The sequence below is a fragment of the Tachypleus tridentatus genome, chromosome 13 (assembly GCF_004210375.1).
Source record: "Tachypleus tridentatus isolate NWPU-2018 chromosome 13, ASM421037v1, whole genome shotgun sequence".
NCBI classification, from domain to species: Eukaryota; Metazoa; Arthropoda; class Merostomata; order Xiphosura; family Limulidae; genus Tachypleus; species Tachypleus tridentatus.
This window is the reverse complement of record NC_134837.1, coordinates 97,872,825-97,992,088: the sequence shown is the minus strand read 5'-3', so window position 1 is coordinate 97,992,088 and position 119,264 is coordinate 97,872,825. Positions and strand designations below refer to the sequence as shown.

General features: G+C 33.3%; 1 protein-coding gene and 15 non-coding genes across 18 annotated transcripts; 15 read left to right on the top strand and 1 right to left on the bottom strand.

Moving 5' to 3' along the window:
* Positions 1 to 4,608: 4,608 nt before the first annotated feature.
* LOC143237405 (ankyrin repeat and SOCS box protein 1-like) lies at positions 4,609 to 53,078 on the bottom strand. 3 transcript variants are annotated; one of them, XM_076476632.1, is made up of 5 exons: positions 52,833 to 53,078; positions 38,375 to 38,595; positions 17,049 to 17,397; positions 14,726 to 14,755; positions 4,609 to 5,523 (listed from the first exon to the last, which is right to left on the bottom strand). In XM_076476632.1, the coding sequence occupies exons 1-5, from the start codon at positions 52,921 to 52,923 to the stop codon at positions 5,336 to 5,338; spliced, it is 879 nt and encodes a 292-aa protein (XP_076332747.1). In that variant the 5' UTR covers positions 52,924 to 53,078; the 3' UTR covers positions 4,609 to 5,335. The 3 variants fall into 3 exon arrangements, with proteins under 3 accessions (XP_076332747.1, XP_076332745.1, XP_076332746.1); XM_076476630.1 differs by having other exon boundaries at positions 52,743 to 53,075; XM_076476631.1 differs by lacking the exon at positions 14,726 to 14,755 and having other exon boundaries at positions 52,743 to 53,074.
* A 17,729-nt stretch (positions 53,079 to 70,807) lies between these two features.
* TRNAP-AGG (transfer RNA proline (anticodon AGG)) lies at positions 70,808 to 70,879 on the top strand. Its single transcript has one exon. It is a non-coding gene; the product is annotated as a tRNA-Pro (tRNA).
* Positions 70,880 to 72,700: 1,821 nt separating this feature from the next.
* On the top strand, positions 72,701 to 72,772 carry TRNAP-AGG (transfer RNA proline (anticodon AGG)). The gene has a single exon. It is a non-coding gene; the product is annotated as a tRNA-Pro (tRNA).
* A 1,830-nt stretch (positions 72,773 to 74,602) lies between these two features.
* TRNAP-AGG (transfer RNA proline (anticodon AGG)) lies at positions 74,603 to 74,674 on the top strand. The gene has a single exon. It is a non-coding gene; the product is annotated as a tRNA-Pro (tRNA).
* A 1,830-nt stretch (positions 74,675 to 76,504) lies between these two features.
* On the top strand, positions 76,505 to 76,576 carry TRNAP-AGG (transfer RNA proline (anticodon AGG)). Its single transcript has one exon. It is a non-coding gene; the product is annotated as a tRNA-Pro (tRNA).
* A 3,732-nt stretch (positions 76,577 to 80,308) lies between these two features.
* Positions 80,309 to 80,380, top strand: TRNAP-AGG (transfer RNA proline (anticodon AGG)). The gene has a single exon. It is a non-coding gene; the product is annotated as a tRNA-Pro (tRNA).
* Positions 80,381 to 86,021: 5,641 nt separating this feature from the next.
* TRNAP-AGG (transfer RNA proline (anticodon AGG)) lies at positions 86,022 to 86,093 on the top strand. The gene has a single exon. It is a non-coding gene; the product is annotated as a tRNA-Pro (tRNA).
* A 1,827-nt stretch (positions 86,094 to 87,920) lies between these two features.
* Positions 87,921 to 87,992, top strand: TRNAP-AGG (transfer RNA proline (anticodon AGG)). The gene has a single exon. It is a non-coding gene; the product is annotated as a tRNA-Pro (tRNA).
* Positions 87,993 to 89,820: 1,828 nt separating this feature from the next.
* TRNAP-AGG (transfer RNA proline (anticodon AGG)) lies at positions 89,821 to 89,892 on the top strand. The gene has a single exon. It is a non-coding gene; the product is annotated as a tRNA-Pro (tRNA).
* Positions 89,893 to 91,721: 1,829 nt separating this feature from the next.
* TRNAP-AGG (transfer RNA proline (anticodon AGG)) lies at positions 91,722 to 91,793 on the top strand. Its single transcript has one exon. It is a non-coding gene; the product is annotated as a tRNA-Pro (tRNA).
* Positions 91,794 to 93,625: 1,832 nt separating this feature from the next.
* On the top strand, positions 93,626 to 93,697 carry TRNAP-AGG (transfer RNA proline (anticodon AGG)). The gene has a single exon. It is a non-coding gene; the product is annotated as a tRNA-Pro (tRNA).
* Positions 93,698 to 95,531: 1,834 nt separating this feature from the next.
* TRNAP-AGG (transfer RNA proline (anticodon AGG)) lies at positions 95,532 to 95,603 on the top strand. Its single transcript has one exon. It is a non-coding gene; the product is annotated as a tRNA-Pro (tRNA).
* Positions 95,604 to 97,441: 1,838 nt separating this feature from the next.
* TRNAP-AGG (transfer RNA proline (anticodon AGG)) lies at positions 97,442 to 97,513 on the top strand. The gene has a single exon. It is a non-coding gene; the product is annotated as a tRNA-Pro (tRNA).
* Positions 97,514 to 101,260: 3,747 nt separating this feature from the next.
* Positions 101,261 to 101,332, top strand: TRNAP-UGG (transfer RNA proline (anticodon UGG)). Its single transcript has one exon. It is a non-coding gene; the product is annotated as a tRNA-Pro (tRNA).
* Positions 101,333 to 103,163: 1,831 nt separating this feature from the next.
* Positions 103,164 to 103,235, top strand: TRNAP-AGG (transfer RNA proline (anticodon AGG)). The gene has a single exon. It is a non-coding gene; the product is annotated as a tRNA-Pro (tRNA).
* Positions 103,236 to 108,970: 5,735 nt separating this feature from the next.
* TRNAP-AGG (transfer RNA proline (anticodon AGG)) lies at positions 108,971 to 109,041 on the top strand. The gene has a single exon. It is a non-coding gene; the product is annotated as a tRNA-Pro (tRNA).
* The last annotated feature ends 10,223 nt before the right edge of the window (positions 109,042 to 119,264 follow it).

Here is a 119,264-nt window from a genome sequence, read left to right as displayed (position 1 = left end):
ATCGGTTGCACTCCCCCCCCCCAAACACACCTGCGTACGTACGTGATATATTGTTAACAGCAGAGATATCCAACTATTGAAATAATAAATTTTGATGCTTGTAAGCAGGAATGTAAGAAAACTGTAGTTAATTAGCCATACTGATTATAAGGGTAATTTTGGTTTTGTTCTAAGTCTATAGCTTGATTCACATTCGTTTGCATAAAATTCTTACAAAGCACTCGAGAAGCTATCTATACTAGAATGCCTTAATTTAGAAGTAACACATTGCAGAGAAGAAAGCTATCCAAAACAACACAAACCATCAACTTTTGGGATATTAGTTTAGCAACATTCTTGTAGGGTTAACTATTATATAATAGCGACCTCACAACCAAATGTTTTGGTTAGTTTTTAATATCACGTAAAGCTATTCGAGGGTTATGTGCGCTAACCGTACCTAATTTGACATAGGATAATAGAACAAACATTATAACATTTCCACAGCTAAAAGGGCGAGAACGTTTGGTGAAGGAAGTCGAATTTGCGACTCACAGGTTGCGTGTCTAGTACAATAACCACCAGACCAGCTTGTTCAGCTCAGTAGTTAATATATTATGTAACACATATTTAATTCACATTTCCAATCTCAATAATTCCGGTCATACTTAATAGTATGTATCGTAATGAAGGAAAATGGCGACCATAAAGATCGCCCACTTAAAATCATCTTTAAAATATCTGAATATTAACAATAACTATTTCACAGTATAGGCTAAGAGTAATTAAAATTTACTGCACTTATATAGCCACCGAAATCACAACATAAGTGTTTATGAAGTAAATCAAAATTTTACTATTTCAACGAATTTTCTACTAAGTAAGTAACTTTTTCAGACAAGTATACAGAAAAATTACGAACGTTATCATTCTATTGATAACTTTTTTTTAAGCTAATCTATAAACAAATTTGGAATTTGCAGATGATGGGCGTTTAGTAACAATGTAGCAACTAGTTTACCGTTTTTAAAAGTTTAAAAACAAGTCAGAAATGCGACCAAAGAAATCAATAAATAGGTGAATTTACTGAAAGAAACATGATTATCATTTGTAATGTACAAACCAGTTCTCACAAATTTTGTGAAAAACCTAAATTACCAATACATCCTTCCATATTGTACCCATTCTAATGACACAATGTTTTCTTATCATTTTGAGTTATTAATATAAGAAGTTTAAGAACGGTCTTCTCAAAGGGCTTACTATGTCGCAACATCAGATTTTTAGACGAGTCAGGGTGGTGGTGTAGAAACCTAAACGAGCTTAACTATTCATACTATTGATAAAGACTAGTCTCTTCAATTCAAACATTTTCTATTCGTGAAGACCACACCGCAGGAGTAGTCACTTGTAACTGTTATTATCGATAATGGAACTAAGAATATCAGCGCCTTTGACACCATTTTGAAAATTCCAAAATTAAGCTACTTTGGCCATAACCAAATTTTGTTGTTAACAAGGCCCTTAAAACTAAGAAAACGGAATATGTTTTTTATGCCTGTCGAAACATGGTCTTTTACATTCATTAGGAGTTTGAAGAAGAAGAGAGAACTTCTTAAGAAAGCACAAGGAGAGTAAGATTGCACAACATCAGTAAAGTGGAAATGTAACTCGCTGGAGCTCCAACTATTACCTGGTTTCACGCTTTAGAGACCAGTAGGAATCAATGTGTGCACTCTTGTCAATGGATCGTACATTATGTAAATTGATATCTAATATAGACACATTAAATATCTTGGAAGATCCTGTCAAGATTCTGGGGTCACTTCACAACTTTACAAATTCTCTGCCCGAAGAGTCTCGTATCACACTTTAAGCAATCAGACCATTCTAAAAATCCTTCAAAACATACCTTCTATTGCAGATCGACCTTTAATGTCACAAATAAAATTTCCATAAAAAAATCTACTTTCCCTCTACAGAAGTGCTAATGAACAGTTCAGCAGTGTCGTATCTTTCCTAGACCCCAGACTTACAAATAACTATTCTCAAGAGCGGCTACCATAGAGAACATAAAATAGTGAATGAAATGAATCTTATGAAAGACTTATGTTTAGATGTTGTTGATACAACTAATGAACAGACTCTTAAAGACAATATTACACACCCTCTCAAAGCCCAGTTTTCCACTAGAGGTTCTTTGGAGATCAAAGTACGATGAAAATGCCGATTAAGGTTAAAGATCTAATTCGAAGAAAGTAACCTCTTACATGTACATCTATCGTGCTAATAATATACTAAACTTTATACCTTTTAAATACTGGGATAATCAAAACAATGAACATATGTTTAGCATGAGTTTTTAATACTCATGTTGTGAGAATCTGCGAAGTGAATTCAGGATTTGAAAGGTTACAGCGAGGAATCTAAATAAAAACGAGACAAAACAACTGAAAGTACTTTGTACTCATCTTTAACCAAATGATCCCAACTGTTATACTATTATTTTGAAAATCTTATTTCAGAGGTAGATTCTCAGTTGTCCATCAAAGTTTACTCAACACAACTATTTTATATTATTGTCTCATTAAATCAACCAATTTTCAATAAAACAAGCACCCCCTTGAAATCTGAAGTCAAATTTCTTATTTGTTAAAGTATTTCAAACAATTTACGTTGTAACGTTTATTGTTTATGTTTAATTTTGTACAAAGTTACATGAGGACTATCTGCGCTAGTCGTCCCTAATTTAACAGTATCTCGTTAATGTAGTCTCCAAAAGTAAGTATTCTCTAGTCCTAAAGGTAAAAAAAGAGAGATTTTTAAAGGTGTTCAGTATAACCACATCGAGAAGAAAGGCATACATACGTGTGGCAAGCGTCGAATAATTTGATCTACAAACAATTACGGCCCCTTTCAAAGGATCTGGAGTTCAACAAATGGCATTACTGACTGATTTCTGAACTTCAGGTATTTATACTTTGCATTCTCAAATTATTTTACTATTAGTTAAATACTTTAGGACGCATTTTTGTAGGTTTGCCTGGAGTGTTATTCGATTTGAAATAGGCCAACTCTTGGAGACACTGGTAGTAAAGCAGCTTGGTAATTCAAGCCGTCAAAAAATTTGTTACAGTAGTTGGTTTATTTTAATGTAACATAACTTTTTCAAGCTGTTAGCTGCCTTCTCTCTGACGAACAGTGATTCTTTCCAATGTTAATAAGAACGAAGAAGTACACAGGAAAATAGAGGGTGATGAAATTAAAGTACTAGGGTCCAAGATATTTTAAAGAGGAAGAATTACAATAAGTATGTGTTTAGTTATGGGTAGTTGGAACTATAAAAGCAAAAACATAATAAGACAACGTACATGGGAACAAGGCACATCAATTCACCTAATGCAAGTCTTCTCCAAAACGATTAGCAAAAACCCCACTATCCGGGCAACGAGGAAAAAACTAGTAAATGACTGAAATATTAACTCCATAGGATGGCATGGGTGGAATCTTAAAGGAAAACAGGAAACAAGGGCAGAACACCTCAATAATCAAGTCTACAAAAAAGGAGACCTTGCCAAGATCCCCGAAACATATTTAAAATGGGGGGAAAGACTTCCCAAAGTCACGTCAAACCGTACAGGCACCCCTAGTCGCTGCTATGACAGGACACTAAGCTATTCAGAACACTGCCTGAAATTATACAATTCTCTACGAATCATTATTGTCATATTAGCGGCCGATAAGTGTAGTACCAATCATATAGACATGGTCGGTAAATTCACTGTAGGTGTAACAGAAGAACAAAAAAACTGAAAATAGAAAGTAAACAAAATGATAGAAAACGACAATAACTAAATAAAAAGAATAGACAAAAATAAAATCGCTTGGACACAATTAAATTGGGAGCGAAGGCAAAGATATCTACACACTAAGACTACCAATCGAGAAGTGATTACTAACTGCATGATTAGAGAAGGCGCTAGTTACGAGAGGTGTACTGTCATGCTCCTATTGGTTTTTGAGCCACACGACTCGTAAGATGAGGGTGGCGGGTTCGAATCCCCGTCACAACCAACATGCTTGCCCTTTCAGCCGTGGGGGTGTTATAATGTGACGATCAATTGCACTATCCGTGGGTAAAAGAGTAGCCCAAGAGTTGGCGGTGATGACTAGCTGCCTTCCCTCTAGTCTTACACTGCTAAATTAGGGACAGCTAGCGCAGATAACCCTCTACTTGCTTTGCGCACAATTCTAAAGAAACCAAACCTATTGGTGGAGGGTTGCTGTATGATTATTTATTGATATGCAAAAAGCAGTGGAGGTTGCAAGGACAAGAGCGAGCAAAAACTTTGCACCGATAGAGGGCATTACTAGTCCAGAAAGTTTTTTGTGAAATCAGGTAAGATATCATAACAGAAGAATCTTTCTCAAAACATTGTTAAAATATGAAACAAAACCATAATGGTAATATATTTAAAACCAAAATTAAATTTTAAATGTATCTGAATTTTGACCTATTTTTTGCATGTTTTTCACCTAATTACCTTAATGGTTCCTCTAATTTCTAGACAATTGGCAAAATAGTGTTACTTATAAAATTGGAAATAAATATACAATAACAAGTTCGTATAGATCAAATCTTTATTATAAACGCTTTTTATAGGAATAATACATTGTCTTTTTATATAGCATAATTTCTTTTCCTCTTGAAATATATGGGAAATGAATTATGACAACTTGCAAATATATATGACATTAAACAATATTCCTTTATAGCAGAATAATGTAATGAATACAAAATAATTTACACGTACATAAACGTGTAAATACATATTTAAACTAATGATTTTGAAGATTACGGAGTTAAGGGCTGAATTTGGTTTACTGCGACTGTAGGCTAGTACGAAACTAATAAAAGTTAAACATAAGTGTTTTAAATCATGTGATTTAATAATGTCAGTGAATAACACAAAATCAAATGCATACTAATCTTCTATTGTTATTGTTTTTTATGCATATTTCCGTATGTATACGTATACATACTTATATTTTTACATTACTACATAAATAAACACGTAAAAATGCAGACACACTTAAAGTGAATTTTCCAAATATCGTTTCAACATTTAAACACTTTACATTATAAAGCTGTCAATGCTCAATTCTCATTCTGAGTAAAGATATCAACTACCTAATTTTTCAGATGGCTTTTGAATACTGTAGTATTCAAAATGAACAAACATAATTTTACTTGTAAGATATTTAAAAGATTCACATATATGGATACAGATTGGTAATAATAAATAAGACGTATATGAATATATACATACATACATATGTGTAATGCATATCACAGTTATATTTCATTCCTGGTGGAGTCATATATTAATAAAGTATCAACTTCTGGTAGCAACTCTCTGAATTCCAAATAGTCTTTTAGCAATGATGGTAAAGGCAAGTCTCTTATGTTTTGAATTTGTTGCCTTCCTAAAATTCGTCTCACTGCCATTCGACACAATGACTTTAAAGATCTAGGCATTTGTGCTGGAAAAAAGAAAAATATTTTATAAGGAAGTTTTATTAATAAAAAGTTACTCAAAGAGCTTGAACTAGGATATATTCTGAAGATTTGACATAAATGAAATATTTAAAACTGTTTTAAAGGTATATTACTGTAGAAAACAAACAAGAAGCAAACCAATATATTTGCTTTCTTGATCTTTCTTTGAAATAACAGCTTTTTATTTTAATTTTTTTTTAGAAAAGTGTAACAAATGACCTTAAAACTGATATTTGTAGCATAATAGATACAATAATTTGTAAAGCATCTACCTTTTCAACAGTCTCTCATTTAAGTCCTACCCAAACTTCAATTTTAATTTTGGAAATTTTTTGTACACATCACTTAGATTATTAAATTATATATATACTGAGCAGATATAAATCACAGTTCAGTTATTTCTGTGCATTTAAATACATGTAATCATGACCTTAGTCTCTTTAGAGATACTTTGTCTTATTTTTTCCAAGTTTTTATCACATTCTGAAACATGTTTGAATTTTATTAATGTAGAATTATGAATTTTTAGCTTATAACACTATGTAACACAAATTTTGTTCCTGGATAGTGTGTGTTATTTCTTAATTGCTTATATTGTAAAAGTATAGAAAATGGCCATTATTCCCTTCAAACTTTGCTTTTGTGCCCTGGATAATGAAATTTAGAAATTAACCTATCTTCTATGTAAAAACGGGCAAAATTGTACATTTTAATTTACATAAGGTCTGACTGAAACAACATATGAATCAAGGTTTACATGTATTTGTACTAAAGTTATACAACAATGTTTAGAAGTGAGTAGTTTTTCGAGACTTGCAACTGTAGTGTAAATCACTTTCACGTATCAGCCCTCAAATATAGTCTCCCATTATGTTTTCATTATATGCTCCCAGGTTGCAAAAGCAAAGTTTGAAGACAAAAATTGGACTTTTCCATTTACTTTAGGCATAAGAAATTGGGAAATAACACTTTCTGCCCAGGAACAAGAAAAAGGAAAAATTTGGTTACATAGTGTAATAGGAGGAAAGTATGACTTAAAACAGGAATACACACTTATTGGAATGATTAATATGGCTACGAGACCTAATAAACCATTTTCATTGAGTTGTCAGGGCTGCAGTATTTCTTATTTAAATAGACAGGGCTAAATACAAACAGTCACATGAAAGATATTTCTTCTTTCAATAAATAAAAAATATTTCATACTTTCAAGTAAAGGAAAATTAAAACATGGGTTATTTTGTTTTTATTGTGTACCTAATAATAAACTCAGCATCTGAGAAATTTTATCTGCTGATGTGGTAATGGAAGAGTTAAATAAATGTGTTTGTTCGTTGTCAATCACATAGCTACAGAATGGGCTAGATACTGTGCCCATCTCAGGTACTGAAAACCAGTTTTAGTGTTACAGGCCTTCAGATTTGTGGGTGAGCTACTGAAGGGCATTAAACAAATGAAACTTGATTCAAATATCAGGACTAAGGTATTTTATTACTTAAGTGGATATAGGTTTATTCAAGATTTTAGGGTTAACAATTTTCTAACTTAAATAGATGTTAATTCAATGTTAGGACTAAAGTAATTTTTATATAAAAACAGTTAGGGCAAAGGCATTTATTATCTTCACCTTAAAGAATACATTATGTAAATAAATAACCCTTACCTACTTAGCAATACAGTGATATTTCAAGATATAAGTAAAGCACTTATAAAACACATAGAGAAAGCAAGCCTCCAAATGGTTACTTCCCTATCCAATTTAAATCCCATAACTAGCAGAATACAATAACTATGCAGTATTCTTAAACAATATAAAATAATATTGTTTAAGTCTGTGATTTAGTGACAGAAACTAACTTTACTTTGGTTGTACTTTAAAGCATTGGTTTTGAAGTATGAAAAATTGATGGCGAAAGAAGTTGGTGAATAAATTACTTGACAAAATATAATGTGAAAATACCATGGTGCAAGCTGTTTCACTGTGCTGAATGTATACAGAAAAGTTTACAAAAGTGAATAAATCAAAATGAATGTGTAATAGATGTTGTCCTGAAGAGAATCAGTAGTCAAAAATTAGTGACAGTGATATGGACTTAACTACAGCTATTTTAAGTTCATTAATATTACAGATAAATGAGATTGAAAATGATACTGCATTGATTCAACACTATCTGAAATTGTAATTTTTAATTCTGAGAAATAAGATGAATTGTTAAATTAAGTAAAAGTAGTTTTGAAAAAAATGAGTGATTTCAAAAAGAAAAGAAAGAAGTTGAAAAATTAATGAGTGAAAAGTTTTGTTAACAGTGGAGATTTTAAACATGGCATACAGGTTATATAAGGATAAACAATCAAAAACTAATAATGATGAGAGAACTTGAAATGATTAAATGAAACAGAGAGGTAATACTTGAGAAGGTAGCTACTGCCTTAGATACTGCAGTGGGACCTAATGACATAGAAACCTCACATAGAACAAGTATAAAAAGACATAACTAAGAAATTTCCATGATTTACAAGAGTAAGACTTAGCAGCAAAATTCTTTGTGAAAAATTGCTCCAAGGTATAAAAAATCAACAATGAAAGAAGCAAGTATTTTAATAAAGAACACAATATATATGTAAGTAAACAATTACTATAATTTTCCAAAGATTTATTTCATCAGATGAGAAATAGTAAAAGGGAAAAAAGTATACATTATTATGGATTAAGAACCATTAATTTTTGTACCATGGAACAGGAATCTAAGAATGTTTTACACATTAAAAATGAAAATGATCTTAAAATACTGTATTTATATTTTACTTTTGGTGATGATTAATAATTTAAGTAGTTATAACCATTTGAAGGTTGATAATATGGGTGATTAGACTGAAATTCATCAAAAATTGAAAATAATATCAGTGATTTTGCTGGCTCGTCAATATTTATGTAAATGCAAGAAGCATGAGAAAAAATATGGGTGAAATATTACACGAATTACAGTGTATAAAATTTTATTTTACTTGTTTGGTAATTGTATAAACTTAGCTTACAGATGGTGATTTAATGTTCAAGGTTATTCTATATATTTTTCACACAGAAAGATAGTAAGGATTTGCTCTAATAAATAAGCTATAGTGGAATTATTAAAATATCTAAATTCTCCTCTTTATGAATAGTTATTTTAAGTAGTTTATAGATTTTAAAAAATTCTGAAAACAATAATTTAAGTCTGACAAAAGATATTTGTTACTCCATATAATAAGCACCATTGTAACACCCAAGCTAAAACAAGCTATCAAACAGCCCTCACATCTTATCAAAATGAGTTAGAACCCATGAAAACCTTTGAAACAATAAATTAGTTCATTCTGCTTTAAATCCCGTCACTAGTACCAAGAACAAATATATGGTCAAGAGCAGGGTGGATGTTAAGCACTCACAGTTTATAAGGAGTGGCTTTTATTTGGGAACTCAACTGGCATGTACTTTTAATGAAGCTAGTAGTGAAGATGTAGAATTTGCCAATTGTACAGAATTTGGAGGTTATTGTAAAAAAAGCAGAAACAATAGATAAAGTAAGAAGTAAAACTGCTGGAAATGGCAGAAGGATTTCAAAGGGAAGTTTTTACATGCAAGGAATACAGCAGTCAATAATGACTTTGTGGAAGTTATACACAGGGTTACAAGCAGTGAATTGAACTGTAAATTACAGGTTTTATTAAGTAAAAAATTTCAGTCTTTACCTTGTACACAAAGCCATATTAGCCAAAAAGTATCAGGTCCTGATCTTGAGCATAATTAGAAAAAGGGTACCATTCAGTAAAAAGTATTAAAAACAGAAGTACTAGAAAGCTAACAAGAGAAGTATTGTTTCCAGTATTTATGTGAGTGAAATAGCCCTAAGAAATTGTTAAATGAAAATAGTTCTTTGAATGGAGCCAATAACCTCACTTTTTAAACCCAACCATATTTGTACTGCTGTGTAAGTGTGTATCATTGACTAGAATAGTTGTAATTGAACAAAAAAAGTCATAAAATGTTTAGTTTAAAAGCAAGCAAAATAAGTATGTTAGCAGCAAGATACTCTGCTTCAAAAAAATTTTAAAGTTGCATATTTTTTATACAGATAATAGTCTTAACAGTCCTATAAGTGATACAGATGTTTATATCTAATATAAACAGATACCTCTAATAAAATAAATAGAACAGTAACTTCATATAAACCTGAAGCAGACATGAAGATTACAAATGTAGAAAATTTTGAGGTATAGTGTGCCAGTAATTGAAGACACGTGAAAATGTGTCAGTGCACATCTCTCCAGCCAGTAAAGAAATAATGTAAGCAAAAGTCCAGTAAATAGAGCAATTATGAATTCACTACCGACTTTGTCTTTAATGATTGTATAGAGAATATAATGTAATTGTTCAGTCAGAAAAACAATGCATTTTCTTCATCACTGACTTTGTCTGATCTCTAATTCATTAGACATTTCTCAAATTAAGGGGGATTTATTTTATTTTTTTGCTGATCTTGTTCTTTGCTCAGCATGCTGGACATCTGTTCTAAACAGAATGGTGCAAGGTAAAGTAACATTTTAATTTAAAAAAAAAAAGACTGTGTGTGAAGATGAATTGAAGCTCTCTTTGTATGAACATGGAAACCAACACACATTTTGCACTAAGAAATGAAAGTGTGGCAAATAAAATATTTCATTACTTACCTCTAAAGCAGCCAACTATTTATTCTTTTTTTTATTTGCTCATAAACATTTGGTTTAGTCACATTTTGTTTTCACACCAGTATTGATTCATTTCTTTTGTAAGCTTGATCTGCATATAATAATTAGTCATCATAGTTTCTTACTAAATAGAGCAAGTTAACAGTCAAATAGCAAGATTAATTATCAGAAAATATGTATGTAATATCAAAAGTTCAAATTACATAGTTTCAGCAGAGATACAACAAAAATATATTTCATTATGTGATGCACTGAGGAGAAGTAAACTTTGACATTGGTACTCAAATAGTAATAATGTTAAATCAGAATGTTCAAACCATGTCCCCTTCATCTCAGTCTTAAGAATTATTAGCTATCATTTCATTCTTTGACATCCTGGTTGATTTCTCTTTTTTATTTCAAATGATAATCAATCTCCTTCTATTCTTGGCTTACCGACTGATGTGTTATTTCTCATATCTTACCGGCTCAAAAAGTAGATCCAGAACACTAAGTGAATTGACTTGAATAAGCAGTATGGCTTGTGTGAGGATAATTTTGAACCAGGGATGATTATGTGCTCCTCTGACAAGCATTTGAACAATAGGAGAAAGCATCTTATGTCAAACACCATAACCCCCCTGTTTAAAGTACTAAATCGTCCACCAAGTGTTGACAATAGAAGATAAGTCATAGAGTGAGAAGAGCTTTTCTCTAAAAAATAGAAAAGTGAGCATCCTATCACTCAAAGATTTTCCAAAATTTTTCACTCATTGTATTTCACTAAGGTGCATTGTACTCTTGATCATTAACTTTTGATACACTAAAACTGATATTCATTTTCAAATGGTTGTTACATAATCAGTACATATATTTCTATTGGTAGAGCCAACTTCATACACTACACTTTGACAGAGTATTATAAAATTTTTTCATCAGCTCTGTTAATAGCATAGTCTCCACACATGCTTCCCTTGACAACAATAATTCTTTGAAACTAACAAGCCTGGTGGAATCATCAAGAAGACAGCAAAAAACAACTAAATACTCTCAAAGTGAAGAACCTGTGGATGAAGAAAGAACTACATAAATGCCTAGCAGCCATGATGAATCATAGACTTGACTGAATGATCAATGGGGTGTCTGGCTTGCTTGATTGACCTACAGACTTTCTGTAGTGTTCTTAGGAACTCTGAGAAAATCTGTAAAGATAAATCTCAGATAAGATGGAATAAAGTCAAGAAACACCAGCTGACTACGTCAGGAGTAACAAGAAAAGTGCCGTTCTCGAGTCTTCTCAAAGAGTGTCTGTCTCGCCTCCAAGATATGAGATTGTACGTAAAAACAATCATTATTGGTATGTGCACCACTAATGAGAGTTTAACAGATTAGGTGTCAGTAATGAGAAACAATTCTTTTGGTGCAAGGATATATAACCAGCACTTTGTCATATTTGATTCACCATGTTTACTAAGTGGCAATGTTATTTTTTAGAAGTATACAGGAAAAGTATTTGACATTGATTCTCATAAGGGTTTCAAAAACACTGATTTACATGTTGCTCCCAAAGTGATTGCAAAAAATGTAACACTTCCCACCTTCTTAAAGATGAAGACAAGGACAGCTGCTCAAGTTTTTAATGGCACAGTGTCATTGGCAATTGTGAGTTATATCTGTATGAGACATTTGCCCCAGGGGATTTTTTCACCCTGCCAGTTTTATAAGTAGAATTCATGAACATTCTGACTAATTCAAAAGTTCAGCACCTTGAAATGCTAATCATTTCAAGAGTGGAATTAAGGGTATATCTTTTAACTTGACTTTTCTAAGAGATGTGCAATGCATCTCTATGAATGACTGTAATTGATGCATCCACTACAGGATGGTAGATTTCAATCAACTAGTTATTAAAACTATGGAATGAGTTCAGCACAATCAGGGGTAGACATTTTCCTTATGTGCAGACTACAGCAAGAGTATCTTGAAAAGCTTTTCCAAACAATTTGCACAAAGGGACAATTTTCAGACTATCCAAATTCAAATCTTTACACCATAAGTTGAAATCCATGTTACCACCAGTCCTGAATGCAAATTGTCAGCCAAACAGTTATTCTCTTATTGCCCTTTTCTAAGACAGGTTTCTGTTCCTGTGAGTGAAGGTAGAAATACATTTGTAAATCAATTAAAGTCTGATTGACACTACCTTTGAGTCTCTCAAAATAGAACACTTTCTATTATGTTGCAGGTTATGTTCTGATGAATTGAGAAGGATATAAGTCATTTTCCAGCAGTTTACTACTTAAACAAAGTAGCATATTGAATCAGAAATCAAGTGCTTCTTACTGATAATTTGTTCACTTGGTTCAAAAGTTCATCATCACATTTGAATTAACTATGAGGTAATCGAACAGAATATCAGAATGAGGGTGTTATTTGAAATGAAAATTTTCAATAAATACTGTGTGAGAAAAAGCTGATGAGTAAAAAGGGAAAACAAAACAAGAACTTCATAAAACTTTCTTACAAGTGATTTTCAGGTTGTGCTTGTAAAATTAAATTGCATTCAATGGAAATTACCTCAATACTATTTCCCCTATGATATTAATTTTATAGTCATTAGAAATATTAGATAGATTAGAAATGTACAATATTCAAAGAATATCAGCCATTTCCAATAATTTTTTCATACATATTCTTGTTACCAAGATAAGTGAGAGTGGGTGCATAAGGTGACTGGGCTTCAGTAAATGTTTTCCACACACATATGTCAACAAAGCATTCCTTTCAGTAATAAAAATAAAATGTATCAAAGTTGATAAATGCACAAAAGAAAAGAAATTAGATAGAAATTTGAATTGTATGTATTCTAGAGATGTCACTGTTAGGTATCATACTCTACATGTTGCATTTATTTTATGGGGGGGATGATAAAAGTTCACTTAATCAGTTACTTAGTAGACCTTGAGCAACTAAACAGGAAATGCCACATTGAGATAAAAATAAAAATAAGTTTCTTTTTACTCTACTTTTCAAATCTAGGTTATCAGTAATAATCAAAGAGCATAACTGTCAAGTCAATATAATATTTTTGATAACATTATTCAATTAACAATATAGCAATAGATCACTTATATTGTTTTTGTTATCTATTACATATGTTTTAAATTCCTTTTAAAGTTAATCATTTTTTAATATTTCTGTCACAAATCAATTGCACAGAAAAGTTAAAAGGCAAGAGAAGACTTGAAGTCAAAGTGTACAAGACTATTGTTTTTAGTTAACACAAAAATATCACAAAAAATGTCAGTGAATATATAAATTAAAGTCTATCATTTACATCTTGTGTTTTGGATATCAAGGATGAAACAAAAGTGAAAGAGACATTATTAGTTGTAGAACTTAATTTTGTGGTATTGGTTTGCTTATAAAAATTTAATTCAACAGATTGAGGATTATGTTAGAATTGGCTCTCAATCACCCAATCAAATTCCTTCAGCTTTTAGAGTTCAATTCTTTTTATTTTCAGTTTCCCAAGCAAGAAAGACCAAACAGTGAGGTTAAGAAATGGGATTGGCTGGTTTTTAGCTCTTATAAGTATGTGTGCTGTTTTGGTTGCCTTACAGATGTTTTTTTTGTTAAAGTTACTCACACACTCCAAAACTTCTTTCTTAGCAACTTGTACGTTTGGTAAGGAGTCTATAGGAAAAAACAACAAAAGAACACATCTTCTACAGCATGAAAACAGTGCCAATCATAAGAAGTGTTATATTGAATGGCATCAGTTGGAAGCAGGTTGGTAAAAAAATCTGATATTAATGATCAAGTTAATGCATAACATTCAGTCAGAAACAGATAAGTGAAGAATACTCCTCAAGAAAATCCTCAATATCATTATTACCTGGAGACAAAGGGGTCTCTTCTTGTCAGAGTAAGTCAAATAAAATAGATGATGGTAATTGTTTTGGGCTAACTTAACTTTTGTCTGCAGTATCCACACACTATCTTCATAACCACAGTTATTATGACTATTATCATCACAATGTAATTTATTCTAACTGCATCATAATTATATTATCACATTACTGCATATGTACATCATAAATAATTGTCAAAATTTCACCAACTAGTTTTCTATTTGTGTCACACTCTAAAGCATGTATAAGTAGCTCTTGCAAGTAGTGAGTGAATGATTATAATGACATCACTAATGGGTCAATGTGCATGCCCAGCTGGTGTGCACTGTCCCTCTAGTTGTGTTTTACTCTATGAAGACTTGTTAAAAGACCTCTAAGTATGTGGAATAAATGGACTCACTGAAGAAAGAGTAGCTGGATGGAAGAGGAGAGTTGCTATAAATGGAGTTCATTTAAATTTAATGTTACAGGTGGGATACCTTAGGTTTGAGTGTTAGAATCTTTGGTCATTTTAAATTTACATTAACAACATAGATGAAGGAATAATCAATAAACTACTAAAACTTACTAATGATATTCAGGCTTTGGGTGTTGCTGGCTGTAAGAAAAATGTTTTACAAAACTATATGAATTACTTGGTAAATTGGGTAATTAAAATAAATGCAAAACAATGCATGTGAGCTACCATAATCTGAATTGTAAGTACAATTTTGATGAGAATAACCTAAATGGTGTTAAGGAAGAAAAGGATCTTGGTGTTCTGGTTGATCAGTCTCTTAAGTCATACAAGTAGTGTACTGTTAATAGTTGCAGGGCAAGTAATATTTCAGATTATATCTACAAAATATTAACAATAAGTCTGAGAAGATTATAATTTAATTTTATAAGCCATTGGTTAGAGGACATTTAGAGTACTGTGTTCATTTTGGGGTTCCTTACTCCCAGGATGGATAGAGGTTTGGAGGAGAGCTACTAGGATGATACCTGGTATAGAAGAGTAGCCTCATGAAGAAAATTTAAAATATCTGAAACTGTTATTTTGATATAAAATATCTGATTGAGGTATTTAAAATTGTTAAGGTAGTTGACAGCATTGATGAATAATTATTTTTTGTACTTAGTGGTGAGAATGATAGAATTTTGAGAAAATTTCCATGTTGTCCAAAGGACAATCTGACCTGTATCAGAGGTTGTCTAGAGAAAAAAGATCTTCTAAAAATATCCAATTATTATGATATTGATGTAAAAAACCCTAAAAAACAAGGAAAAAGACTCAATTCCGAGAATTTTGATATTTTTATATATTATTTATTTCCAAAAAGATCAGTTAATGTTTAGTTTGTAATTTAACATCTTTATTCAACTAAATTTTTATGCCTTACTTCCTGGGAAATTTTACTACATTGTAAAAAGTAAGCCTAAACCATGGTACCTTAAGGAAACAAGCAATCAATGATCTAGAAAACTTTTAAACAGAACAGCATATTTAACCAATGATGTTCAATGTCTTTATTCTAACCAGCTTGGCCTGCCTGTCAGGTAGGGTAGAGTATAGTTTGCTATAATACTAGACTTGCATCTGAACTCTCACACATATTACTATACTGTAATAAACACACAATTTCTGGGCATTGCACACACACTGATAGTTTGTACTGAACTAATATGAGGCAAAGCTAGCCTTATTTAATTTATTGTCATTCTGTTTTGTAGTGATCAAAACTTTCATAAAATTTTGTTAGCAGTTATCATTATAAGCTAGGTCTTCCATATTTCCTAGACTTGATTGGTTGTGTCTACCTAACATTAGCCTTAGTCCTATATGAGTGAATTTGAAAGGAGAAAGAGGTCAGTGTTTCAACTGTGATGATTAATGAGGAAAATTCTAAGTTTGATTTTGTAAATTTGACTGTATTTGTAAGAAGCTGAGAGAGCCATTTTAGTTTTATTGTTGTAAGAATGTATACTAGAAATTAATCTCACTAAATATTTGTGTTATCAATGTTAGTTTTCATTGTAAATTTCTGCACACCCTCCCTATACATACAAACAATGTGCAATACATGTGTTAGTAGTTGTGTTTTGACTTCACTTACTGATTAGGTATATTTATATGTGTATATTTCTTTTTTACAATTTTTTTTTAAAATGGGTGAATGTTGATTTAAATACAAAACGTTTTTACAATTAAAACTTGTGTGCTTGAGAATGATCACACCAGTGACTGAAAAGTCATGCCTGTTTTAAAAATAAATCTTGCACATGATAAAAACTAACTTGAAAAGTACAGTAATGTAACTAACTGAACTATATGAACTGTACTGTGTTATCATACAGTCATTCACACTCATTTGAACTGCACACAAAATGTACATGCAATTGCACCACAACAGAAAGTCCAGTTACCAAAAAAACATTATTAGACTATCATGAAACTGAATTTTTACAAAGTTTTCATCCCCTTTTAGTAGTTTTGTACCCACATTTCTCTCCTACAAAGTAGCCTTTTTTTATACAAGAAAAATGGACAAACTGATATTTTTGTAGATTTTACAAATATGATGTAACTGAACAACTTATAAACTCCTCCCCTTCCTCTAGGCTTCTGACACAGCATGAAATTCCATGAGAACATTTTGTGAAATTTTTCATAGTAACTCAAATGAATAATACTTGCCTTAGCCTTGTGGCTGTCCTTTTATACAGTTATAGGATTTATGTATAAGAAAAACATCCTTGTTAGATTTTATGTGAAGATTAAACATTATGAAATTATTAAAATAGTATGATGGGTGCAGGTTGAGCAATAAAGTTTATCACAACACTAAAAAATAAAAAAAATTACTATGAAAATCTATATTTCATTATTTCAAGTAGAAATTATATTTTACCAAGCTGTTTTTCCAAGTACAATCTAGCTCCTTCATTTTGATTTAGTTCTGTGGCAAGATATCCTCTACTGTCTCGTTGCCAAATGTTGCCTCCACATTCAATCAACACATGAGCAAAAGGTTCAGGACAATGGTGGCGGACTATTGCATGACTTAAAGATAACTGTGCAATGACTGATACAGGCAGTTTTGGTTTAATTTTTTGCAAATCAGGTTCTGCTCCAGCTAACAAAAGAGCAGCAAAGCAGGCAAAATGATGATAAACAGCAGCAGTGTGTAGAGGTAAACCTGGTATATACCCCAAAAGCCGATCTTCCAGCTCTGTGTCAGCACCATATCTCAGAAGAAGCTGAAATAAACCACACAAAAAAAGTGCCTTTAAAGAAGTCAAAGTAAAATAAACACAAAAATTTCAAACTACTATTTCACATAAAATTGATTAACGACACTTGGAAATTTTAAGTTGTAATATTACTAAAACTGAATAAACTCTCAAACCACCGACTACAATGGGTATTCATAGTTAAAGAGTATTCAACCAATGTTTCTTGCATTTGCTTGATGTTTTTGTGACATAATTTTAAAATGTTGTTTTATTCAAGGGATAAAAGATAAACTATGGAAGCTCAAATGGTAATCTGTTCTTCTACAAGTTATTATTTATTTTTTTTTTACAATCAGAGAAATAAGTAAATTTTGGAATGGTTTACCTAATAATGTGGTGTACGTAGTTAGTCTTAGTTATTGTAAATTTTTACTAGAAAATTACATGGGTGGGAGAGGCTACATCTAGTTTGAATTTTGGAGGAAAAGTAAATGTGATGAAAAGAGTGGTCTTTTTCAAGTTGTTTCATGAAATACACAAAAAATATATTTTAATGAAATAGTAAATTCCAGTCACGTGAATTGACAGATTCAACAAACGAGTCACATCCAGGGATAGATTGGGCTGGTGAATCTGTTGGATGCAGTGCTGCCTTGGCTGGTACTATGGTAGGCTGATATATCTTGATAATATAATTGGTCTGTCTAATTCCAATGCTAGTCTGCACTATTTATCAACCTATTGCAGTCTACATAAGTTGTAAGTGAGAGCCAATGTAAGTTCCAGAGAATACACCTGAAATTTCATGTTCTATACTGTACTTGTACACCCAGTTTTCACCTCTAGGGCTTGAATCTAAGCCTTAATCTTTTTATTTTGTGTTGTTGTAAAGAACCTTTGTCAAAGGTTTAGGCACAATGATTAGTAATTACCAATTTATATATAATGTACATTATGCTCAACAAAATATTAATAGTATTTTAATACTTAAGAGTTTAAACAAAATAAAAAGCAGATATTTGTTTGACACTTTGAAAATTGTAGAGAAAATGCAAGCAAGATTCTTTTCAATTAACCATAATTATTATACAGCTGATTATTCCTTATCATTAAGACAATAAAATCAGCAAATAATGACTTTTCATTGAAATTAGATAAAGAAAAGTTGGTTTTTAGTTCTTGTAGTGCTATCTGTTATCTAAATTGTGACTGCTGCTTGTTCATTAAAAAACATAAATGTTTTGAATTACATTGTTACTCAGTAGTATATCAAAATTCCATTGATGGTTTTATCTTGTTTTGCTATTTAAAGTTATTAGTTCCCCCGTGGTCTTTCTTCTGGCTTTGGTTTTGTTAGTAGGTGGCCACCCTGCCATTGCTCTAATATATGTTTTAAAATTTAGTTTTATAATGTGAAAAATGTGTTTAACATTTTTATTATTTATTAACTGAAAGTGTGGGGCATCACCAAACCCTACAATATCTCATATTTTCTTTAATAAATCATACTTTTCTGTCTGTTTCATAGGTGGTTCATATTTTTGTGTTACCATACTAATGTGGACTAAAGATTTTTGGAGTTTACTTCAAGCTTTATACAAAGAGAGAGCTGGAAAATTTTAATCTGTCTCACAAAGTCAAGAGATTTCATAAAAACTTCAAAAACATATGAAAATTAATTATATATGTATATATTTAATGTGTCTTTGCATCTTCACAGCTTTTTATTTAAAATTTAAATAACTGATCAATAAGATCTTCAAGATATATTTAAGCAAAATTTTTGCTTGATTAATTTTGTATACCAACCATTTATAAAACTTTTAATATAATTAAAATTAGTTAAATATTCACCCTTTATAGATGGAGATGAAATGCAAAGAAGGGGAAGAAAAAATTATATTTTATGTTATTTTCAATAACAAATCTCTGTGTGAGTTCAGATGACTTGACTGATCTCATAATCATCATATAAAATTGGGAAATCAAGTTAGATTATGCTTTTTTGGTTCTAGAATGACAACAGATTATAAAATGAAAATATAAATGTTTAAAAAACAGCTTACACCTCATAACATTATATATTTATATAGAATTATTATTTTTATTACACTGACTTTTCAGCTGTGCTTGGCTAACAATACAGAAGTTACAATGATGCAACTTATGTTACCATATTCAATAATATAAAACTGACTTTTAATTTTCATAAAGTGACCTGTCTTGGCTGTGGTTTAGTGGACTAGTATTGATAAAATACAGTCACATTTTGGTTATTATAAACTGTGTATGTATAAAGATGATTACTATTTACAAACAAGTTCTTATACTTATATTTCTTAAAATATAGAACAGTAAATAAGGAAATAAAGCACAATTATTTTTAGTTACAACCTTCGTACTTGTTGATGCTTGTATTAGCTTGCTAATCCTCAAGAAATTTTTCACATGGAGGGTGTGAAATGAAAATGTTTTTATGTTTAAAATATACATATAAATATATGAATAACCAAAAAAACAATCATAAATTACTTCATTGATACTACAGAATTCCATTATAATTTATAAAGTAATAACTAAACTGTACTTGAATCATAAAAAAATATATCACAAACAGACTAAAGGTTCAATTTACTAGCTCAAAGATTTGTGTCAAAAGAAAACAGAATGCCTTTACATTTGAAAATGGCTGAAAAAAAAATCACTAAGGGGACATTCTGAGCTTGTAATTGGTTATTCACATGTCATATATAGTGCATTATAGGAACCATTTTCAAAAATGGAAAAAGGTGAGCATGAGGGGGGAGCAACAGTGTCCGATTCATTAAATATAGTGATAGCTTAGAAAACAGAGAAGATTAATTTAAAAAAGGTTTTTATTTCATTTTCTAGTTTGTCATATTGGTAATTTGAGTTCCTAATCATACAAAACTATATATTTTGTATTTTGACAACACAAACATCTAATTTGACCCAGTACTGCATTCCACGTACCACATAACACAAAAATTGATGTTTAGGTGTGTTTGTTTAATATTTACTTTCAAATTAAGAAATTAAATAATGCATAATATGAACCTTTGAATTACAATCTACAGTTTGATAAATACTTAAGGAGATAAATTGATAAAATAGTAGTTCAATAAAATTTTGAATGCTCATCCACAAATATGATGACATGGGATTTGACCTCCTGTGACCTATCTTGAACCAGTTAATATCCCATTTGGATAATGAAAGAAGCTATTTGGGATGAAAGTCTCTCTCTACATGAATTGAGAAGCCTAGATCAACAAAACTTGTTGATGAAACCCCCCATCAATTTTCACATTGAAGGTTAGTTGAAATGCAATTATTTTGATTAAACTAACATATTTCATTGTTTTTTTCTACATGAATTGAGAAGGACAGATGGTATTGGGAGTTAAAATATTTTCTGATAGTTAAAATGTCAAAAAGGAGTCTATAAATCTGCCTTATATAAAGTGGCAGTAGAGATAGCTAGGGCCTTTGTCAAAAAACAAGATATGGTGGTTATGCTTGGGTGAAGTGGGTTAAATGATCTGATCAGAAATCATTGGAAAAAGGTGTGCAATTTCTGTTGATAAATGATTGTTGTGGGTGTACATGCAAATTGAGACAAATACAAGACAAATTAAGAAGCTAAGCCCTAATGCTGTGCAAATTACTGCATAACTTCCATACGTGAAATTTGAGCTTGTGAATATCTTTACCCTGGGTGTAAAATGTTAGATTTTACATCAACATAGATGGCCAAAGAGAAAGTGGCATAAGTGAACACTCTTGAGAATACTATAAAAGAGGAAACCATAGTTAGGCTGGCAAGCTCAGGCAACCAACATTAGTGAACAAGTAGTGGATTGAATCATAGCCAGAACTCTGGATAACAGTTTAATTGGGGGAAAGGCACAGAGATGTAATCCTGTCAAATCTTGACAAAATGCATCTATCACCAAAGGCTGAGGATGAGATACCGAGAGCCAAAACACCTGTAGTTGAGAGATTCAATGTGTGGTGAATGTGTCAGTCACTGGAGTCTCAAACTGGGAGCAAATCCACAAGAAAACCTTGTGATAGAATGTGCATTTGGTTGAGAGAATTCAGTTGGGCTGAGACAGATACAAATTACCTGCTATTAAGTTCATTATCCCTGGAAGATGTTAAGCCAAGAGACTAATATGATAAGAGTGAGTCTAGTAGAGAATACCCAAAGTTTGGAAACAAAGGTCCTGAGAATGTGTGTCACCTGGACAGGAAAATGTAAAGGGACCATTCAATTGTTGGAATAAATCATGACAATTTTCCCTTTCAATATATCATGACCATGCACCATTGCTCATTTCACAGCAAGGAGTTCTGACATACTAATGTTAAAGGAAGATTCAAGTTCCATCCATAGACCCTGGAATTCCTGACTGTCAATATACACACCCAGTCCTTGATGCGAGGCATCTATGAAGAGATGAATTTTGCAATGAGGGAATGATATAAAAAAAAATGATGGTAGTGTTGGTCTGATCCAATCATCACTCAAGATCTAAAATATTGCTCTTGATGATCCAGTAGATTGCAGTTCATGATCCATTGGTCACATTGAAACCACTGAAAGGACCACATGTATGCTCACCCCAAAGGAATCATAGATTCAAGGGAGGTTCACATCTCCAAAAGAGAAAGAACCATCTGTGCAGTAGAGGAAGGAATGTAAGTAAAAGCCAGACTACCCTTTCTGTAGCCTGGAGCCAGATGGGAGTCAGCCTGATAATGTTTTGAAAAAGAATCCAGATGGACAATATACTGAGTCAGCAAGAAAATGGATTTCTTGGCTATGATAAGAAAGTTAGTTTTGGTGGCTTCTGAAAGAAAGTTCTGGGTGTTTTGCACTTCTAACTAATGAGATGGTACCAGAAGTAACCAGTTGCTCATATAAGGGTATGTGCACAGGCCCAAAGCATCAAGGTGATGAGAAAATTTGTATGACTCTGAAGAATACATATGGTGCAGATGCTAGGCCAAGAGATACTGCCCTGAACTGTAGAACCTGACCCTTGTGCATGAAATGTAGATAGTAGTGGGATGACTTCATTATGGGAATGTGGAGATATGCATCAGAAACATCAAAGTTGGTCATCCTGGGAGGATCTAAGAATTGGCTGAAACAAAAAAGATCAATGATTGGCTGCTGATATTCCTATTTCTTAGGCACAACAAATTAATGGGAATAAAATCTTGAAAGAACAGAATAGGCTCTCTCTACCAACCCCTTGATAAAATGCTCTCTGATAGCCTTGGAACAAAGTTCCATACTCTGAAAAAAATCTGTTAGGGGTTGGAAGACCAGTGATTGGGAGGATAATAGAGATGGAGAAATGAAATGATGACCCATGACCTGAAGTACCCATGGATTTGGGGTGAAGTAATTCCAGGTGTTCAGAAAATGTCGTTATCTTTTTCCCACAGATCCCACCCACAGTGTAGTTACAGATGCTACTGGCAATGGTTTGCCCAAGAGGAGAAGCTCCAAAGATAAGGATAGAATCTATTCTTAGAACCAACAGTTCAAGGACCAGAAGCTAGGGGTCAGGACACATGATGAGCCATCATATCATGACTTCCAGCAGGAGACAAAGAAAGTCTAGAGCAGGGGTGAGCAACATGTGGCCAGTAGATAGTACAATTGTTTAGGAATCAACTTTTTCTGTAATATTATTTTTTATCACAAATTTGGTAATCAGCACTTGCACTGCTTTATGACATCGCTAATGTCACACGCTTCATCACTGCCACAGACTCTGTCCATTTTGTAATATCAGTCTGGTTTAGATGTTTGTTATAGAATGTGCATTGTTTTGTATGTGCTTGCAAACATATCTTAATTGTGCAACTTTTAAGTATCTAAATATATTTTGTTTTTAATCCCATAATGTGAATAAGTGGATAATTCGAAAACGAAAGAATGTAGATGATGGTGAAAAGTCAGAAAATAAAAACAATTTAATTGATTCTGGCATTACTGTTGAAAAGAGAATGGCACATGACTGGAAAAATGTGAAACGAGAATTTAATGAAATTTGAAATTTGCAGTTATTGAAGCAAATAATAAGCCAGTGTGTCTTTTGTGTAACAAAGTTTTAAGATTAATAAAGTATACAACCTTAAGCAACACTAACTATTTTCATAACGAATTTGATGTAAAATTTCCAGTTGATAGCAAAAGTCAAATGAATGGAATTAGCTCTCTGAAAGCACAACTTCATGAAAAAAAAGAAAGCCCAAAAAGATTTTTATCATTGATAGAATGAGTTACATCACCTAGCTATAATGTAGCTTGGATTCTAGCTTAAAAAAAGGAATCATTTTCTGATGCTGAAATAGTAAAAGAAATATTGATTGTGGTCATTGAAACTCTGTTGGAAAATTATGATTCAAAAATAAAAGATGATATTCTTCAAAAGGTAAATAATTTGCAATTAAGTTGAAGAACAATTGTCTGCAGAATGCTAGAGTTAGCAAAGGACATGGAAAATCAGTTGCTTGAACAAATAAAAGATTGTTTGTATTTTTCTTTAGCACTAGATGAGTCAACTGATGTTAGTAATACCACACAGTTGATATTCTGGGTTTGATATGTAACATCAGATCTTCAATTGAAAGAAGAAATGCTTGGCCTTTGTGTATTATAAGATTGAACATGTGAAAAAAACATCTTTGAAAAATTTCTTGAAATGTCAAAAAAATTCAATCTGGATTGTAAAAAACTGGTTTCCGTCACAACCGACGGTGCTCCCACCATGATTGGGATTTGTTTTCCTTTTGAAGCAGCATTTAATTGAAAATAATGTGAAGTCCAAGCTGCCATTTTCCATTGCATTTTGCATCTGGAAAATTTATGTGCTCAGATGACTAAAAGTGGTTAACTGAAAAATTTGATGGACATTGTTATAAAAATTGTGAATTATATTAGAAGTGAAAGCTCTCTCATCCACTGACAGTTTATGGAATTTTTGAAGAAAAGCAGTGACTTGTCATTGCAGTGATTTGTTCCAGTAGAGAACAAAGTGAGTCAGTATAAATAGTGCAGTTGGAGAACTGCTTAGTTTCAATATGATCCATGGTAAGAGAAATGGCGTACAGTTCAGCAGTGTACACAGAAGCTGTATAGGGGACTCTGTGTGCAACCACCGAACCACAAGAAACCATGGCAGAGACAAGTCCACAGAGTCACCTGATTTGGAACCATCCATATAAATTGGAATGGAAAGATTGTTCAAAAGATGTTCAGTGAATAAAAGACAGTAGTTCCAATCAGAAGTATCTGCTCTTCTCAGATGAATTAAAGAAAGATCACATTTGGGGACTGTAATAAGCCATGGTGGGATGGGTTGACCAGTGGATACTGCAATTTTATCCAAGGACAGACCCAATTCATCCAACTGCACCTGGATACAAAGCCCAAAAAGAGCAATGGCAGATCGTCTGTTCTGAAAAAGTATGGCCCACCAAGGAAGGAAAACACAACCCTAGGTGGGATGCTTTGGTAAGGAACAAAGTTTTGAAGCATATAGTAAAAACAGTTGCAAACGGCAGAAGTGCAAAAAGGTTTCATGAGACTCTACATATAAGCTTTGAATTGGGGAAGTGCAGAAAGCCCCATTGCAGAGCTGAAGTCCTTGATGATGAATGGGGTCCTGTATCTTTAAGGCCGAGGGTCTGTCAGAGCCATAGACCAGTGATCCATAGTGGAGCTTCGATCGAATAAGAGCATGATATATCTTTAACATAGAACATCGATCCACTCCCCAACGGGTGGTAGAGAAAACACGGAGGATGTTCAGTGCTCTTGTACATGTGACCTATAGCTACTTAATGTGTAGTACAAAGGTCAGCGCTTATGGTCAAAGATAAGCCCCAAGAACTTGGTCTCAGGGACCACAGGCAACAAAACTTCACCAATACAGAGTTCAGGATCAGGGTAAATACCCTGTTGGTGGCAAAAGTGCATACAAACAGTTTTATAGAGAGAGAAGTTAAAACCATTTGCCATGGTCCATTTCAGTACATGATTGAGGGCAGTTTGTAGTTGCTACTCAATATATCTCATGTTTGAAGACTAACATGAGATGTGAAAGTCATCGACATAGAGCCCGTTTGCAACAGTGAGAGGGAGTTGTTTGGTGATGGCATTAATCTTTACACTGAAAAGTGTGACACTCAAAACAACCCTGAGGGACTCCAAGTTCCTGCAGAAAAGAACGGGAAAGTGTCGAACACACACGAACTTGGAATCTCCTGTCCATAAAAATTTTTTAATAAAATTATGTAAATGGCCACGTAACCCCTATATATGGAGGTCTTGCAAAATGCCATACCTCCATGTTGTGTCATAAGCCTTCTCAATGTCAAAGAATATTGATACAAGATGATGTTTCAAGTCCAATTAGGTGGTCCATGGTGGAATGCTGTCGTCGAAACCCACACTGTGTGGGCGAGAGGAGGTTGTTTGATTCGAGGAACCAAACAAGATGAGCATTAACTATCCTCTCTAAGGTCTTACAGAGACAGCTCGTCAAAGCAATTGGACAGAAGTTTGAAGGAATCTTGAGATCTTTCCCAGGCTTAGAGCAAGGTAAGATAATTACCTGGTGCTAGGCATTAGGAAAAACATTCTCCTGCCAGATCTGGTTAAAAACAATTAGAAGAATATCAAGAGAAGCAGGAGATAGATGGTGCAGCATGTCATAGTGTACATTATCTGGTCCAACAGATGTACTGCCAGACCGATGAAAGGCCAGTTTCAGTTCCACCAGTATAAAGGGAAGATTATAGTTATAGAGACAATCAGTTCAAAAGGAAAGAGGTGATCGATCGGCCCTGAGTTTTCATGGCCAAGAAGGTGGAGGAACAAGCAGAAATTCTACATACCCAGCAAAAGCTTTAACCTAGAGTATTGGCGATGCTCCTGATGTCAGCTACTTCTTGGCCATCAGAGAGTAAGATCAAGAAGGGGACAGAAGTGTAGTGCCCACTGACCTTTCGAACCCTGTCCCATATGACTTTGGAACTGGTGGTAGAAGATATTCCAGTTATGAACTTAATACAAGATACCTTCTGGCTTTGACATCCTATCCACCTAGCATGTGCATAGGTCTGCTGGAAAGCGATGCGGTTTGAAAGTGTGGGATATCTACGGAAAGCATCCCTGGCCTGTTTTTGAGCCTTCAGTGCCATGTGGCAGGCAGGATTCCACCACGAATGAGGATATAGTGGAAAATGTGTTGAGGTTTTAAGAATACATTGAGCAGCTGCTTGTATAACACAGTCAGGTACTGCTACCACACAGTCATCTATTGATGGCTAACAGATGAAGGCAGGATCAAGTTCCTCGAGAGCAGTGAAAGAGGGACAGTCTGCCTGATCCAGCTTCCACCTGGGCATGCGGGTTGGGTGGCATCGACCACGGCCAGCTTCTCTCAAAAGTATAGGAAAATGATCACTGCTTCATGGATTGTTGTCAACCCTTCATGAAAAATGGGATAATAATGAAGGGGAGCAAATGGAGAGATCAATAACAGTAAAAGACTAACTAGGTGCATGAAAATAAGTGAAAGAACCAGTATTAAAAAAAGAAAGGTTGTGATCAGAGCAACCCCTCCTATCAATAACAGCACTTCTACAGAGGGAATGATGTCCATTAAAGTCTCCCAGGATTAGAAAGGGAGATGGCAACTGTTCAATGAGAGCATCAAGGTCTGATTGATCAAATGTCTCTCCAGGCAACAGGTAGAGAGAACAAACAGTGATGGCATGACACAAGGAAACATGGATGGCTATGGCCTCCGAGGGTGTGTTGAGTGACAAAGACAGGGTGGGCACATGCTGATCAACTAACAGTGCCACCATTCCATTTACTCATCCATCACACAGCCTGCCATTTTTTTACAGAAAAAACTGCCAAAAAATGACTGTATCGATAGGTTACAGAAATGTTTCCTGTAAGGAATGACATACAGAATGGTAGGAAACAATCAGTGTTTTGATGTCATCCAGATTAGATTGTAAACCTCGACAATTCCATTGTATCAAGGTGGCCATTTTTATTTATGTGTCCGCAAATTGGCTGGAGAACCCTTCTGTTTACAACCACGTCCTTTTTTCTTGCTGTTCTTATTTGGGGGAGGTCTACCAATCTTATTGGATCCTGCCCTGGGTCGATTGGGTAGGTCTTTGTTGTTGGAAGGGGGATTCCAGTGACTAAGTATGTGAATGAATGACCGTTTTGCATCTTGGGGTGAGAGAAAAAGATGTATCCGAAGAAATGCCTGTACCTGGAAACAAAGGATGTGAATCTTAGGGTTTGTTGGAATGTATGGGAGGAACAGAGATGGGTGTAGAAGTTAATTCATCAACTTTTTTAACCATGGAGATCAAAAGGCTTTTCATTTGTTTTGAGAACAATTCTCTTGGAGGCACAGAGAAATCTGTCTGCACTCCCACTCTACTTGTGGAATGAAGTGCAGCAGCATATGTCCGAGATGAAGTGGTGGACAGCAATTTTAGAGCCTCAGGATAAGTAATGTTATGAGTCGTTTTCAAATGCTGCACCTCTTTTATCTCCAACCATTTAGGGCAAGAACAAAAGTAGGAAGGGTGAAAACCATTGCAATTGACACAATGTGGGTCTGTTTCACACTAATAGGATTCATGGTCCTTGCCACCACAATGAGCACATGTCAGGGAACCACGACGTGACATCTTTGAGTGACCGAACCTCTGACACTGGAAACATCAGAGAGGGTTTGGTATGTATGGCCGAACCCTGCAAATGAGATAACCTGCCTTGATGGTGGCAGGTGCACGTGGTGAAGTAAATGTTAAAACGAGGGTATTTGTTGGCAGTGTAACACCATCTTTGCAAGTGGAGATGTGCTTCACTGCAGAAACTACTTGAGTGGAGAAACCAGCAAGAATCTCTGACTTGGGGATGTTCTTCAAATCCCTCTCAACAGTAACTCCTCATGATGAATTCAAAGTAGCATGAGGTATAACCTCAATAGGTATATCCTCAATTACTTTTGACTGCAAGAGGAGTTCACTGTGTTGAAATGTGGATGTTTCCACCAACATGTCACCAAAGTGAAGCTTCTTTACTGACTTTGGAGAGCCAGCAAGTCCATCCAGTCCCTTCTGAATAAAAGGGGACATTTGTCCTAAAGGTTTTTTTGAAAGAGAATGTAGGATGAGAAAATAAGGTACTACTGATGGTACATATGTTGAAGATTGCTGGTCAGAGTCTTCAAGATGTGGTCGTTTACCTATGGACTGTTTTTTCACTATTTTATTTAAATGTTTACAAGGAGGATCCATAGAAAAAAAGAAAATTTTGGTGCCCACTGACCCCACCCACCATGAAGCCCTATGAAGGGATGCACTATAATGTCAAGCAAGGACACTGCAGCAATGCCAGGGTTTCATGAGCACTATACCCAAACATCAGTGTCAGACACAATGTCCACAACACTTGATGAGAACTTCTGACACTGGTACTTGGTTGACTCTAGCCCAAGTGGACCAGCCAACTGACCCAAGGGGGCCACCCAAAGGCCATCTGTCTACAGGAATTCAAGTCCAAAGTGGTGTGTTAGCATTGGAGCCCTTAACCATCAGAATCCTCTCCTCCCCTTCACGGGTCTCCACGCACGGCAAACACGTGGATGAATGTTTAGATCCCAGAGGAGGTAACCTGAAAGAACAGAGCCTTCCCTGGGAGGTCCCCTCACCACATACAGAAATTCACACCGAGGGGCAGATTTTAGGAAATAAGCATATTTTAAAATGCAACACCAGCCATATGGTGGAATCTTAAAAAATAAAAAGGTTGGATTGATTAAAGAATCATAACTGGTCGAATTTGAAATCCAGCAGGAGACAAAACAGGCAGATAGTGCAGATAAGGAAAGATAAACATGTGAGGTTTGCCACATTACAACCCAGAGGATCTTGCCAAAAGCCTGGGTAGGTAAGAAGCAGGAGAATGAGTCAGGTGATAAATCAACTGTGAAAGAACCTGTGCATATCCATATACAGAGTTGAATATACCAAATGGAAGAGTCAATAAACCCATTTAGTAAGGGTAGAAGCATAGAGATTCCAAGAAGAAGAGGGATCCCAGGGTAAGGACATACTATGGTGGGAATCTTTAAGTGATATGTCTGTGATAAACAACAATGAACAGTCAGAACAAGACACTGAGAAGAAGCTAGGACTGAACAAACATACAGGTGAGAGACAAAAGGAAAGAAGATAGAAATACAGTTACTTTTTTCAGTGGAATAAATCTTACAAATGAAATATCAATCTGGGATAGGAGTCATATGTGCAATGAAAGAGGGTCATTCAAATGACAGTGATTGCAGGAGGAGCAAAAGAAAAAACTAGAGATAAAGATGCTGCAAAGAGCAAGAACCAGTGCTGTAGAAAGAGCACAAATGTGAGCTTGTAAAACCACAGTAAGATGCCAGTTAGGCATGAGAGTCAGGTAAGGGGGTTGGAAAAAATAAAGGAGCAGAACAGGGGAAGAAACACACAATAATATTGAAGAAGGGAATACATGAAAAACAGAGTAACCTAGTAACCGGCAATTACAGAGACCAAAAAACCATAGACTAACATCTAGTTACAATGGCAGAAAAATAGTTCCCAGGAAGATAGCCAGGAAGAAAGAGTGGCAAACAGACCAATGATAAGATATGTCACTGATGCTGATAGACAAATATAGTGGAATGGCAACAAGAGTGTGACAAAAGGAATGCCAAACAACTGGAGAGTATAGCTTAATGAATATAACAGACTGAAAAATAACTACCTGTAAAGATGGAGAGATGATTTTATCAATGAAGTAGGGATATGTAAGGTTGAAGTAATATAGGGGACATATATTGGGGTCTGGATGCTAAGAGAAGTAGAAGGGGAAACCAAGGTTGAGCTGGTCAAACAGGTGTCAACAACAGGACCACACAAGGAATGTTGCACATCATGTTGAAAACTTGATGAAGGAAAAACAGGGGGATAGGCATGTGTAAAAATGTGAGACCAGGCTTGGCTAAGAGTATCAGAAGTCAAAACAAAAGAATAAAGAAGACTAGAATTGAGAAGGGGCACAAAAACAGCTATGAAAGGTGAACACAACTAAGAACAAACCCAATGAAATACATGGGCTGCAGAAAACATTACCATTTTGTAGAATGCAAACTGGCCAAGAAAGACTGTCTTCCACGAAGTACTTAGCTCTGGGCAATTAATAAGCAACAAAACAAACCCAATGTGACTGAGCTCAAATGAGTATGTTAAATGTTCAGAAGCAACCAGTCTTGGAATGAGTGCCTCTTGGATGGTTGCTGCAAGAAACAACTTTGGAACTGTTTAGAGTGAAGCATGACTAAGTGATCCAACCGGAGAAAAAGATATGAGAACATGCCTAACAAATAATGGGAAGTTTGAGCAGGTTTATGTGGAATAAACATTTGCCCTGCATCCAAATACCAGAGGTTATGTCCTCATTCAGAGATCCAGGGAAGCATCAGTGAAGAGACAGATCATGTTTGGAAGTTAGTAAGGGAAAGTCAGAAGTAGTATAAGAACAGTCTAGTCACAATGGTAACAAGAGAACCTGAGAAAGAATTCCTTGGATCTGCAAAGTCCACCAAAATAGATGCAATTTTGGGTTCTAGAAAAGCTAGAGATTCCAAAGGTAAAAAAAAAATATTTCACACAGGATGAGAATGATAAGCACAAATCCTGGCAACCGGATATTCCATACCTTGTTGATGAAGAAGAGAAGACTGAATGTGGCTGAGAAAAAAAAAGAGTCATCTGAAGTTAGCCTTTCCAGTCCTGATTTTGAGTTATTTGACATTTTGACTGTTTTCAGAAAGTAAAGTAATACAAGTTTAAAAGACTGTAGCAAGATTTTAACTACTATAACTCACCAGGATGACTAATGGGAAGTTAAACAGCAGCATTAGTCACCTGAAGTTGGCCTTTCCAAATCTGGTTTCGAGTTATTTGACATTGCAGCCACTTTCTAATTTCAAATCGAACTAGATGTACTTTGATTCTTAAAAGGGAATCACATTAAAAAACTTAAATAGCATTAAAAGATTAATGGCCTTTAGAAACTAAAAACATTTCTAAGGTGGACAGTGTCATCATAACCAATAACACTGTCTAATGTTATGGATAAATCTTGGGACAAAATATGGTTAAAATGGGGCCACTGTTGAGAGTTGTAACAATGACAAAACAGTAAAATGTGGCTTATTGTGACCTGAGTGTTACACAGAAAACATGCTGGTGCATCAGTCCCAGATAAAAGAAAATGATGAGTTAAAAAACTTTGACCAATGAGTAGTTTAGTTAAAACAAGTTTCTCTTTCTGATCCTTAGGAAAACAAGATGGAGAAAGTCCAATAGAGAGTTTTATTTAGAAAAGCTTGTTTTCATGTTGCTCACTCCAAGTCGACTGCCAAATGGCATGGAGCTGAACCTTGAATATAGAACCATAGTCCATGTATGGAACAGGCACAGTGGTGATAATGCCAGAGCAGACAGATTTAGCTGCAGTGTTGGTGAGCTCATTCTCTCAAATACCAATGGGGGCTGGTATCCAGAAAAACTGAATAGAAGTAGATGTTAAAGAGAAATGGGCCAGTCAATTTTGAATGTCGGTGAAAACAGGGTGAGAACTAATGTGAAGAAATTCCAGGGCCAGTAGAGAACTAAGCAAATCAGTATAAATAGTGCAATTTGAGTACTGCTTACCTACTATGTGATCCAGGGCAAGCGAAATGGCATACAGCTAAGTAGTGAAAACAGAAGCTGTAGAGGGGAATCTGTGCACAACCACCGAACCATAACAAACCATGGCAAAGCCCACACAGTCACCTGATTTCACACCATCTGTAAAAATAGGAATGGAAGGATGGTTCATATGATGTTCAGCAAGTAACAGACAGCATTTCCAATCAGGAGTGTCTGCTTTTCTCAGATGACTTAAAGATAGGTCACATTTGGGGGCTGTAATAATCCATGGTGGGATGGGCTGATTATTGGATACAACAATGTTATTCAAGAAGAGACCCAATTCATCCAACTGCACCTGGATACAAAATGTGCAATGGTAGATCGTCTGTTCTGAAAAAGCATGGCCCACCAAGGAAGGAAAACACAATCCCAAGTGGGATGCTTTGGTAAGAAATGAAGTTTCGAAGCATATAGTAAAGACAGATGCAAACGGCGGAAGTGCAAAAAAGTTTCATGAGACTCTACATATAAGCTTTGAATTGGGGAAGTGCAGAAAGCCCCATTGCAGAGCTGAAGTTCTTGATGATAAATGGGGTCTAGCATCTTTAAGGCTGAGGTTCTTACAGAGTCATAGACCAGTGATCCATAGTCGAGTTTCGATCAAATAAAAGCACAATATATCTTACACATAGAACATCGATCCACTCCTCAGGTGGTGGAAGAGAAGATTGGGAGGATGCTCAGTGCTCTTGTACATTTTACCTGTAGCTGCTTGATGGGTGGTATAAAGGTCAGCTTACAGTCAAAGATAAGCCCCAAGAACTTTGTCTCAGGGACCACAGGTAGCACAACTTCATTGATATAGAGTTCAGGATCAGAGTGAATACCTCATTGGAGAGAAAAGTGCATGCAAACGGGTTTAGAGAGAGAGAAGTTGAAGCCGTTTGCTGTGGTTCACTTCAGTAAACAATTGAGGACAGTCTGAAGCTGCTGCTCAATATACCTCATATTCAACGACTGACATGAGATGTGAAAGTCGTTGACATACAGCCCATTTGCAACAGTGAGGAGGAGTTGTTCAGTGATGGCATTAAGCTTTACATTGAAAAGAGTGACACTCAAAACACAGCCCTGAGGGACTCCAAGTTCCTGTAGAAAAGTATGGGAAAGCTTCAAACCTACCCGAATTGGAATCGCCTGTCCATTAAAAAAAAATTTTAATAAAAATGGGCAAAAGGCCACATAACCCATATATATATGGAGGTCTCACAAAATGCCATACCTCCATGTTGTATCATATGCCTTCTTAATGTCAAAGAATATTGATACAAGATGTCATTTGAGAAAGGATTCTCTGATTGACGTTCCAAGTCAAACCAGGTGGTCCATGATGGAGTGCTGTTGTTGGAACCCGCAAGAGGAGGTTGTTTGATTAAAGGAACCAAACAATATGAGCATTAACCATCCTCTTTAAGGTCTTACAGAGACAGTTTGCCAAAGTAATTGGATGGTAGTTTGAAGGACTCTTGGGATCCTTCCTAGACTTAGAGAAATGTAGGACAATAGACTGGCACCAGGCATCAGGAAAAACATTCTCCTGCCACATCTGGTTAAAAACAATCAGAAGAATAGCAAGAGAAGCAGGACATAGATGGCACAGCATGTCACAGTGTACATCAACATGTCCGAACGCTGTACTGCCAGATCAATGAAGGGCCAGTTTGAGTTCCAGCAGTGTAAAGAGATGATTATAGTCATAAAAACATTCAGCTTGAAAGGAAAGAGGTGCTCTGTCGAAGTCTTGATGGCTAAGAAAGCGGAGGAAGAAGAAGAAGAAGTGCTACATACCTGGCAAAAGCTTTCACCTAGAGTATCGGTGATGCTTCGGGTATCAGCTACTTCTTGGCCATTAGAGAGCAAGATTGAGAGAGCGACAGAATTATACTGCCCACTGATCTTTTGATCTTGTCCCACATAACTTTGGAACTGGTGGTAGAACATATGCTAATTGTGAACTTAATTCAAAAGTCCTTCTGGCTTTGATGTCTTACCCACCGAGCATGTGCACAGGCTTGCTGGAAAGTGATGCAGTGCAAGAGTATGGGATACCTAAAAAAAGTATCCCAAGCCCACTTTTGAGCTTTCTGTGCCATGTGGCTGGCAGGATTCCACTACGGACAAGTATATCGTGGAAACCGTGTTGAGGGTTTAGGAATACATTAAGCAGCTGCCTGTATAATACAGTCAGTTACTGCAGCCACACAGTTGTCTATTTATGGCTTAGAGACAATGGCAGGATCACATTCTGTGAAAGCAGTGAAAGAGGGCCAGTTTGCTTCATCCAGCTTCCACCAGGGCATGCAGGTCGGGTGGAATTGACCACGGTCAGTATCACTCAAAATTATAGGAAAATGATCACTGCCTCTTGGGTTATTGTCAACCCTCCCTGAAAAATGGGAAAATAGTGAAGGAAAGCAAATTGGGAGATCAATAACAGTAAAGGACTGACTAGGAGCATAAAAATAAGTATAAGAACCACTACTGAAAAGAGAAAGGTTGTGATCAGAAAGCATACGCTCTACAGAGCGACCCCCTCCTATCAATATCAGCACTTCCCCAGAGAAAATGATGTCCATTAAAGTCCCCCAGGATTAAAAAGGCAAAGAGCAACTGTTCAATGATGTTCAATGAGAGCAAATGATTGATCATATGTCTCTCCAGGCGATAAGTAGAGACAACAAACAGTGACGATATGACCCAAGGAAACACAAATGGCTAAGACCTCCAAGGGTGTGTCGAGTGGCAAAGAGAGGGTGGGCACATGCTGATCAAGCAACAGTGCTACCCCTCCATGCACTTGTCTATCATACAGCCTGTCCTTTCTGTACAAAGAAAACTGCCGAAAGGCTACTGTGTAGGCAGGTTTCAAAAATGTTTTCTGTAAGGAAAGACATACAGGATGGTATGGAGGAATCAGTGCTTTGATGTCATCCAGGTTAGAACATAATCCTCGACAGTTCCATTGTATCAAGGTGGCCATTTTTATTTATGTGTAGTTGAATTGGGTGGGGAGCCCTTCTGTTTATAACCGTGTCTTTTTTCTTTTCTTTATTCAAGGGAGGTCTGTCAATTTACATGGATCCTGCCCTCGGTTGATTGGGCAGGTCTTTGTTGTCAGAAGAGGATTCCAGCAACTGAAAATATGAACAAATGATCATTTTGCATCTTTGAGTGGAAAAAGAAGATGTACCCAAGGAAATACCCATATCCAGAACCAAAGGAACTGGATCTTGGGGTTTGCCAGAATGTATGTTAGAGACAGAAATGGGTGTTAAACATGATTTATCAACTTTTTTAGCCATGGAAGTCAAAAGACAAAGAGAGATCCATCTGCACTCCTACTGTAGTAGCAGAATGAAATGCAGCAGCATACATCCAAAATGAAGTGGTGGACAGCAACTTTTGAGGCTAAGAGTAAGTAATGTTTTAAATCGTTTTCCAACACTGCACCTTTTTTTATTACAACCATTTAGGGCAAGAACGAAAGTAGGACGGGTGACAGCCATTGCAACTGATGCAATGAGGGTCTGTTTCATACTCATAAACATCGTGGTCCTTGGCACCGCAATGAGCACACATCAAAGAACCATAACATTATGTCTTTGAGTGACTGAACCACTGACACTGGAAAATCTGAAAGGGTTTGGAATGTATGGGCATACTTTGCAATTAAGATAACCTGCCTTGGTGGTAGCAGGTAGACATGGTGATGTAAATGTCAGAATGAGGAAATTGGTCGGCATTATAATTCCATCTTTACGAATGGAGATTTGCCTCACTGCAGAAACTCCTTGGTTGGAGAAATCAGCAAGAATCTCTGACTCCAGGATGTTCTTCAAATTCCTCTTAACAAGAATTCCTCATGACAAATTCAAAGTAGCATGAGGCATAACCTCAACAGGTATATCCTCAATTACTTTTGACTGCAAGAGGAGTTCACTGTGTTGAAATGTGGATGTTTCCACCAACATGTCACCAAAGTGAAGCTTCTTTACTGACTTTGGAGAGCCAGCAAGTCCCTCTAGTCCCTTCTGAATGAAAAAGGGAGACATCTGCCCAAAAGGTTTGTCTGAAAGAAAATGTAGTATACGAAAATGAGGAACAAGTGTTGAAGATTACTGCTCAGAATCTTCAAGACATGGTCATTTACCTATGAACTGTTTTTTCACTATATTATTTAAGTTTTTATTTGGATGATCCATAATAGAAAAACAATATTTCAATGCCCATTGAATCCACCCAGCATGGAGCCCTATGAGGGGACATATTACAATGCCAAACAAGGACATTGCAGTAATGCCAGGGTTTTATGAGTTCTATACCCAAACACCAGTAGCAGATACAATGTCCACAACATCTGTTAAGAACATCCAACACTGGTACTTGGTTGACCCTAGTTCAAGTGGACCAGCTGATTGACCCTAGGGGGCCACCCCAAGGCTTCCTGTCTACAGAAATTAGATCCAAGAGGAGGTGAACTGAAAGAACAGAACCTTCCCTGGGATGTCCCCTCACCATGTACAGGATTCCACACCAAAGGGTCCACAAAAAAAAAAAAAAGGCAGTCCTTAGCTATAAATATGGTGAGAAAAGACTTTCACAATGAATTTTTTGATAATAAATGGCCAACACTGTGTGGAAGAAAAGAGTAATAAAACATATGAAGGATGAGTAAAAAGGGAGGTGTTAAACACATGAAATAGACCATAGGTGAGATCAGAAGAAGGAGAAAAGGAAATGAGAAGTGAGGAGAGAAATAGTGGTGGAGAATTGAAACCTGACTGTTCAACAGCAGGAGAAGAGGAAGAGATGAGTACCCATAGAATTGGATGTGACATGGTAGCTACAGATAAGAGATAGGACTAGAAAAAGAAGGTGGCTTTGAACCTCGAATAGGGAGGTTAGTTGCAGACTGATCTAGACAAGGAACAGGAGTGTAAAAAGGTTAAGAAAGAAGAAAAAACATGGGAAAATAATATGGACTAAAGCAATACTATGTCAGTTCAGGTAACCAGTGAGAAATTAGCACCACTGAAAATATCCAGGCAAAGAAATGGAACCAGAAGAAGACCATGTATGAAAGGAGGAGGAAGGTGTACAGTGAAAAGCATCCTAACTATTATGATTTTAACAGGTTAAAAAAAGAATTATACAAGTTAGGACAAAAAAAAAACACAATTGTGATAGAAAGAGGTATTAGAGTGTGAAAAAGGAACTATTGATGATAGAAGACAATATAAACCTGAAAAACAAGCAAGGAGGAAAGAGAAGATAAACCCCATGAACTGAGATGGTGTAATACAAAAAAAAGGAAAGAAACAGTTAAGGATGCAGGTGAAAAATAAGTAAAGACATATGTGGTTACCAAAGTGGTAAGGCACAACCAAAAGCAAATAAAGTTTAAATTTACAGTTCAATATACTGTTTCCAACTGAGAGGAAAGAATTTTAGTTGATGGAATGGAATGGAGTGGAAGAGCCAGCAAACAAGTGGAAATACACAACACACTGAATAACAGCTGCATCATCTCTGACAGTGAACAAGCCTTTAGAAGCCACAGTAAAAGTAAGGTAAGTGTGAATGTGTGTGTGTAACGATCTCACACAGGAATAAGTATAAGTTACTTTAAGTTGAGAACTCAAGATAGAAAAACAGTTTTAAAACAAAGGCCAAAGAAAATAAAAAGCAATGTTTTGTTAAGTGCAAGTATCAACAAATTGAACTCAGGTGAGAAATACTGAATATGTCTGTTCAATGCAATGCAGAGGAATAGGTCATGGAGGTTATGTTGTTCTCCTGCTATTGGAGAGTTTTTGTTGCTTGAAGACATCACCATGCACAAGAAAGCACAATTCACATAAAACACACAAATTTAGGTGAGAGTTACCTCAAGACTAATGGCATGCAAATTTCCTATGTATACACACAAGGATGACAGCATTTCAGTTATCATCTAGAAATTTTCTTTTCTGTTCATTCTTAATGAGAATATATATGTTATTTTTGAAAACATGTAACATAAACTCAAAGAAAATAAATTAAACAAAAGTGAAAACATAAAGGAAGGGGGAAGAGAAACTGTACCAACATATTTTGTTACTGACTAGATATTTTCACAAACCTTAACACCATCAAGAAATCCATCTTGTGCAGCAATGTACAATGGAGTACATCTATTTCCAGCATCACCATTGGGATCTGCTCCAGCTTCTAAGAGAACTTGAGCACACTTCAGATGTTTTCTTTTAATAGCAACAAAAAGTGGTGTTTGAGCTTTAATATCAGCTAGGTCTACATTAGAACCATGTTGTAGAAGATATTGAAGGCAAACAAGATGACCACCTAAATAAATATAACAATTCACAATAAAATATTTTGTACTGCGTAACATTAATACAATTAAGTATTACTCTAAGGGGATAAAAATCATATAAAACAGCAGCTAAATCAAAGTCAGATATTAAAAACAAAAACCTGTGTTTCCAATAAACTACATGGCAACAAATGTAGGTAGGTTAGTCTTTGAGTTTTACACTAGCACTTACTAGCAAAGAGTAATTCACGGCATCTCATAATTACAGGATAGGTGATCAAATACATCATTTTTTAAAAATAATTTGGCTAATTTGATCTTGAAGACCAAAAAAAAACACACACATTATAAAAGAACTGTTAGTGATATAAGGTTTAATATCATATTAAATATTTCAAGGTGAGGAGATTAAATGAACACTTGTTTGAATAATTATTCTAGCCTGGGCTTGCTTAAATGGTAAACTGTTGATAATTTCTATATATATAAATGTGTGCATGTGTAAATATGTACTTAATGAATAAAATTATATTGCCATCAATATTAAATGCAAAAATGTTTGAATGTTAATATAATATATTGATATGTATTTTGTCTGTTTGGCCAGAAAACAGGGTACATAAATAGAAGGAAGCAAACAAAACAACATCAAAGATTTTCAAGCTGTTAACATCTTGTGCTGGATCTATTAAAAAAAAAGAATTGAAGTTGACCACTAGAAATACTATGATTTTAGTATACAATTACATTTGATATAAACTGGGAAAAAATCAAACATTTATTTAGATTACTGAATTTTATATATACATAAAAGGTCTCATCTTAATTACACTTGCTTTTTACAAACACCAGTTGCATAATACAATAAATTTCATTACTTGCCTATAAAGAACAAATCTGATATACAAGTGATAAACATAATCTAATAGTCATCAAATTTATAAAAGCCTAACTAAACCACCATAAACTTTATACACAAATTTGAAGATTGCAGCTTGATGTAAAAAGATGATTATGGAATGTTTGCATACAATTTTGTAGTTGTAAGTAATGAATTTCATAAATTGTTATTTTTAATAAAAATTTTCAAAATGAAACACCTGGTGCATTTTTGTGTAATATAATCAATAACAATTCCAATATACTAATTAGTAAAAATTTGATATTTTCATACAACAGAAAATTAAAAGAAGTTAATTTATATCTTTTGATGTGTATAACAAATTTACTATTATATATTTATTTTTATATATGTGCTAGTTTCAATTTAATATATATATTTGGAAATACATGTAATTTATACTGCTGAATGTGTATTGCAAAATTCCTACCTATTCCCTTAATTTGTAGATTATTGAATGTAAGAATCAACAATGTACTGTGTGTATGAAGTACTAGTGATTGCCAGAACTGTTGCCAATTGAAATTTCTAAAAACTCTCCTCTTAAGCTTACAAAAGGTAACCAATGTAATGTGTAGAGACAATTTTATATTATTGGTTTGCTACAGTTAGTATACCTTAGAAGCTATAACTGCAATTAATACTTATCAATCCAGAAACTAAAGATATTTGACCAGGAATGTTTATAGATTTTGAGCATTATAAAACTTTTAACTTCAGATGTTAATATTTCTACAACATTAGATATTATCGCTGGTGAAACACTTGTGTGTGTTCAGTGAAACAGCTACCTACCTAGTCACTAAGTGAAATATACCAATATCAATTTGAAATTAATTTGCTTATTGAGAACTATTAATAAGTTGTTCAGTTCTAGTCCAGATAGAAAACTCAGTACTGTTTGTAAAACTTATATAAATAATTATTTGTAATAACCATTATTAGAAGTTGTATTGTTGTTTGTACAGGGTGTTCGGAAAGTCACTGTGCAGTTTTGCAATCATATACAAGTGCACAGTGACTTTCTGAACACCCTGTATATTAAAATATATTTGTATTAAGAAAGAAAACTATGTGTACCAATCTTGTTGGTAAATAACATAAAATGTGATGTACACTGACATTCAATTAACTTCTAAATTCAAATTTCAGGCTATCTGAAATAGTAAAACATAACATAATAAATTAGAAACTTGTTCAAGATAAATTATAATATATAACACGTGTAATATTTTTATATAATTTTGAGAGTACCTGAATGAAGAGAAATCTGAAATCTTCAGCCATTTAATAAAATTCAGGTTAGCAATGTTAACATTCTTTTGTGTCAAAAATATATTTCTGACAGGTTCTTACCTCTTGTCACATAAAAGGCTATTTTGATCACTGACTTTCTTTTAAGTATTACTAAAAGAATTTTAGTAATTAGTGCACCAGTCTTTAGATCTCATCAGTTTTGTAGTATTTCTGAACACATACATATCATGTGACTACTCTCCACCAATACTAATGTGCCACCTGTAAAGGCACAACTAGCCCTCTTTACTATTCTGACTCAATCCTCACTTTCAAGAATTAGCAGATACTAGAAAAAACAACAACAAAAAACACCAACTGTAGTGGAGAGGAAGGGTGGAAAGTGTTACAGGAAGTATCTATTAAAAATAGATTTTCAGTTTAAGAAAATGTTAACTTATCAAACAGACTTACCTATCTCACACATATGGATAGAATCTCACACAGTAATGATGGAAGGCTGGTGTATGCACACAAAGAACAAAACAAATGGAAAGCAACTGCCCAGAATGAATGAGTGTGCTCAGACATGAAAATGAAGCACACCTGCAAAGTACTGCAATACTTCTGGAACAGGTATGCTCTTCATCCAGGAATTATGAAAGTAACATAAAATGAGGTGAAAAGGTAATGCTTGCACAACTGTAAGAGAATTACAAAGATGCAAGCTGTATTAACATGTAATGAGAGAAAAAAACAGTAATAACAACAGGCAGCTAGGGCATGTGGATTATGTTACCAAAATTCAACAACTCCAACTATAAGTAAACAAAGTGTCATACATCAAGCAACTGGAATTACAAAAAAGGAAGTAAGCAAACAGTCATAACCAGACAAACTCCCCAAACCACAGTGAAAGAAAGTACAACAAACCAAACCTGGCATTACGGGATCTTGGCATTACCTTGACTCCACTGTAAGAAAAGAGAAAGCTGTAACCAGTATTACAGACAAAATCCCAACTCACTCCTTTGTAATGCAGGGTACAGATATCCTTTATCCATAATTAGAAGAATGACAAGCAGTATTTGTTCAACCATAAGATCAGAGTGAGAATGTTTTGTTGCTGGTATTACAAGACAAACAGAGTCTCTGAAATCCGACAACAGAATGAGGAAAGAATCTTCTGCAACTGGAATTAACAAGAGAGACATCTACTGCAAACAACCAAAGAAACAAGGAATTGTCATCCTGAACCTGGAATTACAAGGAGAATCACATGTAGTCTGGTTCCAAATAATATTCGGTCATTGGTTTAACTGAGTGTGGTCAACCCAGGCAGAAAATATTTGGGGTAAGTGCCAGTAGGGAACCAGTTTCACCCTATTATCCTGATTCGATAAATGAGCATAAATATAGTAGCACTCAGGAGAAAGTCTTCATGATCCACCACCCCAGAGAGTGTGAATAGTGACTGGTAAGTACACCCTTGCCCTACATGAAGAAAAATGGAAGTTAAAAAATAATGAGGAGTCCAGGGGAATGTCACACAGAAGATAGTGTAGGTGTCTGCATTTCTCTATTCTGAAAAGCAAAATGAACCTCATTAAGGAATAAAAGAGCACTAAAGATATAATTATAATGCATAGGTACACAGATACACCATTAAAAAAACATTACGTGGTCTTACAGAAACAACTTATCTCAAAGCACATCTAACCAGACAACACCCATCACTAGCTGGAATCCATAAAGAAGCTTGGGGAAGCTGGAAAGAAAACATAAAAGAAAGCAAATGAACAGATTTACTCCACCTAAATATCAATGGATGTGTGCAGAATTGTCAACAGAGGAAAGTGACATTCACTAGAGGAAGATACAGTCAAACTGTGCAGATAAGGAGCGATGAAGGTATTGGGAATTGTACACATACCAGCCTGGACAATTTATTCCATGGGGAGGCAAAGGCCAGGAGCTAAAACACATAGTATAATGATGAATTTGATGTGAAGAGACACTATGGAGATGGTAATATTCCAGGGACAAGTCCAAATATGTCATCCTTACAAGTTGATAAACCCAAACAGTGAGATTTACTCGAGACAGACTACTGAAAACATAATGGTTTCAAGAAGCGAATAGTAAGAAACATGAATCCCCAAAACAGACAGTACAAGCCACATAACATCTCAAGAATTAAACCAGACAAAGATACCTATCCAGACTTGAAGAAAGGATAACATGGAGAATTCTAACTGAAGTGAATGCACAAAAGATTAGTCCATAAGAATGAGATCTTCCAAGGAAGCCCACATCCCCAAAAGTGACAGAATCTCTCAACTCATGAGATAAGCAGTGATAATGGCCTTTGTGACTTCCCATTTCATATTCCTTAGACAAAAAGATGGCTGAGCCCAACTGAGGTGAGAGTTGAATAAAAACTCCAAATGAGCCAAGTATTCAGTGGGAATAAGAATAGATTTCTCCAACTTGATCAGAAAACTCATCCATGTTGCTTCCTGTAGAAGCAAATGTGTGTGATTCACTGATTACAAATGGTAATGGTGAGCAGGAGCCAGTCGTGTATATAATAATGAATGTGAAGGCCCAGTAAGTAAAGATCATGAGAAAAGGAGTGAAATACTTGACAAAATACAGAAGAAGCTAAAGCAGAATCAAACAGCAATGTCCTGAACTAAAACATTGGCCCTAGTGGATGAACCAAATAAAATAATTTGACTCTTGAGAAGTGGAAATGTGTCGCATGTGGTAGTTTCCTTAATTCCTAACCATTCTCTGTCACACCCTTCTGATAGTTCCATGTTGGCTGGCTCAATCATGGTTTACTCATTTGCACCAACTCCAATAATTCCTTCTTTTACACTTTCCCTTATTCCCCACTCAATGTTATCAAACCCTGTCACCAGATCTACATCCATCAGTTCATGCTCCTCATCTTCATGCTTAGCTTTTGTCCAATTCTTGGCAAGGAGACAGAGTTTTTCCCATGAAAGTGCATTGGTCTCATAATCTTTTCTAAACCTCTTTCCTTTAAACTCCTTCAATACTGTAATTTCCAGCACACTTAAGAGCAAGCTCAGTATATCCATCAACCTTTAAAAAGCAGTCTTAGATGGTTTCAAAAGCTAGTTGACCTGAAGAAAGAGGCCATTAGTCAGTCTGATTAGCTTTAAAACATTTGTGAATAGCAACTATTTACGGAAAGTGTATATCAAGTCAGTATTAATTTCAAGAAAAATATTTAAAGCCCTTAAATTCCAATATTACTGGAATTATTGTTCCAGTAGGAACAAAGTCCAGAATGAAAACCATAAAATTAAAAGGACATACATATGTGAATAAACTTTAAATATTAAATTTTGGAGGTTCTAAAGCTAATGCAAATTAAACATAACATTGAATGAAAAGAAACATTTTTATTCTTAGTATGAAAATCACCTTTCACTCAGAATGACTCAGTAAAAGCTTTTGTAATTCACTGAAAAACCTGTAGTAAAAACATTTTATCAGATAATTTGATATTTTGTGTACAACAGACTTATAATGTTCACTAAAATCTTGGCAACTTGTGTGTGGATTTATCACTTCAAAACTCTTAACAATATTAGAAATTAAATGTTTCCCTCAAGCCCTTCTCTCCAGAATGCACCTCAAGAAATTTCACCCTATTTCCATACCTCCTTCAAACCTGGAATAACCTTAATAGCTCTTCTGTGAACCCTCTCCAACAATTTGTCATACTTTCTTAAATAAGGTGATCAGTGTAAACAACATTTCAAATGATATTTATGCCAGCAACTAATAAAACTTCCTTTCACTTACACTTGATATATGTATTTTTGAGTATCCAACCTCAAACACTGTAAAGTAACACACAATTTATTTTTAATTAAATACTTCTCAGGCATTCAACTATGATTTTTTTTATTATAACTCACATTTAGTACTAACTCACCTTTGAGTCAGAGCACACTAAATTTTAGCATGGTTTTATTATGAAACTAACACAATCTTCTCCTTGCAGTCATGCATACATTAATTTTGTGAAACATTAATGTAAATTATTAGTCAAATGACAAGCAATCTCATGGTCTAACCACTAAACAAAACCTCTTTATAATCTTACACACCCTTCACTCTTCCTAGAAACATAAGAAAAGTGAAGGACACAAGGTAAACAGTGATATGTATAGAGACAATTACATCTTTTGACTTGTAAGCAGTAAGCTTGTACATACATTCTAAGGTTCTATTAGTTTTACTACTTGCAATACAACACTGTTGCAATGGATAGCCTGAAGTTATAACTTTTCTATACTGAAAATGTATTTCTAATAGGTACTTCCTTCCTCTCACAAGATTAGCTATTCTAGTTCATTGCTGCTCCCTATATATATGAACTTTTTTCTTTATGCAAGCCATAAGTCTTCTGCTCTCCCCTACTGCAATCAAGCAATTTTAATGTTTTCTCATGTAAATAGTTATGCATGACCTCTCCACCAATAGGAGGATAGTATATTTACCTTATACATGTGAATCCCTCTATGCACCTCCACTGAACTATCACTTCAAAGTTTGGCAGAAGATGGAAGCACCAGAAGAGTGCAGAGAGGAAGAGTAAGAAGTGTGAGCATAGGGAAATATCTATCTAAAATACATTTTCAGTGTAACAAAATTATAACTTCTGATACAGTATTTCCTTGCTCTTACAAGATTAGGTAGAAAACCCACATTGAAAAGGAAGAGATGTGAGAAAAGAACAAATATAATTGCCCTGAAAGAGTCTGAAAGATACCTCTTTAGATAAAAGAGTCAGATTGGAACTGCACCACTTCTGACCAGGTGTATTCTTTGTCCATCTGTAAAGAGTGGAGACAAGAGGTTAAAAAAAACAGAAGTACATCTAAGTGGGAGAGAAATGAGGAAGGATAAGTATATGAGCTCTTAAATATATATATGCAAGTCAACCCTATGAAGTAGAAAAGTGGGTAAACAAAGAATGAGTCCCACAGTGTAAATGGCTCAAGCACACCAGACCATATTCAGTGAGTCAACTACATCCAAAACCCATGCCCCTGGAAACTAATATTCACACGGAAATAGAATGAGGATAATACCATCTTCACCTCAAGTCCCAGAGACCAAAGGGTATCTAGAACACCTCCAACCCCAGTGCATGACAAGTTATTTGAGGAATATCTCAATATGATAACCTAAGATCTTGTATTGAAAAGATGTCTATCTACTCCCCCATGAGCTAAACTGACCAGAAACACCTGATAAGCAATAACACCCTAGACAAAGGTACCTGAGAGATAGCAAAAAGATAGAACCAGAACAATGTCCCTTACCCCTGCTGTTACCCACAACACTGAGGAAGCACAATAAAGCAAGGAAGATAGACAACCTTGAGCATGTGTGAGGACTCGTGTTAAATGATTCATTTTAAATCCAAAACCCAGTTCTGGAGTACCAACGTCTGTGTGAGGGTAGGAAGAGGGTTCCAACCAAAGAGAAGAATGACAATTTGACATCTCATTCCGTAGCAACTATATGATGTATATTGAAGGATTGCACATCTGCACCAGCAGAACACAGTATTTTGTACTGAATGGTATTTTCTTTTTGAGTGGAATACATTTAGCAGGATGTCTCCACAGTTAACCATTCCAGCAGCTTAGAAGTGGTAAGTGGTAAGGGCTCCCATAACCCACTTGACTAAAGACAGCGAAAATGCACAGAAAAGTAATCCAGAGGAACATCACCATCTGAGACAGTGCAATGGGTGATCAAGATACCCTGTTTTAAAAAGCAGACAATCCTGATTTATTCAATCAAGATATGGCAAAAATGGACAACTATCCCCTTCTGCTCCATAGATGGTATAGTCCTAAACATGCAACTTTACATAGTAAACACTGTGAGAAATCCAGAATAGCAATATAATGTCAATAATGGGAGATGGATGTGTTAGGTGTGGTCCACATGCTCAACTGCAGGATTTCTTCCAATGGCTGATGAAGAAAAAAAGAGAGAGAAAATAGTGAGGTGTTAGATTTGATGAAAAGTTATGCTGGACAAATTCTTGTTGGAAGGGGACAATGATGAACAAGCCAACTAGACTAATGAGAAGCCCAACTAGTGAGGGTAAACGGGGATAGATCTCCAGATGAAAAAGATTCCATGGGATAAAGAGTGAGAAATAGCAATCATGCTGTGTGGGCAATACAGCAATGAAGGGCATACACAAGACATAGAAGTCTATCTGGACTGGGAAGGTAGAGATGAGAAATTGAGTGAAAAGAAATTGGGAAAAGGAAGGAGCCACAAAGATTTTCAGAAGAAAGCAACAATCTGGATAAAGAAAAAGATAGGTATGGTGGTAAAGTGTGCATGTAACATAGAAGAAGATCAAGTTAGACCATCGATGACAACAAACCAAAAGGAGAAGGAAATACACTTTAAGAAAAAGTGAAACGTAAAACAAGTAAGAGGTTCAAATGGAGGACCACATTACCATTCCAGTCCAGAAGAGTTTCTTACTGGGGGAATGACAACTTCAGAAGGAACAAATTAATATGGTTAGGACAGATGAAGTACAGACAGTATGATAGCAGTAAAGACAAATGTTATGTGACAAAACTGCCCAATAAACTGAAATCAAGAAGACTGAAGACCCCCAGTCAAAAAGCCATGCAGAAGCTCAGAAACATCACCCACAGTAAGTTAAGGAGCTAAAAAATCTCTGAACATGGTACCACATGTGACAGACTTTCTACTTCCTTTGATATATTTCCATGGAAGAAGAATGTATGGACTGAGTCAAATGGGAAGTTACATGGCAGGAGAAACCCAGTCTCATCACCAAGAACTGAGCAAAAGCCAAAAGAAGGGATCCAATGCATGAAAATGGAAGAGTCTTGACAAGGTGACACTTTTGTGATTGATGTATGTTACCACCATCGAATTGTCAGAATGAACTGTCACCAGACAGTGTCTGGTTAGAGGTAGGAAGTGATCCAAAACATGAGGGATGACTAAAAGTTTGAGAATGTTGATCTGTAGGGACTGCCTGTCAACAGAACAATTACTCAAAGCTTTTTAGTGATTGACCCATGCACTCCAGCTCTGAAGGTATGTATTCATAAATAAACTGGAACATCTGTTTGATGTACAAGTCTTGTCCAACTGCCAAAGCAGATACTCCACTGAGGAAGAGGAAATGTAATATGTGCAGGCAAGGGATCTCAAACAAAGTTCCATTGATCATGCAGAGGACTCCATTGTAGGGAACGCATATTGCATGACCTAAATGGACTAGTGGTGTCATGAAAGACCACACCTCCAAAAGTGGTAGAATTTAGAACAGAGGAAGTGAGGGAGAAGACAGGTGGCAAACTCACAATTTTATGGAACAAAGTCAGAGAGAAGATTGATCACAACTGAAGTGAATGTTGAAAAAGATATGTAAATGAACAAACTGAGTGGGACTTCTCCAGCACATCCAAGCAGCCACTTTAAGGAGCTGACAACTATGACTGACTTACTCCACTTCAAAATGGGCCAGAAGAAGCTATTCATAATACATAGAAATTCAACCTTAGGGCATGAAAATGAAGAGCAAAAGTCTTGACCACATGACAGAAAACATAAGATAGGGCATAACACCGATATATCACCCCATAATGGATGAACTGACTGAGACTGTGCTGAGACAGAAATATGCAAGTAAACACTAGCAACATCCATCTTAGTTACCATAAACCTGGAGCAAATGCCTTTTAAAAAAAGAGGTAGAATTCCATGCTGAAATGGGAAAAGGTGAATGAAGCAACTTAGGTGGGTCAAGTTGATGACAGAACTACAATCCCTATTTTTCTTGAGAACAAGGAATAGTTAGAAGGAAAAACCTTTTGAATGGTGAGGAAGAGGTTTGATAGCCTATTAAATGAGGAGGTCTTGAGCTATCTCTGTCACATGCTGACAAACAATAGGATCTTGAGGTGAAGGAAAGGAAATGGATACAAAAGATGAGAGAGGTGTGGCAAGAATTGGTATCTCGAATCCTTCCAATAAAGCTTGAAGAACTCAAATATCATTGATGAAAGACCACCACTGATGGAGAAGATATGCTACAAGTAGAGCTGCTACTGGACTAGAGCTTATTATGTAGTCACCAATACAAGTCACCTTGATGTGAGTCATCAAGGAAAATTTACAAGAAAGGGGAACAGGTAGGGATTGGGAAGGATAGGAAACCATAATGGATGCCATACTTTGCACCAACCAAGACAAGTAAGCTACCAAATGTGAAAAGATAATGTGTTGGACCATTGCCACCCAGAATTCAAAAGATTTTGTGATCATATCAGAGACATAATGCTGTAAAAATAGCGACATGTATAAATCCCAGAGATAAAGTGTAGGTGTACGGGTCCTCAATAACACAGCATCCTGTTTCAGCATGTCTCAACAATAGAGAAGCTGTGTATGTAAAGCTAGAACCAAATGTGACAAACAAGCTAACATGGAGGTAAAGGATTACTCAGAAAACCCTGCAGGATGTTCGTGAAAAGCCTCAGATAGGACATGAATAATGGAAAAATAATGCAAAAGAGTTGTGAAAGTAAAAAGATATAGGTGGGAAAATTGGGCTTTGGTTAAATTGACAGAAGATTCAGGGTTCAGTCAACAAACTGATAAAGCAGAACCAAACAGTTGCCTGTCGAGATAAGAACAAGCTGCAAAATGATAAATGAGGGCAGACTGATCTGGAGCTCATGGTGAACAATGCATGCTAACACCATCATTTAACTGAAAGATGAATTGTTCAGCATGGAAATAAATATCAGGATAAAGGAAGGGGGAAACCATATACAGTTGGGAAGAATGTTAATGTAGTAAGCAAAGATGTGGGTTATAAGAAATAGGGGTAAGGGATAGAACTTAACATAGCTGGGAAATATGAGAAGTACCATATGGGAAGTGACTTATCCATCACCATGCCAGTAACCTTTTTTTTCAAGTCATTCTAACATTTGTTAGTAAACATGAGATTTAACTTAAATTACCTCAGACCTACTAAGATAAAATCTTTTACACCACTGACTACAGATGAGAATGTTATAAAGTGTCCTAGAACCCGTGAAGCTAACAGGCCAAATAGTGAGTCATTCTGGATAGTATTTGTTTGCATGTAATTTTTCTTTTTTTTTTCAATATTATTTATGCATCACTATGGCAACAAAAGGTTGTGTAAATGACCCAAAGATATCCTGTTATATTTGTGGTAAATTCGTTGTTAAGAAGGAAAGATAAAAATTACAGAATTCATAAAAAAAAGCAAGTTATGTACATTTTGGAAAAAAACTTGGGGACCAAGACAAATCCTGGACTTCTCACAAAGTTTGTACTGTTTGTGTCATAGAGTTGAAACAATGGACTAAAGGCAAGAAAAAGTTTTTGCTTTATGGAATTCCAGTGATTTGGTGTGAGCCTAAAAACCACAGAGATGAGTGTTATTTTTTCTCACGAAACATGCAAGACTACAACACTCAAAATAAAAAAAAAGAAATTTCTTATCTGAACTTTCAATCTGCTATAAGACTTATTGCTAATATACCTGATGATGAAAGAGACTTTTGATACAGTTTCATCCTATTCTGGACTTGATGTCAAAAGAAATGATGATTGGGATTGTTTACAACCTGAAATGTCTGGTGAACCACAACTTTTCATACAAGGTGAACGTAATGATGTGGTGAGACATTTGCACCTTCCAAAGGATTTTTCAGAGATTTTGAGTCAAGACTTTGGGTTAAGACTTTATTTGCTCAAGGAACATGATTCATACTTTTCACAAGAAGATTCACTGGTTATTGCAACAATATTGGTGTATTAATACCAAAGATTGGAGCTGCAGTCTATGAACCTAGTGAGTGGCAATTGTTCATTCATTCCTCAAAATGAAACCTAAGAGGTGTTATCATTCATAATGGTAACACATATGAACCTGTTCCTATAGCTCATTCAGCTCACTCAGAGTAAACATGAAAAATCTCAAACTTCTTAATAAGGCCAAATACAAAGAACATGGCTGGCTACTTTGTGGAGACTTAAGTCCTTTGTATGTTGTTAGGTCAACAATTTGGTTATATATAGTTTTCATGTTTTCATCAGCACTAGATAAAGAAGCAATGGCCACACAGTCAACATGATAGAAATGAAAATCATTGAACATGAAAGTTTGTTTGACACAAAGAAAGTCCTATTATCTCCACTTTACATAAAAGAAACAGTTTGTAAAGGCTTCAGACAAAGATAGCAACTGTTTCAAGTACCTATGTGGGCAATTCCCAACTCTTTGAGGAGCAAAACTTAAAGAAGGATTTTGTTGGGCCTCAGATTAGGAAATTAACTTTAGATGAACAACTCAAAAAGACAATTAGGAAAGAAAAATAAAAATGGAATGTCTTTAAAGATGTTATAATATAGTTTTAGGAAACAACAAAGCCCTAAATTACAAAAATATTCTCAGTAACGTGCTCAATAAATTCAAAGAGTTGGGTTGTAATATGAGCTTGAAAGTTCATTTCTTACACTCACATACTGACTACTTCCCTGAAAATATTGGTACTGTTAACAAAGAACAAAGGGAAAGGTTTCATTAAGACATCAGGGAAAGGAAGAAAAGGTATCATGGAAGGTGGAACATCAGTGATGGCTGATAACTCCTTGTCACTGAAATGAAATGTTCCAGATACAACATATAAAAGAAAGACAATAACACCCAGTTTTGAGACTAAAGACATAGATTTCACAAGAAAACATCAGAATGGATTAGGATGCATATTCATTTGGCATCAATATTCTTCCCTTTTCTTCAGTTTGTTTTTAAAATTTAGCCACCATAATAATAACAAATGTTCACTGTCACAAACAAAATAATAATTTGATTGAAGAAAGTGTTTCTTCTTCCTTATTTATAAAAGTCTGTACTTAATGCACTGGCCATCCCTAATTTAGCAGTGTATGATGAAATGGAAGGCAGCAAGTCATCTTCATCCACTTCCAACTCTTAGGCTACTCTTTTATCAACAAATAGTGGGATTGACCATAATTTTAAAATTCACTCATGGTTGAAAAGGCAAGCATGCTTGGTGGGACAGGGATTTCAATTTTTGACCCTCAGTTTAAGAGTCAAGCACCCTAACTATCTGAATTTGCCAAATCCGACTGTGAGATTAATTACATTAATAAACTTCACTAATTACCAATTATTACTTATGAAAGTCATTTATATGAATAAAAAAAATATGAAAATTTATGTTACGTTTTTGATTAAGTTTTAAAGGAATAAAATTAAGAGTATATGAATAAGCTGATAGAAAATAATTTAGACAACTGAAGTCACCTTTAAATTATAGCAAAATAAGATGTGTTGTAATCTCTTAAGTACATGCCATATGTATTTAATTTATCTAACTTAAATACGTTATATATATATTCAAGGAAATAGTAACCATTTTTAATATTCAGAACAAATGAATGATGTAATGTATCAAAAACAAAACTATACTGTAAATTTATAACTCACATTATTAAGTAAAAAATGTTAGCTATAGAACAAGAAAGTACTGATTCTAAAGTTTCAAAGTTTTAATAGTATTTGCATTTGTATTGCCAACCTTTTCATTCCACCATTCAAACAAACAACTCTAAAATTCTAACAGCAGTGGGATAAAATGGTTAGGAATAGTAACACTATTTAGTCTTGTACAGCAAAATCAAGTCAGTCCAGAGCAGAATCGTTTGACGAAAACAAAAAGTAACTTATAGTATGTTTCACTGAGGTCAGTTCAATACGCACAAAAACGTTAACTTTAGGTCTAAGTCAAGAAGTTCAGCTGACACTTTCTCGTCTGCCGCTTTTCTCATTACGACATAAATTTCATATTAAATTACTTAAATTCATAACATCACTGTTTCATATTGATATATATTATTATCCTAGCTTACTCGTGGATGAAAGCCTTAAAGGAGTTGCTCCATATGGTCTCACTCGTCTATTTATTTCACAAACAAGTGTATTATCTTCCAAGTACTCACGCAAATGTTCTACATCACCGCGAAAAGCAGCACGATGAAGTCTCGTATCCCCATCTTCAGGATCAACTGTAAATTCTGTAAGGTCAGACATTGCTATGTTCTTTGGTTATATTTAAAATCTTCAAGAAAAATATCTGTCACATTTTCTCAAATTCATTACTTGTATTTTCTAACCAAAACTAATGTACAACTCCAACATCCATCTAGCCCAGAATAAAGAGCTTTACGCCCTCTAGTTTTGACAAAAGTACAAAGAATTCTTTATAAGTCAGCTGTACAGACCAATTGTAAAGTCGTATTGCTAATTCTGATAACAGATGAGCTCTTTCTCCTCTTCAAATATAATGGCCTGGCATGGCCTAACGCGTAAGGCGTGCGACACGTAATCCGAGGGTCGCAGGTTCGCGCCCGCATCGCGCCAAACATGCTCTCCCTCCCAGCCGTGGGGGTGTATAATGTTACGGTCAATCCCACTATTCGTTGGTAAAAGAGTAGCCCACGAGTTGGCGGTGGGTGGTGATGACTAGTTGCCTTCCCTCTAGTCTATGCTCACTGCTAAATTAGGGACGGCTAGCACAGATAGCCCTCGAGTAGCTTTGTGCGAAATTCCAAAACAAACAAACAAAGCTTCGCATAAACTTAACTATTTTATGTATTTCTTCAACATATGATATGTATTTTTCAAAGTTCTCTGCGCATTTGTTTGTCTTCTTTAGAACTTAACAATAGGTATTTGTTCTATAAACAATTTTGCAAATTGTAAATCAGTTGCTTAAAAAAGTTAGTAAAATGCAAGGTTGGTAAAACTTACTAATACTACGATTATCATTGAGTTTTTTTGCATGTTTTTTAAATATAGTTTGAAGCTACATGCTATTATAAATCGGCTGTAGTGTCATGAGTAGACAGTACATGATAATTCAAGAAAGTATGTAGTTTATAAAAATAAAATTTGCAGTTTCGTTATTTAATGTCTATTTGTAGTCACAATCTTAGAAAGGGTATAGGAGGATTAATGCGCATTTAAGATCAACGATTGTTCAATACATTCATTGATCTAAGAGATGATAACTTTGTGTAACTACTTTCGCTTTATTTTACAAAAAATACCAAATAAATTAATAAAGTTGCGTATTTGAATATGAACTTTTTTAACGAAAGTGAACTTTATAATCTCTGATCTTAAATATTTGAAATAAGAGGTTGGCTGGAATAAAAATATTAGAAATCTGAGTATTAGTGATAAATATTGTATCACTTTCTGGTCTATTTTTATGTAAGGCACGAAAACAGATTTCATAACTGAAGTACAACTTTCAGTTGTACATTAGCCTACCACATTAATTCATAAATAAGTAGAAATATTCCTTTGATGACAACAGACTCTTAATTAAAAGTGTTGCTGATATTAAACCACAAACTGGTGGTTCTATTAATGAATTGAAAGCTGTGGGAGTTTTCTGAAATCCACCCTTTCCCGAAATGTTCCTCAATGAGACGGTGTTGCTTGGCTGCTTTATGTGCTCAAATAGTGCATCTTACTATTTTCAGGACTTCAGTTAGGCCATTATTGTTTTCCGAAAGATTCCTATAAATCTAGCAGCCCAGATTTGTGCCTTAACTCACCCTAATAAGCATAAAAATCAGAAAAGCATGAGATTTAGTAATAAATATAGAATGACAGGAAAATATTGAGTATGTACATTATACATTTGTTGTTAAAATGAAGGTGTTATTTATCTATACACCTGCAGAAGTGTTGCAGTTCTGTATTGCATGTCAAAGAATCTCAATACTGGGGCAAAAATGGACAGAGGTTTGTTTTAGCAATATTGAACTTCTCTAACCTAATTTTTACACGAATAATGTTTTTTGCACTTAGTGGCTTTTAAATGCTTGAAGTTAACATTATTCCAAGCTCTTTTCCAAGCAGCTCCGAGGTTATTGTTTTGTACTAATGTAGATGAGGTAGGGTAAAAGGCCTCATAGGTACGATACAGCAGGTATAGAGTGATGACATGCTATAATACATTCTTCTTTACTTTCATTGAGCATTTATTAGTGATAATTAATATAGATTTTTGCTGTTGGTACTGAAGTCAGCTTCATCCACACCAGGATAAAAAAGACCAGCATTCTATTTAATTATTTCTTTCAAATACTGAGCAATTTAGTTCAATAAAATAATAATAATTAATATACGGTATTTATAGAAGTAAATAATATCGTGTTAAATAATCGTTGCCAAATTCTGATTTGCTTTCACTTTAAATACAAAAATTATCGAAGAATTACACATTATCAGTCTAATCCATTTCACACAAAGCAATTTACTTATATCAATAGTGTCTCAGTAATTACTATATCTATTGAATCATTGTAGTCTGCTTGGAAAGCCCTGATATTACACGAAAGTTCTCGTCTGCACTGGTTGTAACAAGTACAGTGTGGTTAACATATTGTCATGTACTCCTCTCTACTGTAACTCAAAAGGTTTTACTAATACAATATTGGTTTCTGTAAGGGAAGGCTTAATAGCTTTGTCAGTTCATCTATGAGGACAATTTTTTTTAAGTTAAACTGAGACTTAAGAGAGTCAGAAACTCTCATTCTTTGTTGGAAGATTTAACTAGTTTTGAAATACTTGCTACGAAATCATGGTATGTATGATGTGAAATACGAACTAGGGTAGTCTGAAACCACGATAGCTTATAAGAAACAGGTCAAGATGGCTATTAGGTATATCTATTCTCTTCAGGTTAAATGTATCTAGACCGCTTTCCACTGGGAGGTTTACAATTTTGGTTTTTTAAAGCTCTGTCTTTCATATTCAAATGAACGTTCACACTTTTTTGTTAATTTGTGCTGTGTGTTTAAGTTAGGGACGGTTTTTTGAAGTCTACATCTGTAAATGGATAATTTGTTAAGCATCTGGACCGCTCATTTGTGTTTCGGCGGATAATTTTCAAATATACTATTGACAGATTCTCCATAGAACTTAGTGTGTTCATATAAAGCGGGTTAGGCCTGGTATTGCCAGGAGGTCAGGGCGCTGATCTCGTAATCTGAGAGTCGCAGGTTTGAATAATCCTTTACACCAAACATACAAGTCCTTTCAGCCGTGAGGGCTTTATAATATGACGATCAACCCCATTATTCTTTAGTAAAAGAGTAGCCCTAGAGTTAGTGGTAAGTGGTGATGTCTAGTTGCCCTCTCTCTAGTCTTACACTACTAAATTAGGGAGCTAGCGCAAAACAAACAAATAAAGTCTGTTTTGCCAAACCTAAGAAAACAGGTTGTGTTTATAAATAATTTAACAATGAAACAAATATATTACCATATTCGTCGATTAGATTGCTACATCAACAACAAATTGTTTGAATTTAATTTACACTAAAATAATGAAAATAAAATTGATTAAATGAAATCCCAGAGCCACAGAAATTCTTGAATAAATCCAATGTTACACACTTCTATTTTACTTTTGTATTCTTCGTGTTTGAAGCCAAGTGATATTTATAACATAAAACATTAAAGCGCTCTCCGAGAATGAATTGGTCGTGGTCTAAGGTTATTGTGTCGGACCATGAACCCGAGGATCCCACTGAAACAAAATAACGCCTTGCACTTCGAGGCGCCCGGCATGGCCAAGCGTGTTAAAGCGTGCGACTCATAATCTGAGGGTCGCGGGTTCGTATCCCCGTCGCGCCAAACTAGCTCGCCCTCCCAGCCGTGGGGGCGTTATAATGTGACGGTCAATCCCACTATTCGTTGGTAAAAGAGTAGGCCAAGAGTTGGCGGTGGGTGGTGAAGACTAGTTGTCTTCCTTCTAGTCTTACACTGCTAAATTAGGGACGGCTAGCACAGATAACCCTCGAGTAGCTTTGTGCGAAATTCCAAAACAAACAGAAACAAAACAAGCACTTCGAGGCAGTAACCGTGTTGTATGAGTGACGGTCAAATTCCACTATATGATTCGTTTATTCTAAAAGTTGTTTGTGGATGCTGTCGACTAACTAGCTGCCTTCCCCATAATTTATTAATTAAAAATTAGGAAGTGTTAGCGTAGATATCTTTGTACAGTTTTATTCTAATTAATTGTTCGGAATTAGGCACAAAGCACACAGAAATTTATTTGTGCTCTGTTTATCACAGGTATCGAAACCCGGTTTCTAGCTGTGTGAGTCTGTAGGTTTACCACCGTACCAATGGGGAACGTTTAGTTGTAATATCGGACTGAAACAAACAATGAAAGCTGGTACTCACCAGAAGTTTTAAAAAGTTATCTTAAACATGAAGTTTTCTCTAAATATCCTATTTCTTTTCTTCATTTTCTGTTTACGTAAACTGAAAAAAAAGTCTTTTCTGCATAGTATGCACTACAAGAGTTTTATATGCAAATGTTCTTAGTGACAAAACCCGTACTTGATTTATTTAGGAAATTTAGCAAACTCGAGAAAAGTTTCTGACTCTTAAGAACAATAAAGACGCCATATTTCTCTCTAGCATTAAAAATATTTACTTTACTCACTCGGAGAAACGTAACATAAATTAACATAATTGAGCTTGCGATGTATTTGTCAAAACTTTGATCTCGGAAATTACCGCACCGATTATCACCAATCAGAACAAGATAGAATTTTATAACTAGGCAGCACTTTTCTAGCTGGGCAATAAATTAAACAATTGAAATTTCCACAAAAATTATATATTTAAGATTTAACCAATAAAATAACATAGAAGGAGTAAGTTTCAAATATAAAACAGTCAGAAAACAAACTTAACGGAAAAGTAAGACAGTTTCATTGATAACTGCACCTACAAGGGAATACTCCAATAAAATCTGCAGTATGACGTAATGTTATGATAATAGTTCTTTTTTAAACTATATTTTTAATAAAACCCTCTTCCCCACGAATAGTGAACATTACTGAATGTCATTGCTGTAGAAATATCAGGCAATTCCAGAAATGGCCACGGGCCGAATAGCCTTTTGCAGGAATTACCTGTTATACATGCCCTGAGAGCGTTTATTTCTGCTAGTTGTATTAATGATACCACGGTTCTATTTTCTTCCATATACTCACAATGGATTTTGTATTCGCTATGATATGCATTTCTAAAAGTCCTGAGTTGACTGCTTGGGACATTATGCGCTCGCATATTCTTCATCATGAAGTAAACCAAGTAGATATAAAATGTATTATTGTTCACATAAGAAAAAAAATCTTGAAGCAGTATTGGCCATTTTGTGTTTGTGTGTCTCGTGATAACTGACGAAATGCAGAACCGATTGTCTCTGAACTTGGAATGTTTGTTTGTTTGTTTGAATTTAGCGCTAGCCGTCCCTAATTTAGCAGTGTAAGAGTAAAGGGAAGGCAACTAGTCATCACCAACCACCGCCAACTCTTGGGCTACTCTTTTACCAACAAACAATGGGATTGACCGTCACTTTATAACACCCCCACGGTTGAAGGGACCAGCATTTTTGGTGTGACGAGGATTCGAACCTGCGACCCTCGGTTTACGAGATGAGTGCCATAACAACCTGGCCATGCCGGGCCAACTGGAATGTATCCTTATTGTTTCATATAGAGAGAGACATTGGGGGCCTATATTCAGATCTATCACTTCTACGGCAACCGAAGGTTTGTATGTTTTCCTAGTAACACAAAATTTGAATTCGATTTTGTTAGGTCATATAAGTTACCTTACATATAATAATATCAACAATAACAATATAACAATATAATTTTTTTTTCTGAATTGTCCAAAAAATAAGGTGAAAATATGAAAAGAGCACTGTATTTTCAAAACATGGAATTAAAATACATTAAATAATCGTCACCAATTACTTAGCATTATAGTATGATAAAGAAGAAGTTAAGAAACACAAGCATGTACAGAAAGTGACGTTGAATATATAGTGAAAAAATCCTATTATTTGATAGCTGTTACACGTTTTAAAGAAAAAAAGCGGTTCACGTGTGGTAATAAAAAATAACCACACATATATTTTTGTCATTAACCTAAACTCTCGATTTCTAAATATGAACAGCTTAATGTAAAGAGGGGAAATATAATTTATTGGTATGATACAACTTGAAACCAAAGTCTGTGTGTTCACTGTTTATGTCAAAAGTGTGATTAAATAATCTATAACAAGGTTTTATGTACTTTAGTATTTAAGAATTAAACGTAAGGATATTAATATGACTAATGTAAAAATTGATTAGCAATGTCGTTACTTTGTAGAAGAAGTTAAAATTTTATCTTATTATGGTTAACTGACCAATACAAGAGCTTGACAATAACTTCAGTTTCCTTTAGAGGCAAATAAAACTTTTCTTTCGTCACTGTGGTTAAGCAGGCTAATATATAAAACGATTAGTAATTTAGAAACAAATAAATGTGCTTCTATTCTACTTTTTCAAGTTAACTTATCCATTTACTTTTTTCAGTGAAAATTTTGGCAGAGGATACATAATGGTTTGAGAAGTTAATGGATTGCATCTCAACGTTGAATGAAGAAGACCCATCTATATAGAAGCGGCACATTTTCATTTTCAAAATTTTTAGCTGCGGTATAACGGCTCATGAAATGGCTCTGAGTTTCAGCCGCAGCTGAGTAGTTTTTCGATCGTCTCTGATTTTTTTCTTCGGGTACAAACCTTCCACTCATAGTTCCTCCATCCCTTGAGCGACTTGAGAAGTAATTACAGTTTTAGACTCAGGAGGTAAAACTTTTCGATTGATGTATTTGACCACGATATAGGTTTTATAGACTAAGTTATTCTAATTCTGCTTAATCAACTTAAGGCAGTAGTTCCCAACCAGGGGTGCTCGCACCCCTTGGGGGTACGAGATAGCGTTCCAGGGGTTGCGAGATAACATTTGTTTTGGCCACCTTCACCTTTGTTCTTAAATAAATAATTACTGTGAGGGGTGCGAGAACATATTAAATTTTTTAAGGGGTGCAGAGCATAAAAAAGGTTGGGAACCACTGGCTTAAGGGAAGGCAGGTTGAGATCCTGATCAGTAATAAAATCGGATATACGCACGCCCCACGTTTGATATTGCTGGCGTACAAAAATATACATATTAAAAAGGAAACAAAGGTCTCGTAAATATAATTTGCTTTTATCCTGCCTGAAAGAATTTCAAGTGCCGCAGTTATTGTGGATTTCCTCTTGCTTTTACAGTCATTAACGTTTGCTGAAGATAGACCTGAATAGTAAGTCTATTACGTTTTAGCAGCAACATTAAACATTAATATATCATGCAAAAATCATTTAGGCTTAATTGTTAGAATTAATATCATTAAAAAAGAAGAAAAATAGCTTGATTTTTATTAAATTAGATTTAAGTTTCATTTAAAATCGCTCGCAAGTGGCACAGCGGTATGTCTGTGGACTTACAATGCTAGAAACTGAATTTTGATACCCGTGATGGGTAGAGCATATATAGCCCATTGTGTTGATTTGTGCTTATCGTCAAACCAAATAGAACATTTGGAAACCTCAATATCCAACAAACATTGCAACTGAACAAAGTAACATATACAAAAAAACAAAATGTAAGGAGAACATAGTGATTTTTTACTGGGAAAAAAACCCCGATAAAACAGGAAAAATATTCAGCAGTAATCTATAAAAAGTATTTAGATAAACACTGCTAACTATAAACAATTTTTTTTAATTTATTGGGCAGAGTACTGATAGCGCATTGTGTAGATTTGTTCTTAATAGGAAACAATGAATCAATCCGCATGACATACGGATAACATTGCAGTTTAATAATTGATTTAAAGTTTGGTAAGCTCAAGAGATGTCTTTAACAAACTGCAGGCCCGGCATGGTCAAGCGTATTAAGGCGTGCGACTCGTAATCTGAGGGTCGCGGGTTCACATCCCCGTCGAGCCAAACATGCTCACCCACCCAGCCGTGGGGGCGTTATAATGTGACGGTCAATCCCACTATTCGTTGGTAAAAGAGTAGCCCAAGAGTTGGCGGTGGGTGGTGATGACTAGTTGTCTTCCCTCTAGTCTTACACTGCTAAATTAGGGACGGCTAGCGCAGATAGCCCTCGAGTAGCTTTGTGCGAAATTCAAATAACAAACAAACAAACAAACTGTATTTAATTAATCACTGGTTCTTTAACCCCCATATGCTATTCGAAATACAGTTTTGTTTATTTCATAAATATTTTACAATTGTACTATTAAAATATGTTTATTAGTGTTCAGTACTTCAGAAGAAAGTTACATTTACACGACTGTCATGATTGTTTATTGTTATTTTAAGCAAAAAAGTTAAACAATGGCCTATTTCTGTTCTGACCACCCCTGGAATAAAAAAAAATCGGATTCTAGTGTTGTACTTCCATAGACATATCGCTGCGCCACTATGGGTTAACTGTTATATAAAGGAACTTGTGCAACATAAATGTTTCTTTTTCTAAACAAGCTCCTTCATGTACCCCTCACTCCTTGTATCAGTACCAGTTGAAAATTACTTTGGATGTTAGACATAACAATTCTCATTCAGGCCATGAGAGAGACCAACATGGTCTTGTCGACATCCCCTGAGAAGTGACACAGTGTGATCGCAGTCTACTTCTCACCTGTTGGTAATACCAGTAGAATGTTATCGAAACAACTGACTGTAAGTTGGCAGTACGGCTTAAATGAACTTCACAGATACTAAACACATCAAATTTAACTGTTGGAGTTGACTACAATGGCGAAACTAGAACTTTACTATAATGCAAATTGCAAGGTTAAGTGTCCTTTATGTGAGGTGATTCTATTGTCTACAGATTAACTAACAGTTGTGCAAGAGGTTAAAATAGAAGAGTAAAGATGACATTCGGCTCTTTTCGGGGAAATAAATTAACTTCAAACTAGGTTTTATTTTGAATCATAATTTTAATTTCGTACTTCAATAAATTCAATTTGTATTTCTTGAATAAAATTAATAAGATGAAATTAATTCTTTTTGATCAATGACCGCTTTCAAAAGTCTTTTTTGTGTAAAACTACCAATTTTAAATGTTCTTAGTTGAAAACTCTAGAAAATACTTTGAAACTGTGAAACTTACTTTTACCTAAAGCTAATTAACTATTTCTTGAAAAATATCTTGGAAATACTTTGGAATATTATTTTAGATATGCAGTACAATGCCTTAAAATGTTCAATTTTTCATTGACCATTTTGCTTGTCTTCTTTCTTGAAACCTTTTAAATTTTATAGCAGATATGTCATGTTTTCACTTATTTATTAACTTTTTAAACACATGGTGTATAGAATTAAATTAGAGTCGTTGAAATGTCAAATTAATTGCCAAATTATATATTAATTTAATCGTTTCACGTTTCATTTCAGAGTAGTTATATACACTTTCTTGTTCATATGTAGTAAATTTAGTGTTCACCTTAAACTTGTCTCTCAACATCTTCACCACGTCTAAGTTGTCATTAGTCCATGTTTGTTTGAGTCTTTTCAAATGAAGGTGTAGGTTTTTTCTGATCGCGATATTTAATGAAAACGACATCATATTTTAGAAAAGCACAAACAGTAGAACGGGGAATATCATTACAAACGTACTAGAGTATCAATGTAAGAAAATAATGTTTTATTCTTCAATATTTTAAATTTCCGTGAAGTGTTTTTGATGGTGATGTTGTTCTTAAAGACACTTTAACATAGGACCACACAATTGTCTCATGAGAGAGGTGAGAAATGAAACGTTTAATCAAAATATTCACCTATAATTATCTGATAAAAACATATTGACCTCTTATCGTATTTTTCTATACTCTTAAGTTATTTGAATCTCTCTTGTAATATTGGGTTGAGGAATAATTCGTGAGCGTTTTTTCAAGTTAAAAAAATATATTCATAAATGAAACGCTTTCGCAAAATATTTCATGTCATTTGGTAGATAATTTTTTGCTCTAATAGATGGTGTGTTTGATTTTCATATGTCTTTAATTTTTGCTTTCATTTTCAGCTCATTAATGGAATGTCAAGTGGACAAAATCGAGCATTTTCGACACCATCTGCTTTTCGCATTTAATTTCTTGCAATTTCGTTTAAAACAATGCATACTATATACCTAGGTATTACATGAAATAAAGTATCGCAATAAATGTTTTGGGTGTAATGTGTTCATTCATTGAAGTATTGTATAGTCTTGCATGTAATGCTTGAATGAAATTATTTAAAAACGCTCACGAATTATTCCTCAACCTAATATATAATACTATGGCCTTGACATGCGGTTAGCTATTTTGTGAGAACAATCGACTCCAAGAATCAGAGTTTGCGACATTACTTTCGACTTGCGCCCAGCTAGTAACACAAAGACAAACACTAGTTATTTGATTAAATGAGTATTTACCGGAAATCCTGTGTAAAATCACAGTAAAATACTAACGATAACTCACAGAAAGCAACACTGAGTAACGTTTTCCCGAATTATCAGTGCCTTTTCATCTTGCGTTTTACAACAAGTTGTGCAAATATTCGCTTTAAAGGGAATATTGGTTGAATATATCTTTTGCTACTAGTTTCTAGAATTTTTTCTAAAGTTTATTGTTTCATTTCCTATTATTTTATTTACGTTTAAATATGTTTACTGTCAAATATAGCAAGTTACTTTTCCTGAGGCATTGCGTGGAAAAGTCACAACTAATTTAAACATTCTAAACCATTAATGGCAGAAAATTACACTAAAGGTAAGTGAGAGTGTTGATTTACAAAAAAAAAAACAACAAAAAAAAACACTTTCCTACAAATATCTTGCAAAAATATAGAGTATTAGTTGATAAAAACATATTGACATCTTATCACCTTTTCCTATTCTCATTATAGATAAAGTAAATTATTTTCGATCAATGACCACATTTATATGTGATTTTTACTGAAATCTACCAGTTTCACGTATTCGTAATTAATAACTCGAGAAGAATACATTGAAACTGTATAATTTATCTTTACCTTAATCTTATTTATTATCCCTTTTGAATTTTTTTTTAAAAATACCTCTGAATATTATTTTAGAAAACGTACATTTTTATTTCCTTCCTTATATATCTGCGTTCTACAAACGTTTAAAATTTCAAGTAAATTTATCTTGTTTGATTAATTTATTTATTGTAATTCTTGTCGTAAATACAATAAAATGATAATAACTATTAAACAAATATCGAAAAGGTGGTCATTGAAATATGAAAGTAATTACGTTTTAATCTTATCGTTTGCACGTTTTTCTTGAGAGAAATGTATATACACTATTTTGTTCATCTCTAACGAGCCTCCCGCTAGTATAGCGGTATGTCTCCGGATTTACAACGCTAAACTCAGGGGTTCGATTCCCCTCGGTGGGCTGAGCAGATAGTCCGATGTGGCTTTGCTCTAAGAAAAACAAACACACTCATCTCTAACGAATTTTGAGTTATCCTTAAACCCGTATCATTAGGCAAATTCTGTTTCACTCTTTTGAAGTGAGGAAGAAGGTTTTTAAAATGATAGTTCAAAAATCAACGTCATGTTTTTCAATAACCGAATAGAATTATGAGAAGATCAACACAAACTTCTTTCTGTGACAAACTGAGAACGAGGTGTTTAATTATACGAGAATTTAAATTTCTGTTATGTGTGTTTTGTTCGTTCATGAGCCTCGCATGGACAACGCGTAAGGCGTGCGACTGGTAATTCGCGGGTTCGCGCCCGCGTCGCGCTAAACACGCTCGCCCTCCCAGACGTGGGAGCGTATCATGTGACGGTCAATCCCACTATTCGTTGGTAAAAGAGTAGCCCAAGAGTTGGCGGTGGGTGGTGATGACTAGCTGCCTTCCCTCTAGTCTTACACTGCTAAATTAGGGACGGCTAGCACAGATAGCCCTCGAGTAGCTTTGTGCAAAATTTAAAAACAAACAAACTTTAATGGTCAGTTGTGTAGCCTTTCAGGTGAATTACTTGGCGCAATCTCTCCTCATAGCCCTCCATGATCGTTTGACAGTACTCGACTGGTATTTTCTTCCATTCTTCTTTACAGAAGGCCTCCAACTCTTGCAAGTTTTTCGGATAACGCTGATGAACTCTGGTCTTCAACTCATGCCAAAGGTTTTTAATTGGGTTGAGATCGGGTGACTGGGATGGCCACTCCAAAACGCTTATATGGTTCCTCTGCATACAGGATCTCATATATTTCGATGTGTGTTAAGGGTCATTGTCGTGCTGGAAGATCCAACGACACCCAAGCCGTAGTTTCCGAGCATTATTCTTGATATAAGTACCTAATATATCAACGTATTCTTCTTTTTTCATGATTCCGTTGACGCGGTGAAGGCTGCCTACACCAGAAGAGCTGAAGGAACTCCATAGCATGATCGAGCCACCTCCGTGTATAACTGTAGGGACGGGGTTCTTTGGAAGATTTAGTTCCCCCTTCTTACGGAAAATATAGCGAACATCATTGTGGCCGAAAAGCTCGATTTTAGTCTCGTCTAACCAAGGAATACTCTTCCAATAGGTAAAGAGTTAATCTACATGCTTTCTTGCACACCTCAATCGTGCTTTTAAATAAACAGGCTATAAATATGGAGTTCTACGAGGACGGCATGCTTTGAACCCAGAAGAGCGTAACATGTTCGTAACTGTAGAAATGCTTACTTCAACCCCAGTTTCTCTTACCAGTTTCTGTATGTCATTACGTGTTAAACGAGAGTTCCTTCTAACTTCTTTGAGAACCTTCCTCTTGGTTCTCTCTGGAATTTTGGTGGAGTGTCCGGAACGAGGGAGGTTAACAGTTGATCCTGTAAGCTTAAACATGGCAATTATCCTTTGGTCAGTAGATTTCGGGACATTAAGTTGTGTAGCAATACCGGAGAGAGGCACACGAGACTTGTATTTTACAATAATTCGGTTTTTTAAATCATTGGACAGTTGTTTCCTGTTCGCCATGATGATCAAGCAGATAATAACGAAGACGACGCTAAATTACCGAAATACATTTTTTGCTGGCTAAATTCCAACAATTATGAACCCAGTGTCTAGTTTTGGAATGGTATAATGTAGTTTATTTGCCAAACTAAACAAAATTTTTACGGGAATATCAGTTTTTTTCACACGTTCTGAACTGTACGAACACTTCATGTTCCTCCTATTTTTGGTTATTTGTTTATAAACAGTTTATAGTTTATTCGTCGTTTAATTTACATAAACATTTTTGTAGATGTGTGTTTTTATAATATCTTATACTTCTATTAGCCTACTAGTGATACTTTTTAAGTTATGAGCAAAATACCACTCGGGACGCAGGGGTACGAACACTTTCTGTCGTAACTGTAGATGCCTTGAATAATTATTTTAATAAACAGGAAATAATGAAGTATAAGAAAATGTGGGTATGAAGCAATGATGTTTTAGAACAATAACAGCTTCAAGAACATACTAAGAAAGCTGTCGCCGTTGATTAAATAATATCTAGTTGATGAAGAACTGGTATTATCAAGAGGAGTTATTTAAAACAGAGATTCAGAGAAAGCCGCTGAAAAACATCCGCTATTTGTTTAAATTGGAACATGTAGATACTGTCAACGTTAAAAGGGATTATTCAAGCTGTGAAGCAAAGATAATAAATTGTCCATTGTATATTTGAGTTGAAGTGAATTGACACTATCGAGTTTAAAAGGGGTTAAGCAAACTTAGACGTTGAAACCAAGAAGAACCTGAATGGTGGATCAATACTACAGTATGGTTTATTGTTTCCAAAAGGATGTTTAACTAACAAGCTTAAAAGTTCGTAAATAGGAGGGAAATGCGTCAGTATGAGCTATTGGTAACTAAAGAGCTTTAGAAATCATAAACAGGAATTCATCTGACACCATGACACTATGATTATGCCACCAATATCACCCCTCAGCTAGTATAAAAGATCCTAGAACAAATGCCCAAATGTTCAAAATCTAGCAAGCAATCTTACATGATCGAGATCATCATCTGGAAGGCTCACATCTCATATCTCATCTTCGTCAGAAGAAGAAGGGAGAGAAGTTAAGAAGGAATCGAGGAACAAGTATAGAAGATGTCTCTTGCTGTTAGTGAAAGCCAGGCAATTTCACGCCCAAGCTCTTTGTAAGTAATTTTAATTCCATTCTTTCTTAGACATCAGTCGTCATGTTAATAGAGTTAAAATGATTGTCTATGATAAACAAGAATAAAATATATATATATGTAAATATTAAGTGTTTCACGACTTATATAAAAATTGGTATTGAAAGTCCTGGTCTAAAGTCTCTTCACTTTATTTTAACTATAAACCCTCGAATTAGTGCCTGCGTGCTCCATTCGCCCACTGCATCCCCACTTCAAATAAACATTTCATGCAACAGTAGGTAGTTTGTTTGTTTGTTTTGGAATTTCGTGCAAAGCTACACAAGGGCTATCTGGGCTAGCCGTCCTTAATTTAGCAGTGTAAGACTAGAGGGAAGGCAGTTAGTCATCCTCACCCACTGCTAACTCTTGGGCTACTCTTTTACCAACGAATAATGGAATTGATCGCCCATTATAACCCCCACGGCTAAAAGAGCAAGCATGTTTGGTGCGACGGGGATTTGAACCCGCAACCCTCAGATTACGAGTCGAACGCTTTAACCTACCTGGCCATGCCGGGCCACAGTAGATAGTATTATCCGAAACTCAAATGGCTAAGCCTAACAACCCTTCGGCCTACCTGCAAGCCAGCCTTTGACTACGTTACGCAAATATTCGATTTAAATAAAATTTCGGTTGAATATATCTTTTGCTATTAGTTTCTAGAAAGTTTTCTAAGCTGCATTGTTTTGTTTTCTATCATTTTAATTACATTTAAATATTTTATTAATTTAATGTCGAACAAAGCAAGTTACTTTTCCTGAGGCATCACGTGGAAGTCACAACTATTTTAAACATTCTTAACTATTAGTAGCAGAACAACAATTTTAAACGATTCAAAGGGTGTATGTATGTATTACTTTTGTAAGAATTTACGTGGAGAACGCTATATTAAAAATAAAGAATTAGATAATTATTTATTATTTCAGTGGTTGTCTTTCTTCATAGATATCTTTAATCGACAAAGGAAATGTATATATTAATTTATCTACAATTTAATCCTTTTCCCTAAGAACGTATAAAAGTACCATTAAAGTTGTATCTAAGCAGTGGCGGCGCCAGGATATTTTCGTTGGAGGGGGGACTAAGGGGGGCTGAGGTAAACTGTGGAGGGGCTTCCCAAAATGCCATCAATATGAAGTATAGATGGTAAATTATAATAATATAAATACCAAGGTACATTTCAAAAAGGTGTGCTATTTTGAACTGCGTTTTAATTGCAGTTTTCATTGGAAACTCATTCTCTGATTAATAATTCATTATTACAAATTACAAATAATCCGTTTATAAAAATATGCGTACATGTAAAAAAGAGGAAGCTCACCTAAATTCCACCCAAGGTAATACATAATAATAATGAAAATCAAGATTACTTAGATTGAACATTTAATATACCATTAAGAGTAAAGCTACAAATCAAAAGAAATATAACATAAAGACATAGTTTGCATAGCAGAAACGAATTATCCCATGAGGAAAAGTAAGGTCACTATCAGGCTAACTATCTTTCATCATGTTGTGTTTATAGTTAATATTACTTCAAAACAATGCGTCTGTTCTGGTGATTGGCAGCAAATTTTTAATGGCTGATACACAACGCAAAATGATCTCACAGAGGACACAACACTGGCTAAATGCTTCATAGGTTTGACCTATACAGAATACACTTATACATGCATGCTATATTTTACTTTTCAATAAAAGATAAATAAAATTAATGGTTAAATACCTGTGAAACCTTTGGTTTATGAAGTAAAATCCCTGATGATCCGTTGTAACTTGAAATCAACGTGGTTGTCTAATCTTCGTCAAAGCTCAAGATAGAATGGTATTACACAGGGAAGCGGCAATACAGCGCATGAGTTTCAGTGCATTCAGTACGTTGTTATGGGATGCATAATACATACTTCCGTCTAAATGAAGAATGTATGTCTCTAAATGAGACAGATCTATGTCTCATTGATGTTAATTGTTAAGCAACAACGACGATTGTGTTTTCCATATTTTATGAATATATGTAGGTAACAATATTGGGGGGCTGAGGGGGGCTTGGTTCATTTGGGGGGGCTCAAGCAACCCCAAGCCTTTCCCCCCCTGGCGCCGCAACTGTATCTAAGTCGAAAGTCATGTAATTGAATTGACCAGTCCCTAAAACCATAAACATTTGTGAAATGAATCGATGTTTGTATATCATGCTTTCTCTGCAGTAGTCTTTTACGTCATTACAAGAAAACACTGTAAAATTGATATAATAATAATTTGGGTACAATGATATAATTCGACGTGGAAGAACGAAACATATTGAAAATGATAGACCACCATCTGATTTTATATAACAATACAATTTGAATATAGGAAGAACAATATCAATCATCGAATAATGCACCATATCTAAAACCATTTTTCACGGCTCGTTGGTCTAAGGATATGATTCTCGCTTCGGGTGCGAGAGGTCGCGGGTTTAAATCCCGGACGAGATTCTATATAACATAACGTCTTTACAAGAAATGGCAATCAGAAGAAAACCTACAACTTTTATTCGAAACACTCAAACAAACAACGACTAAGGATAGCTTACACGTGTTAGAGATATTAAGATACAGGTTGAATGTGAACTCTAAATTTATTACAGATGAACAAGATAGTGCATATAACTTATCTTAAATGAAACGTGAATCTATAAAATTAATATATAATACAGTACTTACTTTGACATTTCAACGACTGCCTATTCATTGTGAGTACAACGTGATCAAAAAGTTAACAAACAAAGGAAAACATGACATAGTTCCTATGAAATTGAGACGTCTGAAGACAGCTGACGTGGTAAACAGTAAATGAAAATTTGTTCTTTTTGAGTCATTCTTATCCATTCCTAATATAATATTCCAAGGTATTTTCGAGATATTTTACAAGGAATAATTAAATACCTTTAGCTAAAAGTAAGTTATACATTTTGAAAGTATTTTTTCGAGTTCCTAACTTAGAATATGTAAAATTGGTAGTTTTTAAAGAGAAACGACTTTTGAAAGCGGTCATTGATCGAAAATAAATTGCTTCTTCTAGTATGGTAGTAGTAAAAGTCGATGAAATATCAATATCTCTTTACCAAATAATAATTGATATTTTTGCAATATATTAGTAGCAGAATGAAATGTTTTGAAATAAAACAGTCACATATTTTAGGGAAGTGTTCTGATACCAATCGTAAAAAAAATTATATTAATTTTGAATTTTCCACGCCATAAGTTATTAAAAGAAACATGATTTATTCGACATTAACTTTAGAAAATATTTCCACGATATAAAAATAATAAGAGTGAACAAACCTAAACAGCTTAGAGATAGTTTTAGAATATAACAACCAAATATATACTGAAGCTATATTTTATTTAATGCTAAAACTTGAACAACTTGTTGCAAAAATGTTTGAGAATAAGTTTCTAATAATATAAGAAACCGTTATTCGGTGCTGTTTTGTAGAAGTTGTTATGGGTCTCTTTGTGATTCCGACATTGAATATTTATTGAAGAAGTACAACTCATTGACAATTCCGTATATGCATCAACATTTGTGAAGTAAATCGATGTTTTTTTATCATACTTTTTCTGCATTAGTCTTTTACGTCATTACGTGAGAACTCTGTAAAATTGATATAATAATAATTTGAGTACAAAGATTTAATTAGACGTGGAAGGAAGAAACTTATTGGAAATGATTGTCCACCATCTGATTTTATATGACAATACAATTTGAATTTCGGAAGAAAAATATCAGTCATAGAATAATTTACCCTATCTTTAAACACTTGTCACGGCTCGTTGGTCTAGGGGTATGATTCTCGCTTAGGGTGCGAGAGGTCCCGGGTTCAAATCCCGGACGAGCCCATTTGAATTTTAAATTGTCTTCCTCGGTATTAGTGACTTGCGTACTCTCAGAGAAGAGACACGAGGCTTGCTTTGAGACACTTGTATTGACTCTTGCAACTTTATGTTTGGGAAAGTATGGTCAGGAAAATTTATGTTATATATTCCTGGTTTTATAAAGGTGGTAGTGAATGAACTGTTTCCAAATTTAATTAATTTCTATTCTACGACATCACGGAGGCTTTCTGAGCAGAAACGAAAGGTTCAAAAGATTCATGACACAATTTCTATCAAGAACGGTACATTTAGTAATGGTATGATGGAGTAAAGAGGAACTGTATTTATTTAAACGAGTTCGTTTGTTCTAGAGTTTTTCATATAGAAATAAATTAGTGTGGAAAAATATAAATTCGGTCAAATATTTCATTTCACATCTTTCTCAAAAATGAATTTGTGCCACTAGGTTAAATTATTACTCAGATTAAAATCGACATTAAAAAAACTTCAGGGGTATATATATTCTCGAAAATTTAAACATCTTTTTGTCATTTTCACCCCGTAAAATGTTTGTACTGTTTTACCCGTTCTACTGTTTGAGCTTCTCTATAACATATCGTCATTACAAGAAATGGCAATCAGAAGAAAACCTACAACTTTTATTCGAAACACTCAAACAAACAACGACTAAGGATAGCTTACACGTGTTAGAGATATTAAGATACAAATTGAATGTGAACTCTAAATTTACTGCCTCTTCATTGTAAGTTTCAACGTGATCAAAAAAAAAGTTAACAAACAAATGCAAACATGACATAGTTCCTATGAAATTGAGACGTCTGAAGACAGCTGACGTGGTAAACAGTAAATGAAAATTTGTTCTTTTGAGTCATTCTTATCCATTCCTAATATAATATTCCAAGGTATTTTCGAGATATTTTACAAGGAATAATTAAATACCTTTAGGTAAAAGTAAGTTATACATTTTGAAAGTATTTTTTCGAGTTCCTAACTACGAATATGTAAAATTGGTAGTTTTTAAAGAGAAACGACTTTTGAAAGCGGTCATTGATCGAAAATAAATTGCTTCTTCTAGTATGGTAGTAGTAAAAGTCGATGAAATATCAATATCTCTTTACCAAATAATAATTGATATTTTTGCAATATATTAGTAGCAGAATGAAATGTTTTGAAATAAAACAGTCACATATTTTAGGGAAGTGTTCTGATACCAATCGTAAAAAAAATTATATTAATTTTGAATTTTCCACGCCATAAGTTATTAAAAGAAACATGATTTATTCGACATTAACTTTAGAAAATATTTCCACGATATAAAAATAATAAGAGTGAACAAACCTAAACAGCTTAGAGATAGTTTTAGAATATAACAACCAAATATATACTGAAGCTATATTTTATTTAATGCTAAAACTTGAACAACTTGTTGCAAAAATGTTTGAGAATAAGTTTCTAATAATATAAGAAACCGTTATTCGGTGCTGTTTTGTAGAAGTTGTTATGGGTCTCTTTGTGATTCCGACATTGAATATTTATTGAAGAAGTAGAACTCATTGACAATTCCGTACATGCATCAACATTTGTGAAGTAAATCGATGTTTTCTTATCATAATTTTTCTGCATTAGTCTTTTACGTCATTACGTAAGAACTCTGTAAAATTGATATAATAATAATTTGAGTACAATGATTTAATTAGACGAGGAAGGACGAAACTTATTGGAAATGATAGTCCACCATCTGATTTTATATGACAATACAATTTGAATTTCGGAAGAAAAATATCAGTCATAGAATAATTTACCCTATCTTTAAACACTTGTCACGGCTCGTTGGTCTAGGGGTATGATTCTCGCTTAGGGTGCGAGAGGTCCCGGGTTCAAATCCCGGACGAGCCCATTTGAATTTTAAATTGTCTTTCTCGGTATTAGTGACTTGCGTACTCTCAGAGAAGAGACACGAGGCTTGCTTTGAGACACTTGTATTGACTCTTGCAACTTTATGTTTGGGAAAGTATGGTGAGGAAAATTTATGTTGTATATTCCTGGTTTTATAAAGGTGGGAGTGAATGAACTGTTTCCAAATTTAATTAATTTCTATTCTACGACATCACGGAGGCTTTCTGAGCAGAAACGAAAGGTTCAAAAGATTCATGACACAATTTCTATCAAGAACGGTACATTTAGTAATGGTATGATGGAGTAAAGAGGAACTGTATTTATTTAAACGAGTTCGTTTGTTCTAGAGTTTTTCATATAGAAATAAATTAGTGTGGAAAAATATAAATTCAAGTATACATTTCGGTCAAATATTTCATTTCACATCTTTCTCAAAAATGAATTTGTGCCACTAGGTTAAATTATTACTCAGATTAAAATCGACATTAAAAAAACTTCAGGGGTATATATATTCTCGAAAATTTAAACATCTTTTTGTCATTTTCACCCCGTAAAATGTTTGTACTGTTTTACCCGTTCTACTGTTTGAGCTTCTCTATAACATATCGTCATTACAAGAAATGGCAATCAGAAGAAAACCTACAACTTTTATTCGAAACACTCAAACAAACAACGACTAAGGATAGCTTACACGTGTTAGAGATATTAAGATACAAATTGAATGTGAACTCTAAATTTACTGCCTCTTCATTGTAAGTACAACGTGATCAAAAAGTTAACAAACAAATGCAAACATGACATAGTTCCTATGAAATTGAGACGTCTGAAGACAGCTGACGTGGTAAACAGTAAATGAAAATTTGTTCTTTTTGAGTCATTCTTATCCATTCCTAATATAATATTCCAAGGTATTTTCGAGATATTTTACAAGGAATAATTAAATACCTTTAGGTAAAAGTAAGTTATACATTTTGAAAGTATTTTTTCGAGTTCCTAACTACGAATATGTAAAATTGGTAGTTTTTAAAGAGAAACGACTTTTGAAAGCGGTCATTGATCGAAAATAAATTGCTTCTTCTAGTATGGTAGTAGTAAAAGTCGATGAAATATCAATATCTCTTTACCAAATAATAATTGATATTTTTGCAATATATTAGTAGCAGAATGAAATGTTTTGAAATAAAACAGTCACATATTTTAGGGAAGTGTTCTGATACCAATCGTAAAAAAAATTATATTAATTTTGAATTTTCCACGCCATAAGTTATTAAAAGAAACATGATTTATTCGACATTAACTTTAGAAAATATTTCCACGATATAAAAATAATAAGAGTGAACAAACCTAAACAGCTTAGAGATAGTTTTAGAATATAACAACCAAATATATACTGAAGCTATATTTTATTTAATGCTAAAATTTGAACAACTTGTTGCAAAAATGTTTGAGAATAAGTTTCTAATATTATAAGAAACCGTTATTCGGTGCTGTTTTGTAGAAGTTGTTATGGGTCTCTTTGTGATTCCGACATTGAATATTTATTGAAGAAGTAGAACTCATTGACAATTCCGTACATGCATCAACATTTGTGAAGTAAATCGATGTTTTCTTATCATAATTTTTCTGCATTAGTCTTTTACGTCATTACGTAAGAACTCTGTAAAATTGATATAATAATAATTTGAGTACAATGATTTAATTAGACGAGGAAGGACGAAACTTATTGGAAATGATAGTCCACCATCTGATTTTATATGACAATACAATTTGAATTTCGGAAGAACAATATCAGTCATAGAATAATTTACCCTATCTTTAAACACTTGTCACGGCTCGTTGGTCTAGGGGTATGATTCTCGCTTAGGGTGCGAGAGGTCCCGGGTTGAAATCCCGGACGAGCCCATTTGAATTTTAAATTGTCTTTCTCGGTATTAGTGACTTGCGTACTCTCAGAGAAGAGACACGAGGCTTGCTTTGAGACACTTGTATTGACTCTTGCAACTTTATGTTTGGGAAAGTATGGTCAGGAAAATTTATGTTGTATATTCCTGGTTTTATAAAGGTGGGAGTGAATGAACTGTTTCCAAATTTAATTAATTTCTATTCTACGACATCACGGAGGCTTTCTGAGCAGAAACGAAAGGTTCAAAAGATTCATGACACAATTTCTGTCAAGAACGGTACATTTAGTAATGGTATGATGGAGTGGAGAGGTACTGTATTTCTTTAAACGAGTTCGTTTGTTCTAGAGTTTTTCATATAGAAATAAATTAGTGTGGAAAAATATAAATTCAAGTATACATTTCGGTCAAATATTTCATTTCACATCTTTCTCAAAAATGAATTTGTGCCACTAGGTTAAATTATTACTCAGATTAAAATCGACATTAAAAAAACTTCAGGGGTATATATATTCTCGAAAATTTAAACATCTTTTTGTCATTTTCACCCCGTAAAATGTTTGTACTGTTTTACCCGTTCTACTGTTTGAGCTTCTCTATAACATATCGTCATTACAAGAAATGGCAATCAGAAGAAAACCTACAACTTTTATTCGAAACACTCAAACAAACAACGACTAAGGATAGCTTACACGTGTTAGAGATATTAAGATACAAATTGAATGTGAACTCTAAATTTACTGCCTCTTCATTGTAAGTACAACGTGATCAAAAAGTTAACAAACAAATGCAAACATGACATAGTTCCTATGAAATTGAGACGTCTGAAGACAGCTGACGTGGTAAACAGTAAATGAAAATTTGTTCTTTTTGAGTCATTCTTATCCATTCCTAATATAATATTCCAAGGTATTTTCGAGATATTTTACAAGGAATAATTAAATACCTTTAGGTAAAAGTAAGTTATACATTTTGAAAGTATTTTTTCGAGTTCCTAACTACGAATATGTAAAATTGGTAGTTTTTAAAGAGAAACGACTTTTGAAAGCGGTCATTGATCGAAAATAAATTGCTTCTTCTAGTATGGTAGTAGTAAAAGTCGATGAAATATCAATATCTCTTTACCAAATAATAATTGATATTTTTGCAATATATTAGTAGCAGAATGAAATGTTTTGAAATAAAACAGTCACATATTTTAGGGAAGTGTTCTGATACCAATCGTAAAAAAAATTATATTAATTTTGAATTTTCCACGCCATAAGTTATTAAAAGAAACATGATTTATTCGACATTAACTTTAGAAAATATTTCCACGATATAAAAATAATAAGAGTGAACAAACCTAAACAGCTTAGAGATAGTTTTAGAATATAACAACCAAATATATACTGAAGCTATATTTTATTTAATGCTAAAATTTGAACAACTTGTTGCAAAAATGTTTGAGAATAAGTTTCTAATATTATAAGAAACCGTTATTCGGTGCTGTTTTGTAGAAGTTGTTATGGGTCTCTTTGTGATTCCGACATTGAATATTTATTGAAGAAGTAGAACTCATTGACAATTCCGTACATGCATCAACATTTGTGAAGTAAATCGATGTTTTCTTATCATAATTTTTCTGCATTAGTCTTTTACGTCATTACGTAAGAACTCTGTAAAATTGATATAATAATAATTTGAGTACAATGATTTAATTAGACGAGGAAGGACGAAACTTATTGGAAATGATAGTCCACCATCTGATTTTATATGACAATACAATTTGAATTTCGGAAGAACAATATCAGTCATAGAATAATTTACCCTATCTTTAAACACTTGTCACGGCTCGTTGGTCTAGGGGTATGATTCTCGCTTAGGGTGCGAGAGGTCCCGGGTTGAAATCCCGGACGAGCCCATTTGAATTTTAAATTGTCTTTCTCGGTATTAGTGACTTGCGTACTCTCAGAGAAGAGACACGAGGCTTGCTTTGAGACACTTGTATTGACTCTTGCAACTTTATGTTTGGGAAAGTATGGTGAGGAAAATTTATGTTGTATATTCCTGGTTTTATAAAGGTGGGAGTGAATGAACTGTTTCCAAATTTAATTAATTTCTATTCTACGACATCACGGAGGCTTTCTGAGCAGAAACGAAAGGTTCAAAAGATTCATGACACAATTTCTGTCAAGAACGGTACATTTAGTAATGGTATGATGGAGTGGAGATGTACTGTATTTCTTTAAACGAGTTCGTTTGTTCTAGAGTTTTTCATATAGAAATAAATTAGTGTGGAAAAATATAAATTCAAGTATACATTTCGGTCAAATATTTCATTTCACATCTTTCTCAAAAATGAATTTGTGCCACTAGGTTAAATTATTACTCAGATTAAAATCGACATTAAAAAAACTTCAGGGGTATATATATTCTCGAAAATTTAAACATCTTTTTGTCATTTTCACCCCGTAAAATGTTTGTACTGTTTTACCCGTTCTACTGTTTGAGCTTCTCTATAACATATCGTCATTACAAGAAATGGCAATCAGAAGAAAACCTACAACTTTTATTCGAAACACTCAAACAAACAACGACTAAGGATAGCTTACACGTGTTAGAGATATTAAGATACAAATTGAATGTGAACTCTAAATTTACTGCCTCTTCATTGTAAGTACAACGTGATCAAAAAGTTAACAAACAAATGCAAACATGACATAGTTCCTATGAAATTGAGACGTCTGAAGACAGCTGACGTGGTAAACAGTAAATGAAAATTTGTTCTTTTTGAGTCATTCTTATCCATTCCTAATATAATATTCCAAGGTATTTTCGAGATATTTTACAAGGAATAATTAAATACCTTTAGGTAAAAGTAAGTTATACATTTTGAAAGTATTTTTTCGAGTTCCTAACTACGAATATGTAAAATTGGTAGTTTTTAAAGAGAAACGACTTTTGAAAGCGGTCATTGATCGAAAATAAATTGCTTCTTCTAGTATGGTAGTAGTAAAAGTCGATGAAATATCAATATCTCTTTACCAAATAATAATTGATATTTTTGCAATATATTAGTAGCAGAATGAAATGTTTTGAAATAAAACAGTCACATATTTTAGGGAAGTGTTCTGATACCAATCGTAAAAAAAAATTATATTAATTTTGAATTTTCCACGCCATAAGTTATTAAAAGAAACATGATTTATTCGACATTAACTTTAGAAAATATTTCCACGATATAAAAATAATAAGAGTGAACAAACCTAAACAGCTTAGAGATAGTTTTAGAATATAACAACCAAATATATACTGAAGCTATATTTTATTTAATGCTAAAATTTGAACAACTTGTTGCAAAAATGTTTGAGAATAAGTTTCTAATATTATAAGAAACCGTTATTCGGTGCTGTTTTGTAGAAGTTGTTATGGGTCTCTTTGTGATTCCGACATTGAATATTTATTGAAGAAGTACAACTCATTGACAATTCCGTATATGCATCAACATTTGTGAAGTAAATCGATGTTTTCTTATCATAATTTTTCTGCATTAGTCTTTTACGTCATTACGTAAGAACTCTGTAAAATTGATATAATAATAATTTGAGTACAATGATTTAATTAGACGTGGAAGGACGAAACTTATTGGAAATGATAGTCCACCATCTGATTTTATATGACAATACAATTTGAATTTCGGAAGAACAATATCAGTCATAGAATAATTTACCCTATCTTTAAACACTTGTCACGGCTCGTTGGTCTAGGGGTATGATTCTCGCTTAGGGTGCGAGAGGTCCCTGGTTGAAATCCCGGACGAGCCCATTTGAATTTTAAATTGTCTTTCTCGGTATTAGTGACTTGCGTACTCTCAGAGAAGAGACACGAGGCTTGCTTTGAGACACTTGTATTGACTCTTGCAACTTTATGTTTGGGAAAGTATGGTGAGGAAAATTTATGTTGTATATTCCTGGTTTTATAAAGGTGGGAGTGAATGAACTGTTTCCAAATTTAATTAATTTCTATTCTACGACATCACGGAGGCTTTCTGAGCAGAAACGAAAGGTTCAAAAGATTCATGACACAATTTCTGTCAAGAACGGTACATTTAGTAATGGTATGATGGAGTAAAGAGGAACTGTATTTCTTTAAACGAGTTCGTTTGTTCTAGAGTTTTTCATATAGAAATAAATTAGTGTGGAAAAATATAAATTCAAGTATACATTTCGGTCAAATATTTCATTTCACATCTTTCTCAAAAATGAATTTGTGCCACTAGGTTAAATTATTACTCAGATTAAAATCGACATTAAAAAAACTTCAGGGGTATATATATTCTCGAAAATTTAAACATCTTTTTGTCATTTTCACCCCGTAAAATGTTTGTACTGTTTTACCCGTTCTACTGTTTGAGCTTCTCTATAACATATCGTCATTACAAGAAATGGCAATCAGAAGAAAACCTACAACTTTTATTCGAAACACTCAAACAAACAACGACTAAGGATAGCTTACACGTGTTAGAGATATTAAGATACAAATTGAATGTGAACTCTAAATTTACTGCCTCTTCATTGTAAGTACAACGTGATCAAAAAGTTAACAAACAAATGCAAACATGACATAGTTCCTATGAAATTGAGACGTCTGAAGACAGCTGACGTGGTAAACAGTAAATGAAAATTTGTTCTTTTGAGTCATTCTTATCCATTCCTAATATAATATTCCAAGGTATTTTCGAGATATTTTACAAGGAATAATTAAATACCTTTAGGTAAAAGTAAGTTATACATTTTGAAAGTATTTTTTCGAGTTCCTAACTACGAATATGTAAAATTGGTAGTTTTTAAAGAGAAACGACTTTTGAAAGCGGTCATTGATCGAAAATAAATTGCTTCTTCTAGTATGGTAGTAGTAAAAGTCGATGAAATATCAATATCTCTTTACCAAATAATAATTGATATTTTTGCAATATATTAGTAGCAGAATGAAATGTTTTGAAATAAAACAGTCACATATTTTAGGGAAGTGTTCTGATACCAATCGTAAAAAAAATTATATTAATTTTGAATTTTCCACGCCATAAGTTATTAAAAGAAACATGATTTATTCGACATTAACTTTAGAAAATATTTCCACGATATAAAAATAATAAGAGTGAACAAACCTAAACAGCTTAGAGATAGTTTTAGAATATAACAACCAAATATATACTGAAGCTATATTTTATTTAATGCTAAAATTTGAACAACTTGTTGCAAAAATGTTTGAGAATAAGTTTCTAATATTATAAGAAACCGTTATTCGGTGCTGTTTTGTAGAAGTTGTTATGGGTCTCTTTGTGATTCCGACATTGAATATTTATTGAAGAAGTACAACTCATTGACAATTCCGTATATGCATCAACATTTGTGAAGTAAATCGATGTTTTCTTATCATAATTTTTCTGCATTAGTCTTTTACGTCATTACGTAAGAACTCTGTAAAATTGATATAATAATAATTTGAGTACAATGATTTAATTAGACGTGGAAGGACGAAACTTATTGGAAATGATAGTCCACCATCTGATTTTATATGACAATACAATTTGAATTTCGGAAGAACAATATCAGTCATAGAATAATTTACCCTATCTTTAAACACTTGTCACGGCTCGTTGGTCTAGGGGTATGATTCTCGCTTAGGGTGCGAGAGGTCCCGGGTTGAAATCCCGGACGAGCCCATTTGAATTTTAAATTGTCTTTCTCGGTATTAGTGACTTGCGTACTCTCAGAGAAGAGACACGAGGCTTGCTTTGAGACACTTGTATTGACTCTTGCAACTTTATGTTTGGGAAAGTATGGTGAGGAAAATTTATGTTGTATATTCCTGGTTTTATAAAGGTGGGAGTGAATGAACTGTTTCCAAATTTAATTAATTTCTATTCTACGACATCACGGAGGCTTTCTGAGCAGAAACGAAAGGTTCAAAAGATTCATGACACAATTTCTGTCAAGAACGGTACATTTAGTAATGGTATGATGGAGTGGAGAGGTACTGTATTTCTTTAAACGAGTGCGTTTGTTCTAGAGTTTTTCATATAGAAATAAATTAGTGTGGAAAAATATAAATTCAAGTATACATTTCGGTCAAATATTTCATTTCACATCTTTCTCAAAAATGAATTTGTGCCACTAGGTTAAATTATTACTCAGATTAAAATCGACATTAAAAAAACTTCAGGGGTATATATATTCTCGAAAATTTAAACATCTTTTTGTCATTTTCACCCCGTAAAATGTTTGTACTGTTTTACCCGTTCTACTGTTTGAGCTTCTCTATAACATATCGTCATTACAAGAAATGGCAATCAGAAGAAAACCTACAACTTTTATTCGAAACACTCAAACAAACAACGACTAAGGATAGCTTACACGTGTTAGAGATATTAAGATACAGGTTGAATGTGAACTCTAAATTTACTGCCTCTTCATTGTAAGTACAACGTGATCAAAAAGTTAACAAACAAATGCAAACATGACATAGTTCCTATGAAATTGAGACGTCTGAAGACAGCTGACGTGGTAAACAGTAAATGAAAATTTGTTCTTTTGAGTCATTCTTATCCATTCCTAATATAATATTCCAAGGTATTTTCGAGATATTTTACAAGGAATAATTAAATACCTTTAGGTAAAAGTAAGTTATACATTTTGAAAGTATTTTTTCGAGTTCCTAACTACGAATATGTAAAATTGGTAGTTTTTAAAGAGAAACGACTTTTGAAAGCGGTCATTGATCGAAAATAAATTGCTTCTTCTAGTATGGTAGTAGTAAAAGTCGATGAAATATCAATATCTCTTTACCAAATAATAATTGATATTTTTGCAATATATTAGTAGCAGAATGAAATGTTTTGAAATAAAACAGTCACATATTTTAGGGAAGTGTTCTGATACTAATCGTAAAAAAAATTATATTAATTTTGAATTTTCCACGCCATAAGTTATTAAAAGAAACATGATTTATTCGACATTAACTTTAGAAAATATTTCCACGATATAAAAATAATAAGAGTGAACAAACCTAAACAGCTTAGAGATAGTTTTAGAATATAACAACCAAATATATACTGAAGCTATATTTTATTTAATGCTAAAATTTGAACAACTTGTTGCAAAAATGTTTGAGAATAAGTTTCTAATATTATAAGAAACCGTTATTCGGTGCTGTTTTGTAGAAGTTGTTATGGGTCTCTTTGTGATTCCGACATTGAATATTTATTGAAGAAGTACAACTCATTGACAATTCCGTATATGCATCAACATTTGTGAAGTAAATCGATGTTTTCTTATCATAATTTTTCTGCATTAGTCTTTTACGTCATTACGTAAGAACTCTGTAAAATTGATATAATAATAATTTGAGTACAATGATTTAATTAGACGTGGAAGGACGAAACTTATTGGAAATGATAGTCCACCATCTGATTTTATATGACAATACAATTTGAATTTCGGAAGAACAATATCAGTCATAGAATAATTTACCCTATCTTTAAACACTTGTCACGGCTCGTTGGTCTAGGGGTATGATTCTCGCTTAGGGTGCGAGAGGTCCCGGTTGAAATCCCGGACGAGCCCATTTGAATTTTAAATTGTCTTTCTCGGTATTAGTGACTTGCGTACTCTCAGAGAAGAGACACGAGGCTTGCTTTGAGACACTTGTATTGACTCTTGCAACTTTATGTTTGGGAAAGTATGGTGAGGAAAATTTATGTTGTATATTCCTGGTTTTATAAAGGTGGGAGTGAATGAACTGTTTCCAAATTTAATTAATTTCTATTCTACGACATCACGGAGGCTTTCTGAGCAGAAACGAAAGGTTCAAAAGATTCATGACACAATTTCTGTCAAGAACGGTACATTTAGTAATGGTATGATGGAGTGGAGATGTACTGTATTTCTTTAAACGAGTTCGTTTGTTCTAGAGTTTTTCATATAGAAATAAATTAGTGTGGAAAAATATAAATTCAAGTATACATTTCGGTCAAATATTTCATTTCACATCTTTCTCAAAATGAATTTGTGCCACTAGGTTAAATTATTACTCAGATTAAAATCGACATTAAAAAAACTTCAGGGGTATATATATTCTCGAAAATTTAAACATCTTTTTGTCATTTTCACCCCGTAAAATGTTTGTACTGTTTTACCCGTTCTACTGTTTGAGCTTCTCTATAACATATCGTCATTACAAGAAATGGCAATCAGAAGAAAACCTACAACTTTTATTCGAAACACTCAAACAAACAACGACTAAGGATAGCTTACACGTGTTAGAGATATTAAGATACAGATGAACAAGATTGAATGTGAACTCTAAATTTACTGCCTCTTCATTGTAAGTACAACGTGATCAAAAAGTTAACAAACAAATGCAAACATGACATAGTTCCTATGAAATTGAGACGTCTGAAGACAGCTGACGTGGTAAACAGTAAATGAAAATTTGTTCTTTTGAGTCATTCTTATCCATTCCTAATATAATATTCCAAGGTATTTTCGAGATATTTTACAAGGAATAATTAAATACCTTTAGGTAAAAGTAAGTTATACATTTTGAAAGTATTTTTTCGAGTTCCTAACTACGAATATGTAAAATTGGTAGTTTTTAAAGAGAAACGACTTTTGAAAGCGGTCATTGATCGAAAATAAATTGCTTCTTCTAGTATGGTAGTAGTAAAAGTCGATGAAATATCAATATCTCTTTACCAAATAATAATTGATATTTTTGCAATATATTAGTAGCAGAATGAAATGTTTTGAAATAAAACAGTCACATATTTTAGGGAAGTGTTCTGATACTAATCGTAAAAAAAATTATATTAATTTTGACTTTTCCACGCCATAAGTTATTAAAAGAAACATGATTTATTCGACATTAACTTTAGAAAATATTTCCACGATATAAAAATAATAAGAGTGAACAAACCTAAACAGCTTAGAGATAGTTTTAGAATATAACAACCAAATATATACTGAAGCTATATTTTATTTAATGCTAAAATTTGAACAACTTGTTGCAAAAATGTTTGAGAATAAGTTTCTAATATTATAAGAAACCGTTATTCGGTGCTGTTTTGTAGAAGTTGTTATGGGTCTCTTTGTGATTCCGACATTGAATATTTATTGAAGAAGTACAACTCATTGACAATTCCGTATATGCATCAACATTTGTGAAGTAAATCGATGTTTTCTTATCATAATTTTTCTGCATTAGTCTTTTACGTCATTACGTAAGAACTCTGTAAAATTGATATAATAATAATTTGAGTACAATGATTTAATTAGACGTGGAAGGACGAAACTTATTGGAAATGATAGTCCACCATCTGATTTTATATGACAATACAATTTGAATTTCGGAAGAACAATATCAGTCATAGAATAATTTACCCTATCTTTAAACACTTGTCACGGCTCGTTGGTCTAGGGGTATGATTCTCGCTTAGGGTGCGAGAGGTCCCGGTTGAAATCCCGGACGAGCCCATTTGAATTTTAAATTGTCTTTCTCGGTATTAGTGACTTGCGTACTCTCAGAGAAGAGACACGAGGCTTGCTTTGAGACACTTGTATTGACTCTTGCAACTTTATGTTTGGGAAAGTATGGTGAGGAAAATTTATGTTGTATATTCCTGGTTTTATAAAGGTGGGAGTGAATGAACTGTTTCCAAATTTAATTAATTTCTATTCTACGACATCACGGAGGCTTTCTGAGCAGAAACGAAAGGTTCAAAAGATTCATGACACAATTTCTGTCAAGAACGGTACATTTAGTAATGGTATGATGGAGTGGAGAGGTACTGTATTTCTTTAAACGAGTGCGTTTGTTCTAGAGTTTTTCATATAGAAATAAATTAGTGTGGAAAAATATAAATTCAAGTATACATTTCGGTCAAATATTTCATTTCACATCTTTCTCAAAAATGAATTTGTGCCACTAGGTTAAATTATTACTCAGATTAAAATCGACATTAAAAAAACTTCAGGGGTATATATATTCTCGAAAATTTAAACATCTTTTTGTCATTTTCACCCCGTAAAATGTTTGTACTGTTTTACCCGTTCTACTGTTTGAGCTTCTCTATAACATATCGTCATTACAAGAAATGGCAATCAGAAGAAAACCTACAACTTTTATTCGAAACACTCAAACAAACAACGACTAAGGATAGCTTACACGTGTTAGAGATATTAAGATACAGGTTGAATGTGAACTCTAAATTTACTGCCTCTTCATTGTAAGTACAACGTGATCAAAAAGTTAACAAACAAATGCAAACATGACATAGTTCCTATGAAATTGAGACGTCTGAAGACAGCTGACGTGGTAAACAGTAAATGAAAATTTGTTCTTTTTGAGTCATTCTTATCCATTCCTAATATAATATTCCAAGGTATTTTCGAGATATTTCACAAGGAATAATTAAATAACTTTAGGTAAAAGTAAGTTATACATTTTGAAAGTATTTTTTTCGAGTTCCTAACTAAGAATATGTAAAATTGGTAGTTTTTAAAGAGAAACGACTTTTGAAAGCGGTCATTGATCGAAAATAAATTGCTTCTTCTAGTATGGTAGTAGTAAAAGTCGATGAAATATCAATATCTCTTTACCAAATAATAATTGATATTTTTGCAATATATTAGTAGCAGAATGAAATGTTTTGAAATAAAACAGTCACATATTTTAGGGAAGTGTTCTGATACTAATCGTAAACAAAAATTATATTAATTTTGACTTTTCCACGCCATAAGTTATTAAAAGAAACATGATTTATTCGACATTAACTTTAGAAAATATTTCCACGATATAAAAATAATAAGAGTGAACAAACCTAAACAGCTTAGAGATAGTTTTAGAATATAACAACCAAATATATACTGAAGCTATATTTTATTTAATGCTAAAATTTGAACAACTTGTTGCAAAAAATGTTTGAGAATAAGTTTCTAATATTATAAGAAACCGTTATTCGGTGCTGTTTTGTAGAAGTTGTTATGGGTCTCTTTGTGATTCCGACATTGAATATTTATTGAAGAAGTACAACTCATTGACAATTCCGTATATGCATCAACATTTGTGAAGTAAATCGATGTTTTCTTATCATAATTTTTCTGCATTAGTCTTTTACGTCATTACGTAAGAACTCTGTAAAATTGATATAATAATAATTTGAGTACAATGATTTAATTAGACGTGGAAGGACGAAACTTATTGGAAATGATAGTCCACCATCTGATTTTATATGACAATACAATTTGAATTTCGGAAGAACAATATCAGTCATAGAATAATTTACCCTATCTTTAAACACTTGTCACGGCTCGTTGGTCTAGGGGTATGATTCTCGCTTAGGGTGCGAGAGGTCCCGGGTTGAAATCCCGGACGAGCCCATTTGAATTTTAAATTGTCTTTCTCGGTATTAGTGACTTGCGTACTCTCAGAGAAGAGACACGAGGCTTGCTTTGAGACACTTGTATTGACTCTTGCAACTTTATGTTTGGGAAAGTATGGTGAGGAAAATTTATGTTGTATATTCCTGGTTTTATAAAGGTGGGAGTGAATGAACTGTTTCCAAATTTAATTAATTTCTATTCTACGACATCACGGAGGCTTTCTGAGCAGAAACGAAAGGTTCAAAAGATTCATGACACAATTTCTGTCAAGAACGGTACATTTAGTAATGGTATGATGGAGTGGAGAGGTACTGTATTTCTTTAAACGAGTGCGTTTGTTCTAGAGTTTTTCATATAGAAATAAATTAGTGTGGAAAAATATAAATTCAAGTATACATTTCGGTCAAATATTTCATTTCACATCTTTCTCAAAAATGAATTTGTGCCACTAGGTTAAATTATTACTCAGATTAAAATCGACATTAAAAAAACTTCAGGGGTATATATATTCTCGAAAATTTAAACATCTTTTTGTCATTTTCACCCCGTAAAATGTTTGTACTGTTTTACCCGTTCTACTGTTTGAGCTTCTCTATAACATATCGTCATTACAAGAAATGGCAATCAGAAGAAAACCTACAACTTTTATTCGAAACACTCAAACAAACAACGACTAAGGATAGCTTACACGTGTTAGAGATATTAAGATACAGGTTGAATGTGAACTCTAAATTTACTGCCTCTTCATTGTAAGTACAACGTGATCAAAAAGTTAACAAACAAATGCAAACATGACATAGTTCCTATGAAATTGAGACGTCTGAAGACAGCTGACGTGGTAAACAGTAAATGAAAATTTGTTCTTTTGAGTCATTCTTATCCATTCCTAATATAATATTCCAAGGTATTTTCGAGATATTTTACAAGGAATAATTAAATACCTTTAGGTAAAAGTAAGTTATACATTTTGAAAGTATTTTTTCGAGTTCCTAACTACGAATATGTAAAATTGGTAGTTTTTAAAGAGAAACGACTTTTGAAAGCGGTCATTGATCGAAAATAAATTGCTTCTTCTAGTATGGTAGTAAAAGTCGATGAAATATCAATATCTCTTTACCAAATAATAATTGATATTTTTGCAATATATTAGAAGCAGAATGAAATGTTTTAAAATAAAACAGTCACATATTTTAGGGAAGTGTTCTGATACTAATCGTAAAAAAAAATTATATTAATTTTGACTTTTCCACGCCATAAGTTATTAAAAGAAACATGATTTATTCGACATTAACTTTAGAAAATATTTCCACGATATAAAAATAATAAGAGTGAACAAACCTAAACAGCTTAGAGATAGTTTTAGAATATAACAACCAAATATATACTGAAGCTATATTTTATTTAATGCTAAAATTTGAACAACTTGTTGCAAAAATGTTTGAGAATAAGTTTCTAATATTATAAGAAACCGTTATTCGGTGCTGTTTTGTAGAAGTTGTTATGGGTCTCTTTGTGATTCCGACATTGAATATTTATTGAAGAAGTACAACTCATTGACAATTCCGTATATGCATCAACATTTGTGAAGTAAATCGATGTTTTCTTATCATAATTTTTCTGCATTAGTCTTTTACGTCATTACGTAAGAACTCTGTAAAATTGATATAATAATAATTTGAGTACAATGATTTAATTAGACGTGGAAGGACGAAACTTATTGGAAATGATAGTCCACCATCTGATTTTATATGACAATACAATTTGAATTTCGGAAGAACAATATCAGTCATAGAATAATTTACCCTATCTTTAAACACTTGTCACGGCTCGTTGGTCTAGGGGTATGATTCTCGCTTAGGGTGCGAGAGGTCCCGGGTTGAAATCCCGGACGAGCCCATTTGAATTTTAAATTGTCTTTCTCGGTATTAGTGACTTGCGTACTCTCAGAGAAGAGACACGAGGCTTGCTTTGAGACACTTGTATTGACTCTTGCAACTTTATGTTTGGGAAAGTATGGTGAGGAAAATTTATGTTGTATATTCCTGGTTTTATAAAGGTGGGAGTGAATGAACTGTTTCCAAATTTAATTAATTTCTATTCTACGACATCACGGAGGCTTTCTGAGCAGAAACGAAAGGTTCAAAAGATTCATGACACAATTTCTGTCAAGAACGGTACATTTAGTAATGGTATGATGGAGTGGAGAGGTACTGTATTTCTTTAAACGAGTGCGTTTGTTCTAGAGTTTTTCATATAGAAATAAATTAGTGTGGAAAAATATAAATTCAAGTATACATTTCGGTCAAATATTTCATTTCACATCTTTCTCAAAAATGAATTTGTGCCACTAGGTTAAATTATTACTCAGATTAAAATCGACATTAAAAAAACTTCAGGGGTATATATATTCTCGAAAATTTAAACATCTTTTTGTCATTTTCACCCCGTAAAATGTTTGTACTGTTTTACCCGTTCTACTGTTTGAGCTTCTCTATAACATATCGTCATTACAAGAAATGGCAATCAGAAGAAAACCTACAACTTTTATTCGAAACACTCAAACAAACAACGACTAAGGATAGCTTACACGTGTTAGAGATATTAAGATACAAATTGAATGTGAACTCTAAATTTACTGCCTCTTCATTGTAAGTACAACGTGATCAAAAAGTTAACAAACAAATGCAAACATGACATAGTTCCTATGAAATTGAGACGTCTGAAGACAGCTGACGTGGTAAACAGTAAATGAAAATTTGTTCTTTTGAGTCATTCTTATCCATTCCTAATATAATATTCCAAGGTATTTTCGAGATATTTTACAAGGAATAATTAAATACCTTTAGGTAAAAGTAAGTTATACATTTTGAAAGTATTTTTTCGAGTTCCTAACTACGAATATGTAAAATTGGTAGTTTTTAAAGAGAAACGACTTTTGAAAGCGGTCATTGATCGAAAATAAATTGCTTCTTCTAGTATGGTAGTAGTAAAAGTCGATGAAATATCAATATCTCTTTACCAAATAATAATTGATATTTTTCAATATATTAGAAGCAGAATGAAATGTTTTAAAATAAAACAGTCACATATTTTAGGGAAGTGTTCTGATACTAATCGTAAACAAAATTATATTAATTTTGACTTTTCCACGCCATAAGTTATTAAAAGAAACATGATTTATTCGACATTAACTTTAGAAAATATTTCCACGATATAAAAATAATAAGAGTGAACAAACCTAAACAGCTTAGAGATAGTTTTAGAATATAACAACCAAATATATACTGAAGCTATATTTTATTTAATGCTAAAATTTGAACAACTTGTTGCAAAAATGTTTGAGAATAAGTTTCTAATATTATAAGAAACCGTTATTCGGTGCTGTTTTGTAGAAGTTGTTATGGGTCTCTTTGTGATTCCGACATTGAATATTTATTGAAGAAGTACAACTCATTGACAATTCCGTATATGCATCAACATTTGTGAAGTAAATCGATGTTTTCTTATCATAATTTTTCTGCATTAGTCTTTTACGTCATTACGTAAGAACTCTGTAAAATTGATATAATAATAATTTGAGTACAATGATTTAATTAGACGTGGAAGGACGAAACTTATTGGAAATGATAGTCCACCATCTGATTTTATATGACAATACAATTTGAATTTCGGAAGAACAATATCAGTCATAGAATAATTTACCCTATCTTTAAACACTTGTCACGGCTCGTTGGTCTAGGGGTATGATTCTCGCTTAGGGTGCGAGAGGTCCCGGGTTGAAATCCCGGACGAGCCCATTTGAATTTTAAATTGTCTTTCTCGGTATTAGTGACTTGCGTACTCTCAGAGAAGAGACACGAGGCTTGCTTTGAGACACTTGTATTGACTCTTGCAACTTTATGTTTGGGAAAGTATGGTCAGGAAAATTTATGTTGTATATTCCTGGTTTTATAAAGGTGGTAGTGAATGAACTGTTTCCAAATTTAATTAATTTCTATTCTACGACATCACGGAGGCTTTCTGAGCAGAAACGAAAGGTTCAAAAGATTCATGACACAATTTCTGTCAAGAACGGTACATTTAGTAATGGTATGATGGAGTGGAGAGGTACTGTATTTCTTTAAACGAGTGCGTTTGTTCTAGAGTTTTTCATATAGAAATAAATTAGTGTGGAAAAATATAAATTCAAGTATACATTTCGGTCAAATATTTCATTTCACATCTTTCTCAAAAATGAATTTGTGCCACTAGGTTAAATTATTACTCAGATTAAAATCGACATTAAAAAAACTTCAGGGGTATATATATTCTCGAAAATTTAAACATCTTTTTGTCATTTTCACCCCGTAAAATGTTTGTACTGTTTTACCCGTTCTACTGTTTGAGCTTCTCTATAACATATCGTCATTACAAGAAATGGCAATCAGAAGAAAACCTACAACTTTTATTCGAAACACTCAAACAAACAACGACTAAGGATAGCTTACACGTGTTAGAGATATTAAGATACAGGTTGAATGTGAACTCTAAATTTACTGCCTCTTCATTGTAAGTACAACGTGATCAAAAAGTTAACAAACAAATGCAAACATGACATAGTTCCTATGAAATTGAGACGTCTGAAGACAGCTGACGTGGTAAACAGTAAATGAAAATTTGTTCTTTTGAGTCATTCTTATCCATTCCTAATATAATATTCCAAGGTATTTTCGAGATATTTTACAATGAATAATTAAATACCTTTAGGTAAAAGTAAGTTATACATTTTGAAAGTATTTTTTCGAGTTCCTAACTACGAATATGTAAAATTGGTAGTTTTTAAAGAGAAACGACTTTTGAAAGCGGTCATTGATCGAAAATAAATTGCTTCTTCTAGTATGGTAGTAGTAAAGTCGATGAAATATCAATATCTCTTTACCAAATAATAATTGATATTTTTCTAATATATTAGAAGCAGAATGAAATGTTTTAAAATAAAACAGTCACATATTTTAGGGAAGTGTTCTGATACTAATCGTAAACAAAAATTATATTAATTTTGACTTTTCCACGCCATAAGTTATTAAAAGAAACATGATTTATTCGACATTACCTTTAGAAAATATTTTCACGATATAAAAATAATAAGAGTGAACAAACCTAAACAGCTTAGAGATAGTTTTAGAATATAACAACCAAATATATACTGAAGCTATATTTTATTTAATGCTAAAATTTGAACAACTTGTTGCAAAAATGTTTGAGAATAAGTTTCTAATAATATAAGAAACCGTTATTCGGTGCTGTTTTGTAGAAGTTGTTATGGGTCTCTTTGTGATTCCGACATTGAATATTTATTGAAGAAGTACAACTCATTGACAATTCCGTATATGCATCAACATTTGTGAAGTAAATCGATGTTTTCTTATCATAATTTTTCTGCATTAGTCTTTTACGTCATTACGTAAGAACTCTGTAAAATTGATATAATAATAATTTGAGTACAATGATTTAATTAGACGTGGAAGGACGAAACTTATTGGAAATGATAGTCCACCATCTGATTTTATATGACAATACAATTTGAATTTCGGAAGAACAATATCAGTCATAGAATAATTTACCCTATCTTTAAACACTTGTCACGGCTCGTTGGTCTAGGGGTATGATTCTCGCTTAGGGTGCGAGAGGTCCCGGGTTGAAATCCCGGACGAGCCCATTTGAATTTTAAATTGTCTTCCTCGGTATTAGTGACTTGCGTACTCTCAGAGAAGAGACACGAGGCTTGCTTTGAGACACTTGTATTGACTCTTGCAACTTTATGTTTGGGAAAGTATGGTCAGGAAAATTTATGTTGTATATTCCTGGTTTTATAAAGGTGGTAGTGAATGAACTGTTTCCAAATTTAATTAATTTCTATTCTACGACATCACGGAGGCTTTCTGAGCAGAAACGAAAGGTTCAAAAGATTCATGACACAATTTCTGTCAAGAACGGTACATTTAGTAATGGTATGATGGAGTGGAGAGGTACTGTATTTCTTTAAACGAGTGCGTTTGTTCTAGAGTTTTTCATATAGAAATAAATTAGTGTGGAAAAATATAAATTCAAGTATACATTTCGGTCAAATATTTCATTTCACATCTTTCTCAAAAATGAATTTGTGCCACTAGGTTAAATTATTACTCAGATTAAAATCGACATTAAAAAAACTTCAGGGGTATATATATTCTCGAAAATTTAAACATCTTTTTTGTCATTTTCACCCCGTAAAATGTTTGTACTGTTTTACCCGTTCTACTGTTTGAGCTTCTCTATAACATATCGTCATTACAAGAAATGGCAATCAGAAGAAAACCTACAACTTTTATTCGAAACACTCAAACAATCAACGACTAAGGATAGCTTACAAGTGTTAGAGATATTAAGATACAGGTTGAATGTGAACTCTAAATTTACTGCCTCTTCATTGTAAGTACAACGTGATCAAAAAGTTAACAAACAAATGCAAACATGACATAGTTCCTATGAAATTGAGACGTCTGAAGACAGCTGACGTGGTAAACAGTAAATGAAAATTTGTTCTTTTTGAGTCATTCTTATCCATTCCTAATATAATATTCCAAGGTATTTTCGAGATATTTTACAATGAATAATTAAATACCTTTAGGTAAAAGTAAGTTATACATTTTGAAAATATTTTTTCGAGTTCCTAACTACGAATATGTAAAATTGGTAGTTTTTAAAGAGAAACGACTTTTGAAAGCGGTCATTGATCGAAAATAAATTGCTTCTTCTAGTATGGTAGTAGTAAAAGTCGATGAAATATCAATATCTCTTTACCAAATAATAATTGATATTTTTCTAATATATTAGAAGCAGAATGAAATGTTTTAAAATAAAACAGTCACATATTTTAGGGAAGTGTTCTGATACTAATCGTAAACAAAAATTATATTAATTTTGACTTTTCCACGCCATAAGTTATTAAAAAAAACATGATTTATTCGACATTACCTTTAGAAAATATTTTCACGATATAAAAATAATAAGAGTGAAGAAACCTAAACAGCTTAGAGATAGTTTTAGAATATAACAACCAAATATATACTGAAGCTATATTTTATTTAATGCTAAAATTTGAACATCTTGTTGCAAAAATGTTTGAGAATAAGTTTCTAATAATGTAAGAAACCGTTATTCGGTGCTGTTTTGTAGAAGTTGTTATGGGTCTCTTTGTGATTCCGACATTGAATATTTATTGAAGAAGTACAACTCATTGACAATTCCGTATATGCATCAACATTTGTGAAGTAAATCGATGTTTTCTTATCATAATTTTTCTGCATTAGTCTTTTACGTCATTACGTAAGAACTCTGTAAAATTGATATAATAATAATTTGAGTACAATGATTTAATTAGACGTGGAAGGACGAAACTTATTGGAAATGATAGTCCACCATCTGATTTTATATGACAATACAATTTGAATTTCGGAAGAACAATATCAGTCATAGAATAATTTACCCTATCTTTAAACACTTGTCACGGCTCGTTGGTCTAGGGGTATGATTCTCGCTTAGGGTGCGAGAGGTCCCGGGTTGAAATCCCGGACGAGCCCATTTGAATTTTAAATTGTCTTCCTCGGTATTAGTGACTTGCGTACTCTCAGAGAAGAGACACGAGGCTTGCTTTGAGACACTTGTATTGACTCTTGCAACTTTATGTTTGGGAAAGTATGGTCAGGAAAATTTATGTTGTATATTCCTGGTTTTATAAAGGTGGTAGTGAATGAACTGTTTCCAAATTTAATTAATTTCTATTCTACGACATCACGGAGGCTTTCTGAGCAGAAACGAAAGGTTCAAAAGATTCATGACACAATTTCTGTCAAGAACGGTACATTTAGTAATGGTATGATGGAGTGGAGAGGTACTGTATTTCTTTAAACGAGTGCGTTTGTTCTAGAGTTTTTCATATAGAAATAAATTAGTGTGGAAAAATATAAATTCAAGTATACATTTCGGTCAAATATTTCATTTCACATCTTTCTCAAAAATGAATTTGTGCCACTAGGTTAAATTATTACTCAGATTAAAATCGACATTAAAAAAACTTCAGGGGTATATATATTCTCGAAAATTTAAACATCTTTTTGTCATTTTCACCCCGTAAAATGTTTGTACTGTTTTACCCGTTCTACTGTTTGAGCTTCTCTATAACATATCGTCATTACAAGAAATGGCAATCAGAAGAAAACCTACAACTTTTATTCGAAACACTCAAACAAACAACGACTAAGGATAGCTTACACGTGTTAGAGATATTAAGATACAGGTTGAATGTGAACTCTAAATTTACTGCCTCTTCATTGTAAGTACAACGTGATCAAAAAGTTAACAAACAAATGCAAAAAACATGACATAGTTCCTATGAAATTGAGACGTCTGAAGACAGCTGACGTGGTAAACAGTAAATGAAAATTTGTTCTTTTTGAGTCATTCTTATCCATTCCTAATATAATATTCCAAGGTATTTTCGAGATATTTTACAAGGAATAATTAAATACCTTTAGGTAAAAGTAAGTTATACATTTTGAAAGTATTTTTTCGAGTTCCTAACTACGAATATGTAAAATTGGTAGTTTTTAAAGAGAAACGACTTTTGAAAGCGGTCATTGATCGAAAATAAATTGCTTCTTCTAGTATGGTAGTAGTAAAAGTCGATGAAATATCAATATCTCTTTACCAAATAATAATTGATATTTTTCTAATATATTAGAAGCAGAATGAAATGTTTTAAAATAAAACAGTCACATATTTTAGGGAAGTGTTCTAATACTAATCGTAAACAAAAATTATATTAATTTTGACTTTTCCACGCCATAAGTTATTAAAAGAAACATGATTTATTCGACATTAACTTTAGAAAATATTTCCACGATATAAAAATAATAAGAGTGAACAAACCTAAACAGCTTAGAGATAGTTTTAGAATATAACAACCAAATATATACTGAAGCTATATTTTATTTAATGCTAAAATTTGAACAACTTGTTGCAAAAATGTTTGAGAATAAGTTTCTAATATTATAAGAAACCGTTATTCGGTGCTGTTTTGTAGAAGTTGTTATGGGTCTCTTTGTGATTCCGACATTGAATATTTATTGAAGAAGTACAACTCATTGACAATTCCGTATATGCATCAACATTTGTGAAGTAAATCGATGTTTTCTTATCATAATTTTTCTGCATTAGTCTTTTACGTCATTACGTAAGAACTCTGTAAAATTGATATTATAATAATTTGAGTACAATGATTTAATTAGACGTGGAAGGACGAAACTTATTGGAAATGATAGTCCACCATCTGATTTTATATGACAATACAATTTGAATTTCGGAAGAACAATATCAGTCATAGAATAATTTACCCTATCTTTAAACACTTGTCACGGCTCGTTGGTCTAGGGGTATGATTCTCGCTTAGGGTGCGAGAGGTCCCGGGTTGAAATCCCGGACGAGCCGAGTTGAATTTTAAATTGTCTTCCTCGGTATTAGTGACTTGCGTACTCTCAGAGAAGAGACACGAGGCTTGCTTTGAGACACTTGTATTGACTCTTGCAACTTTATGTTTGGGAAAGTATGGTCAGGAAAATTTATGTTGTATATTCCTGGTTTTATAAAGGTGGTAGTGAATGAACTGTTTCCAAATTTAATTAATTTCTATTCTACGACATCACGGAGGCTTTCTGAGCAGAAACGAAAGGTTCAAAAGATTCATGACACAATTTCTGTCAAGAACGGTACATTTAGTAATGGTATGATGGAGTGGAGAGGTACTGTATTTTTTAAACGAGTGCGTTTGTTCTAGAGTTTTTTCATATAGAAATAAATTAGTGTGGAAAAATATAAATTCAAGTATACATTTCGGTCAAATATTTCATTTCACATCTTTCTCAAAAATGAATTTGTGCCACTAGGTTAAATTATTACTCAGATTAAAATCGACATTAAAAAAAACTTCAGGGGTATATATATTCTCGAAAATTTAAACATCTTTTTGTCATTTTCACCCCGTAAAATGTTTGTACTGTTTTACCCGTTCTACTGTTTGAGCTTCTCTATAACATATCGTCATTACAAGAAATGGCAATCAGAAGAAAACCTACAACTTTTATTCGAAACACTCAAACAAACAACGACCAAGGATAGTTTACACGTGTTAGAGATATTAAGATACAGGTTGAATGTGAACTCTAAATTTACTGCCTCTTCATTGTAAGTACAACGTGATCAAAACTGTTAACAAACAAATGCAAACATGACATGACATAGTTCCTATGAAATTGAGACGTCTGAAGACAGCTGACGTGGTAAACAGTAAATGAAAATTTGTTCTTTTTGAGTCATTCTTATCCATTCCTAATATAATATTCCAAGGTATTTTCGAGATATTTTACAAGGAATAATTAAATACCTTTAGGTAAAAGTAAGTTATACATTTTGAAAGTATTTTTTCGAGTTCCTAACTACGAATATGTAAAATTGGTAGTTTTTAAAGAGAAACGACTTTTGAAAGCGGTCATTGATCGAAAATAAATTGCTTCTTCTAGTATGGTAGTAGTAAAAGTCGATGAAATATCAATATCTCTTTACCAAATAATAATTGATATTTTTCTAATATATTAGAAGCAGAATGAAATGTTTTAAAATAAAACAGTCACATATTTTAGGGAAGTGTTCTAATACTAATCGTAAACAAAAATTATATTAATTTTGACTTTTCCACGCCATAAGTTATTAAAAGAAACATGATTTATTCGACATTAACTTTAGAAAATATTTCCACGATATAAAAATAATAAGAGTGAACAAACCTAAACAGCTTAGAGATAGTTTTAGAATATAACAACCAAATATATACTGAAGCTATATTTTATTTAATGCTAAAATTTGAACAACTTGTTGCAAAAATGTTTGAGAATAAGTTTCTAATATTATAAGAAACCGTTATTCGGTGCTGTTTTGTAGAAGTTGTTATGGGTCTCTTTGTGATTCCGACATTGAATATTTATTGAAGAAGTACAACTCATTGACAATTCCGTATATGCATCAACATTTGTGAAGTAAATCGATGTTTTCTTATCATAATTTTTCTGCATTAGTCTTTTACGTCATTACGTAAGAACTCTGTAAAATTGATATAATAATAATTTGAGTACAATGATTTAATTAGACGTGGAAGGACGAAACTTATTGGAAATGATAGTCCACCATCTGATTTTATATGACAATACAATTTGAATTTCGGAAGAACAATATCAGTCATAGAATAATTTACCCTATCTTTAAACACTTGTCACGGCTCGTTGGTCTAGGGGTATGATTCTCGCTTAGGGTGCGAGAGGTCCCGGGTTCAAATCCCGGACGAGCCCATTTGAATTTTAAATTGTCTTCCTCGGTATTAGTGACTTGCGTACTCTCAGAGAAGAGACACGAGGCTTGCTTTGAGACACTTGTATTGACTCTTGCAACTTTATGTTTGGGAAAGTATGGTCAGGAAAATTTATGTTGTATATTCCTGGTTTTATAAAGGTGGTAGTGAATGAACTGTTTCCAAATTTAATTAATTTCTATTCTACGACATCACGGAGGCTTTCTGAGCAGAAACGAAAGGTTCAAAAGATTCATGACACAATTTCTGTCAAGAACGGTACATTTAGTAATGGTATGATGGAGTGGAGAGGTACTGTATTTCTTTAAACGAGTGCGTTTGTTCTAGAGTTTTTCATATAGAAATAAATTAGTGTGGAAAAATATAAATTCAAGTATACATTTCGGTCAAATATTTCATTTCACATCTTTCTCAAAAATGAATTTGTGCCACTAGGTTAAATTATTACTCAGATTAAAATCGACATTAAAAAAACTTCAGGGGTATATATATTCTCGAAAATTTAAACATCTTTTTGTCATTTTCACCCCGTAAAATGTTTGTACTGTTTTACCCGTTCTACTGTTTGAGCTTCTCTATAACATATCGTCATTACAAGAAATGGCAATCAGAAGAAAACCTACAACTTTTATTCGAAACACTCAAACAAACAACGACTAAGGATAGCTTACACGTGTTAGAGATATTAAGATACAGGTTGAATGTGAACTCTAAATTTACTGCCTCTTCATTGTAAGTACAACGTGATCAAAAAGTTAACAAACAAATGCAAACATGACATAGTTCCTATGAAATTGAGACGTCTGAAGACAGCTGACGTGGTAAACAGTAAATGAAAATTTGTTCTTTTTGAGTCATTCTTATCCATTCCTAATATAATATTCCAAGGTATTTTCGAGATATTTTACAAGGAATAATTAAATACCTTTAGGTAAAAGTAAGTTATACATTTTGAAAGTATTTTTTCGAGTTCCTAACTAAGAATATGTAAAATTGGTAGTTTTTAAAGAGAAACGACTTTTGAAAGCGGTCATTGATCGAAAATAAATTGCTTCTTCTAGTATGGTAGTAGTAAAAGTCGATGAAATATCAATATCTCTTTACCAAATAATAATTGATATTTTTCTAATATATTAGAAGCAGAATGAAATGTTTTAAAATAAAACAGTCACATATTTTAGGGAAGTGTTCTAATACTAATCGTAAACAAAAATTATATTAATTTTGACTTTTCCACGCCATAAGTTATTAAAAGAAACATGATTTATTCGACATTAACTTTAGAAAATATTTCCACGATATAAAAATAATAAGAGTGAACAAACCTAAACAGCTTAGAGATAGTTTTAGAATATAACAACCAAATATATACTGAAGCTATATTTTATTTAATGCTAAAATTTGAACAACTTGTTGCAAAAATGTTTGAGAATAAGTTTCTAATATTATAAGAAACCGTTATTCGGTGCTGTTTTGTAGAAGTTGTTATGGGTCTCTTTGTGATTCCGACATTGAATATTTATTGAAGAAGTACAACTCATTGACAATTCCGTATATGCATCAACATTTGTGAAGTAAATCGATGTTTTCTTATCATAATTTTTCTGCATTAGTCTTTTACGTCATTACGTAAGAACTCTGTAAAATTGATATAATAATAATTTGAGTACAATGATTTAATTAGACGTGGAAGGACGAAACTTATTGGAAATGATAGTCCACCATCTGATTTTATATGACAATACAATTTGAATTTCGGAAGAACAATATCAGTCATAAAATAATTTACCCTATCTTTAAACACTTGTCACGGCTCGTTGGTCTAGGGGTATGATTCTCGCTTAGGGTGCGAGAGGTCCCGGTTGAAATCCCGGACGAGCCCATTTGAATTTTAAATTGTCTTCCTCGGTATTAGTGACTTGCGTACTCTCAGAGAAGAGACACGAAGCTTGCTTTGAGACACTTGTATTGACTCTTGCAAGTTTATGTTTGGGAAAGTATGGTCAGGAAAATTTATGTTGTATATTCCTGGTTTTATAAAGGTGGTAGTGAATGAACTGTTTCCAAATTTAATTAATTTCTATTCTACGACATCACGGAGGCTTTCTGAGCAGAAACGAAAGGTTCAAAAGATTCATGACACAATTTCTGTCAAGAACGGTACATTTAGTAATGGTATGATGGAGTGGAGAAGTACTGTATTTCTTTAAACGAGTGCGTTTGTTCTAGAGTTTTTCATATAGAAATAAATCAGTGTGGAAAAATATAAATTCAAGTACACATTTCGGTCAAATATTTCATTTCACATCTTTCTCAAAAATGAATTTGTGCCACTAGGTTAAATTATTACTCAGATTAAAATCGACATTAAAAAAACTTCAGGGGTATATATATTCTCGAAAATTTAAACATCTTTTTGTCATTTTCACCCCGTAAAATGTTTGTACTGTTTTACCCGTTCTACTGTTTGAGCTTCTCTATAACATATCGTCATTACAAGAAATGGCAATCAGAAGAAAACCTACAACTTTTATTCGAAACACTCAAACAAACAACGACTAAGGATAGCTTACACGTGTTAGAGATATTAAGATACAGGTTGAATGTGAACTCTAAATTTACTGCCTCTTCATTGTAAGTACAACGTGATCAAAATTGTAAGTACAACGTGTTAACAAACAAATGCAAACATGACATAGTTCCTATGAAATTGAGACGTCTGAAGACAGCTGACGTGGTAAACAGTAAATGAAAATTTGTTCTTTTTGAGTCATTCTTATCCATTCCTAATATAATATTCCAAGGTATTTTCGAGATATTTTACAAGGAATAATTAAATACCTTTAGGTAAAAGTAAGTTATACATTTTGAAAGTATTTTTTCGAGTTCCTAACTAAGAATATGTAAAATTGGTAGTTTTTAAAGAGAAACGACTTTTGAAAGCGGTCATTGATCGAAAATAAATTGCTTCTTCTAGTATGGTAGTAGTAAAAGTCGATGAAATATCAATATCTCTTTACCAAATAATAATTGATATTTTTCTAATATATTAGAAGCAGAATGAAATGTTTTAAAATAAAACAGTCACATATTTTAGGGAAGTGTTCTAATACTAATCGTAAACAAAAATTATATTAATTTTGACTTTTCCACGCCATAAGTTATTAAAAGAAACATGATTTATTCGACATTAACTTTAGAAAATATTTCCACGATATAAAAATAATAAGAGTGAACAAACCTAAACAGCTTAGAGATAGTTTTAGAATATAACAACCAAATATATACTGAAGCTATATTTTATTTAATGCTAAAATTTGAACAACTTGTTGCAAAAATGTTTGAGAATAAGTTTCTAATATTATAAGAAACCGTTATTCGGTGCTGTTTTGTAGAAGTTGTTATGGGTCTCTTTGTGATTCCGACATTGAATATTTATTGAAGAAGTACAACTCATTGACAATTCCGTATATGCATCAACATTTGTGAAGTAAATCGATGTTTTCTTATCATAATTTTTCTGCATTAGTCTTTTACGTCATTACGTAAGAACTCTGTAAAATTGATATTATAATAATTTGAGTACAATGATTTAATTAGACGTGGAAGGACGAAACTTATTGGAAATGATAGTCCACCATCTGATTTTATATGACAATACAATTTGAATTTCGGAAGAACAATATCAGTCATAGAATAATTTACCCTATCTTTAAACACTTGTCACGGCTCGTTGGTCTAGGGGTATGATTCTCGCTTTGGGTGCGAGAGGTCCCGGGTTCAAATCCCGGACGAGCCCATTTGAATTTTAAATTGTCTTCCTCGGTATTAGTGACTTGCGTACTCTCAGAGAAGAGACACGAGGCTTGCTTTGAGACACTTGTATTGACTCTTGCAACTTTATGTTTGGGAAAGTATGGTCAGGAAAATTTATGTTGTATATTCCTGGTTTTATAAAGGTGGTAGTGAATGAACTGTTTCCAAATTTAATTAATTTCTATTCTACGACATCACGGAGGCTTTCTGAGCAGAAACGAAAGGTTCAAAAGATTCATGACACAATTTCTGTCAAGAACGGTACATTTAGTAATGGTATGATGGAGTGGAGAGGTACTGTATTTTTTTAAACGAGTGCGTTTGTTCTAGAGTTTTTCATATAGAAATAAATTAGTGTGGAAAAATATAAATTCAAGTATACATTTCGGTCAAATATTTCATTTCACATCTTTCTCAAAAATGATTTTGTGCCACTAGGTTAAATTATTACTCAGATTAAAATCGACATTAAAAAAACTTCAGGGGTATATATATTCTCGAAAATTTAAACATCTTTTTGTCATTTTCACCCCGTAAAATGTTTGTACTGTTTTACCCGTTCTACTGTTTGAGCTTCTCTATAACATATCGTCATTACAAGAAATGGCAATCAGAAGAAAACCTACAACTTTTATTCGAAACACTCAAACAAACAACGACTAAGGATAGCTTACACGTGTTAGAGATATTAAGATACAGGTTGAATGTGAACTCTAAATTTACTGCCTCTTCATTGTAAGTACAACGTGATCAAAAAGTTAACAAACAAATGCAAACATGACATAGTTCCTATGAAATTGAGACGTCTGAAGACAGCTGACGTGGTAAACAGTAAATGAAAATTTGTTCTTTTTGAGTCATTCTTATCCATTCCTAATATAATATTCCAAGGTATTTTCGAGATATTTTACAAGGAATAATTAAATACCTTTAGGTAAAAGTAAGTTATACATTTTGAAAGTATTTTTTCGAGTTCCTAACTAAGAATATGTAAAATTGGTAGTTTTTAAAGAGAAACGACTTTTGAAAGCGGTCATTGATCGAAAATAAATTGCTTCTTCTAGTATGGTAGTAGTAAAAGTCGATGAAATATCAATATCTCTTTACCAAATAATAATTGATATTTTTCTAATATATTAGAAGCAGAATGAAATGTTTTAAAATAAAACAGTCACATATTTTAGGGAAGTGTTCTAATACTAATCGTAAACAAAAATTATATTAATTTTGACTTTTCCACGCCATAAGTTATTAAAAGAAACATGATTTATTCGACATTAACTTTAGAAAATATTTCCACGATATAAAAATAATAAGAGTGAACAAACCTAAACAGCTTAGAGATAGTTTTAGAATATAACAACCAAATATATACTGAAGCTATATTTTATTTAATGCTAAAATTTGAACAACTTGTTGCAAAAATGTTTGAGAATAAGTTTCTAATATTATAAGAAACCGTTATTCGGTGCTGTTTTGTAGAAGTTGTTATGGGTCTCTTTGTGATTCCGACATTGAATATTTATTGAAGAAGTACAACTCATTGACAATTCCGTATATGCATCAACATTTGTGAAGTAAATCGATGTTTTCTTATCATAATTTTTCTGCATTAGTCTTTTACGTCATTACGTAAGAACTCTGTAAAATTGATATAATAATAATTTGAGTACAATGATTTAATTAGACGTGGAAGGACGAAACTTATTGGAAATGATAGTCCACCATCTGATTTTATATGACAATACAATTTGAATTTCGGAAGAACAATATCAGTCATAGAATAATTTACCCTATCTTTAAACACTTGTCACGGCTCGTTGGTCTAGGGGTATGATTCTCGCTTAGGGTGCGAGAGGTCCCGGGTTGAAATCCCGGACGAGCCCATTTGAATTTTAAATTGTCTTCCTCGGTATTAGTGACTTGCGTACTCTCAGAGAAGAGACACGAGGCTTGCTTTGAGACACTTGTATTGACTCTTGCAACTTTATGTTTGGGAAAGTATGGTCAGGAAAATTTATGTTGTATATTCCTGGTTTTATAAAGGTGGTAGTGAATGAACTGTTTCCAAATTTAATTAATTTCTATTCTACGACATCACGGAGGCTTTCTGAGCAGAAACGAAAGGTTCAAAAGATTCATGACACAATTTCTGTCAAGAACGGTACATTTAGTAATGGTATGATGGAGTGGAGAGGTACTGTATTTTTTTAAACGAGTGCGTTTGTTCTAGAGTTTTTCATATAGAAATAAATTAGTGTGGAAAAATATAAATTCAAGTATACATTTCGGTCAAATATTTCATTTCACATCTTTCTCAAAAATGAATTTGTGCCACTAGGTTAAATTATTACTCAGATTAAAATCGACATTAAAAAAAACTTCAGGGGTATATATATTCTCGAAAATTTAAACATCTTTTTGTCATTTTCACCCCGTAAAATGTTTGTACTGTTTTACCCGTTCTACTGTTTGAGCTTCTCTATAACATATCGTCATTACAAGAAATGGCAATCAGAAGAAAACCTACAACTTTTATTCGAAAGACTCAAACAAACAACGACCAAGGATAGTTTACACGTGTTAGAGATATTAAGATACAGGTTGAATGTGAACTCTAAATTTATTACAGATGAACAAGATAGTGCATATAACTTATCTTAAATGAAACGTGAATCTATAAAATTAATATATAATACAGTACTTACTTGACATTTCAACGACTGCCTCTTCATTGTAAGTACAACGTGATCAAAAAGTTAATAAACAAATGAAAACATGACATAGTTCCTATGAAATTGAGACGTCTGAAGACAGCTGACGTGGTAAACAGTAAATGAAAATTTGTTCTTTTTGAGTCATTCTTATCCATTCCTAATATAATATTCCAAGGTATTTTCGAGATATTTTACAATGAATAATTAAATACCTTTAGGTAAAAGTAAGTTATACATTTTGAAAGTATTTTTTCGAGTTCCTAACTACGAATATGTAAAATTGGTAGTTTTTAAAGAGAAACGACTTTTGAAAGCGGTCATTGATCGAAAATAAATTGCTTCATCTAGTATGGTAGTAGGAAAAGTCGATGAAATATCAATATCTCTTTACCAAATAATAATTGATATTTTTCTAATATATTAGAAGCAGAATGAAATGTTTTAAAATAAAACAGTCACATATTTTAGGGAAGTGTTCTAATACTAATCGTAAACAAAAATTATATTAATTTTGACTTTTCCACGCCATAAGTTATTAAAAGAAACATGATTTATTCGACATTAACTTTAGAAAATATTTCCACGATATAAAAATAATAAGAGTGAACAAACCTAAACAGCTTAGAGATAGTTTTAGAATATAACAACCAAATATATACTGAAGCTATATTTTATTTAATGCTAAAATTTGAACAACTTGTTGCAAAAATGTTTGAGAATAAGTTTCTAATATTATAAGAAACCGTTATTCGGTGCTGTTTTGTAGAAGTTGTTATGGGTCTCTTTGTGATTCCGACATTGAATATTTATTGAAGAAGTACAACTCATTGACAATTCCGTATATGCATCAACATTTGTGAAGTAAATCGATGTTTTCTTATCATACTTTTTCTGCATTAGTCTTTTACGTCATTACGTGAGAACTCTGTAAAATTGATATAATAATACTTTGAGTACAATGATTTAATTAGACGTGGAAGGACGAAACTTATTGGAAATGATAGTCCACCATCTGATTTTATATGACAATACAATTTGAATTTCGGAAGAACAATATCAGTCATAGAATAATTTACCCTATCTTTAAACACTTGTCACGGCTCGTTGGTCTAGGGGTATGATTCTCGGTTAGGGTGCGAGAGGTCCCGGGTTGAAATCCCGGACGAGCCCATTTGAATTTTAAATTGTCTTCCTCGGTATTAGTGACTTGCGTACTCTCAGAGAAGAGACACGAAGCTTGCTTTGAGACACTTGTATTGACTCTTGCAAGTTTATGTTTGGGAAAATATGGTCAGGAAAATTTATGTTGTATATTCCTGGTTTTATAAAGGTTGTAGTGAATGAACTGTTTCCAAATTTAATTAATTTCTATTCTACGACATCACGGAGGCTTTCTGAGCAGAAACGAAAGGTTCAAAAGATTCATGACACAATTTCTGTCAAGAACGGTACATTTAGTAATGGTATGATGGAGTGGAGAGGTACTGTATTTCTTTAAACGAGTGCGTTTGTTCTAGAGTTTTTCATATAGAAATAAATTAGTGTGGAAAAATATAAATTCAAGTATACATTTCGGTCAAATATTTCATTTCACATCTTTCTCAAAAATGAATTTGTGCCACTAGGTTAAATTATTACTCAGATTAAAATCGACATTAAAAAAACTTCAGGGGTATATATATTCTCGAAAATTTAAACATCTTTTTGTCATTTTCACCCCGTAAAATGTTTGTACTGTTTTACCCGTTCTACTGTTTGAGCTTCTCTATAACATATCGTCATTACAAGAAATGGCAATCAGAAGAAAACCTACAACTTTTATTCGAAACACTCAAACAAACAACGACTAAGGATAGCTTACACGTGTTAGAGATATTAAGATACAGGTTGAATGTGAACTCTAAATTTACTGCCTCTTCATTGTAAGTACAACGTGATCAAAAAGTTAACAAACAAATGCAAACATGACATAGTTCCTATGAAATTGAGACGTCTGAAGACAGCTGACGTGGTAAACAGTAAATGAAAATTTGTTCTTTTTGAGTCATTCTTATCCATTCCTAATATAATATTCCAAGGTATTTTCGAGATATTTTACAAGGAATAATTAAATACCTTTAGGTAAAAGTAAGTTATACATTTTGAAAGTATTTTTTCGAGTTCCTAACTAAGAATATGTAAAATTGGTAGTTTTTAAAGAGAAACGACTTTTGAAAGCGGTCATTGATCGAAAATAAATTGCTTCTTCTAGTATGGTAGTAGTAAAAGTCGATGAAATATCAATATCTCTTTACCAAATAATAATTGATATTTTTCTAATATATTAGAAGCAGAATGAAATGTTTTAAAATAAAACAGTCACATATTTTAGGGAAGTGTTCTAATACTAATCGTAAACAAAAATTATATTAATTTTGACTTTTCCACGCCATAAGTTATTAAAAGAAACATGATTTATTCGACATTAACTTTAGAAAATATTTCCACGATATAAAAATAATAAGAGTGAACAAACCTAAACAGCTTAGAGATAGTTTTAGAATATAACAACCAAATATATACTGAAGCTATATTTTATTTAATGCTAAAATTTGAACAACTTGTTGCAAAAATGTTTGAGAATAAGTTTCTAATATTATAAGAAACCGTTATTCGGTGCTGTTTTGTAGAAGTTGTTATGGGTCTCTTTGTGATTCCGACATTGAATATTTATTGAAGAAGTACAACTCATTGACAATTCCGTATATGCATCAACATTTGTGAAGTAAATCGATGTTTTCTTATCATAATTTTTCTGCATTAGTCTTTTACGTCATTACGTAAGAACTCTGTAAAATTGATATAATAATAATTTGAGTACAATGATTTAATTAGACGTGGAAGGACGAAACTTATTGGAAATGATAGTCCACCATCTGATTTTATATGACAATACAATTTGAATTTCGGAAGAACAATATCAGTCATAAAATAATTTACCCTATCTTTAAACACTTGTCACGGCTCGTTGGTCTAGGGGTATGATTCTCGGTTAGGGTGCGAGAGGTCCCGGGTTGAAATCCCGGACGAGCCCATTTGAATTTTAAATTGTCTTCCTCGGTATTAGTGACTTGCGTACTCTCAGAGAAGAGACACGAAGCTTGCTTTGAGACACTTGTATTGACTCTTGCAAGTTTATGTTTGGGAAAATATGGTCAGGAAAATTTATGTTGTATATTCCTGGTTTTATAAAGGTTGTAGTGAATGAACTGTTTTCAAATTTAATTAATTTCTATTCTACGACATCACGGAGGCTTTCTGAGCAGAAACGAAAGGTTCAAAAGATTCATGACACAATTTCTGTCAAGAACGGTACATTTAGTAATGGTATGATGGAGTGGAGAGGTACTGTATTTTTTTAAACGAGTGCGTTTGTTCTAGAGTTTTTCATATAGAAATAAATTAGTGTGGAAAAATATAAATTCAAGTATACATTTCGGTCAAATATTTCATTTCACATCTTTCTCAAAAATGAATTTGTGCCACTAGGTTAAATTATTACTCAGATTAAAATCGACATTAAAAAAACTTCAGGGGTATATATATTCTCGAAAATTTAAACATCTTTTTGTCATTTTCACCCCGTAAAATGTTTGTACTGTTTTACCCGTTCTACTGTTTGAGCTTCTCTATAACATATCGTCATTACAAGAAATGGCAATCAGAAGAAAACCTACAACTTTTATTCGAAACACTCAAACAAACAACGACTAAGGATAGCTTACACGTGTTAGAGATATTAAGATACAGGTTGAATGTGAACTCTAAATTTACTGCCTCTTCATTGTAAGTACAACGTGATCAAAAAGTTAACAAACAAATGCAAACATGACATAGTTCCTATGAAATTGAGACGTCTGAAGACAGCTGACGTGGTAAACAGTAAATGAAAATTTGTTCTTTTTGAGTCATTCTTATCCATTCCTAATATAATATTCCAAGGTATTTTCGAGATATTTTACAAGGAATAATTAAATACCTTTAGGTAAAAGTAAGTTATACATTTTGAAAGTATTTTTTCGAGTTCCTAACTAAGAATATGTAAAATTGGTAGTTTTTAAAGAGAAACGACTTTTGAAAGCGGTCATTGATCGAAAATAAATTGCTTCTTCTAGTATGGTAGTAGTGAAAGTCGATGAAATATCAATATCTCTTTACCAAATAATAATTGATATTTTTCTAATATATTAGAAGCAGAATGAAATGTTTTAAAATAAAACAGTCACATATTTTAGGGAAGTGTTCTAATACTAATCGTAAACAAAAATTATATTAATTTTGACTTTTCCACGCCATAAGTTATTAAAAGAAACATGATTTATTCGACATTAACTTTAGAAAATATTTCCACGATATAAAAATAATAAGAGTGAACAAACCTAAACAGCTTAGAGATAGTTTTAGAATATAACAACCAAATATATACTGAAGCTATATTTTATTTAATGCTAAAATTTGAACAACTTGTTGCAAAAATGTTTGAGAATAAGTTTCTAATATTATAAGAAACCGTTATTCGGTGCTGTTTTGTAGAAGTTGTTATGGGTCTCTTTGTGATTCCGACATTGAATATTTATTGAAGAAGTACAACTCATTGACAATTCCGTATATGCATCAACATTTGTGAAGTAAATCGATGTTTTCTTATCATAATTTTTCTGCATTAGTCTTTTACGTCATTACGTAAGAACTCTGTAAAATTGATATAATAATAATTTGAGTACAATGATTTAATTAGACGTGGAAGGACGAAACTTATTGGAAATGATAGTCCACCATCTGATTTTATATGACAATACAATTTGAATTTCGGAAGAACAATATCAGTCATAGAATAATTTACCCTATCTTTAAACACTTGTCACGGCTCGTTGGTCTAGGGGTATGATTCTCGCTTAGGGTGCGAGAGGTCCCGGTTCAAATCCCGGACGAGCCCATTTGAATTTTAAATTGTCTTCCTCGGTATTAGTGACTTGCGTACTCTCAGAGAAGAGACACGAGGCTTGCTTTGAGACACTTGTATTGACTCTTGCAACTTTATGTTTGGGAAAGTATGGTCAGGAAAATTTATGTTGTATATTCCTGGTTTTATAAAGGTTGTAGTGAATGAACTGTTTCCAAATTTAATTAATTTCTATTCTACGACATCACGGAGGCTTTCTGAGCAGAAACGAAAGGTTCAAAAGATTCATGACACAATTTCTGTCAAGAACGGTACATTTAGTAATGGTATGATGGAGTGGAGAGGTACTGTATTTCTTTAAACGAGTGCGTTTGTTCTAGAGTTTTTCATATAGAAATAAATTAGTGTGGAAAAATATAAATTCAAGTATACATTTCGGTCAAATATTTCATTTCACATCTTTCTCAAAAATGAATTTGTGCCACTAGGTTAAATTATTACTCAGATTAAAATCGACATTAAAAAAACTTCAGGGGTATATATATTCTCGAAAATTTAAACATCTTTTTGTCATTTTCACCCCGTAAAATGTTTGTACTGTTTTACCCGTTCTACTGTTTGAGCTTCTCTATAACATATCGTCATTACAAGAAATGGCAATCAGAAGAAAACCTACAACTTTTATTCGAAACACTCAAACAAACAACGACTAAGGATAGCTTACACGTGTTAGAGATATTAAGATACAGGTTGAATGTGAACTCTAAATTTACTGCCTCTTCATTGTAAGTACAACGTGATCAAAAAGTTAACAAACAAATGCAAACATGACATAGTTCCTATGAAATTGAGACGTCTGAAGACAGCTGACGTGGAAAACAGTAAATGAAAATTTGTACTTTTTTGAGTCATTCTTATCCATTCCTAATATAATATTCCAAGGTATTTTCGAGATATTTTACAAGGAATAATTAAATACCTTTAGGTAAAAGTAAGTTATACATTTTGAAAGTATTTTTTCGAGTTCCTAACTACGAATATGTAAAATTGGTAGTTTTTAAAGAAAATCGACTTTTGAAAGCGGTCATTGATCGAAAATAAATTGCTTCATCTAGTATGGTAGTAGGAAAATTCGATGAAATATCAATATCTTTTAACCAAATAATAATTGATATTTTTGCAATATATTAGTAGCAGAATGAAATATTTTAAAATAAAACAGTCACATATTTTAGGGAAGTGTTCTAATACTAATCGTAAACAAAAATTATATTAATTTTGACTTTTCCACGCCATAAGTTATTAAAAGAAACCTGATTTATTCGACATTAACTTTAGAAAATATTTCCACGATATAAAAATAATAAGAGTGAACAAACCTAAACAGCTTAGAGATAGTTTTAGAATATAACAACCAAATATATACTGAAGCTATATTTTATTTAATGCTAAAATTTGAACATCTTGTTGCAAAAATGTTTGAGAATAAGTTTCTAATAATGTAAGAAACCGTTATTCGGTGCTGTTTTGTAGAAGTTGTTATGGGTCTTTTTGTGATTCCGACATTGAATATTTATTGAAGAAGTACAACTCATTGACAATTCCGTATATGCATCAACATTTGTGAAGTAAATCGATGTTTTCTTATCATACTTTTTCTGCATTAGTCTTTTACGTCATTACGTAAGAACTCTGTAAAATTGATATAATAATAATTTGAGTACAATGATTTAATTAGACGTGGAAGGACGAAACTTATTGGAAATGATAGTCCACCATCTGATTTTATATGACAATACAATTTGAATTTCGGAAGAACAATATCAGTCATAGAATAATTTACCCTATCTTTAAACACTTGTCACGGCTCGTTGGTCTAGGGTTATGATTCTCGCTTAGGGTGCGAGAGGTCCCGGGTTCAAATCCTGGACGAGCACATTTGAATTTTAAATTGTCTTCCTCGGTATTAGTGACTTGCGTACTCTCAGAGAAGAGACACGAGGCTTGCTTTGAGACACTTGTATTGACTCTTGCAACTTTATGTTTGGGAAAGTATGGTCAGGAAAATTTATGTTGTATATTCCTGGTTTTATAAAGGTGGTAGTGAATGAACTGTTTCCAAATTTAATTAATTTCTATTCTACGACATCACGGAGGCTTTCTGAGCAGAAACGAAAGGTTCAAAAGATTCATGACACAATTTCTGTCAAGAACGGTACATTTAGTAATTGTATGATGGAGTGGAGAGGTACTGTATTTCTTTAAACGAGTGCGTTTGTTCTAGAGTTTTCCATATAGAAATAAATTAGTGTGGAAAAATATAAATTCAAGTATACATTTCGGTCAAATATTTCATTTCACATCTTTCTCAAAAATGATTTTGTGCCACTAGGTTAAATTATTACTCAGATTAAAATCGACATTAAAAAAAACTTCAGGGGTATTTATATTCTCGAAGAATTAAACATCTCTTTGTCATTTTCACACCCTAGAATGTTTGTACTGATTTTACATGTTGTACTTTTTGTGCTACTTTAAAATATAACGTCTTTACAAGACATTGCGATCAGAAGAAAATCTACAACTTTATTTCGAAAGACTCAAACAAACATGGACTATTAATAGCTTACGTGTGTTAGAGATATTAAGACACAGGTCGAATGTGAAATCAAAATTAACTACAGGTAAATAAGATAATGTACGTAACTTCTCTCAACTAAATAGTGAATCGATGAGAATAGTATATAATACAGTAATTACTTTGACATTTCATCGACTGCCTTTTTTTTATAGGTTCAATGTGTTTAAAAAGTTAATAAATAAAGGAAAATATCACATATTTCCTATAAGATTTAAAAGGTTTGAAGAAAGCTGACATGGAAAATGATCAATGAAAATTTGTTCTTTCTGAGTCATTGTTATGCATTTCGAAAATAATATTCGAAGGTATTTTGAAGACATTTTTCAAACAATAATGAAACTGTTTTAGTTAAAAGTAAATTATGCAGTTTCAATGTATTTTTTCGAGTTCCTAACTACGAATATTTAAAATTATTAATTGTAAAGGAAAACGACTTTTCAACGCGGTCCATGATCGAAAATAATTTGCTTCTTCTAGTATGATAGTAGAAAAAGGCGATAAAATGTCGCTATGTTTCTATAAAAGAACACTTGATATTTTTGAAAACTATTTGTGGGAAAATGTAATGTTCTCTAAATCCAACAATGTCATATACTTCCGGGTACTGTTCTTCTAGTAATCGTGAACAATATTAAAATTAGTTTTGGCTTTTCCACTCCCTGAGTTATCTATATAAACTTTCTTTATTCGACATTAATGTAAGAAAATATTTACACGCAATCAATATAATTGTGAACAAAACAGTGCAGTTTAGAAAATGTTTTAGAAACTGAGAAGAAATGATACATTCAACAGGTATTTTATTTAAAGAGAATGTTTTGTCAATTCGTTGTAAGAAGTTTCAGAAAAAAGTCATTAATAATAAGACAAAACGTTATTTCTTTCCGAGTTTTTATTGTTCTTTTGTTGCTATTTTACTCTGGCTCTCTAGTAAGTACTTATTTCATTTAATAAACAGTTTTATTTTCTGTGTTAGAAGAGTGACGCATCTCGTACGTAACTCACTATTCGTTGGTAAAAGAGTAGCCCTAAAGTTGGCGGTGGGTGGTGATGACTAGCTGCCTTTCCTCTAGTCTTACACTGCTAAATAAGGGACAGCTAGCGCAGATAGCCCTCGTGTAGCTTTGCGTGAAATTCCAATACAAAGAAAAAACAAACTCGTACGTCGCATCCCCACTTTTATTTTTCGAGTCCATGATTAATGCAAAATCGCGTTCTCTGTTTTGAGGCTTAGGTTTGGGATATTATAAATTAAGGTATGACATTTCATTATTCAGCTAGTGTAATCGGTGTGTGTTTCACATTTTCGTGTAAGATGAATTTAGAAACGTATGATTTCAAATAAAATTCATGATAATATCCAGGTTACTAAACTTTACGCCCCAATTGAGCTTCTTTCGTTATTATTCTCCTAGGTCTATTGCACATCGTTTTCAGAATTAACTCGAGAGTAAAAATACAAATATTACCTATGACATCTCTGTTACAAATAACGTAAGATCTTAAGAATATAATCAATAAAATTTTAATTGTGTAATCATGTGTTACTACTTACATTAAATATACAGTAAAATATCTAAACTAGTTGTTTTGGAATGAAATTTTAACAGTGCTTTTAGGTTTTAACACATAGGGTTATGGCCTAGCTTTTATATTTGAACGACTATCCATTTTTTTTTTTTAAATGAGTAAATGAAAACGTGATATATTTACTATAAATTTCAAAAGGTTTGCAGGGTAATGAAAATTTACACTTTCTTAGGTGTTATTATGCAATTTTGACAATGTACTTCTTCTAATTTTATACGTATAATGTCTTTCTAATGTTGTATTAGGCTGAAAAGTACGAAGGTTATAAAATATTTATGAATTATTTTCCAGTAATAGAAGATAGTAATTATATGTACATAAAAAGATCATTGTGAGACTGTATAAAGAGGAGCATAAATATATTTATAACACAACAGATGGCGCGACATTTTGTTTTTATTAGCAATATTATCTTCTGTATGTACTTTTCTGAATTTAATAAAAATCTCGCCGCGACGTAAAATATTTGAAATACGTTTTATACACTTCGCTTGAATTATACTTATTATAATATTTTCATGCATTGCATATAAGCCACAATTTTCTACATGCATTATATTTTAGATCGATACTTTCTGGTCTGTTTGAAAATCTTTCACTCCGACAATTTCGTGAAGACGTAACATTGTAATTGTATATATACATTATGAAATAGTTGTGAGGTTTATTTGGTTATCACAGAAAGAAAATCATTAAATTTCTCAATGACACAGTGACCCAAGATAATAGAAAAAACATGTAAATGTTAATCAAGAATTGGGTAAAATGTTTTATTCTTCATTTCTCTTACCAGGTGATTGTTTGTACCTACACTGAAACCTTTCAAAAATTATTTCAATTCCCGGCAAAGATACACGAGGGTTATATACGTTAGCTGTCCCTAATTTAGCATTGTAAGACTAGAGTAAAGGCAGCTAGTCATCGTCACTCACCACCAACTCTTGGGCTACTGTTTTACCAACGAATAATTGGTTTGACTGAATATCATAACGTTCCCACGGCTGAAATGGCAAGCCTGTTTGGTGTGACGAGGATTCGATCCCTCGACTCTAAAATTACGAGTCGAGCGCCCTAACCAACTGCCTATACAGAGCCAGTTTATAATAAATCAATGATAGTGGTTTAAAATTTTATTGTGTTGTTTTTTTCTTTCATATTTCATTATTTTTTAGTTTTTATTTTTATTTATGCTTACCTGATTGAGTGTAAATAAATCCTCGTTCATACCATTCTATATCTGGGGGGGGGAGCTTACGCTGACTAACAAATAACTATTGAAGTGAATGGAAAAAAAAATGTTTTCCTTATATTAAGGGCCAGTCGTGACCTTGCGGTTAGTTTTCATGACGTTTGTTCTTAGGGTCCATAGTTTACGACAAGTTGCCACAAAATACGCATCTCATGTGTTAGGCTCATGATAGTTTACATTATAAGAGTAAACATTCAAATTCAGTATATGTCTTCCTTTTAATTCATTAGTTCAAATTAGGATTGTTTGGTACTAAAATTCATGCTCTATTAGAACAGAATTAGCTATTATAATTCTGTTGCAGAGTTGTTTGTCTGCGGATTCACAGACAGCCCATTGTGTAGATTTATGCTTAACATCCAAACAAACAAATGTTTTTGGAATAATTTTGCTTCACAGAAATAAATTATATAAGAGCATAAATACACAATGATTAACAATGAAATAGCTTAACCATATTTTATGACTGCATGTTAAATATACACTTATTACAAAAATATACATCGGAACTTTAAAAATTAGGTTTTGTACAAATAACATTGTTTTTCAGTACTTTTGCTCTAATTGTATTTGATCATATTTCTTTATATATATATTGAGTTATCGAAATATACAGGTCCGAAAATTGCGTCACACCAAACCTGCTTGCCCTTTCAATGTGATAACGTTATAATGTGACGGTCAATCCCACTATTCGTAGGTATTGGTTTGTTTTTGAATTTCGCGCAGAGCTACAACGGGACTATCTATGCTAGCCGTCCCTAATTTAGCAATGTAAGACTAGATGAATTGACCGTCACATTATAACGTCCTTACAGGTGAAAGGGCAAGAATGTTTAATGCGACCGGTATTTAAACCCGCGACCCTCAGATTACGAGTCCGAACGCCTTAACCTACCCATGCCGGGCCTCGTTAGTAAAGGAGTAGCCCAAGATTTGACGATTGGTGGTGATGACTAGCTGCTTTCCCTCTAGTCTTACACTGCTAAATTAGGGACGACTAATGCAGATATCTCTTGTGTAGCTTTGCGCAAAATTCAAAACAATCCAAACCCAAAACCGAAAATTCTCATCAGGATGGAAGAGGAACTTAGTAGTGACCTGCGATCTATGTATTGTAACATTTCACCTTTGTGTTTTATATCAAATGCACATGCGCATATCATTATTGAATAAATAAATAGGGATATTACTTCTAGTAGCAAAAGTTAAAATATCAATTGTCTTTTAGTACCTGCGGCACATTTTGAAAGGCCGGTAAAGAGTTATTTGAATGTTATGAAAATAATTATTAAATGTAATAGCATAATATTCATATTTTGTAGAAAATTATGAATGCTGGTTGAAAAATCAAAAGAGGGGCAAATTATAAAGAACCTCTGTTACTTGGAATAGTATGATACCAGTACTGCAAAAGCTGAAAAGCATATTAGATTGTACTTACTTATAAAACAAGATATATAATGCGCTACATAGAGAACATTTTCTTTTCTCAATGTTTGATCTTGTCTTTTAAGTTATCGTCTTCCGAGATTTTAGTGAAAAATTTCAATCTAACATTTTAAGATTCATACTTTTCTGCAGTATCAGACCAGAGACATTTTTTGTTGTTGTTTGAATATTATAAATATCTTATTAAATATGTTAAAGGTGTAATAACCTTTTATTAACCGTTTCACAGTGTATATATATCAAAATCAAATACTAACTAAATCAATATTTTTCTCCCAGAGATTTGGAGCATTCTACTGTGAATGGCTTACGTCAAAAATATTCAAAGAAAAACTGTTTGCTTGGCTTCAAGGAAAGGAATAAATTATTTCTGGAAATAACTCTCACGTACTTTTTTCTCGTTACAGGCTCAAAACGTAGGCATAAGTTCAAAACGTAAGACTAAGCAGAGGGGATTGTATTCATTAAAGTCTCCCATGGTTACAAAGAGAGATGGCCTTCAAAGCCGAAATCATGCAAGAGTAAGAAATAATCATGTAACAAGAGAATGCTATCATCCATTATAACAGAAATACAACTAACAATAACAAACACTTTCAAAAGCTGCTTTTAAGAAATCAAATCAAATCAAAAATAGTAGTGAGAAATGTAATTTCATATTCAATGTGGACGGTTTGTTTGTTGTTTTATTTGTTTTTTGGGATTTTGCGCAAAGCTACATCAGAGCTATCTGCGCTAGCCGTCTCTAATTGAGCAGTGTAAAACTAGAGGGAAGGCAGCTAGTCATCACCACCCACCACCAACTCTTGGGCTACTGTTTTATTAACAAATAGTGGGATTAACAGTCACATTATGACGCCCCCACGACTGAAAGGGCGAGCATGTTTGGTGCGACGGAGAGTCGAACGCTTTAACTGACTTGGCCATGCCGAGCCATTAGTGTGGACGAAGAAAATGTAATCACTTATACAATAAGCGAGCATTTTATGCCTGAGGGAGATATTGATACCCGAAGGGAATTACACATTTCAATCTTCAAGAGAAACTTCAAGTTCAAGGGCACTGATAGTACGTCCACTAGATGCTGATGTCGTCATCTTGTTACTTACGTTTGTACAGGACATTGAATATACTGTTTTGTTTTTTCGTGAGACAGGAAATAAGTGATGACCATTAAATCTTAAGTCAGTAATACAGAATCAGAGCAAAAATCTATTCAAGCACTTCTTGAATTCTTAAAATCTGAAACTTCTGGTCCGATTGTCTGTCAAGGGAAAATAAACTGAATAAACTATATTAGAAATATTCAAAGCCTTGGGGAATGACTTAGATGTACGAGGCGAAACTCATGTGCAACTAGTAAGATTTGTTTGTGATATGCATGGAGAACCAAAATACTCCAACAGGACAAGATACGAGTAGACATGTTTGGACAGGAATTCCAACCAAAGTCTGGTGAGCCGCTCTCAAATGCTAAAGGAATACTCCTCAGTCTGCTGCCACCTTATAGAACTTCATTAGGAATGCATATTTTAGGGTCAGTTATTAGATGCTCATTTAAAAAGCTCTTCCCAACAGCATACTCTGACATTATATGTCCAGGTGGACAAGAATTGACCTTTGATGAGAGTAACAATCTGATGTTCGACTGAACTGAAGGCTACATTCTGCCATCGAAACTGATTGACATTTCATCCAAAACACCTACTACTCTTGCTGATGATGTTAATCTGGAGGAAGATTTTGACAATAATATTGAGTTTGATAATTATATTTACATTGACCAGATTTATGATGAAGAAGATGCAGAGTAAAATGAAACCGTGTACTTTGATAAATCTTCAAGTACATGTGCAAGACGGTTTTTAAAAAATACACTTGTTATGTAACATATCTTGAACTGTGTGGACAAAATTACATGCGAACATTAGTTAGTAAGGCTAAATCATTACACTTATTTTTCAAATTGTGTTTTCTGTTTAACATATTATGAAAACATTTGCTTTTAAAAATACTGAAATATGATGTTTTCATAAACAATATTATGTAATTTTTATGTTTATTGACTTCTAATGAATAATGCTGTTGAAATAGAATAAAATTATCATTTCATTGATTCAAAATATAGTTTAAAATATACTGAAAGCAATTGACATTTATACACATATAAATGTAGACTTCTCTCTGATTGGGTGGTTGGTTGGCGTTTCATGGTGCAAAGCAACAAGACTATCTGCGCCAAACAACCTGTAAAAACTTTAAAATAAAGTATAATTATTAAAATTTCCAAAAAGAAATTATGTTAAAACAAAAGTCCAATTTTTGGTTTAAAAATTTAAATAGCATTGGCTCTAAAAAGTAAGGTAGACAGTGTCATCATCACCAGTGACACTGTTCAGTTTCAGGGGCCAATTTGTGGATAAAACATGTCTAAAATGGTGCCGTCGTTCAGAGTTGTTACGACGGCACAACAGTAAAATGTGGGCTATTGTAACTTGAGTGTCACCCAGACCTTACATTGATCCATCAGTCCCAGATAAAAGAAAATGACGAGTTACAAAAACTATGACCAACGCTTAGTCTATTTAGAACCACTTCCACCTTCCAATCCTTATGGAAACAAAATGGGCAAAGTCCAACAGAGAAATGGTGTACAGTTCGCCAATAAACATAGAAACTGTAGAAGGGATTCTGTGTGCAACATTTAAACCCCAACAAATTATGGCAGAGCCTACAGGGTCACCTGGTTTCGAACAATACATACAAATGGGAATGGAAGGATGGTTCGAAAGATGTTCGGCAAATAGAAAACGGTAATTCCAATCGGAAGAGTATCCGGCTTTCTCAAATGACTCAAAGGAAGGTCACATTTTGGGGATGGTAATATGCCATGTTGGGACAAGCGGACCAGTGGATACAACAATGTCATCCAGCTGCACCTGGATACGAAGGCCAAAAGGAACATTTGAAGATCGTCTGTTCTGTAAAAGCATGGCATGATGAAGAAGAAAACACAATGCTGTGGTAAGGATATAATTTTTGAAACATGCAGTAAAGACAGTTGCAAAGGGCAGAGGTGCAGAGAGTGTTCATGAGACTTTGTTTACAAACTCTGGACTGGGGAAGTGCAGAAATTCCCGTGCAGAGATGAAGCTTCTGATGATAAATGGGGTCAAGCATCTTAAAGTCTGAGGTTCTGACAGAGCCATAGACCATACTCCAGTTTTGATTGTATGAGGACACGATAGATCTTTAACATAGAACATTAATCCACTCCTAAAGTGATGGAAGAGAGAACATGGAGAATGTTTAATGCTTTTGTAC

What these genes read in the sequence shown, in the direction of transcription:
- LOC143237405 (XM_076476630.1), bottom strand. Translation starts at nt 52,923, where the DNA reads ATGTCTGACCTTACAGAATTTACAGTTGATCCTGAAGATGGGGATACG. An exon ending in GTACTTGGAAAAACAGCTTG is followed by an intron (nt 14,756 to 17,048) that starts GTAAAATATAAT and finishes TTTTTCTTACAG; the next exon opens with CCAGCAACACCCAAAGCCTG. An exon ending in CCAAAGCCTGAATATCATTA is followed by an intron (nt 5,524 to 14,725) that starts GTAAGTTTTAGT and finishes TCTTTTTTCCAG; the next exon opens with CACAAATGCCTAGATCTTTA.